General features: G+C 31.9%; 14 protein-coding genes and 1 pseudogene across 17 annotated transcripts; 10 read left to right on the top strand and 5 right to left on the bottom strand.

Annotated features, from left to right (window-relative positions):
• Positions 1-10,774: 10,774 nt before the first annotated feature.
• LOC114414842 (omega-amidase, chloroplastic) lies at positions 10,775-15,181 on the bottom strand. The gene is made up of 9 exons (XM_028379279.1): positions 14,742-15,181; positions 14,448-14,666; positions 14,254-14,347; positions 13,460-13,534; positions 12,956-13,034; positions 12,226-12,241; positions 11,336-11,416; positions 11,098-11,180; positions 10,775-11,019 (listed from the first exon to the last, which is right to left on the bottom strand). Exons 1-9 carry the CDS (start codon positions 15,072-15,074, stop codon positions 10,941-10,943), a joined length of 1,059 nt encoding a protein of 352 aa, XP_028235080.1. The 5' UTR covers positions 15,075-15,181; the 3' UTR covers positions 10,775-10,940.
• Positions 15,182-18,042: 2,861 nt separating this feature from the next.
• Positions 18,043-19,291, top strand: LOC114414351. The gene is made up of 3 exons (XM_028378614.1): positions 18,043-18,329; positions 18,413-18,592; positions 18,869-19,291. Exons 1-3 carry the CDS (start codon positions 18,141-18,143, stop codon positions 19,199-19,201), a joined length of 702 nt encoding a protein of 233 aa, XP_028234415.1. The 5' UTR covers positions 18,043-18,140; the 3' UTR covers positions 19,202-19,291.
• A 1,006-nt stretch (positions 19,292-20,297) lies between these two features.
• Positions 20,298-25,472, top strand: LOC114414154 (pentatricopeptide repeat-containing protein At4g20090-like). The gene is made up of 3 exons (XM_028378487.1): positions 20,298-20,434; positions 20,535-20,818; positions 25,330-25,472. The coding sequence occupies exons 1-3, from the start codon at positions 20,298-20,300 to the stop codon at positions 25,470-25,472; spliced, it is 564 nt and encodes a 187-aa protein (XP_028234288.1).
• Positions 25,473-25,476: 4 nt separating this feature from the next.
• On the top strand, positions 25,477-27,493 carry LOC114414152. Its single transcript, XM_028378486.1, has 5 exons — positions 25,477-25,960; positions 26,561-26,752; positions 26,865-26,935; positions 27,049-27,198; positions 27,311-27,493. Exons 1-5 carry the CDS (start codon positions 25,477-25,479, stop codon positions 27,491-27,493), a joined length of 1,080 nt encoding a protein of 359 aa, XP_028234287.1.
• Positions 27,494-34,442: 6,949 nt separating this feature from the next.
• Positions 34,443-36,095, bottom strand: LOC114414841 (solute carrier family 25 member 44-like). Its single transcript, XM_028379278.1, has 2 exons — positions 35,930-36,095; positions 34,443-35,841 (listed from the first exon to the last, which is right to left on the bottom strand). The coding sequence occupies exon 2, from the start codon at positions 35,799-35,801 to the stop codon at positions 34,731-34,733; it is 1,071 nt and encodes a 356-aa protein (XP_028235079.1). The 5' UTR covers positions 35,802-35,841; positions 35,930-36,095; the 3' UTR covers positions 34,443-34,730.
• A 5,343-nt stretch (positions 36,096-41,438) lies between these two features.
• LOC114414840 (17.1 kDa class II heat shock protein-like) lies at positions 41,439-42,179 on the top strand. Its single transcript, XM_028379277.1, has one exon. It carries the CDS (start codon positions 41,554-41,556, stop codon positions 42,028-42,030), a length of 477 nt encoding a protein of 158 aa, XP_028235078.1. The 5' UTR covers positions 41,439-41,553; the 3' UTR covers positions 42,031-42,179.
• Positions 42,180-43,386: 1,207 nt separating this feature from the next.
• On the bottom strand, positions 43,387-48,146 carry LOC114414839 (probable 28S rRNA (cytosine-C(5))-methyltransferase). Its single transcript, XM_028379276.1, has 13 exons — positions 47,756-48,146; positions 47,610-47,668; positions 47,454-47,504; positions 47,227-47,362; positions 46,994-47,079; positions 46,718-46,816; positions 46,387-46,440; positions 45,647-45,791; positions 45,341-45,402; positions 44,621-44,708; positions 44,315-44,389; positions 43,878-44,039; positions 43,387-43,780 (listed from the first exon to the last, which is right to left on the bottom strand). Exons 1-13 carry the CDS (start codon positions 47,970-47,972, stop codon positions 43,539-43,541), a joined length of 1,476 nt encoding a protein of 491 aa, XP_028235077.1. The 5' UTR covers positions 47,973-48,146; the 3' UTR covers positions 43,387-43,538.
• Positions 48,147-50,894: 2,748 nt separating this feature from the next.
• Positions 50,895-52,421, top strand: LOC114414005 (probable WRKY transcription factor 50). The gene is made up of 3 exons (XM_028378384.1): positions 50,895-51,134; positions 51,262-51,403; positions 51,662-52,421. The coding sequence occupies exons 1-3, from the start codon at positions 50,915-50,917 to the stop codon at positions 51,783-51,785; spliced, it is 486 nt and encodes a 161-aa protein (XP_028234185.1). The 5' UTR covers positions 50,895-50,914; the 3' UTR covers positions 51,786-52,421.
• A 1,834-nt stretch (positions 52,422-54,255) lies between these two features.
• Positions 54,256-57,514, top strand: LOC114414838 ((S)-coclaurine N-methyltransferase-like). The gene is made up of 8 exons (XM_028379275.1): positions 54,256-54,585; positions 54,702-54,810; positions 55,655-55,879; positions 56,050-56,149; positions 56,228-56,338; positions 56,486-56,569; positions 56,801-56,859; positions 56,985-57,514. Exons 1-8 carry the CDS (start codon positions 54,399-54,401, stop codon positions 57,175-57,177), a joined length of 1,068 nt encoding a protein of 355 aa, XP_028235076.1. The 5' UTR covers positions 54,256-54,398; the 3' UTR covers positions 57,178-57,514.
• Positions 57,515-62,270: 4,756 nt separating this feature from the next.
• Positions 62,271-64,228, top strand: LOC114414149 (annotated as a pseudogene).
• A 799-nt stretch (positions 64,229-65,027) lies between these two features.
• Positions 65,028-68,291, bottom strand: LOC114414837 (RNA-binding protein 1-like). Its single transcript, XM_028379274.1, has 6 exons — positions 68,149-68,291; positions 67,418-67,518; positions 67,068-67,332; positions 66,556-66,617; positions 66,168-66,249; positions 65,028-65,617 (listed from the first exon to the last, which is right to left on the bottom strand). Exons 1-6 carry the CDS (start codon positions 68,195-68,197, stop codon positions 65,490-65,492), a joined length of 687 nt encoding a protein of 228 aa, XP_028235075.1. The 5' UTR covers positions 68,198-68,291; the 3' UTR covers positions 65,028-65,489.
• Positions 68,292-73,138: 4,847 nt separating this feature from the next.
• On the top strand, positions 73,139-82,225 carry LOC114414836 (serine/threonine-protein kinase tricorner-like). Of its 2 annotated transcripts, XM_028379272.1 has the most exons (12): positions 73,139-73,488; positions 75,256-75,430; positions 75,590-75,673; positions 75,941-76,182; positions 76,321-76,552; positions 77,172-77,251; positions 77,501-77,585; positions 78,120-78,251; positions 78,357-78,470; positions 78,860-78,907; positions 81,245-81,329; positions 81,703-82,225. In XM_028379272.1, exons 1-12 carry the CDS (start codon positions 73,346-73,348, stop codon positions 81,792-81,794), a joined length of 1,512 nt encoding a protein of 503 aa, XP_028235073.1. In that variant the 5' UTR covers positions 73,139-73,345; the 3' UTR covers positions 81,795-82,225. The 2 variants fall into 2 exon arrangements, with proteins under 2 accessions (XP_028235073.1, XP_028235074.1); XM_028379273.1 differs by lacking the exons at positions 81,245-81,329; positions 81,703-82,225 and adding an exon at positions 80,491-80,883.
• Positions 82,226-85,496: 3,271 nt separating this feature from the next.
• On the top strand, positions 85,497-91,258 carry LOC114414834 (protein phosphatase 2C 77-like). Its single transcript, XM_028379268.1, has 6 exons — positions 85,497-85,645; positions 85,794-85,880; positions 86,216-87,480; positions 87,564-87,881; positions 87,970-88,075; positions 90,539-91,258. Exons 3-6 carry the CDS (start codon positions 86,605-86,607, stop codon positions 90,871-90,873), a joined length of 1,635 nt encoding a protein of 544 aa, XP_028235069.1. The 5' UTR covers positions 85,497-85,645; positions 85,794-85,880; positions 86,216-86,604; the 3' UTR covers positions 90,874-91,258.
• A 5,590-nt stretch (positions 91,259-96,848) lies between these two features.
• LOC114414833 (aminopeptidase M1-like) lies at positions 96,849-103,227 on the bottom strand. The gene is made up of 19 exons (XM_028379267.1): positions 102,931-103,227; positions 102,658-102,803; positions 102,112-102,214; positions 101,735-101,921; positions 101,548-101,641; positions 101,142-101,295; positions 100,913-101,017; positions 100,665-100,781; positions 100,249-100,362; positions 99,841-100,023; positions 99,379-99,661; positions 99,183-99,304; positions 99,004-99,101; positions 98,544-98,721; positions 98,351-98,465; positions 98,208-98,275; positions 98,014-98,088; positions 97,452-97,529; positions 96,849-97,338 (listed from the first exon to the last, which is right to left on the bottom strand). Exons 1-19 carry the CDS (start codon positions 103,144-103,146, stop codon positions 97,153-97,155), a joined length of 2,622 nt encoding a protein of 873 aa, XP_028235068.1. The 5' UTR covers positions 103,147-103,227; the 3' UTR covers positions 96,849-97,152.
• A 2,381-nt stretch (positions 103,228-105,608) lies between these two features.
• Positions 105,609-109,028, top strand: LOC114414835 (uncharacterized protein At4g33100). 3 transcript variants are annotated; one of them, XM_028379270.1, is made up of 4 exons: positions 105,609-105,809; positions 105,892-105,976; positions 106,046-106,159; positions 108,641-109,028. In XM_028379270.1, the coding sequence occupies exons 1-3, from the start codon at positions 105,724-105,726 to the stop codon at positions 106,124-106,126; spliced, it is 252 nt and encodes an 83-aa protein (XP_028235071.1). In that variant the 5' UTR covers positions 105,609-105,723; the 3' UTR covers positions 106,127-106,159; positions 108,641-109,028. The 3 variants fall into 3 exon arrangements, with proteins under 3 accessions (XP_028235071.1, XP_028235072.1, XP_028235070.1); XM_028379271.1 differs by lacking the exon at positions 108,641-109,028 and adding an exon at positions 107,727-107,986 and having other exon boundaries at positions 106,046-106,141; XM_028379269.1 differs by having other exon boundaries at positions 105,611-105,809; positions 106,046-106,141.
• Positions 109,029-111,029: the final 2,001 nt, after the last annotated feature.

The following is a 111,029-nucleotide window of genomic DNA, read 5'->3' as shown; positions in this document are numbered from 1 at the left end:
CGTGTCAAAATTGGAAAATATTTTGGAGTAATTAGAGCGAGGTATTATTTTGATACAGATAGTAATTTTAATTATTTTCATCTATTCTAATTAATTTTGACTCTATGTTTCAAGAACTTCTTTTTATTCTTGATAAATCAAGTTCCAATGTAACTGTGTTTTAGAAAAAAATGTTTACTTTTTAAATGTGATCATAAGAATTAAATAATACTAGTTAGGGCGGATCCACCTCAAGCTCAAAGGAATAATCGTTTTCACTTAAGATATTTTTACTTGAATATATTTAATAAAAATAATTATCCCCATAAAAAATAAATATTGTTGCCATAATATGAAAATATTTTATAAAAAAATTAAGAGATAAAAGAAATAATAAATTTATGTTAACTTTATCTTTTAAACAAATAAGTGACACAAATATTCACATTAATTCAATTATAATTTGTATAAGCTTAAATATTTTGAATTTTTTTATCATAAAATTATGTATTTTGTAAAGATTTAAAATTAATAATTTTTCTTTGAAAATATTATAAATTAGTACTTTTTTGCCCTTATTATAAAATATTTATGGATCCATAGCTGCTAGTATTATCAACTTTCTTAATTAATTTATAGTTAAGTAATTTTACTTATACTATCTAAGTTCAGATACAGTATTTGGGAATTTAGAATTTTGATGATGACCTTTACCTACCAGTTTTAGCCCGTGGGTGAAGCTTAATTTTCGTTTTTATTCTTTAGTGAGTGGATAAATTTTGAATGTAGACAAATATGGCTCGGTTATTAAATTCCATTCCATGGATTGGGCGCTCTGGAATATTATTTCATTCAACTGGTCAGGGTGACTTTAATTTTATAATTTCTCAATTTGGTATGGTATACAAGGTTTTTATTAAAAAATACACGGCAAAAAAGGAAAAAAACATGATTAAATGTGGTGGATAAATTTAAAAGGGAAACGGTTGTGATTAATTCTTGGCTTCAAATTACAATTGAGCTGGCAGGCAATAATTGATTCTTGTTAGGTAACAACGTGCTATGTGCTCAGATATGAAAAGGATATGTAGAAATTAGCAATTAAGAATTGGATACGTACAATACAATAGAAAGTGAAATTTGGATCCTAAAATACTTTCTACTCCATTTTATATTTTTATTTTTCATCACCATTTGTGGACTCAAGTAGGGAGCTATTTAGGGACTTCATTAAGAGACCCTTCGGAGTTAAGCCTATAAAATGAGGCTTGATCAACATCCCATTTTCCTCCCTTGCATATATTATGGAGAAAGAATAAATCGTTAATTTTATATTTTAAATTACGTGCGTTATTACAATTTTTTTAAAAAAATTGATTAACAAATAATTTATTTTTATTATTCTTGCCATTATTTTATTCTTTCAAATAAATAGTCTCAATTAGTGTTTTTACATTTTTATCACCCCTTTAGTTTTTTTTTATTATTAAGTGATTGATTTGGTAACAAAGTAAATCTCTAAGAGACTAAGACAGTAATAAAATGTTTAGAAGACTAATTTGGTGACATTTTAAATTTTTAAACAATTAATATGATTACTTAAATTTATGTTAATATATTCTATTAAATACTCTAAAATAAATTTCACTTTTTTGTATAATAAATATTTTTAACATTTTTTTTTATTTTAACTTCTTCAATACACAGTTAATGAACGTATTGTCTTAAATTTAAATAATTGTCCTGTCTTCCTCTAGGTGGGATTCAATATTTTCATTAAATTATGCCTTTTGTTGCATATTTATATTTTGGACTATAGTACCGAAGGGATGGATATGCATCTAGGTTGGTCTGCTCGTTTTTTTATAAGGTTGGTTTGTTATAGTTGGTATATAACGTAGATTAACTATAATGATTGCTAGAGAATTCGTGACTGAAGATATTATCATGTTTTGTAAAAAAAAAGAAGATAAATTATCATTTTAAACATTAATGAGTGTCTTAACTCTTGATTTACAATATTGATTAAGAAAATAAAAATAAAAATATTTATTATTTATTATATATATTTTTAAGACATTATTAATTATATTAAAATATAAAAAAAAAATAAAAAAAAAATTACAAATATTTAATATGATATATTAAAAGTAATTGAAAAAAATCTGTATCATTAACACACGATTAGCATAATCTTTCTTTTAAAATGTCTCAAGCATAGGAGCTATTAGCCCAATGGATAAAATTAAGCAAACATGGCACATGTATTTTGTTGAGTTGAGGAACAAATTACCCAATGGGTCAATTTTGGGACAATATCCAAGCAAAATAGGAGTAATATCGGATATTTTGTTTGAGACTTTTTTTTTTATACTTGGATTTATTTGAAATTGGTGTTATCAAGAAAATTTGTTTTGCTTTAACCATCCAAGGCTATCCGACAAAAAAAGGATTCACCAATTAGTAAAAAAAAATTGTTTTAATGTCGTATTCAAAAGTTTTTTTATGAAATAAAAAACTACATGTAATTCAATAATTATAATATTTCTTTCCTCGTATGACTAACATTTATTTAGCATTTACTACCTTCTTTGAATTTGAAAACCATAAAAATGAAAGCTCGTGTTCCTAAACAAAATGGAAATGACAGGGAAAAAGTAAAAAGAGAAAGAAATGGATCGGACAAAGATAGGCTTTAATCATGGGGAATGAAGGGTCTTTTAAGAGCAAGAAATTTACAGAGAGGGGAGGGAGCCTGCAATGGAGCGCTGCTGGGTTTAATTCTGAGTAACGGCTACCTCTTCAACTAGCCAAACCAAACACTTTAGATGTTTAAATGAAAAACGGGATAAGAAACCCGAAATCAAATAAATAATTCCGGAAATTTTAGAATTAAATTTTGAAAATAACAAATTTAACCAATAAGTCGTTGAGTAATATTGATTTTGATTTTCTTAAATAAGATTTTAAATTAAAGTATTGTGAATAAAAAAATATAATTAAAATAAGAGATTCATTAAGATCTCATCGAAGATTAATTACTAATAAAAATAATGAATACTCAATTTCATACCCCACTTATATCTTGACTTTAAAAAAAAACTGAGTATAGTAAATCGAGTTTCAAATTGAAATTTAAAAAATAGCACAATTCAAGCTGAATTAAAAATTTAAATAATAATGAAAATTTTAAACTGTCCGCATTTCATTAAATAATTTCCTTGTTAAAATTCTTCAACTTGGCATTTATCCATTCTTCACCGGTATTTTGCCAATGTCCAACAGTGTTGTGATAGACTGATACTTAACCATATTTAGGTATTGCTAACCACAAAACTTAGCTGAAAATATTAGAGCGCCCAAAAAGTCCACACAAGCTCCTGACTTATGCCCAGTTCGGAGTGATTATTAGTTAGAAGTAAATTTATAATTAACATTCATATATGTTATTTAAACGATTGAATTAAATTCTTATTAGATTCAAACAATTTGTTTAAACTAACATTTACTTTCTTTTGATCAATTGATTTAAAATTAAATTTAAATTAATCTCTTTTAATGATATTAAATTACATATTTTGATGAATCTTTATATTAAAGATTAAAAATATTAATAGAATTCAAATCAAATTAAAATAAACTAGCAAATTTTCTATGCATTGTATGGATATTGTTTAATTTAACTAAAATTTATACAGAAAAATATATTAAAAATATCAAATATTCTTATTATTAATAATGTACATTTTATTTTACTATATATATATATAAGAATAAATTAAAGAGACATGACTTTTAAAATTAATGAGAAATTATGATCATAATAATATTTGAAACAAGACACATAATTATGTTTATTGATTTGGTGTTAAAAATCAAAATTAGAATTTTAAAACTAATTTCAAATTAGAGGCAATTGAAATAATAATAATAATTTTAATTAATATTAATTTCATCTAAAGAAACGTATGTCTTCTTTTATAGTAAGTGTGTTAAGATTCAAAATAAAATCAAATTTAAATTAACATCACGTTTAACATTTAGTATTTGCAAAGAGTAAAAAATTATAAAAGTGAAAAAAATATATTTAATGTAGTGAAAACTAAAAATTCAAATAATTTAATAAGAAATAAAATAATTCGTAGAAATGTTCTAAATCGAGAATTAAAACATAAATTTACAGTAGATTAGATTGTTTTTAATTTGTTTAACGATTCAAGAAATAATATTGTAATAAAATTAAGATTTGAATAGATATTTTTTAGGAATTTAATACAGGCACCAAAAAATTTATAATAATTCATAATGTTTAATCACGTGAAGTAAATTCCCTTGATTATATATATATTTGGTCCTTATTAAAATTCGACTATTTGTTTTTAAAATTTTAGTCTCTATTTGAAAATGCACTCTTACAGTGATCGTACAATGATTCAAGAATGCCCACCAAGTTATTGCTAGCAATTGCTTGATTCAAACTTGCAAGAATGGGATCGGAGTGGTTAATGCAAGCGCTCTTTCAACAGAAAGAGTTTGCTTTAGAATGTCCAACTTAATATTTGGGAGATGAAAATCAAGGAGAAGAAAGCTGAAGGGATGTGGGAGACTTGAAATTTTGGATTTGATGTTTTAGAGATGAAGGCTGATGGAAGTGGCAATAAGTATTTTTTATAAAGGAAACTAACATCAATCTGACTAGTAGGGACGGATCTAAGAAGTCTTGCCTCCTTCCTTAGGATACATATATGATAAAAACAATTAATAAAGGAATATATATATATATGAAAAATATGTTTTTAGTGATATTTACTTAATTTTTTTAGTAGTATATCATATTTCTAATTTTATTCATAAAAATAATAATAATTTTTTTAAAACCTATTATTTATTAGAACTTAAATATTTAATTTATTATGTAAAAAAATTTAACCCTCTTTTAATACATTCCTGGTTCTATTCCTGCGGATTAATATTCATGTCAAAAAGTTTTTATATTCTTACAAAAAAAAAAAGTCCATTAGTATCAATTATGATCAATTAGTGTCGGTTGTGATTAATATAATAGTCGACATACCTGAAGAATGGTTGTGATTAATGTAACAGTCGACATGACCTGAAAAATGGTTAAAAGATAAAAATAAATTAAAAAATATTTATTATTGAATATAAATTCATGTAATATTAAACTGTCACGTTATTAATTAGATAAAATTAAATTTTAGTCTTTTTGAGATCTCAAGTTTGAACTTCTGAATTAAAAAATACATGATTTGAAGGATGATTTCATTTGCACCAATATCATGGTTGAATGAAAAAGATCATGTAGTAAGAGATTTTTTTATTTTTTATTTTACAGAAATGTAGTAAATTGTTACACAATTGATCTAAAATGTTTGTGCCATCGTGGGCTCGTGGCTTTACATACTACATTGAATTTACTAAAACGGATGTAAATTGCTTATGTTAAAAAAATTGTACTTATGGTCCGCTTAAAAACTCGATTCTTACTCAAAGTAGCTAGAAGGCCATACAAAACCTAAGGGAAATACTCTGGAAAAATAAACATCGATGATGTGTGTGTGTGTGTGTGTGAAGTAATTAAAACGATTCAACTGAAAAATCCATACCAATCAAATGATGCGAGTGATTGTGATCAAATTATACGTAACTGCGAACACCATTAGTCCATTTCCATCTCTCTATCATGGATAGCACTTGTTGCCCCAATGCCACTAGATTAATTTGATAGGGCACTATACTTATTGATATATATGCCTATTAATTTAGATATGGAAAGCAAAACACTATGATTATTACACTGAAAAAGATGTATAGAACCATATATATGCCACCAGCTGCATGCATGGGCACCAAGGATTTTCCTCCATAGAACTTGTCATGATCACGTGTCTTCCAATATTTGGTTTCCTTCATGTTTTGTTGACTCAAGACATGAACTATAACATACATGACCCACACCCTTTGTGCACACTGTCTTGGAGATAAAGAAAAAGGTTAGGTGTTTCATTTGGTCTCTTAATTCGGCTTCATCGAGCATGATAATTAGTAACAAGGCAAGGTAAAGCTGGATTTCAACAACTATATATAACACAGGGATCTTAATTATGCACTTTAAATTCAATTCAACATCTGATCGATGTTAAGGGGATTCAATGGTTGGTAGGGTCGACAGTACCCAAGATATTATCCGAATAATTCTATATATTATGGTGTGTTAGTATATGTAAGAGGATATTGACGAATTTAATAGCAGGAAGAAATTTTAAATAAAGCGTTTGATTATTGAACTATGAAAGAATTTGTGTGGGAAAAAGGAAAACATTGTTGTTTCTCAACACTGGAATTTAGACCCACTGCTTCAATCATTTGTTTTCCAATTCGGTATCTGTACGGTTGCAAGCTCGTAAACGTACGAAGTTGTGTTTTGGGTTCGTTGATTTTGGCGACAATCACGAAGCCTTTTAAGTCAGGGAATGTCACTGAGTCCACGGTCATATACTCATTTATTAGTCATGATTCACAACTTACAAATATTCATTTTGATACATAATCTTATTTTTTAAATATAATCATGGATTTAAATTTTATTTGATGTGCATGAAAAAAATATCTGTTAAAATTTGAGGAAATCAACCTCGTATGAAGGGAGGTGGATCGGATTAAGGTTTCAAAGTTTTTAAAAAATTATATAAAAAAGATTAAAATTTTTAAATAATATAAATAAGACTTGTGATATTCAACTAAAATTTTTAATATTTTTTATTGATGACAATAAAATTTGGTGGTATTCAATTATGATTTTTTATAACTTATAAAAAAAATGGGTATTAAAAATATACAAATTTTGATAAATTACTTTTAAAAAGTATTTCGATGTATTGGATGACTTTTTGTTAGACTTTTTTTTCTTTTTTTATTGGTTATCAAACTTTTTTTCTCTTATCATACATACCTTATTCTCTCTTTAATATTCTCCACGAGGTGTATGTCATATATGTTTATCCTATTATTTTAGAATAAAAAATATCAAATATATTTCTCTCATTTGCACTTTTTCATTTGTTTTTTAAATTAATGTTTGTCTCATGTATTAAGGTTAATCATATTTTTCTTATACTAATTATGTTCATCATCTTCGATTGTAATATTTTTTTGATTGTCACCTTTAAATTTATCATTCACATAACTCAATAATCTTCCAACAAATTTTCTACCCTCGTCACTCCCTTTTATCCTATTTAGTCATGTTGTTGCAACTACTAACTGTGATTAGAGGAATACAAATACTTTTGTTGTTCCGACAAATAATATTATATTGAAAAACTAACATGACATTTACCTTTTGGACATTTTTTGAGATGAAAAAAGTATATATTAATGAATATCAAAGAAATTGATAATATTTTTTTATTTGAAAAATATTTATTACATAAAAATACTCTATTTTTACAATTATATTTTTAATTATTTTAAAACATTCGATTAGGTATTAATACTTTTGCACCGTATGTTTATCGGACACAATACAAAATTCAAACTAATTATAAAAAATATTATTACATTTTCCACATATTTTAAAATAAATATTATTTAAAATCAATTTATTTTAAATTTTAAATACAGTTTAATTAAATAGATTATTTTAAAATAATATTTGCAAACATTCCAATTAAGGAATTAAATTATCTTACTAATATATTCTTATAATTTCAAAGTGATTATAGTATAATTTATAATATTTCTTCCTTTTATTAATTTTTTTAATCAGTATTTTAAGACATTAAAAAAACCTTGACAAAAAATTGAAACTTAAATAAAATTTTTAATTCTATAATTTCAAAATACCAATTGTAGATATGTAATGGAAAATATTAAATAAAATCATTAATATTTAAAAATAGAGTAAATTGTATAATTTTCTCTAAAATTTTATAAAATTACACAAACTTTTCTTCAGGAATCCTGATATAATATGTTTCAAATAATTAAGGGAATTTAATGTATAACTTTAAATAATTAAAAGTGTTAGTATATATTTTTAAATAATTTAAAAAGATTAGTATAAAAGTATATAAAGACAGGATGTGCTTGTATAATTTTACGAAACTTTATAACATATTAGTGTAATTTATTTTTAAGGATATCAAGATGTTGAATACTAAGATTGATTTGAACACCCAAAGACCTGAACCCACAGCACGCTTCTGAGCAGTGTACCACGTGTCAGGGCATGGCATCGAAACCGATTCTCTGACATTTCCAGTGTCAAAGCCCCGTGGATACACACGTGCTTCAACAACTACATAGGCCCATGGAGCATGTTCAAAATCAAGTACAAGAAATCCTAGACCTTAATGGAAAAAAAATAGAAGCATATCCTTGTCTACAAAGTAATTTTAGTTTCTCACTTTTTTTTTTAGTTTGATTTTTTAAATTTAAAATAAAAAATGCTTAATTTTAATATATTAAAATGTTTTTGTTTTTGTTAAATCAAGTTAATTCTTCTATTAATTTATTATAATAATTTAACTAATTTAGTGAGATATAATAAACTTCAAGAAGTAACATGTTAAATAAATATTTATCTCGTCAACCAGAATTAGGATTGTTAATATGAAAAACTGATGAAAGAACTATTCTAGTCTAATAAAGAGATTAAAGTGAAAAGTTTTAAACCTAATAGATTAAACTAAGAAATAAGATGAAATATCAAATTATAATTTAGCTTAAATTTTGGTCAAAAAAGATAAAAAAAATTTCTCTCTTTAAATTTCCTCAAACGCAAGGCTTTCTGTCATATTCTGAAGTCTTTCGGTTTCTTTGGCATCTACACCGACGCAAATTGCAAGATAATAATTTTATAGTCATAGATTAAAATATTCTTGTATTCTTTTTTTCTGTCTTTTATATGTATAGGACATTGGTTACCATTTAGCAGTATAAATGTTTATAAAATAGCAACAGGATGATCAACGCAGTTATAATTCGTATGTATTGCTAATTTCATTCCACAAAATTGAATAACATGGAATCTTGAGCGAGCTAAATACATATGAAATTTTACTTTATTTTTAACTATTTTTGTTTCTCTTATATACCAACAGATATAAAGGAAACCTTATCGGAATATTTTTTTATTAATAAATATTAGATATGTGAAAACAAATAATATATAATGTTGATGATATATGGGAATACTATATATAGAATTTACTGTGAAACGTGTTGTTTTCCAGTTGGGAATGTGTGTGTGGTTGCTATGTCATAGTCATATATATGACCATTCACAATGCATGGTGTTGTCTCTCCTTTATTCCCAACCTAGCACGCGGGTGCAAGTGTGGGCTTTGGCTTAGTATTGATATATACTAATCCAAAACCTGTTCCTCTTTCAATGAACTTAACAGGTAGCGTTGCACCCACGTGCACCTTCATGAATTGCCTGTTAATTTTGTTCCCTCTTCTCACTTCTCGCTTCTTAATCGTCACGTGCGCCGCATGCATGTTTTAAATGTCCCTCCCTTTTTGTGCTTGTCACTTCGGTCGCGTCTCTCTGGCATTCCTTCGGTGATGATCCCACTTGTTATCAGACATTCAAACTCAATCAACATTATACATATGCATGAATTTAATACTACTATATGGTTCCTGAATGAATTCACACCGTCAGTTATCAACCTCCAATTCAGTTACCCAATATTTGAGTTCAGGCTGAGCCGACAACAAATTTATACTATTATCTAAATGTACATTTCACGGTTTCAATAATTGAGTATGAATTAATTTTTAGGGTTGGAGGGTGTGAGAATTAGACCTTAAACTTTAATATTGTTATATAAATTCTAAAATAAATCACAATCATAATTTCGTATCGATTTTATGAAATTACAAAATAATTAGTTTAAGTAATTTTCAATCCATTCCTAAATAATATCTTAGATTCTTCTTGTTATGTTTTTACAATTTCTCTTGTTTTGATCTATCACTTCCATCATTTCTATTTTGTTGTTTTCAAAAAAAAAAAAAACACTTCTATCTTTGTTGCTAGAAGTATTTTTTTTTTTCCATCCATGCCACTACTATATTATCTTCTTTATCATCATGACAACTACTATATATCACTACCAGCTTATCATCACAAGAATCAATTTCTTCTCAAACCAAACCCATGACTACTCTTAATTAAAGATATAAAAATAAGTTGAACATTAAATGATTAATTCAGTTAAAATTATTTTTTTTAATTAATTTAGTTTTCAAACAATTTTCTTATACATATACAATTCTACATAATGAAATTAAAATTGAATTTAAAATCATAATTCTATATATTTTTTCATCTCTTTGCATAATATAAAGATAATTTTAATTTGGAAACATTTCAGAAATTCAAACTAAAATTTTAAGCTATAACTTCAGTAAATTCATTGTCCAGAGACTCGAAACATATTGTAAGACAAGAAAAATTATGAGCGGAGGAGGAATATTTTGGTTCTTGATTATTATATAGAAGATGCGATCAAAGAAGATATTAATAATTGTGTAAATTACATAAAGATAAACCTTATCAACAGTGCATACAAATGTTGTGCACAATGGTAAAACAAATGCAGACACCAGGATTTCAAAAGGAGACAATTCAGGTTTGACTGGGCTTACTACAGAGCAATGAGTGGGTTTGACTGGGCTTAACCAATTTTCCATATATCTACATCGAGAACCCTTATTTAATTGATAAATATTAGTAGATACGATAGTAATTAACAGAACAAAGTATTCGAGAAAGCACAAATTCCTTTATTTATTTCTTCCTTCAGGGTTCGGGTTCCATATTAGCAATAATGCAGCATTCAAATAACCATATAACACAGATGACAAGCTAATGCCACATACAAGATAATCCAGATCCAGATGTCTCAATTACAATAGTCCTGCTCCCATCACTGAGAATTCAGCCTCTGAAAATCCACCAACTGGTAAAGATCACCTCGCCTTTGCTTAGTTACAGGCAGATTTGTCCTGAATAATGTTATGAAAGCAATTAATACGATTATTATGACGCTCAATCAAAAGCAAAACATGCGAATAAAAGAAAACCTTCTCTGCTCCAATATTGAATAATCAATTTCTGCTATGATGATTGCCTCCTCATGTTCTGTAGTAGCCAGAACTTCTCCAAACTACCACATTGATATATTCCACAGTAAGTACTGACAATTAAAGATATTTCCCTTTCTATTTGTTAATAAAACTCAAAATATTATACCGACTTCCATAATCAGCCCATTTTAAATGGTTCTACTCGAGGAAAGCTGTTTATAAAGGATCTACTTACTGGTCCAACAAGAGTGGAGTGGCCCCAAGCCACATAACCAGATCCAGTATCCCGGGCAGGTGAACAGGTAGCCACATATAACTGTCAGAAGAGAATTTTGGTAAGCATCCACTAATCTCGTCAGAGCTTAAAAATTTGCAATTCACACAATGATTAATAATATGGTTGCCTGGTCAGAATATAGAGAAACCCCTAACCATACCCTGCTTTAATCACTGATTGATCACACAATCAACTGCATCAATCTAATAGAACTAGATCAGAGATGAGAAGAAAAAAATGGAAAATTTATTCAAATCAACCCCACTTTGTAGCTCTGTAGCGGATGGATATGAAAAATTACTGAAAACAGAATATATAACTCAGGTATTCAAGAGACCTGGACTCTCCAACTAACTCTCTCCCTTTCCTACTTATTTCAGCTTCCTCCTTATTAGAAATTACTGTCTACTGGACAGTTCTCTTCCTTATTTATTCTGCCCTCCATTACAATTATTTGCCCACTAAATAGTTACCAGTGTTTTACATCCTGGATAGCAGCATCCCCAAAAACGCAATAGTGAGATAGCCTCAATTTTGAATTTTTTTTATATAATTTATATAATGTATAGCATAGGAATGTAAGGTAGCACATGCTTTCAAGAACTTATCACACATCTACTGTAAATTCCTTGTGGGGTTGGGGGGTTTGATTTCTCATTCACAGTGCAGTTATCTATCAATTCAAAGCTACTGTTACAAGCCTATTATAAGGTTCATCCCTCAAGAACTACACTAAATAAATAATAAATAAATAAAAATGATTAAATGATTTCAAATTTTACATACGTTTAAATTAAAATGTTAGTGTACATGCATTAAAAGCCACATAACTTCGAAGGGGGCATTACCTGATTATCTGTAGCCCTGCATGTAAAGAAGCAAAACACAGATTAGCAATGGAATGTTGATTAGTATTTACTGCTCAATCATAAATATTTTATAAAAGTTAAAACAAAAAAAGGTTTGCAGGGCCAAAAGGTAAGGAAGAGCCAGAAGAAAGAAATGGAAGCAAAACAAGAAGGTAACCTTAATGTATATTCTAACTTTTCGTATGATCACTAGTTTCTTGTAATTTCTAGAACCAAGGTTATATTTGTCAATAAACTCCTATAACAAATGATAAATATAGTTCAGAAAAACTATCAGTCAAATTTAGTGGATGTAATTAGTGCAAACCCATTAAACAATCAAGTTTATTGAGGTTGTTTCCCAACAGTAACAGGCATGCAAATTATTGTCTTCAATATGTTTTCAAAGATTGAAAACACGATGTTATTTGATTTTAATCCCTATTTAAATTTTTTTCATGATTAGTCCTAGATTTAACAAAAAATAGTGCGGCTTTAGTTCCTCACTGGTCACTAGAGACTAAAAGTGCACAGTATTTATAATTTTTAAAGACTAAAAATGAATAAAATTTAATAAGTACTAATTTCAAATATCGTTTTAAGGGATAAAAAATATATTGCTGTTACTGGAAACTTACAAGACTAGATAGGGTTATAAAATTTAAACAAAACACTAGTACAACATGTGTTGCAGGTTGTTGAATGTTTCATTAAGTTGTACCCATTATACCTTGCCCTCTGCAATAACTCCCAATGTAATGGTCCAGTTGTCATGTTAAATGCCCCAGGGTAGCAGAGTAAGTGAGCACCTGAAGTCAAAAACTGACTGATACCATAAGTTTGCCAAAGCTTAGAAAAAGAAATAATAATTATAGTAATAGTTGTGTGAATTTGAAAACAAATCAACACACAACTGGATAATTAATCTCAAGTGAACCTTCCGGATTACAGCCTATACAAAAAAGAGAAATAATTGACAGATAGCGCATAATATAGGGACTGAAATATCATACCAAGAAATATGGATTTGAAATTTCTTTTAGTATATCCCTGAAATAAGAAATACACAGGCAATCTCTCTTCCACCCCCAAAAAATCAAAATTGCTATTCTATGATGCTAATGGCACTTAGGAGGGGTGGATAAAACACTTTGGAGAACTCAAATCATAGTCAACAAATCAAACGTAGAGCAAGATCAATTGTTTCCAAGCATATTACTGGAATCAGACAAACCTCTAGCAGCATATATCATTGCTAGTTCTGGAAATCGAATGTCATAACAGATGCCTATGCCAATGCGTCCAACCTCTGCATGAATCAACTCATTATTTCAATTTGTTTACCCAGACAGAATTTTCATTGCAAGAAAAAAATAATCACAAATAGCAAAAATTTAAATCACTCTTGTGACATGGTAGTTAAAAAACATGTTTATAAATAAAGAATAATTGTATGGGAAGCCTACATTACAAGGTTGCTTTCTTTTTTCTTCAGTTTCATTTGGGTAAAACTTGACTACAAGCATAATTAGTTAAAAAAGCGCACACATTATCCTCTCCTTCTGTAATAATGTCATAATTTCTTAATGATTATTTTCTCTTTCGTATCCCACACTCACATATATGCACAAACATGAGAAGCCAGAAATACATAAAAACATGTAATCTGAACCAGTGATATAATTAACAAAATTTCCCCTCATAGAGGCATACAATCTCAAATTGTTCATAAGATACCCTGGCATTTAAGTTCAAGAAGAACCACGGAAAAGTATAAGAAGTCAATCATTTTAGAGCTTTATCCAATCTTACAAGGCTACAACCATAATAACTTTCATTTCCTTTCGTCACCATACACCTCTGCAGCCGGCCAACATTAGCATCAGCTTGAAACTTGAAACTTTAAACATACATTTCTCATTTACATGACAGCAAACATGATCGCAGAACAAAAGACTGCATCAGTACTAAAACAGATAGAACTGAAGTGAATGAGTTTGAATGCGGGATCAAAGAACATGTTTAGACCTGTGTCCACAATTGTCGGAGTCTCCCCAGCAGTAAGAGTTTTTGATTCAATAAAAGTAATCTTCCCAGGGATGTCAATATCAAAAAGATGTATCTGTATTAAAGCAAGCCAATATACCAGAAATTACAGAAAATCAATCAAGATTCCGTTGAATTACGAAATTCAGCGTACAAGTTATTGGGAGGAGTGGTACCTTGCGGTGCTTGGCTAGTAGGTTTCCGTCGGTGCCAAAGACGCAGCAAGTGTTGTACAAGAGACCTCCAGAGCGTTCTGGAATGGAACCACCAACTATGGTGATTTTCAAGAGACGAGAGAGTTCAGATAGCATGGCAGTGGAAGGAGAAGCACCAGCGTCAATATCCTCAGCGTAGACAGGAAAACTATCGTTGGAATAAGGACTGTTCCAAATTTCCTGACAAGACAAAACAAAACAAGTTGGCACTCCTGACTTTAAGTGTGATCCTAAAAAGAAGGAAAAGGGACTGACGGGCAAAAGAACAAGCTGGGCGCCCTTTGATGCAGCATCCTGAATGGCGGTGCGAGCGTGGGCGATGTTGCTGTCTTTGTCGGGGCTGACGGAGAGTTGACAGAGGCCAATTTTGAAGTTGGAGAGAGGGGGAGGGGGCAAGGGAATGGCGGGAGGGGCGCGTGCTCGTTCGGAGTTGACGGATGTGGCAGACATGATTGGATTTCGAGAGTGGTGGATTCGGCGGTGGCGGGGGTGGGATGGACAAAGAAAGGGGGGGAAGAAGGAGTTGGAAGTGGGAGAATGGCGGCTGAGAGTGAAAGATTTCAAGTTAAGCAGTGCGGATGCTTTCATTTCTGATTCCGGAAATCTAAACCCTTCGCTTTGATTTCAGCTCATCGGAACCTACCAATTCACACGGATCGGGTCCCGCTTTTACCTTACCGGGTTAGCGGGTCTTCGTTTCTCTAACACACTATCTTCGGTAAAAAGGACCAAAATAAATAAAAGAGACTAGAAAAAAGTATGAAAAATCAAGTTTGTTTGATTAGGACGAAAAAGAGTAAAAAAAAAAATTAAATAATTAATAAAATAAAAAATAAACATTTATAAAATTCATACTGTACCTCAACCAAAAAAGTTATTTTTTTTTATGAAAACCTTTTTCTTTTTTTAAAAAAATTAACAGACATATAATTAATTATGACTAAGGCATAATTGATTATATATATGTCTTTGAGTGATTTGAGCGGTGTCTTCCATTTGACTATTAGTGTTGCAACGGTTAAACTGGACGTAAGTGACTCTACCGTAAAGAGTATCTGCCGCAGAGGAAAATTGAAAAGATGGCCCCAAAGAAAGGTTCAAAGCTTCCTGCAACAATCTCCTTTAATTTCGTTTTGCTAGCTATTTGATTTTGCTTTATCATGAAGCTTAGAACTCAAGATGAAATTCGAAGACTTCAGCAAGAAATAATTGAGAATTGTGGTGGAATTACCCCAACCGGAATACCAATGCTCCAATTCGATGAAGAATGATGGACAGAGGAGACTATAAACTCTGTTATTCGCATTAAGTTCCCCTTTATTTCGTACGAATGAGTCTGATTGTAAGTGTTGCTTTGTGGCGGGTTATTAGATTTTTTTAGATCATTTTGTTGTTTAGTGTTGGTTAATAATTGTAATTTTTTTTTATTCCTAAGTGAAGTTATTTGACGTCATTATGATGAGTTGCGAAACAAAGGTTTAATTTTATTTATTTTTTAATAAAAATAACTTCTTGGTACCTTTTATTCGCTTGTACCTAAATTTGCAAATGTTACATGAGAGTCATGCATAATGGCTGTTTAAAGTTATGCATTCAGAAAATTTTAGAACTAATGCTGTTGCAGGCTAAAGCTGCCATCTTTTTATTTACACTTGGTTTGCATTTCAAATAATTTCTTACCTATTAAAAAAGGAAAAAGGAAAAAAGACAACTAATTTCTAAATATAAAATTTGTGCAATGTGTTAAACGTTTTTCTAAATTTGAAGTTAAACTAGAAAGTTGACAAACTTTATCATTTATCAACCATTTATTGAAAATATAATCTTTTGGAGTATTTTGGTTGAATTCTTCCTGGATTTTACACTGGCGAATTTATATTATTATATTATATTGCAATTGGCTAGTCTTCTGAAGGGGTATGCATGTCTACATTTAGTTTCCTGATTATGCTTGAAAATAAATGCACTTGTTTAGTTGTTTTCACTTTTCAAGCTAAACAAGAGAGTTTCATAAACTAACTTTTCCTCTGTCTCTTGTTACGTACAAGTGCTTATTTGATATGCGCAAAAAGAAGCAAATAACCTCTTCTATTTTTTTTATACGAATGAGTTATTTACTAAGAAATAAAATATTATCAACAGAGAAATAATTTGCCGTCGAGAACGTGGAGCCGGCCATGTATAGCTTGTGTGGCATTATTGTAAGACTCTTATCAGAACGTACTATGGACGATATTATATAAGCTAAGGAAGAGAACATGGTAAAAGCATATACAGATATATACTAACAAAATTTTCTTGCAAGCTAGAGGCATTAATCTGTCCATAATATCAAATATTTTGGTGGGTTAACTTGGATCCAGTTTCATGGTCAAATCCTGCTTCATCTATTGGGAGGAGGGCATGGCTACTTCTGATCAAACACTTGTTTGTGTGAAACAAGTGAAGCAAGAGGTGGCGGATGAGTGGGATGAGAGCATGCCATTACCAGGGGATATCATTGAAGGATTTTCTGAGCGCGACGCTGATGATGATTCCTTTTTACCGGTCAAGGCCAGTTCAGAGTTTAGTTCTCAGCTTGGAAAGATTAACCCGCGTGGGGAACTCATATGGATACAGGTTAGAAGAGGTGATAGCTTGATGAAACTTCAAGTACGCATTGTGCAGCAGAAGGGTTCCATACTTCAAAGGTAGTATACTATCCAAGCTGCAACAGATCACAGACATGTAGCGGATTTAGGGGATCTGACATCAGAGCAGTGCAATGAACTACAGGGTACATAATCATACTTTATTGTTCATCAAATAGTCATCTGTGTTAGGTAATATTTGAAAGTTGGAACCATGTAGGATTACATATGAAGTAGCAATTTTAAATGATTGAGATAGAATTCAACACTAACACACATATCATAAGGGTGATTATTTATTCGTATACATGCTTAATATATATACTCTTTAAATTTAATTAGAATACATTGATGATGATGTAAATATTTTTTCCACTGTCATATAATGCTATATAACTGATTTTTTTTTACATAATAATTACTTTAGAAGTTATATTTTAGTAAACCTTCATTTTCATTCATGAAAGATATAGGGACTGACAATTTGGTCTTTGAAAATATTTTAGAGGTAAAATAGTTATTGAATTTTTTTCGTTGGACTTGTTAGTCTTTCCAAGCACTAATTTGTAAGTAATATATAACTTTGAAGGACTAATTAAGCTAAATGCATAATTGGTTTGGGAATTAAATTGTTTATAATTATGTACTGTATAAAACTAATTTGCCAATATAATTGAATGAAACTGACTGACGGAAGGATTAATATGGAGAAAAGAAAAACCTTTCGAAGAGTATTTTGCCTCAAGTTTTTTCATGAACTAAATTGTCAATGCATAACGGGGTTTACTAAGTTATATTTAGTGTGTTTTTTAATTAGTTATAGTGTTAGACACTCTAATTAGTGTATAAAAAATAAACTCATTCTTTAACAAGCTGAGAAGGATATTTTACTATTTGAAAATTTGCAATATAACTGTGACAACAATCAAACATTTTGAGCTCTCTCAAGTTTGCAGAAATAAGCATCAGAGTGAACAAGCGGGGGAGAGAATTCCGCAGAAGTGGGATCAAATATGACTGGAAGATGAAAATAGGCACCTATCTGTCTGACCAATGTTGTTCAGTAATAAGCTCCATTCTATTTATGCCTCTAATTAGTGAGTACCGCATCGATACTACCACAACTAGGTGCATGGCATGGTTTAGTGCAGCAATTTCCTCTGGGGTCCCTCTTGTTTTTGTCAATATCCAAACAGAACAAATTCCCTCCACGGTAAAACACTTTTTCTTCAGATTTCTTAGTTCTTTATTTCATAAGTGTTTTTCTCATGTTAATGGATCAATCTTCTAACGTAGGAGGAGACTCATTTCTTGAAAAGGGAAATAGCTACTAGCAAGCAAAAAATCAACAATGCTAACCAAATAATGCATGGTATAAGGTTATGGTTTCTACCTGGACTAGCAGAAATTTCAGTTGTGTTAATCCCTCAACCTGTCGAAGCGCGCTTTGGCATGGAAATTAAACGAACTAAAGAGGTGTGTAATGCTAATTAACACTCCTCATTCCTCATCAAGTATTTTATAGCAATTATGTGTAGAACATGTTTTAAGAACTTGTTAGGCTATGTTTGGAGCCTTGTTCATTATGTGCCAGCACATATCCCCATACGAATCCAACAATTGTCTGCAAAAGACACCTCCCTGATCCTTTTCAAAACTCGATTTTGAGGACCCTCAAGGACAACTCAAACATCCACTTATTGAACAACCACAATGGCAAGAACTTAGATTTTGTGTTTTGTGTTACTGCAGAGCTTTGTGTACATATATTCAGTGATGAGGGGATCGCCGGCTGATCGTGCTGGGGTGAGAGAAATGTATGAAGAGTCAAGTGCAAATGGGTTCCTTTTGGTGATATCAAGGTTGCAATGCAAGAGCATAATGCCAACGAGTGCTTGTTCTGCTGGCCTTGTGCATTGCTGTGACCAATCTGAAATGAAGGACATTCTCACTTCAGCTATAGACCAATATGAGACGATTCAGCTGCATGTCATGGCCTGGCCGAACCAAACTCGTCCTTCTCCAATTCCTGATGTTGGTGGTTTTGCGGCCCTGCTACATCCAAAAAGAGATTCATCATTATGATTCATGACCTTACAGCAAACAAGTACAATTAGACAGTGCCTCTATCTCAAAATCAGAGTTATGAACCTGAATCTTAAAATTAAAATTCATTCTTTGTGCCATCAACTCTATGCAATGTTTGGTTTATGACATATTTGAATTTGTTTAATTTTGTTAAAAATATTATTGCAAATATCAAATAAATTGATATTTAGGGCATTAAGTGCCCCCATATTTAGTGTTCTAGTGAGCAGGATCAAATAAATTCATCCAATCTCGTAAGTAATAAGTTAGGTGTTCAAGTAGACAACGTAGTATGATAGAGAGAGATCTAAGATCAAATGGGAAGTTTGAATTTTTTTAGATGTCTCAAAATATAGGACTCCTAGCGTGAAATAAAAAGTTGATACCAAATAGCAAAGTGAAAGACATATTTGGAGCGAAACAAAACAGTGGCAAATTAGTTTGCTGTGAATGGCCACTCAGCCATTCAGGAAAGCCATAGCCAAACCTTCTTCTTCATCTACACCTCCAATTCCAAACCTTTCCCTCGTAACCTACATCACCTCAATCCTTCAAAACCTAAATCCCCAAAGCCCATATTACTCACCCCGCTAACAGTTCTCATCTCACCACACCCCAAACTTGGTTATCAACGTTATCAAGAACCAGAACATTCCCCACCATGCCCTTCACTTCTTCAACTGGGCCTCCAACCACAACCATTACTCCTACACACCCTTCTGCTACGCTGCCATCTCCGACCTCCTGATCTCCCACTCCCTCTTCGCCACTCCAACAGACTCTCTAACAACCTCGTTAGCATGTTCATCAACGCTCTCGGCCACTGCGGCAACATCAGGGGCGCCATTCACTAGTTCCACAAAGCCAATACCTACACAAAGGATGCTGTGTGTATTCCTGCAACACCATATTGGGTGTCCTCGTGAGGGCTAACTGTGTCAACATTGCTAAGGCCATCTATGATCAGGTTCTCGCAGAAGCTGTATTGGAACCTGATGTTTACACTTATATTACCATGATTTGTGGATTATGCAAAGTGGGTATGATCAAGAGTGCACGCAAGGTGTTCGAGGAAATGCCCTGCGAACCCAACATGGTTACTTACAACACGTTGATCCACGGGTTTTGTAAGAAAGGTGATATGGAGGGTGCCACGAGGGTTTTTGACAGACTGGTTGAGAGTAAGAGTTGCAAGCCGGATGTGGTGAGTTTTGCCACTTTGATTGAAGGGTATTCGAAGAGAGGTGATTTCCGAGATGCACTCGAGTGCTTGAAGGAAATGATGGAAGGTGTTCCCTGAATGTTGTGACCTACAATGCTTTGATTGAAGGTCTTGTTTGAGCGGTGAAGCGGACGAGGCCAGGAAGATGATGAGTAGGATGCGGTTGAATGGTTTGAAAGACGACGTTGCCATAAACACTAGCTTGTTGAAGGTGTTTTTCATTGTGGGGAAGTTTGATGAGACTGTTGAGCATTTGAGGGAAATGGTTAGTCACAGGATGAAGCCAGATGTGAAAGCGTATGGGGTTGTCGTCAATGAGTATTGCAAGATTAGAAAACCAAGCGAAGCAGTGTTGCTTCTGAGGGAAATGGTGGTGAGGGGTGTTAAGCCAAGTATGTCTTGCAATATTTATAACATAACTAAAGAGATGGGTATATGAATTTAGTCCATTGACTGGGAATTGAATCTTACACTCCTATAAGTGTATCTTGCACCCCCCCCTCCCATTTTGTTTAAAATTATCCTATTGCCCTTAATGAATTGGCACCACCTTCTTCAACCCACCCGCGAGGGGTGCCTCCCGCGACGTCTCCCTCCTGCGAAGGCTGCTCCTTTTGTCCTTCATCTCGAAGCCACGCATCCTCATTCCTTTCCTCCATTGTCATCGAAGGTAAGCTTCTTCCTTTTTGGTGTGGGTTTGGGTTCCAATGCGATTGGGGTTGGTTTCTAGGGGGTTAAGGTTGGGTTTTGGTGGGGGTGGTTTTTGATGTGAATGGGGTTGCATTCTAGAGTTCCCATTTTGTAACCAAAAAATGTTTATGGAATAACCTTTCTGTAAGCAAAAAAGGTTTCTAAAATGATATTTCCATAAGCAAAAAAACCTTTCAGAATGAGCTTTCCATAAGAAAAAAAAGCTTATAGAATAGCCTTTTCATAAGCCAAAAAAACCTCCAGAATGACTGTCCTGGGAGTACTTTAGCTTAAGGAACGATTATTCCAGAACTAGATTTGTAAATCCAGAACATCCTTTCCAGCAGTGTATTTTATATAGTTCGGAAAGGGAGTTCCGAAAATCAATATTGGACTTACGAAAAGCTCATTCCGGAAGCAACGACTGCAATCCATAATAGCCTTTTTGGAAGTGTATTTTGCACCTTCTGGAAAATATGATTTTGACTTGCGGAAGAACCATTCCAAAGGCAAAAAACATAATTCGGAATGAAGCGTTGGAGAAGAAGAAAAGAACTGGAAAATGGCTCTAGACTTGCGCTATGAGAAGAAAAGAAGAACGAGAATGGGTTGAAGTTGCGACTACAATAGAAAGAAGAGAAACTAAGAAGATAAAAGGGGTAAAAAATAAGAGTTGCACCATACATTTAGGGAGATACAAAATTCAATTGCCCATAAATAATTTGTTTAACTCGCAGGTTAGGATCAACCAAAATGTCAATTCATTTAAATGTGGGTTATCAATTTTTAATTTGTAATGTTTGATCCGCAGGTTAATAGTCTAGTTTGTGTATTAATTTTTTTTAAATATTAATTATTATTTCATAGTTTTATAATATTTTTTTACTGAAAGTTTAATACTATTATTAACTTAAATATATTTTATGTGTGATTAGCATTATTAAGTATTTGAATAATTACTTCGTGGTAATTAGTATATATTGACCACGTATTTAAATATATATTTGATGTAAATTTATTTTTATGCTTTATTTGGTGTTTAAGTAATATAATGAAACTTCCAAAAAAAGTAATGTTACGAAGCTTTCTTTAAAATTTCATTACTGCATATATTGTTTCCTGTTCATTTTTCACTAATCTCAATTCCTATAAAAAAATCAAGTTTTCAATATTTCTTTGTTTTATGTTTTTTAAGCTTTTCATTTTTTATATTATTTTATTATTGGGCCACGGATCAATCCATTAGCCCGTGGACTGGACTTAGTCGGCAGACATCCATCAGGCAAAAACTTGGTACCTTGCATAAACAAGTTTTATATGTCAATAATTTTAAAGTAAAAAATAAAATTATTATTTTCATTGTTATTAAAGCATGAAATATGAATATGATAGTACAAAAAATTCAATTAGTTGATATATATACATAAATATACAACAATATTTTCACAATAAAATAGATATATATATATTAGAAAAGTAATTGTTTGTATTTTTAGGGTATATGATTTTAACATTTTCTCTTATATATATATATATATACATATATATATATATATATATTATAATTTAAATTCAACAAATTAACTATTTTATCTATTAAGAGTGAAATATTATAATTATTTGATTATTTAATATTACTAAATTATTTTTGCAGCTCAAAAAGCTATAGAAAATTAATATAAAAATTAATACTTAATAATTAATATTTCATCAAGGCTTTTTATAAATTTTATTTTAGGTCCCAATATTTTTAGACACGGTCTTGTGAGTCTCATGGTGAGGTAGTAACGACGAAAACATGAGCAAAGGAAAAGAAATAGGTTGGGATGAAATGACACTTTTGCTCAAGAATATGCACCTTTATCTTTGAACCATTATGTTTGAATAATTTTGCTGAGAATGCAATTTTTGTCTCTTATTTTTTATATTTATAATTTTATTTTTTTATTTTTTTAATTGAGATATTTCGTCTTTTATTTTTAAAAAATTTACAATTTTAGTCTTTGTGTTCAATTTTAAATGTTAGATTTGTATACTTTATAAATGTTGATTTATATGTATCTATTTATTATTCATATGACAAATATTTTTTTTAAAAAATTAATTGCTAACAAGCTTAATTTATTAAAAGAAAATAAATGTAACTCTTCTTGAAGTCTAAAATTAGAAAAAGAGACCAAAATTGTAAATTTTTTAAAAATTGAAGGATAAAATATCTTAGTTAAAAAATAAGAGGACTAAAATTGTAGATTTTTTAAAAATAAAAGATAAAATATCTCAATTAAAAAATAAGAAGATAAAATTTACATTTTAACCAATAATTTTTTATGTTCAAATAAATGTAACTCTTCTTGAAAAAACTTATAAACTTTATTTTTTACCACAACTTTCTACGAAGTTGTTTATTTATTAGATCCTCTAGTTTTTATTATAATTTTTTTTGACATAATCACACAAATAAATAAAAATAGTTAATTTAATTGATTTTATAAATTGTTTAAAAAAATGTTACTAATAAACCAACTATACTCTTATTAATAATCATTAATTTGGTATGACGGATGTAAAAACATTCAAATTTAAGAGTATTATGCATCATTATCAATAAAGACATAAATACTTAGAGTATTTAACAAGGCAACTAGAATATAAATTAATAGCTTCATAGGAATTATAAAATGTCTTATAAAATGGATCATCATTTTTTTTAATAAATTATGTCTTACACTCCCTCCTTTTCTTTTTATCTGTTTTTTAAGGTTATTAAGTAGAAACCAATAAATGCAATAAATTTTATTGATTTTAAGAAAATAGTTGTGAAGTTTTATATTTTCATCCTTTCTCTTTTCACTACACAATAAAATACATGAATAAATAAATTAAAAATTATAAGATAAGTCAATTTATAATTAATAAAATAATAATTAATATGATCTTAAACTTTATAAGTGACTGATACATAAATAAGAACAAAGATTCTCTGAAAATCTAACCATTAAAGAAGATTAAGGATTGAAGGGAGTATTATATTCTTTTATTAACAAAATTGAGGTGAGTTTAGTATTACAGATTAAACATTATTGATACGTTAATAACTTACACTTTAAATATTTGACCGCAACTATTGATTTTGGTATTTTTATCTTTTTATTACATTTTATCTTTTATTAGAATTAGAATATCTAGATTCTTCTAACATATATAATGATAGAATACAAATAATCCGAAATTAAAATTAAATTATTTAAATAGTATTTAGGTTTGATTCTTGATAAAAAATAATGTTTGATTAAACTTTATTAACCTTCCTGTCTAACTCCATATTGATAAAAAAAAAAAATTCTTCTAATCAACCGATAAGATAAAAAATAATTTCTAATATTGAATATATTTCTTTTGATCGTTTTATTTATTTTTTGTAATGAATATGGAATGTATTTTAAATTTTTAAAACATTAAATACTTTTACTTTATGAAGTACTAGTAAGAAGATTTGTAAGAAAACTTATAAGAGATACATTATTGCTCTATTTGTTATATTTACATTTCTCCTCTCTTTTAAAATTTATTTTTTGAACGTTTTATTTCTATTGCGTAATAAATATGATATGTATTTTAAATTTTTAAAGCATTAGATACTTTTACTTATGAAGTAGTAAGAAGTTTGTAAGAAAATTTACAAGAGATATGTTATTGCTCTGTTTTTCTGGAAGATTATTGCTCTATTTGTTATATTTACATTTCTCTCTTTTTTATATATATATTTTTAGGTGTCTGTTTTTCTATTAAAAAAAGTAGATTTAAACTATAATTGGGAAATCTAATCATTATTTTTCTTATTATTAATGAAAATTTGAAGAGGAACCTTTTCATAAAAACAATAAAATATCATTTTTTAGAAAAAATATTTTTTAAGGAGGATTTAAAAAAAGTGAATCTGAAAAAAATCAGATTTTAGATTTTTTTTTCCAAAAAAGGTTCATCGAAAAAAAAAATGAAATATAGTAGAATATAATATCCTGGAGTACAATAAAATAAAATGTTTTCCTTTTCCGTTACACCAGAGTCGTATTCGTTTTGAAGTGTCTCTCTAGATTCAAATTTACGAACCGTTATAACTGGCACTGGTGCCTCTTAGTCCCCTATATATATATATATATATATATAATTCCCATGCATATGTCTGTTTCACAGTTTGTGTCCTTGTTTCCAGTTACCAACGAACGAATCGTGTCTGAAACATTCCCCGTAGCGGCGGCGCTGTCTCTTTGGCGCGGCCGCTACCACCACCACTGCACCACACCACACACACATTTTCCATTTTCCCCGCCAAACCAACAAGGCTTTTGTTTATGATTAAATGGGTGATGACGACGACAATAACAACAACTCCTCCCGGTTTGTTCCATACACGTGTCGAGATCCATTTGTCAGTCCACTTCTCGATAACTTTTTTATCGAACCGGACCCTGCACTTGTCTATTTATTACCCGAACCGAACCTACAAAATGATGAACAGCAGTCCCTGCAGGGTGGTCATGTTTCCTCCACGGGTTCAACGATCCAAGATCAATCCCAGCAGCATTTTTGCAATGACAATTTTACCATTGGTGGAGGAGGAGTTCCTAACTACCAAGTAGCGGGGTCTTCCAAGAACAAGCGTACATATCCCTTCACTGATGTGGATATTGAACATCAATCCTTCAGGTATGACCTTAAAGCGGGTCCATCCAATCTGAATCAGTCTGAAAGTGGGATTATGGGTTCTCGTAATTGGCCTCCTATACCAAGGCCATTCTTTTGCACTTGCTGCCAAGTTCTAAGACAGACAATTCACACCAATGGTACGTAATTAAGTTTTAATTTTAATAATATCCTCCGAGACATAAGATGTGTTGAATGGTGTAGGGAGAAGGAAATGAGAGAAAAATCATGTGTTCGGACAAAAAAAATTAACACTTAATAATTAATATTTGGCAATAAATAAATAAAAATTTGAATTATGTGGCTACATATGGATAATTAATGAATGCCCGCAATTCTATTGCTACCGGGTTTATTTTGTTTCTCGTTTTTTATTTTCTTTAAATTTAATATATATATATATATATATATATATCGCAGGTAATGATTTTGAGAGACTTGAAATACATGGGAGGATAGGGTTGATCAACCATATAATAATTCAGAATCAGAGTATTACGCCGGGTGATCCTCCATGTGACAATTATCAAATGATTGAGTAAGTTGTAACTATTTCAATTAAGTCTTGTGTTGGTACGACTAGTAATTGCATGCATGCATGCGATCAGTGTCACTCTCGAGCGCTGTTATGTAAAACTAACAAAGTTTCATTGTTATTTTTACATGTGTTTAAGTTTTTTCTTTTCAATCTTTTACTTTTTGTCTGCAATTGCTAACCTTGATTTCGTTTTGCGTGTGAGGGATTATTCTGAGTTTCACCAACGGAACCCCTGCAGAAGTTAAGGGTTTCCTTGAAGATTACATTGCGCAGAAGGATAAATTAGGGTACATTATTGTGGAAGAAGCTTTTTCTGCGTTTTATGAAGCCCTCTGCACCAAATTAGATTGGATTGGAAAACGTACTAATAACGAAGACGATGATTTGATTCCACGTTGGTCTTCATCTCTTTGATTGTCATGTCACGTGTTTTCTCTTCAACCATTTCATTCTTCAATCGTTATATATATATGCTGAGTTTTGAATCGTTATGTTTGTATGTATAGCAAATTTGGAGGAAGAAGAACCTGAGGCTGAGCCTGAGAAAAGAAGGCATAAACGAAGTCGCAAAGATCAGGTTATACTTTTTGTTTTGTTATTTCTTAAGAAGTCTGCATCTCGTGTACTTTTGTTTTAGTCTATTCATTTGAATTCATTTTAAGTTTCTTAACTGATGAGTTGTTTGCTCAGTCCGATAGGATAAATAATATGACATTGAATGATTTGAGTGGCGTGTTCCACATAACTATGAAGGCTGCAAAGGATGTATTAGAAATGTCTGTTACTGTAATTAAGGCAATTTGCCGCAAGTATCGTTTATATAAATGGCCCCAAAGACAGGTTCAGTGCTGCATTAATCTTCTTTAGTTCGTTTTGCTATTTCATTTGTTGTGAATTATTTCTCTCTATCCTTTGTTTGACATCATGTGTCTTGTGACATTTATGTGCTCAGTTGCAACCACTTGCGAGGAGGTTGAAAGTGCTCAAAAGAGCATTAGAATCTTCACAAGATCCAGTGATAATACAGACAACTAACATGGAGGTTCGAAGAATTAAACAAGAAATGACTCAGTTGTGTGGTGGAGTTACCCCAACGGGTATAGAAATTCCTGAAGTTGAAGAGAATAGTGTTTAATTGCTTTGAGAGGGAAACTTGTTCTTTATTTTGTAATAATGCGTTGGATTGTTATGTGTGTTTTTGCGGGTTGTTTTTTATTTTTTAGACTTTGTTTAATTTTTGTTTACCTTCGTTGGATTTTCTCTGTGGTGAGTGAGAGTGTTTGTGTGGGATATATTTGAAATTTCCTTATGTTTGTTTTCTTACCAATCAAGCGAATTGGTACGTCATTTTTGAGTTGAAAGAAAAGTTGGTTTTTTAATAACAACAACGGTATGTACTAGGTATACGTAATTGTAATAATTAAATTCTTAAAATTTCGTAAATATTATAATTCTCAAAATGTTGCTCGTTTATCACACTTCTTAATTTCTCCTTTATTTCTCATTTTTCTTGAAAAAAATCTACAATCTTATTAATGTATATGTAATTTTTTTCTTTCAAAATTATTAAATAACCTGAAAATAATAACTAGGTCGATCACATCCTAAATAACCCACACATGGGGCCAACATCACAATACATATACGTGAAATAAAACTTTTATTTATTTAATAAAAAAATACTTATGGTTAGTCTGTTGACCAATAAAGTTGTACCAGGCTAGACCCATGAGTTTGAAATAAAAACTTGTTATAATTAGGATTGATAAATATCACGTTGTATATTTGATATTTTTCAGCTCAACATTGGTCCAACTATGATTTACCGTCAAACTGACACTCCCTATTCTCTCCATGCAATATGCTGGAAAGTCACTTCAAAGTTCAATCTGGGAAGTTCTTGATAATTTGAAGACCAATCATAATTCTAGGGTGGAAAGTTAACATGTTTTCCATCATAGGAAAGTTTTTTTAAACCGTTGGATTTTTTATATTCTAATCTGATGGCTAATTCTTTCTTTTTATCCTTTTCTTCTTGTCTTTCCCCAATTACCCTTTTCCTCCTCTTCTCATAAGGAGTACTTCGGGTAAAAAGAAAATAAAAAGAAATATTACAAAGAATCTGAAACATTAATTTAAAAACAGAAAGATCTAATGATCCATAAAAACTTTCCCACCCTAGAACTGGTCTGATTTGAAATAGCAAAGTCTGCCAAAGGGATATCCTCCTATGCCACACCACCATGCATGCAACTACTTGGACGCGTTCTAAGGTGAAGTTCGGAAATTCATGCTACACTCGTGTAGCATTAAAATGATGGGTAGTAGCAGGTTTTCTATCGGAAGAAAAAATAATATATATATATATATATATATATATATATATATATATATATTATTAAAAGTTTATTTTTTTGGGCAATTCTCTCACTGGTTCATGCTCTCAGTTTCTTACTTTCAGATCTGAAACAAGGTCGTGTAACAATATCTCCAGTCCGGCATGTCAGGGAGGTTGAGACCGCCCCAATAGTCCAGCGGCTCAGAGCGTAGAGAAAGGCTTCGAAAACCCCAAGACCTCCTTTGCGGTGGCCCACTTCAACGTCCCCAAGACCTACTAAGGCTTTGAACATAGATGACGAAAGGAATGGACCAAGGGGATTTCATGACATTAGCTATGTTGATGTGTTGTTGTGATTGTTTGTTCCAAATGGGCGTACTACATGATTTTACCATGAAATTCATTTGGTGAAGTGATTAAGGAAGCTAGGGGCTTTTGTTATTTCCGTTTTCTTTATCTACTTTCCTATGAAAGCTATTTGTTTCACGATGATGAAATCAACTGTAGAAGAGCTGGGGCTGGTGGAGATGAGTTGACGAAAAGGAAAAAGAATATTAAAAAAAACATAAGTATTACAAATATACCGGTTAATTCAGTTTTCCTTCTTTAATCCCAGTCTAGTTTTATATTAAATATATCTAACGGCGTTTTTTAATGCTTCACCGGTGTATCTCTTATTTTACTACTTCACCTTAGAACGCCTCAACTACTTCATGCATGATATAGGGTTTACAACTCCCAAACCCGCTTTCATGTATTGTAGGTTGATTTACCTCATGGAATTAATGAAAGCAACCAACAGTAGCCCCCTCCTCCAAAGAGAAGAGATGATCAATATTGTTCTATATATAGCAACTTTAACCATTCATTAATTGTCGTTGATAATAGATAATAGATAATTTTAAGAACTTTTGACATCCACACACTATCTCACCTGTGGTTTTTAATTTGTGATAGTAAATATCAGTCATACAATTGGGCCAACAAATCTCACTTCACATGAATACTCGAAACATGTCAACATTGAATGCCACTTCATCTGAGACTGAGAGCATGTCCAATCTGAATTTCTTGATCTCATTCATGTAAATACTCCTTTTTTTCCCTCATCTTTTGTTATATAATTTTGCATCTTAAAATAATAATTAAACTGTAATAAATAACTACCAAATGGATAAAATATTAAATAAGATACTCTCAATAAATTAGTTGTGTAGTTATTTATTTAAATTCATTTATTTCCTTTTAAAATAAAAATTATTAATTCAATTCAAACTACTTTAATAAACTTGATTAGATTAGATTGAATTTAAGCTACGAGAATTGAATTCATTGTGAAAGATTTAAATAATTTACATAAAATTATAAATTTTAATTTTAATATCATCATTGTATAATAAATAATTTGAATTTAAATCTATAGCTAAATTATGAATTACATCATAAATAATAAATTGATAGAATTAGGTTAAATGGATTTGTTTTCTTTAATGGGGGCATTAAGTATCTTTGAGATTCTGGCTCCTTATATAGGAAAGTTTTAGTGAAAAGTTTAATTAAAAAATATTTTCAGGAATGTTTTAGTGAAAAGTTTAATTAAAAAGTTTTAGTGAAAAGATAAACAATCATTCATGGAAAGTTATAATCATTCGTAATTATATAACATCTTATATATATATATATTGATAAGGAGATATAATCCTTCAAATAGATAGATCCTTTCATGAAGGATTATATCTTTTATACTCACATCTTGTTATGAATAAATACATTTGTTGATAAAAGATCATTATCTTTCATACTTGCATCTTTTATGAATAGATAAACTTTCTTGAAAGAAAACAAAGTACTAGCATACCCATATATACTCATTAATAAACACATCCTTTTACGAAAAAATACAATTTTTCATACTTATATCTTTTCATGAATAGATACACACTTTCACCCAAGAAGCAAACTTTTATACTTACATCGTTAAACACAAATTGTCATTAATTTGAAAATCTCTCACGTGACGTGAGCATGAGAAGATTTGGTATCCCCTAAATTTGTTAAAAAGATGAAACTTCTTTAAAATTTATGAAACTATAGCTATCTAATAGACTTTTCAGTTTCAATTACCATCTTATAGATTTAGAAGCTATAAACTAAATTATAAAGCTTTAAGGTGATTTATTAATCTGTTTGCCAAATATAGTCTTCATTTTCACAACTATGAGCCTATGATTCATGGATTGAGCTGACATTATAGCGAACATGAGATTGAAATCTTTGTATTCAAATATATATTATGGTAATTGGTGTAAGGATATATACACATTTAAGAATTAAGATTGTTACATGAACATTAAAATTTCGATTTGGAGCCCAAAATAATAAGATTGTCACATAATATAGGTAGTGAAAAAGAAAAGGTTGGGATAGAGAATGTTAAATATGAAGGACTGATAATTGCGAAATCTGAGTTAATTTGATAGTCAATTTTGACTAATAATGATAATAGTTTCTCCACTTTATTATTGATTTTAATGAAATAACGAAGAAATCAATATCTTTGTAATTTTTTATTAGCATAAGTCAAAAGAAGAATATTTCAATCACTTTAGAGAAAATTGATGAAAAATCTGAAAGAAAAAGCATTGAAGAAGGATTGGACAACTCGCTCAGCGCGCACTCTTGCTTAGTGGGTAAGTTCAGGCTTAGTGTGTAGTTTCGTTCAGCGTGCAACTCAGGCTTAGTGCGAGAAGGCCCACGAGGAAGCCCAGATGGGCGCTTAGCGCGAAAGCCTGCGCTAAGCACGAGGTCAACATGAAAAGTAAGCACGAGGAGTAGGAAGTAGAACGAAAAAACACCCTGAGTCTTAAAGTTATCCAAAGCCTGAGCCTATCCCTTAGGAGAAACCCTCTTCCTTAGTCATTCCTATTTTTCTTGTTATTAGTCATCCAACCTCTTCTTCCATTAGTCTCTGATGTGTAAAATCTCTCATGGTTATAAGAGGCTAAACCTCTCTTTTGTTGGGAGTCTGGAGGACAAACTCTTGTAATGTAATTCTTTCCTATTATCTATTTAATGCAATTCTATTTTTATTATTATTCTACGTGCTTTTGTGTCATTATGGTATGATCATACATATAATGCTTAGAGGGTAATGCATTGAAAAATAATTATTTTCTAAAGAATTTGGGAAGGATATCTGAATAAATTCATTGCTAGAAATAAATTGACATTTATTTTGTCAAGGAATTTTTGCATCTCTTATTTTAATGTGGTTTGTTATTTTATCTTTACAAAGAAATTTGGGAAAAAATGATAAATAAACAAGGCCCTTCGTGCGAGAAATCAAAGATAGAGTAATTCAGTAGATGCAGGTGGAAACATAAATTTCATCAATTAGAGAAAATATATTATATTACCTTATAAGTAATTTTGACATACTAGACCTTGACATCATCACATTCTGATTTCATCTTTTTACATTAAATTGTTATTTATTTTTTCTTGTTATCTTTCTCTTTTGCCTTATTCTAAATTTCACACGACTAATTCTTTATAAGATGAAATCTACTATATCTTTCTCCTTCTATTTCTTCTCTTTAGTTAATAATTGAATTTGCATCACTTAAGTACAACCAAAATCCATGTGGATTCGACACTTGGACTTCCATTTTAATCTTTACTACTTATAATCAAATTGGTACACTTACCAATAAGTCAACAAGAATTTCTATGAAACTCTAGTTGAAATTAATTCCCTCCTATGGGGATTTTTATTTTAATTTATATACAATGGCCTTGGATTCATTCTCTTTCACGAATATGTCTACATAATAAGACCAAATCCATTGAACCGGATGAATGAGGTGAATTCTGTAACGGGAGACTGGAAAAGCATGGGCAAAATTCAACTCCAATTTGGGCTTTTTACTCATGTGCCGTTGGTTTCACTTCTTCAGCTCCATTGAATTATTTTTCCTGGATTGAGCAGCTCGCAGAATAAATTAAGGTGGCTGGGACGACTGCCATTTGGTCTCGTGGATTAGATAATTAAATAATAGTATATTTTATACAAAATATTATTTTTTAAAAATTACACTTTAAAAATCATACTTTATGGTTCCCTTAAAGAGATATATTTTCTTCAAAGAAACATATCGCTTATATTTTAAATATAATAGCATAAGCTGCAGTTCAAGTATATAGAAGTATTAGGTTTCATGCTTTTGTTTAATTTTTATAATTCTTTATATCTGTCATAAAAGAAGACAATTTTTATGGATGAAACTGATTTCGATGCCAATAACAATATAACATACCCGATTGGATTCGTGTCCATGCTGTATCACCGATATCATATTCTTCGCTTACATAATAATATAAATAAATTATCTTAGGATGTGTTTAGACGATGAAATAGAAAATATAATTTAGAATTTTAATTTTAAAAGAATTAGAATAAGTTCAGAGTCATAAAATTTATATTTGTGTATGCGAAGAATGGGGCAAAAAATTTAAAATTTAAAATTTAACTCCAATTCTATTGTTTAAATATATGATCTAGAATTTGGAAATAAAATTAAATAGAAAAATGTCATTTAAATATTTAATATATTATTTCTTCAATAGTTTAAACATAATAATACAATCATTATCTTAAAATGAAAACCATTCTAATAATTATTACCAAAAATAACTATAATTTTACATATGATTCCACGAGGATCTAAATTTTTTTTTAAAAGACTCTCGGTGAAAAGTAGCGGTGACAAGGCAAGGCAACCACGAGAATTTCTGAAATTTTCCGAAGATTGTGATGGTATGCAAATTGCAAAATGTGACCCTGATTGTCTGGACATGCACGATTAACAGCTAGCTCTTATCCTTGTAAGTTGTAAGTCGTAACCATTGTATTTGTCACTGTCTGTATTCTGCGGTTAAATTTCATGCGGTATTCTGTCCGTTTCCAAAGTTGCAAAATTTCGGTCTCCAAAAATGTGAACCTTTGCAGCAAGAGATCTGGCAGATCAAGTTAAGGGATTGGCCCACAGATTTTGATGCTCAATGGTCCATAGAAATGCCAATGCTAATTCATTGTGAACTTCAGGGTTGACACATGCCAATCCACAGAAAAATAAACAGGTACGATCATTTTTCTTTTAATGTTTTTGGTACAAAAATAGATCGAAAAATGGTTTCTTCATCAGCCCCTAGTTTCAGGAGGCGTATTTCACTGGTCGGTACACCCATGTTTGTTGCTGCCTCTGTTCCGTTTTATTTCTTCATATTTTGCTACCGTACTTTCATATGAGCCTCTTTGACGACCATGACCATTATCAAAATCTGAAATTTTAAAATATATTTTCACTCTTGAAATTTTAAAACAAACTATCGCATCACCCAAAAGTTGCCCAATCAACAAAATTCTCAGCCTCTCAAATCGCAATGACAATGATCCTACTTTACTTTTTTTTTTTTAAATCGATTTCACGTGATGCAAAAATTTAACTATAACTCCCAATATGATCTTACAATAGAGTAATGAGTTTGGGACTTTGGGTAATGTGTAAATATAAAGCAAAGCAAACAATAAAATAAAAGTCCATAACTTGAAGGACAAAAAATTCAATTTTGGGGGTATGACTTTAAAAAACACGACCCTGCAACTCATGTCTCTAGTCTCTAGTACACGTCCTTTACAAGTCGCAAAGTTCAGAGCCCCATTCATCCCAAAACCCAAGGTTCAAAGTAAACTAATAAGGAGCATAGCAATACTTCCATATTCTAAAATCTAAAAGACAAGCCCTATAAAAAATTAGTAAAAATCACAAGTATTGTATTTGGTAAAAGATCTAGACAAAAGATAGAAAAAAACAAGAGTTGTATATACAATCTCAACATCATATTGTATTTGGTGTCAGATGAGGTAGACTAGAGTGCTAGAAATGACAAAGAAAAATCCAAGCAAAGAAACAAGTGATTGATCCTAATTCTTAATTCTTAATCTCCAATTCCTAACAATATTTGAGTGGCTGGCCTATGATGGAGTCAAATCCTCTTGATTCTTGGTAGACATTCTTTTCAAAAACTCATAAGTAGTAATCATAGTTGTGGCAGACATGGACATGGAAGCCCATCTCGGACCCAATCCTCTGTAACAAGCAAGCAACCCACCTTCCTTCACCAAATTCCTCACCGTCTGAACAAAAGTCAAAGGCCTCCTTCTCCCATTCCCCTCTTCAAGATCCAACACCTGCAACCTCGTCTTTATCGTATCAAGCGGCATTGTCACAATCGCAGATACCCCACTTGCCATAACAGCACTCAACCCTTGAACCGCCACCATTGCCTTCGAATCAGGCCTGCTATACTTATTACTATCATTCTTTTCATTTCCCTTTCTACCATTGTTATTTCCCATGTAAGAACCAAAAGCACCCCAAATGAGTCTATGAACCATGGAATAAGAAGTCCACCAAACCGCATTGGAAGGCGCATAAGTCAATATAGAAATCCCAAAGCCTCTATAAAAGCCTATCGCTCCATCAGCACACATAATTTTCCTAAAAGCATCAAACCCATTTCTGTAATTTTCCGAATTGAGATTCGCGAGCACTGTGGTTTTACTCCCGCCACTCCCCTGAACCATGAGCCGCTGACTCACGACATCAATTGGGGTCCACACGAGCTGGGCAGCCATGGCGGAGGTGACGCCCGCGGCGGCGTTGGCCACAGCCACGGCGGTGGTCTCGGAGAAGCCGAATTGGAGGAAGGCGGTGGCGACGTTGCTTTTGGTGATCTCGAGGGAGGCCATGTAGAGCGCACGTGCGGGGATGGTTCCCATGAGGGAGGTTCCGAAGCCCTTGTAGAAGCCGCGGAGGCCCTCGTGGCGGAGAATGGCGCAGGAGATGTTGAGGCAGGAGAAGCGTGAGGAGGAAACTTGCTGACGCGTCTTCAACACGACCATGGGGTAGAGTGCGCACGACACGCCGGAGAATAAGGCGGCGCCGAGGAAGAAGAACTTGGATTTGTCCAGCATGTGCCAGTCGATTTCGGCTGGGATGTGGATTTCGGAACCGGATTCGTCCTCCGCGGTTCCCAAACTCATCTTCGCCACTTTCAGAGTAAGTAGGGTTTGCTTGTTTTTACTAAAAAAAGAAAGAACAACAGGGACAGAATGAAAATAATAAGACAGATGCTTAGTGTGAATGAGAATAAGCGAAGAATAGGTCTTACCAAGGGTGACATAATGATGGTGGTGGTGAGGAGAAAGTGAGAGCGTCGCAGGGAGAGAGAGAGAGAGAGAGAATGGGACAGGGTTATAGTCACGGTTTGGTGGATCAAGGAAATGGACACGTGTCCATTCCTGTCTTGGTCAATTTTCGGTTTTTTGTTATCTTCCTGTTCATAGCAAATCGCTTCATTTAGTAATGTTTATCGCTTCTTTTTTTTTCTTCTTCTCTTTTCGATCAAAAAACAATACTAGTAATAAAATGTTTATTCAACAAGAATTTATTCGTCCAGCTTAATAAAATGTAAATTAGTGAATTACAGAAAAGATATAATTATATTTTAAAACAAAACTTATGCGTTTAAATTATTAATTTTTAAAAATGGTGCTCTTAATAATAACTTTTTATTAATTTTTTTAAGAATTAAGTTGGTTTTTTTCTGGAATAAACCTGAATGAAAGATGTTGATTTATGGTGGATGAAGTTGCTCGGCCACTGATAGGGCTCAAGTGACAGTCTTATTCCGGCATTAGCCAGCCGTGGGTGAGATGTGAATGGACTAAGGACTTATCTTTAATGGCTAGCGCATTTCAATTGCGGACCATGGCTAAGCACCAGCAGCATTGCTGAATGCTGAGGTTTTAGAAATCGGTGATTTGTAAGGAATTTTAATGAACAAAAGTACTAGTATACTAGTACTAATCTAAATAAGTGCTTTGTTTATCACACTAGTATTAATTGTACAAATGCATCTCAAATAGGTATAATTTAAGAGACTTTCCATCTTGAGTTATTTATTTTTATTAATATACTTAAATAATTTATACATATTTTATTTTAATGATAATATGATATTAAGCAAGTTTTGAATATAAGTATTTAATAAAATTAACTATTGAAATACTTAAAAAAATATAAAATAATAGAAAAATAATCAAATCATGATTTATTTAAAAAAGATAATCAAGCAAATAAATAAATATATTTAAAAAAGTGAAAGAAGATATAAATAATTAAAAATTAGTTAGTATTTTAAAAAATATCACTTCAAGCTTCATTTCAAAAAATGTTAAAAATTATTAAGAAAATTTGTTTATTATACAACCGAAAAAAATTATTTATTATATAATTAAATAAGTTTTTTAGCTTATAAAAAAATTTAAAAACTAACTAAAATATTTTTTTAAAGATGATGATTATAAGAAAATATTTTTTAAAACATAAGCCATCTTTACTTATATAAGTAATTAGATTTTAATTTTAAACAATCCAACATGTCACATAAATTTATTTTATGTTATGTTTGATAGAGTAAAAACAAATATAATAAAATAAAAACGAAAAGAAATATTTTTTTAATTAAAGTAATGTGATGAAGAGGTAGGATTCACACTAACGTTTTTAAAATTTCCATTCTTTCCACTTCATTTCAACACTACAAAAAAAAAAACACATGCTTAATGGTAAAAAAATCGTAAGCAATGAGATCTAAAAATAGGTAATTCATTAAACAACAGCGCTGAAGATGCTCAGAAATAATATTACGATTAAAAAAAGTTCATTTAATAATTGTTATAATAAAACAATAATAATAATTTCACGGAAACGATAATGTTGGTCAAGTGCAGCGTTTTCAAGGTAACTGAAAAATCACACTATTCTTCTGCATGGAAAATGGAAAACATGGCACAGTACACACACGAAATTTACACGAATAATAATAAGAAAAATATGAGATGTTATAAGACTTCTATTGCAGAACTAACTCCAGAATACGTGGCTAAAAGTTATGATACTTTTCGTATTTTTCATGAATGATGACAGGTGATTCCGTGATTTTTTTTTTTTTTACAAAGATTCCGTGTGATTGGTCACTCAGTTTTAACTATCTCATTTTTGCGCTTGTTACTAGTGTTAAAAAGTAATACATGAATTATTCATAATTTTATATATTTTATTAATATCTTTTATTTTTTATAACATCATAAATTCTCTTATATATATTTTACCTTTTTTTTACTTTATTTTTAGATGTTAGATAGTATATAAGATGCTCACCAAACATTTTCCTTTGATATTTTCATTTTTCGTGCCACATAATATAACAATGCTCGTAATAAAATTTTTGCATATAAATCTTTCACTAATTTTCTTATTTAGATAAATAAAGTATTAAATATTTCTTAAGTAAATAATTTTAAATCTTCGTATAACACTTTTTATTTAACCACTTGTTTTGTACAGTAAAGTTTTAAATTGTTTATGTTTTCAAAGGATTAAATATACATATTTTTTTTTATAAAATACATTAAGAAAATTTGTACAGAAGTATAACATTAATATTTTGAGTTTTCAGAATATAAATGACACGTATTTATTTTTTCATTTAATATTTTTATAAAATATTAAAAAATTGTAGAGAACTTATAGGATATAACATTATTTTATATTTAAATCATATATAGTTATCCACGAGTATAGCTTAATTGATTCAACATGTATTTGAGTGTAGTAAAATTTGATCTTGTGTTCAATTCGTGCTTATAAAAAAAAACAATATATAGCTCATTCATGATTCAACATCTCGCACTTTACTAATGCTTGATTTTTCCTATTATTAACAAATTCTTTTTATTTTATAATAATAAGAAAACTGAAGTCATGTGAGCACAAATTAATAATAAAAGTGAGCACAAATTGGTTATTGGACTCGACCCGTAGACATGACTTCCTTTTGTTACGTACGGTGGGTCATACATACATGATAAGGCTGGCTAATGTTTCTTGAGCCTCTGGTTTTAGAACTCTTCAATATTCTCCAACGTGAACATCAATTAGCACCTCATCACACCAGTAACTTACAACCTTGTTGCAGAGTTTGTTCTTTCTTGATCACTATTTCTCTTATTTTTCTTCTCTTTTTTATTATATTTATTGTCCATGTATGATTTGTTTTGTCATACATATATACACTTATCCTATGTAAAAAAAAATAAAATTCTGTCTATTCTTCGAATATGATTTTTTTTTCAATTTAATATATATACTATCATAAGTATAAAATGGTTGTTTTTCATAATAAAATTTGATGGAAGTAAAGAGACTTTTAGTCAAAAAAATATAAACCTACAATAAGAGAGTTTGAATCCCACTAGCGCTGCCTTGAATCAATTTTATCGGAGTAAAATTAGTCTTGTAGCATGGCGTCAGAAAAAAAATGGTTATACACTGAACTAAAAATTTTAGAGTAAGCATTAATTATAAAATATTTAAGATAATTAAAAAATGACAAAGAAAGAGAATAAATCCTCTTATTGCAACATATTTTGTTTCTTTTAATATTAAGTTTAGAAAATGGATTTGTATTAAGAGTTGAATCTTTCATTAAAAATTATCAATAATGATTTTTGTTAAAAGTTCTCTTTTATAACTGTAATTTAGGTATTATATCGGTGATGAGGTCAAATGAGATAATAACATTGATTACCATCTTATACTTGAGAGGTCATTGACCACGTGTATGACTTGATTATTCACCAGTTTAGCAGACCTTTTTAATAATTTGAAATCCAACCTAATATCAAGAATGTATAATAACTTACGTATTCCATTTAATAATTTATGCATTATATTCAACAATTTAAATTAAGTTTCCTTGACAATTTACTAAACAAAATGACAACAAATAAGCTATATGAACTTTGTAAAAAGTTAAAATCATATATATATATATATATATATATATATATATATATATATATATATATATATATATATATGTGTGTGTGTGTGTGTGTGTGTGTGTGTGTGTTTGTGTGTGAGATATTTAATAATTTAAAATAACATGTATGATTAATAATATATTTTCTCATAAAAATTATATATTTTTAGATAACCAATATCATAATTAGTATTGCATAATTTTTTTATTCCGTATTAAATATTTATAATTTTATATTAAACTGATTTTTTTATTATAACTAGGGACAAATGAGGAATTTTGTGTCTCATTATTTACAGAAAAATTTATGTAATATTGAGACAATTAAGTATGTTGTTTATGCTTTGAAGGTGGTAATATTTTTTTTTTCTGGATAGATAATAATGAAAAAAACAGTTAATGCTAAATTGATAATAGTGAATATGTATATCAAATGGGTAATTTTCATTATGGTTATGTTTGGTAAAAATAGATTAAAAGTGAGTTGAAAGTTAAAAAATTAGTTATTAAATTATAAGAGTTTGGTAAGATTAATTATTGGAGTAGTTGAAAAGTCTAAAATAATTAAAAAAAATAATAAAAACATAATTTATTTGAAAATAGTAAGCAAAAAATTTAATAAATATATTAAGGATAAAAAATAAAAAATTAGAAGTTAATATTTTAAATTTTTTTATTTCAAATAACATTTAAAAAATATTAAAAATTACTAAAAGAAACTATTAATAAAATTATTTATCAAATAAATAAATAAACTTTGAAGCTAATATAGACAGTTAAAGATTAACTGAGATACTTTATGCAACATATCCTATTTATAGGCATAGATATATGAATATGGGTGTGTATATTCAACAAATTTGAAAGTACCGGAAAGATGGGTAGGTATTATAGTGTGACATGAGTACTAAACTGCGCTCCCACGCTTATTATTTATTACGATGCCTCATCACTTATCATTCTGGTGGATCAGCATAAGTGCGAATGAATTTATCATCCTCAGCCAAAATATATAAAACAAATGAAGTACATATTTTATTCACAAAACAATATAATTTCAAAGCTCAGTATTTTTTACCCTATCTCCCCCTTTTTGGAGGCAAGAAAAGGGAAAAACCCCGTGGGACAACCACGTATCAGGCATTCAATCAAAAGCCACCCATACAAAGCCAACTCTGCATTCAAAACAATGCCATTAGGCCACACATGTATGATGTACCTCCCCTCTCTATATGTTAAGTTTATTATTATTATTATTGATATAAATTATAATTTTGATACTCTTGGTTTTTCACATCTATTATTTAGTTTTTTTTATTTTTAATTGTAATATTTGGTTTTCTTAATTTTATAAATTTTATCATTTAGATTATTAATTAATAATTAATTATTAAAAATATTAAATTAATTATAAATTAAACAAAAATTATTACTATCAATCCTAATATGATGTTATTATCGGTAGAGTTATGTGCGACAAAAAGATAGAAGAAGTGTTTGTAGAAAAAAGAAGGATCATGGTATTGCAGAAAATTATGATTAATAATTTTTTATTCAATTTTTTTAATAATTAATTATAGAATTAAATAATACAATTAAAATTCAAAGAACCAAAATAAAAATTTAAAAAATTAAAAATACCAAAATTACAATTTAACACATATTTATTAGGCCTGTAAGTTGTGATTCTGATAATTGGGTAAACGGAATGAATGGGGTTGGATTTGACGGAAATTCCAAATGGGCCATAGCAAAGACCAGGCCTGTTGTGATTCTGGAGCATACTAGAAGCGAACCTCCTGGAACTTCCTAGGCTCTGGAAACTACCACTCCATTCCTGTCAGCCTTATAAATACCGAAAATGCACCCGGCTACCGGCACACGATAACAAGAGAAAAGAGAAGGCAATGGCTATCAGGTTGATGGATTTGGACTCTCCATTCTTCAACACTCTGCACAGAATCATGGATCTGACGGAGGACGCCGAGAAGAACTTGAACGCTCCGACTCGGACATACGTGCGCGACGCCAAGGCGATGGCTGCGACTCCTGCTGACGTGAAGGAGTACCCTAACTCGTACGTTTTCGTGATCGACATGCCTGGCCTGAAATCTGGGGACATTAAAGTGCAGGTGGAGGACGACAACGTGCTTCTGATAAGCGGCGAGAGGAAGAGGGAGGAGGAAAAAGAGAAAGAAGGGGGAAAGTATTTGAGGATGGAGAGAAGGCTTGGCAAGTTGATGAGGAAGTTTACTCTCCCTGAGAATGCCAACACCGATGCTATCTCTGCTGTCTGCCTAGACGGTGTGCTCACTGTCACTGTCAATAAGCTGCCTCCTCCTCAGCCCAAGAAGCCCAAGACTATAGAGGTCAACATAGCCTGAATTCCAACTTCCAACGCTATCTATCCCTGTTTTTGTTTTCTGTGTGCCAATGCTTTTCTATCTTTCCGTCTCTGCTTCATGCTTATCACACTGTAATTTGATCATGGATGATAAAATGCATGCTTTTGTATGAGTTTTAACTTCCTTAATTCCTATTTTTTTTATATATGCTTGAAAAAAATTCCCTAATTTATAAGGGAAGAAACATAAAATTCGTTTTAAAAAAAGTGATAGGGAATATATATATATATATATATATATATATATATATATATATATATATATATATATATATATATATATATATATGAAATTTAAAAATAGAATAAAAATTTATTAAAAAATAAACCTAAAAATCAGATATTTATTAAAGATAAAAAGTATTTTTTTTTAAAAAAGTTTTCCTCCTAAATTATCTTTTTTTATTACATAACACGTTAAACAATCGACATAAAATTATTCCAGTTAAATTAGAAAATCAAAAGTCCGAGTCCAAGCACGAGAGAAAACTGTCAGTGGTCCTATTCTTGTTCAAACAAAATTCCCTGCTACGTTTAGAAAAAAAAAAAAAAACTACTCCCTTTTAATTCTAACATTTAGGATATGTTTGGATTGGGGATAGAGTGGAGTGGGTGAAAAAATTATACCATTGTTTGGCTTAAAAAAATAAGGATGGAAGAGGATGGTAACTGATGGATCTCACTCCACTCTTGTTTGGGGTGCAGAAGATGGAGCACAAATTTCCCACTCCACAGAGAACAGAGAAAAGTTATATTTTTTTTTATATCACTTCCTACTATTGCCGTGGGAGTTCTTCCTCCTCTTGGGTGTTGCTGTCTACTTCTCCGGTCAAAGTTACATGTGATCCCTACGTGCTTCTTCTTGCTTGGTGGATCATTTCACTTTTTTCCTAATGTTTATGAATGTCCTGTTAATACGTACACAGTTTCTTCATTATCTTTGTCGTCAATCCTATTGCTTATCATGTAAATGATTTTGCTGCATAAGTTTGGTGTGAGGTATTTAAGTTGTTTCATTCTATTAAAAATTAGCAAAACAATAGAATGATATTTTGAATTCATTTCATTTCAATCCATTCCACTCCTCCATTATATTCTGATCCATTCTGTTTCATTTTTTTTCACCACCAATCCAAACATAGCCTTAGGGTACTGGTAACATTTTCAATACAATTTTAATGAGTGGAAACGCGAACGACAATAGATGTATGTATACCTTGGTCGCGCTTTCTTTCAATAATGGTGCATTTTCTCAGGTTCGGTATATCATGGAAGGCTACTTTTTTAGCCTAGGCTAGACAGAAGTCTTGATATCAATTTTTAATAAATAGGCACGAAAGAAAATGAGCGAATGTAATGAAAATTATTTTAAAATGTAACAGAATGAAAACAAAATACAAACTCGAGTTAATCCATTTTCTAAATGGGTTTTAGACGGACATCAATAAAGGAAGTATAATTTTGTATCTAACCACCACCTCTATCCCTTCAATTCGACCGCCAAGACTTAACAATTGTACTATCATATAACCACATTTTGAATAGGTTAGTGCTAACAAACGGTACGCGTTTCTTCTTTCTTCGCGCGTTTTTAATTTCGGGAGTGCTGTGGGAAATTCTAGTTTCATTTTTATTTGAGCCCCCTGAAAAGTTAGCATCTTTCCTAGTAAACAAAGCGATGAAGAAACCCTCGCCGTGTTTAGCAGGATCTGTCCGAACCAGGCATTCAGCTGAAAGGTAAGAAAACAAACAGCGTTAAAAATCTTCAATAAGTGTTAAGCGACGATAGGCCGGGAATTGGTGATGAAGCATAAGAATAGTACTTACAGCCTTCAAACACTGGTAGACCACGGCATTGCCACTCGGGGAAGGGTTTTGCCAATTGAAATCCATTTGATTCGGCTATGGGCAGAACAGATTTGATGACATCTTCATTCTCAATTTGGTTGATTGAACATGTACTATATACAATTCTTTCAACAGCTGGAACTGCCAAATAAAAGCAATTCTTTCCTTGAATTACTGTGCCCAAAGCTAAGCGTGTGCTATAAGGAACATTTCTAATTTTCACATATTCAATAATGTACGATCTATGTTCATATTTTTCATATGTATATTAAGGAATGCAACCATTTAGAAAAGGAAACCTAAAGTTCTTAGCTGCCCCCACAAAGAATCTGGGGACTGTTAATTACGTTTCTAAACAATCTAGAATCGGGAAAATATATAAAAATGAACTGGCAAGGAGAAATGAAGTAACTCACAAAGTAAAGCATGTTGAAGAGCCTTTCTCTGGAAAGTTGCGAGCTTGTTCAATCTTTCTGTATCAGTATCCTGACCTATGGAATCAAAAGTTCACAATAATATTTAATCTGCACTAGAACAAAAATGTTATCAAATAATACAAACTAAGTCATGATACATGATATTTGATGTTTGAGATAATACTATTAGCTAACCATTTTTTTTCAATACCACTGGTAAATTTAAACACACTTATGGGCATTTCCTATGTGCACATAATTTGATATCTGCGCAGATACAATCTACAACACAGAACTAAATGTAACCTGCTGCTTTAGATGGGAGCAGATGGTCTAGTCTTGAAGCAGCAGTCCCAGAACCAGAGCAGGAAGGATCCAAAAGAATAGCTTTCACCTGCCATGATAGATCTAACAATAGTTAGACACACAAACACACGGATGAATCAAGTAAAACTGCAATTTGTAATTAAAAATAAAAAATAAAAAAATACTGCAACTTGTATGACAACAAATAATCATCAGATAATTTGTATCTTCGTTTCACAATTCATGAAAACATCAAGATGCTATTACAGAACTTTAAAGAATACAGCTGGGGTTCTTACAAAAGCAGGATTAGCCATTCAGTAAAAGGGTTAACTCCTCCAATCAGAGAAAATATGAATGGAAAATAATCTCTCTCTAGGGTACAATTTTTTTTGTACGGAAACCAAGCCCCCCCACCAAAAGCATTCTCCAGATTATACACACTTCATACAAAGAACAAACAAAGAATGCCCGAATTCTCCAGCCCCGATATCTTTCCTTATTGCCATGCAAAAATATATTGATAATGTGGTCAGAGGAAGAAAATTGATTAGAAATAGTAATTGTAGAAGTCTAGAATAAATCAGTGGATGTATTAAATAAATGGTCAAGTCTGATAACTACAGGCCAAAGTAATCACTCAAACTGTTGGTAGCAACTCCAGTATAAGCCCCATGAAACATAAAAGTATAAAACTAGAGAATAGGAAATATACCTCACCTTGGAATATGAAGGATCCTTGGGATTTTGGTTCAAGAAATCATCATTGAGGACTTGTATGTCTGAGCTTCGGGTTAAGTTTGACAGTTAGCAACAGAAACTGAAAATTTAGTAAAGAATAGTCTCAGACTTTAATGCTCCTCAGTCCTCACTCCTCAGCTGTGGAGACATTGATATGCAGGAAATAGTTCTGGACAACTAACATTGGCAGTGATGTTAAACAAAAAAAAACCAAGTCACTGATTATTGTGACATTGGAAAAGCTAACAGTAAGCATCTAGATATTACAAAAATAATAAAGGATACTAGAAGCACCAGATAGCTTTATAGTGTCTTTCAAACGCTTAATCCTTTCTCTTTGCAGCTCACATGCTATAATCTTACCCTTTCTCTTCATAAGGGCAGCAAGGTGAACAGTTTTGTTTCCCGGTGCTGCACATGCATCAAGAACCTTGAAATATATTTGAAGAGTGCAACTAGTAAGATATTGACCCATATATACAGAACAATCTGTCAATTTTGAATAAAACATATTTGTTTCAAGTTTGTTTCAGTCTAGATAGAAGGGTAATTTGCTCCTGCCTTATCTATCATGGTATTTACTTACATTGCATGAGATATTTTGGAGTTTGGACTACAATTTCTCATGAAACAAATCCAGTAGAGCTTCCAAATTCTTTTCTTTATATTCTATACCTATTTTTTCATTATAAATGGCTATGAAAAATCTTGAAGAAAGGAGAAGACAGAAATCAATGAAATAGGATACTTATTTACAATTTACCGTCAAAAGCAAAAAAGGTGAAACTTTCTTCTCTTTCCAGAAGTTTTTTTTTTTTTTTTTTTTTAAAGAAGGCAAAATGAAGGAGTAGCGAGACACAAAGTAAAGCTCTGAACCTAGAAGGGGGGCAAGGGTTCAGAAATGAGATGGAAACAGGTGATGTTTACAAGGGCAATGAGGAAATAAGTACAGAGTACCTACAATTGAATCTAATCTATATCTTAAGTGAAAAACCTCTTTATAAAATAATGCAGCAATAACTCACCTCCCATCCTGGTTCAGGGCTAAGGGCTGGTGCTGCCATGGAACTTGCCTTACCCTTAACATAAGTTTGTCTCAATGTTAGGAAAAAGATTCCCAAGAATGGAAAACAAGCAATCAGAATAGCCATGTCAGTATGTCATTATATTTCATATCTATAACTTCTCATGAGCCTGTTTTGATACAAAGCTAGAAGGGCTTTTGAAAGCTTTAAGAGCTTCTCTACTGGAAAAAGCTCTAAATTTCTAGTAGAGAAGCTCTCAACAGCACTTTTGGCTTGTATGCGAACAAGCTGTCTCTGAAAAAAACATATAAAGGAGAGGGGTAATTCCTACTTGCAAAAAGATACTGCCATTCTTGACAAGAGGATGATCATGTAAATCAGTTCCTGGTGGGAGTATCAGCAAGTCAGGCAGTAAATGATCCTTTTGAACCTATTTGACAACAAATAAATAATTCTTATCCACCAAAATCTATAGCAATAGTTTGAACTTTGAATCAAGAAAGTACACATTTTAAACTTTTTAATTAATTCATTTAGATACTTTCCAGGAAAAACAAAGGAAACGATATAGGATCTTGATGATCATCAATATTTTTGAGTAAAATACCGAGTAGTTTTTCTGAAGTTCAAGCAAGGCAGAATCGACGTCCAGTTTAAGTGTATTCACACGAACATATCGAGGTACAGAAACATCTGCACAAGAAGAGTTTGAACAACTTCAAGTCATTATCACAATAGACTGAATAAAGCAGCAAGTGACAACTACTCATGAACACAGCAATAATATCAAATGAAGTATATAAAAAAAAGGGAAGATGTTGTGTTTACTATGAAACTGACCAGGAACTTGATGCAGAGCAATCAACTGTTTAACTGTCTTGACATTTCTCTGCAACAAAAGCTGTTTGAGAGTAGAACGCAGGGCATCTTGGTGGCGCATAAGGAACTTCTCTGCATCACCAACTAGTGGAACCGCCTACAGGAATTGTTTAAAAGAACCTCAGAACAGAAGTGTCCAGTATCAAGCTCAATTTGAAATACAATACAATGGAAAAGCAGCACCTGACCTGGCCGAAAAGAATATCATAGACAATGATATAAATCAATTCTCGTTGCCTCTGCAAAACCAACAACATTACACGAGAGATGCTGTGTTATGATATGAACTTTCCAACAGAGGGATAATCAAAGATCATGTGACTAAGTTAAATTATATCTATGACCTTCCACTTGCTGTTGAGAATAGAAGCAGCTTCCAAGACATAATTGATAATGGGAAGATCTGGGGACCAAACAAAACACAACACAAGAACACGTGAAAGAAATGATATGGTATTTTAGAGAGAGGAAAAGGTAGGTAGTTAGTTACGTTTTAGGGTTTGACAAATGAGAGCGAATGTGGCTTTCTTGTTTCTAACGGAAGGTTGATAGATGAGGGATTTGATGGAGGCAAGAGCGCGGCGCTTAGCGTCTCCTTCGAGAACCACTTTCAAGACCTTGGCTGCCTCTCTGCGTGCGAAGTACGCTGACCTATCCGCACCCTTGAGCTTGAACTTGCCCCCATTTTCTTCGCCACTCTTCTTCATTCACAGGGTTTAGGGGTTTTGCGCAAGCTCAACTCAAACACAACCAAGTGCTGCGTTTTGTTTGTTTTTGTTTCTCTGCCCTTGCGGTGGTCTATTTGTCATTCATTTCTTTTGCTCGAAACGACAACACTATTATTGTCGTCTTTGCGTACTTTTGCTTTCCTACTTCTGGGTTCAGGTTCGGATACAAAAGCCTTTTCTTTGCATTTTTGTTATATGCTTGTTTCTTTTCCCAATTCTTTTTTTCCATGCACAAAAAACTTTTGTCATTTTCATTTGGGCGAGAGTTTCTCTTTGGGTTCCTTGTTCAGACTTATCAAGTTAATCCTTGTGGCGTCTAGTCTGACTTATCTTCCGAAAGTGGCGTCTACCCAAATTTATCTTCCTTCATCGGGAGTGGCTTCCCTGACTTATCTTCCTTCACCGGAAGTGGCGTCATCCAAAAACCTTTATAACCTGTATCAAATGATCCGCTCCTACTTAGGTTCGCATCATCTGGGTCAAAATATTTTTACACATGTTTTTCATTTCATTATTTTGGAGTTTAAATTTCAAGACAATGGAAATAAGAATTGATTTTTTAAATTTAAATTTTGAAACTATGTATTCGATTTTTTTCACTTTTCCGCTATTTAAATTCTAAAAAATCTAATTTTTCTTTCACATTTCATAATTAAGTTTTCAGAACACAATTTGAAACACCATAAATAAGTTTTTGGAACACAATGATCATTTTTTTAAACCCAGTTTAAACCTCTATAATTGAAACTTGTAAAAGAGCAGTAATGTCTCTTTGTAATTTCTGATCCATCATCGCACAGGCTAGCTAGTCTTTTTGCTAGGTGAATGTGCACTTTCAGTGTCATTAGCATGTTCTGGTAGACTCAACGATTATTCTCACTTTTTTCATACTAAATTCCAATAATTAAAAAAGTTACAAATGGAAATGAAAGTGTGAGATAATTGCTATTGAAAATGACAGAAAGAAGGCAATTCATTTACATGTGCCGCAATATTTCTACATGTTTGACTATAAAATCTAAAATCATATTGTAAATTTTAGTAGTGATATAACCTCAAAGCAATATCCACGACGCTTCCTAGAAATAAGGGTTACGTGGAGAGTGGATGCTCTGATTTGACACATGCCAAATCAAGCTACCCACAAGAAATTCAATCTTTGTCTTGAAAATTGGTATGTTAAGTCGGAGCCGATCAATTGATGGTATATATTCAAATGTAATTGAATTGTTAACACACAAATTTGTGAGAAATAATATGGATTCGATCTCCAAATAATTCATCTTCAAAAAGGAATAAAAAATTTAAGTGTGATTAAATTTTGAATTGAATAATTACACATATAATTCTACCAAAAGAAGTTAACTTAATTGATTAACTAAGAAGAAGTACGAGTTGTTATAAATTTTATATTATATGTATTCGGTATCGGAGGAAGATGCTCGTGAACTTCCTTGGTACCTTTTACCAATTACGGGGACTATGTATAATGTCTAGCAAAATCGTTGATTCATTTCTTCTCCACGTTATCGAACATCTATAGTCGCTCTATAGTTTTGTCAACCATCAAAGCTAACTAGAGTCTATGAAAGCTCATTTATTGGACAAGCTGTATATGAATTCAAGAATATGTGAAAGCAGTGGACTTCATTTTGAGTCAACACGATGGTTTTGGTGTCCCATTTCAATACAAAGTCAAAATCGTTCATATTTTAGGGAAATAATTGACATGTTAAAATTATACTTTTGCTATTAAAATGATAGTAATTTGCAAGATAATCTTTCATTAAATGAAAATTGTAGGAAAAGACACTATAAAAAGAGGCATTGGTATTGGTGTTATTGCTTCTTCACCTCACTCATAAGTAGACATTGGCTTCTAACCATCTTGAATTGTTCATTTGCCTGTCAGCACCCATGCATACCCTTTCCACTGCCTATTTGTTGCGAAGCAATCATTCCAGCTGAACCTGATGTCAATGCTTACGCCACAACAAAAGAGAGGATAAACAAATAAACTAACAAGATTACACAAATTTTTTCGCCTATGTACTTGGTTCAATTTGTGAAGAGAGAAGGAAGGAGAGAAGATGCGAGGGTTCCAATCTCTCCATCAACAAAAAAAATTAACATTCAACAACTAATAGATGACAATGCTTACACCACAACAAAAGAGAGGATAAACAAATAAACTAACAAAACTACACAAATTTTTTCACGTATGTACTTAGTTCAATGTGTGAAGAGAGAAAGAAGGAGAGAAGATGTGTGGGTTCCAATCTCTCTACCAACAAAAAAAAAATTAACAATCAACAACTAATATTGGCTCAGAAAAAAAAAGTCTTAATTAGTTACAATGAACAGCACTCCCTTATTTATAACCCTAACCGGCAACCCAACATCCAAATAACTTTATATTGTATTAGGTTAAATTAAATTTAAATTTAAAAAACAAAATCAACTGAGTAACAAAGTAAAAAAAATTGAAATTGGAATTTCTTCAAAACCAATTCAATGCCCGAGTTAGTCTTCCATGAGACCTCAAAGCACCGTCGATCACTTTTGACTTGTAATTCTCAGCTACGATTCTACAAAGGGGTTGGTCTAACCACGCCACTCAATAGCCAATTAACATTTAACAGGTCGCATATTAATCTGTGACAGATAAAAATTATTAAATTAACACCTAAGTACTTATAAGTTAAAATATATATTTTGTCAGGTCAAATTAGTTCCAGTCCTAAAATTATCATATCTCCAATAAAAGTCATATTTGAATAACTAATACGTGATAACTTTAATATTTCAACGCCCTTAAGGTAGGATTACATCAACAAAGGTGACAAAACAAACTATTTCAAGATTGTGGAGTTTAAATTATGTGCACCATGATCCTTTCTTTTCGTATCAATGGTGCCAAAATGACAGATAAAAATCCAAGACCAGCAGATTCAGCTGACAATTATGTCACCAACCAATGGCCTTTGGAGCTCTCTGAGCACTTGAATTTTGATGATGATCAATGGCTAGACGATGACCCGGATTCATTTGTTTCGGGGCATGCCTTCAGCCATAACAATCAAGCCAATGAAGTTGGTGGCTTTGGAGGAAGTGGCACCCACTTTGAAGAGTCTTCTAGCAGTAAGCCAAGTTCCTGAAATGCAATTTGTTTTACTTATTAATTTGTAATTCAATATCAGTACAACTGATTGAGCATCTTCTCATAGTTTTGCTTTTCTTGGCTTCTACGTCATTGGTTGTGTCGTAGGAGACGTTGGCAATGAACGTGAGAAGAAGGAAGTCAGGGATAGAGTTGCATTCAAAACAAAGTCAGAGGTTGAAATACTGGACGACGGCTCCAAGTGGAGGAAGTACGGAAAGAAAATGGTGAAAAACAGCCCCAATCCAAGGTATATATATACGATAAATTATTGCATGATATTTGATCATCATAGTTCTGATTAATCTCTTTATGTTGCTAGATTTTATTAACTCTTTCTTATAAACTGAAAAACTTTGTTATGTGTCAAGATTGGTCGGAACATAAACACATGTTAGTACTAGATCATGCAATATATAAAAAATTGGAACTTCTCATTTTCATACTCTTAAAAAATAATCCCACACTTCAATCACGCATTTAACTAATTTAGAACATCTGATTCCAGGAACTACTATAGGTGCTCAGTGGACGGATGGCAGGTCAAAAAGAGAGTTGAAAGAGATAAGGATGATCCAAGGTTTGTAATAACAACCTACGAAGGAATCCATACTCACCCAAGTTATAGCTAAGTCGAAAATTAAGAAGTTTTGCAGTTTCGTGGGCCATAGCCGCAAGTACAACCACTGGTTCTTATCATCACTACACATGCTCTTGTAAAGTGTTACTTGTGAGGCATGTCGACAATTATCAAAGTTAGTAATTTTTCATGAACAGTTTAACTTTAAGGGCTATGAAGATCAAACAGAGGAAACTTGTTTTCTCTCCACGACAATGGATTTTGGAAGGTGCCATGTTTCTAAACAATAGTACATAGAACTAGCACAGTCACTATTGAGTATAAATGATTTCATGGATGTGAATAAAGGTTGACACAACTGTGAGGAGGATATAACGAAAAAGGACAATCAGATTTCCCTATGTTGTATACCCTATTTTCGCACTGTGACCCCATGTATGGTTTGTAATACCCCAAAGGTTTATGTTTTTTTTATGCTGTTAGCATTTTTTTTTCTTGTCTTTATTCAGTAGATATATTTTGTATTGAATTAGCTTGTGAATTAAACTACAAGCAGCAGTACTTTCTACGTGAATTCCCCTAATCTTCTAAAATCCCTGTTTTTCCAAAATTTCTTCACCTCTTAGAACCCCTAACCTATAAATGTATTAAGGATTTTATGCTGCGCATGAGGTCAGGGGAGAAAGAAACAGACCACATGATCTCCAACTCCAACTAATATTCAAACCAAAAAGAACCATAAATGTGATGGTGAAGGGGATGTTGATGTGGAGGGGATAAAAATGATGGTGTGCAAGCGGATAAATAAATTCATACTTAGCTTATGAGCCCAACATCTACCATAAACTCATGAGAACCCTAAAGACTTTTTATGTGTCTCTGATCTTATCTTTTTGGAATTTTCTATTCAACGCCCTTAAGGTAGTAGGATTATATCAACAAAGGTGACAAAACAAACTATTTCAAAATTACACAATTGCAAGTGTCTTTCACTAACTACATTTAACAAGAGACACCACGACTATAAACATGATCAGCAGCCAAGACAATAAAGCCAGAACCATAAAACATTACCCTTTCCTGCCTTCAACATTAACTTCTTCTGCAGCTTAGTTATCTTCTTATTCTGCTCTTCAATGGCTCCAACAACCATTTGATCATCCACATCACCTTCACCTTCGTTTACACCAGCCCACCTAAAATAATCACAACGAAATCCCTTCTACAAAGCGGAGACAGAAAATCATATGACAAATTTAATCTATTTAAACTAAAAATGAAAATTGACGAAAGTTCAATGACTTAAAAATATAGTTTATCTTTATCCTATAATAATAAAAATGCTACATTTCTTTTCAGCCATACATTTAAAAAAAAAAAAAAAACTAGCATACTGTAACTACCCATGCTTTGAACTCTCAATACCGAATATTTTCAATAAAGAATGGCAAATAACAAAGGAGAGAAAAAAATGCAGAATAAAAAAGTTGACAAAAAAACTTTCCAACATCCGGACAGTTTTTATATAATTATTATAGATTATAGGTTATAAATTATAGATAAGTAAAAAAATTATTTCTAATATGTTAAACATATATGAGTCTATTCCGCTATTCGTTATTGTAGAAATAAAATTTCTTTTTATTTATTTATTTATTCTTCGTGTATAAAGAGGAAGAAGAGTTACGTTAGAGAGAATGATTGGATTTTTGGGTTCAAACATATCAACATCTTGTTATATTTATTTTAATGATTTGCTCAATAGAAATTGTTGGATGTCATTCAGTTATAATTTCTGCAGCAGAGAGCTGGATAGCGGTGTAATGTGTTGAGCACGGGAAAAAGAGGGAAAAAAAAGGTGAATAAATAAAAGAAATAATATTCTTCAAAAAAAAAATTGAAAAAAGCAATGTTATAGTGTATGAAAAATAATTATTTGAAACCACAACTAACAACAATGATTTCAAATTACTTGTCATCTTTTAAAAAAAAGAGAGAGAATAATTTCAAATCAACTAATCAGATTATCAATTTTCAAGAAAAAAGAAAAAAAAAAGACCCAATAGACTCTCAGGCAACGTGTTTTGGATCCCAAAATGACTCAGACAGCATGTAAAAATGATATTTGAGAGGCATAACTCAGAGTCATTTATGTTTTTTTGATTAAATAGTTGAGTTTAAATTCGAACCTGAGTATTAAGAAATATTCAATTGATATAAATTTATATTAAAATATTTTTAATTTTTTTACTACTTTTATCATAAATTATTCTACTAATCCCCAATAATAATTAATTCTATTATTCACTAACTTAATTTTTTGAGAAATGTCTCTTTTCTTTTGAGTGCAAGTATTAATTTATCTTCATAATTATGGCCGGGACTATTGTTGGGGAAAATAGTTTAAAAAACTAGAAAAAGACCATTGTTTTGAAACAGAAAATATATTAGGAGAGATATACTAATATTTATATCATGAACATCCTTCCGACGAAATGAGTGATTTCCATCAATGAACAGTATACTCGGTAAAAGAAAAAGAAAAAAACATGTGAAAGTGACAGTAAGCTTTGATGTTAACAGGTTAAAGATATAAGCCTAAGCTAAGTGGAGACGCTGTTGCCATTTCTGCTCATTGAGTGAAAGTTCCATTGGGCGTGGTTTAATGGAAGGGATGAAGCAGCTTGCGTACAACACTGCGGTGAAGCTCATTCTGGCTGCACTCGAACACAACTTGCTCCCTGACTTTGTCACCAGGAGATATGGTCGCTTCATGGCGGCTAACATCCTTCGCTCTGGCTACAAATCATCCTCCGAACTTCAACTCTCCGATCTCCTTCACTTTGCGCATTGTACTCTCTCTCTCTCTCTCTTACCTTCTTAACTTAACATCAAAACTATCAATACTTATAATTGCACACATGAAAAGAAAAGAACAAGATGAATTTCATGTCTGCTACACTTTCAGCTCTACAACAGATGCCCATAGCAATCGACACTGATGAGACAAATTCTCAACTTTATGAGTTGCCTACCGCTTTCTTCAAGTTGGTGCTCGGAAACAAACTCAATTTCAGGTACTTAAAAAAAAAAATGCTCACACTGAAAAATTAATTTTACCCTCTTGCTTTATCTGTCCTTATGCTGATTATGAAACGTCTAACCTATGTACTGACTTTTGCACAAGCTATTTTTTGTCTTGGCTTAATAATATTTTAAAATTAAACTCATAATAAAAAGGTTTAAAAATAAAGTAGTAGTTGATTGGTAGTTTTAGCTTAGAAGTTCCCTTGACTTTTATGCTGCCAGTAGACATTGATCCTGTTTATTTGATTTCTATTTTAAAAAATTGTTTTTAGTTTAAAATAAACCGGACACTCACACTAAGTTCATGTCTCACCACTACAGATTACTCACACCCTTGAGCTAGGATCACCAGATAGAAGAAGAGGATGAGAATATCATTCAACTGTTTCTTTTTTTTAAAAAAAAAAAAAAACATGTTTTGGAAAAAAAATTTCAAAACATAATAGATTTTGGACGACAAATTGATTTTTGAGTAGCATGGATTTATTTTTAAGAACAGTTTTTAAAGCCAAAAAGCAAAAAGGAAATCAAATAGGCCCTTAGTCTTTACAGCAAGATCAACCTAAAAGGGTGTACAGGATGAATGGTAGGCACTGGGCACAACCTTGTCATAGCTTACTTGATTAGCTAAAGCAGGTTTCCTGTACAGATTAAGTTATGTGTAGCAGAACTGTAAAGATTATAAACAAGTTCTTTTCTGTTGCAAATTGAATATATTAGGGATGTCAGGCAATATAAATTACTGACAGATATGTCTGCATGAAAGAAAAATGGCAAAATACACACATGACCTTATGGCTAATATAACATTCGTATATGCATGAACTGATGCAGCTGTTGCTATTTCCCTTCTGCCTCTATGACACTGGATGATGCTGAAGAAGCAATGTTGAAACTGTGCTGCGAGAGATCAAATTTGAAAGATGGTCATACAGTACTTGATTTGGGATGCGGTTGGGGATCACTGGTTTTGTACATTGCCAAGAAGTACACTAACTGCAGGGTTACAGGAATCAGCTATTCGACAACTCAAAAGACTTATATTGAGGAGAAGTGCCGGTAAGCTGTTTGATATTCCATTGTTTGCTTAAAGCATTATGTATGTCATGCAGTTAACAAAAATCTTGATAACAGATGACACTTACGTGTAACCAATATTTAGCTTGCAAACTAAGTTAAATAATGCATGATGATCAAAATCACATTCTCTTCTGCTGCTCTCTTATCAGGGATCTTCAGCTGCAAAATTTGAATATTATAGTTGCTGATATTGGCACATTTGAAATGGAGGCTTCTTACGACAGAATATTTTCCATAGAAATGTTTGAGGTTAGAATTTGTGAACAAATAATTAGTGTTGAAGCCATGTTTTCTTGAATTTTAAAGTCAGTTTTGACCTTCGTGCAGCATATGAAGAACTATAAAGATCTTCTCAAGAAGATATCCAAATGGATGAAAGAGGATAGCCTTTTATTTGTTCATATCATGTGCCACAAAGCATTTGCCTACCACTTTGAGGTGAACCGAACATGACGCTGTTAATCAATTTGGCCATCATGATTTGTTGGTTGTTTTGTTTATGATATTATATCTTAACAAAGCGTAGTGAGTTCTTAACTTTTCATGGATACAATTCATTTACCCACTGGCTACTTCTTCATGAAGGACAAAAATGAAGATGACTGGATTACAAGATACTTCTTTGCTGGAGCAACTATGCCTTCTGCAAATCTACTTCTTTATTTCCAAGTAAGTTTGCTTTGATACTTATGCTATAACTTTATTATTACCTGATGGTATTGGTATTTCAGAATCCTATCAAATTTTGATGTGTATTCTAAAAGATAAAGTATTCTTTTTTTTCCTTAAAAGAAAAAGAAAATGCAAGAGCAGAAGTACCTGCTAAATTTTTGTGTAACACCTTTATATTGCGTCCAGGTTTAGCTCAACTATAACTGACTTCTTTGGCTATGTATGCAGGATGATGTTACAGTCATCAACCATTGGCTAGTAAATGGGAAACACTCCGCACAGACCAGGTTAGAATCATTTAAATTGCTCAATGATTTTACAGCAATCTATCTTGTCATATTCCATGAATAGTTTTTGTTTACAAGGAAAGTTTGAACTGTATTACTTAAGACGAAATGAATTTATGTTGCAGTGAAGAATGGCTCAAAAGAATGGACCAGAAAATGACTTACATCAAGCCAATTATGGAATCAACGTATGGCAAGGATTCAGCTACCAAGTGGACTGCCTATTGGAGAGCATTCTTCATAGTTGGAGCAGAAACTTTTGCATATAATAACGGTGAAGAATGGATGATTGCACACTTCCTTTTCAAAAAGAAATAAAATAAGACCAAACCTAATCTTTTAATTTGGCTATTTAAGAATGGCGTTAAAAGAAGCTGCTAAACGAGGTTGCACCCTTCAATGATGTTGCATAATTTTATCAGTTAACTTGTTTTAATTGGTTGCTTGTCTGTATTTTTTCCTGTCTCAATCCTTTGTCTTCGGCCCCTAATGTTATGGTGTAGCCATTCCAGTCTTGTTTTATCTTAAATTTAGGGAAAGTCCAATTCAACCCTCAGAACTTGGGTCGAAGGGTCATGCATGTGCTCCCTGGTTCATAAACTTTAAAATATGCACTTAGACCCCTCTATTAGATTTTTTTTCTATTACCTTGTAACGAAAATGGTTGTGCGCAAGGCAGATGACCATATATTTGTGACGCTCCAAACACATGGTCTTCTTCCTTCCCTTGAGACTACAATTTTATCTTGCTTTTCAAACAATAGAGTGCATCGGTGGTGAAAAAAAAGTTAGGACGAACAATTTTATCTTTTATGTAATATTCTTTAAAACAAATAAATAGAAAAAAATTCTAGAAACAATTTTATTCCTGTCTGAATATGAATGTACAACTCCAATAATATTCCCTGTTTCATCAAAGACACATCTTCATCACTTACATACACTTCATCAACCTTTACAGTTTCATTTTCATTGACAACTATATCATCTTTAACTATAGGAACAACCTCAATCATAATATCATTCACTTGTTCATTCACAAGTACACGATGACCAAAGTAATTATTAAACTCATTCATGATATTTCCTACATATTGACAACAAACAAATCAAATATAAAAAAAGTTCCATAAAACACCACTATAGATACAAATGGTTCCCACACATGTAGTGGTTCCAAAACAAATAGTAGGATGATTTCGATAGTAAAAATGGTCTTCAACTAAAATCATCTTTACAATATTAAAATCGAAAAACCCAATTAAAAAATTGAAAATAATATGGTTTAAGTGAGCACGAAATCAGTGTTTGGACGAAACTTTGTGTAATCAGTATTTGGATGACAACCATCACCAACACCTCAAATAAGAATAATAACTACCACCAATATCGACGACTATTGTAGGTCACACACGCAATCCATTTCTAGATGACAAACACTAGCAACACCGACGATCACCACATGACTTGGACAGCGACAACCACTACCACCACTGAAGACCATCGCATGTTCAACCCACTTTTGGAGGTCGCCTCTTCTTAACCTCCCTTCACGTATCAAAATGACACACACTAGGCTCACTAATGGTTCTTGTTTTTGCAAACCCTGGCAGAGAGGATTGGAGGATTTCAAATTACTCAATGTATGTGATTAAATTAGTAAGAATTATTTTGATATTTTTGAAAAAACTAACATTATCACTAACCATTAAGGGAGGCAAAAGAAATATAAGTAGGGGGATTCACATGTAATAAGTATTAAATGGAGAATGGATGAGTGTAATTTTTTCAATAAATCAAATAGCTTAAAAATTGATACATCAACATTAAAATGTTGAGTTAATAAGATCATGGACTCTGACGTTCTATTTTAATGAACTATTATTTGACTTAATTATATTTTTAGTTTATCAAATTAGATGATCTATTTTTTTAGTCTCTCGAATAAAATTTGTTTTTTTAATCCTCAAATTCTAGCAAAGTGACTAAAAATAATATTTATTTTAAAATTTTGAAGGAATAGAAAATATAATTTTTTATTTGAATGACTAAAAAATAGATATCATAATTTTAGGGACAAAAAATACTTAAAATCTTATTATTTAATGTAAATTGATTGATTGTTACAAAGCATATATTTGAAGTTTAAAGTATGGAATCAAAGAAGAATGTGTTACAAACAATTAGGCCCAAGTAATCTCAATTTTTTCTTTCTGGATTTCAATTATTTTATATAGGAACCAAAAATATTTGTTTTACGGTTCTTTGACATGTACGAATCAAAAATAGTATTATAAGATTTACGATAACTTATAAATTATATTCGATCAATTAAATTAAGTCCCTTAACATTTGTTTTACGATTGCTTGCAAGGCAGAATTAGTTTAGAATATTCATTTTGAGAATTGGGACTAAGCATTGGATAAAAGATTTATTGACATAATGCACACAAATTGATGCCCGAAATACATACTAAACCAACTCCTGACTATTATCATTTTCGCAAGTCTTGACTATCTGCTTGATCAAAACTCCCACCGTTGTTAGATATAAAAGGGTCAAAACTCAAATGTACAAAGCCACAACCTTATTCTGATGATTGGAGAGGCTTCACTGACGAACGAACCAAAATATAATAATGAAAATTCTATCCAATGGCAATAATCAACATTCTAGATTAAAAATTCAAATTAGGTTGTTGCCAGAATTCTTGCATCCATATCCTACATATATATATTTAACAGTCTGGCCTAACCTAAAATTTGGAATCTAAAAGTGAATATTATCTCTATCTGATACAGTTCATCTGTGAGCACAATCAATACATTTCAGTCAGCGTGCCCTCCTTATTTTTTTTAATATTAATTTCGTTGATGTCCGATGGATAATCCGTCGATAATTTAGTTGATATTTTTTTATGGAAATATCCGTTGGAATTTACTGACAAATAATCAATCAATAAACTAGTTGATAATTTCCGATGTATTTCGAGTCAGTAATCACCAAAGTCATTGATCTTGTTTCCTAATTTGGTTCAAGAATCTCTCCCTTTCTTGTATTCCGTTCTGAAGACGGATTCTGACAAATATTTCCTACGGACAATCCATAAAAAAATATCTACAAATGTTATCTATAAAAAAAATTATTGTTAATTACATACAGAAGTTACCTACGAAAAAATTCATCAGAAATGACTAAAGGACAAAACCAATCCATTGAAAACTGTTAAATCGATCGGAAAAACTTCACTACGGACAGTTACTGACAGATTTTGGTTGTCGGTAATTAATGTTTTTCTTGTTGTCATGTTGATAAGTTGTTGTAGGCGGAAAGGAAGTGTAACAATGCAAACTGTATTTTTAAGTTTGGTGAGTCAGGTTTTTTATCATCAAATATCAATTTCGGATAACCAAAAACTTGTGGCTGGAAGGAACTTGCACGAGACCTCAAAGCACCATCCCAGCTACGAAGGCTAATTAACATCTAACAGGTCGCATATTAATCTGTGAAAGATAAAAACTAACACCTAATTAAGTACTTAAAATATATTTTGTCAGGTCAAATTAGTCCTCAAATTATCAGCTCGATTTAAAACAAAAGTCATATTTTAATAGTAATTTATACGTGATAATTTTAATATTTCAGCAACTAATAAGACTAATACTGTATTTTTCTTGACTTTAACATCTCCAGAAACTGAAAGTCGATCTTCCCTGAGTCATCCCAGACATGCCCCACTCTCACTTAATTTGTGTCATGCATGTTATTTTTTACAGTCATTATTGGATATGGTAGACATGTTTTTTTTTTAAGATTATATATAGACATGTTGATGATAAATATTTTCAACGTTTTATATTTAAAAAATGAGTTTTATTATTCGGTCAATATTTATCCTATTAAATAGAGAGTGAGTCTAATAGATTTCATAAATTCATTCAGTTTTTTCATTCAATATTAAAAATAATTAGAATATATTAATATCATCTAATTACAAATTATCTAATAAGTTCATTGATTTTTGTCATAATTATTTAAAAAGTGTGTCTATGATATATAAATTTCTCGTTGGTTGAAAGTATCATAAAAATTACATTATTAAAAAATGCAAAGTTAGCACTCCTCTTCTGCTTATATATAACTCGTAAAAGCTTCCTAATGTAGCTCATATTGGGAAATATTATAATGTGTTAGTATTCTCAATAACCAAAATGGTAGTTTATTCAATAATTGATCGACAAGTAACAACACTTTGGAATTTGAAGTCTGTAAACATTATAATATTAGTTTAACTCTTAAACATATATTTTTTTAAAAGAAATATACAACTCTTACATATTAATGTTATCATTTAAAGACATTTTTAAAAAATTGAAATAGCAATTTACCCGTTTAATTTTGTTTATAATTTCCTTTAATTGATGAACTAATGGCAGAGTGCTGTCCAATTTCAAGAATTAGTCAACTAAAGTGGTAGTTGAGTCCTAAATCCTAATTAATAAAAATAAAAGACAATGGAGGATGCTATAAAAAGAGCATGCATATCCAAAGAGACAAAGAGAGACTCACTACTCCTAGCAATCTACCATCTTCCATTGCGCGTGCTGATTTAATGGAGCTTCCGTACTACGCAGCGGCGAACCTCATGAAAAGAATAGAAGAATATAATTTTGCAATCATAATAATCAGAGGTCTTCACGGTGCACTTTGATCTTGTTTTTGATTAAAAAATCATTTAAATCAAACATAAAAATTATACACATTCGATTTAATTTGATTTGAATATAATATTAAATTTAAACCTAATCAAACTAGTTTTTTTTATCTTTTATGATCTGGTTTAGATCATTTTTTGTAATTTTTAATATTTCAAATTTTATCTTTAGAGATTAAAACCTGATTCAACTTTTTCTTTGAATTAAAATTTTGTTTTATTATGTTCACTTAAACTAACAAAATCTCTTTTTTTCTCACACATAAGTTCGTGTATTTAGATCTTTTTTTGCATGACGTGATGCATATGCCACAAGAAACAATTTCAAAAGCTTTCAGCCAACCATAAATTAATATAAATATATAACAATTATTTTTACTACGTGGATTTCTTCTGCTGCATCAAAAATAAAAAATCATAAGCAATTAAAAATAATATTATAATATAAATAAATATTTAGGGTTTGATTTGATTTTGTTCGGTTCAACATGTAACAATCGAAAAGATATCAGTTTGATTCAATTTTTAATTTTTTTTAGTCTCTCTTTGATTTTTATTTTGGGTTGATTTGAATTAGAACGTCCCTTACCATAATCATATATATATATATATATATATATATATATATATATATATATCACGTAATTTTGAAGATGAATATCAGACATGCCTGGTACTCTTTCAGCTTTACAGGAAATGCTCATAGCAATCAAGTCTAATGAACTAAAATCTCAATATTATGAAATCCCGAGACCGCTTTCTTTCAAGCTTGTGCTGGAAACAATCTCAAATACGGGTACCAGTAAAAATTGTTGTACCCTAGCTATTTCTTTATCTGCCTCCATATATGTTGATTACGAAATGTCTAGCCTATGTTTGGCTTAACTTTTTTTCTTCCTATTTTAACTTAATACTGCTTAAAAATAAAACTCAAAATTAAAGGTTTAAAAATAAATAAGTAGTTGATTGATAATTTTAACTTAAAGTTCTTTTGATTTCTATGTTGCTAATAGATAGTGATCTTTTTTCTTTGATTTCTATTTTCAAAAATTGTTTTTAGTTTTTAGAAGAAAATAAAATAAAATAAAGAAAACAGACACTCACACTACAGATGAATATATGAGGTATGTAATTTATATGAAATTATAAATTACTGACATTGTCAAGTTGTGTGCATGAAAGAAAAAATGGTAATAATTAAAATACATTGCACAACCTTATGGCTAATATAACATTCGTATATGCATGAACTGATGATGCAGCTGTTCCTGTTTCTCTTCTGCCTCAATGACGCTGGATGATGCTGAAGAAGCAATGTTGAAACTGTACTGCAAGAGATCAAACCTAAAAGATGGTTATACAGTACTTGATGTGGGATGTGGTAGGGGGATCGCTGGCTTTATACATTGCCAAGAAGTACACTAACTGCAGGGTTACAGGAATCTGCAATTCTACAACTCAAAAGGCTTATATTGATGAGAAGTGCTGGTATGCTGTTTGATATCCCTTTGTTTGCTTTAAAGCACTATGCATGCCAGTCATATGGTTAACAAAAAAATTATTAGACAGATGACAACTTAATTATGTGAAACTAATATTTAGCTTTTGTTGCTCTCTTGTCAGGGATCTTCAGTTGCAAAATTTGAATATTACAGTTCCAGATATTAGCACGTTTGAAATGGAGGCTTCTATAACAGAATACTTTCCAGAGAAATGTTTGAGGTTAGAACTAGTGAATAAATAATTAGTGTTGAAGCCACGTTTTCTTGAACTTAAGAGTCTGTTTTGAATTTCAAGGTGTGATCAAAGTTTGTAAAATCGAGCATGTAATTTTTTTTTCTCTTATTTCATTTATTTTATTAAAATCAATTTTTTTTTGTATGTTTAAAGAACATCGATTAGATTGATTGTTGTTTCTTCTTTTGCATTCTGAGTTTATCATTTAATACGAGATTAAAATTTGTTAGTAAAAATTTGTGTGAGACTTAATTCACCCCTCTTAAATTATTGAGACTACTTGTCCAACATCATCGATCATTGGCTAGTAAATGGGAAACATTACGCACAGACCTGCTCGATGATTTACAGCAATATTGCTATATTCCATTTCTTTACAAAACAAGTTTGAACTGTATTACTGAAGAAAAAAATGAATTTATGTTGCAGTGAAGAATGGACCAAAGAATGACTTACATCAAGCCAATTATGCAATCAAGGTATGGCAAGGATTCAGCTACCAAGTGGACTGCTTATTGGAGAACTTTCTTCATAACTGTAGCAGAACTTTTCGGATACAATAACGGTGAAGAATGGATTGTTGCACACTTCCTTTTCAAAAAGAAATAAAATAAGCCGAAACCTAGTCTTTTTATTTGTCTTTTTGAGAATGGCGTTAGGACAAAAAAGCTGCTAATCGAGGTTGCACCCTTCAATAGTGTTGTTTGCTTTTATTGTATGCTTTTATAGTTAACTTGTTTTAATTGGTTGCTTGACTTTAGTTTTTCCTGTCTCAATCCTTGACTTTGGCCCCTAATGCAATGCTGCAAGCTCCAAAGTCCAAAGTGCAAACACATGATCTCCTTCCTTCCCTTGATACACTACAACTTTATCTTGCTGTTCAAACAATATGGTGCATCGGAGGTGAAAAAAGTTAAGACGAACAATTTTATCTTTTTATGTAATAAATGTTTTTTAAATAAATAAATAGACAAAATTTCTAGATGTTACAAAATGTGTTTAACTTCTAATAAGACATTCAATCTAACTTGATAGTAATTGACCAAATAAATAAAATAGCTTAAACTTTGATATATTAACATTTAAATGATGAGTTTTTTGAAAGAATGTTGTCTTTCAATAAAAATGTTGAGTTAATACTAGCTATATTTGGTTTAAAGGCCTTATTTTATTTTGTTCATAAGATCATGGACTCGTACGTTGTTCTAGTTTAACGAATTATTATTCGTTGTTACAAAGATTTGGAGATAAAAGTACATGGAGTCAAAATCATATTAAGAAAGAGTATGACTCAATCAATATAAGGCCCAATTAATTTTAATTTTCTTTTTGTCTGGATTTCAATTATTTAACATACAGTGACCAAAAACATTTGTTTTACGATTGGCTGCAAGGTAGAATTAGTTTAGATTCATTGTGAGAATTGGGGGTAATCATCGGATATATCTAGGAGCAAATGCCTAAAGTGTCACCAAAAGGTGTAGCGGTAATTTTTAATACTCGACCAACGACAAACGCAACACCTCATCATCAATCATCAAGAGGTAAAAATCATAGTGATTTGGAATTTTGAACTACGCATCAGCCATCGGCATTAGGTACAAGTGGAGGCAAACCCTAATCGCTTTTGGAAAATTCAAATCACCACCAGGAGAACCTGGGTCCCCTAGGAATATGGAATACAGCTGAAAGAAATGTTATATAATTCTACCAAAAGAAAAGAAAAATGACTTATATTAACATCATGATATTGATGTAGTGCACACAAAGTGATGCCCGAATACAAACTGAACCAACTCATGACTATTATTATTTTCACAAGTCCTGACTATTGTTACAACTCCCTGCTTGTGCATAAAAGATTAAAATGGAAGGTTAAATATTCGAAACTCCCAGTCTCCCGCCATTGTCAGATATAAGAGGGTCAAAAACTCATGTACAAAGTCACGGACTTACTCCGGTGATTGGAGAGGCTTTACTAACGGGCCAAAATATAATAATGAAAATTCTATCCAATGCCAATAATCAATATTCTAGATTAAAAAATTGTCTTGTAGCCAGAATTCTTGCATCCATATACTATATTCAACGGGCAGGCCTAACCTAAAATTTGGAATCTAAAATTGAATATCTCTATCTGACATCTGAGCACCCTCAAATACATTCTCGCCCAAGAAATCAATGTCCCGTCAGTGTGTATCTTGTTGATAAGCTGCTGCCATGATCAGATGGTAGACGGAAAGGAAAGTGTGCAAACTCTATTTTTAATGTTGGCGAGTCAGGCTTTTTATCATCAAACTTGTAGCCTGCATCAAATTTTACACTTGAGTACATGATGCATTTTCCATGCATTGAAAATATGATTAAGCACCTTTTAATTTAAATTTCAATTGACAATATTACAACCAAAGCCTCAGTTTATGTGTGTAGTATACATGGTACATCCATATTTATATTTTGCATATGAACACAGCAATATGAGATATTTACTTAGACTTATAGCAAGGATTAGAGTTATAAGATTGGTTTGGTGATTGAAGGGAGAAGGGGAGAGGAAGAGGTTGTGGGTTCGAATTTCTCCGACTAACAAAAAACTAACAAACTAACAACTAACATTGACCAATAAAACAAAAAAACTTATAGCTGGGATTTACAGATATACTTGACTAGTTGACTATTGGAATAAATAAGTTTTAGTGCTGTATATTTTGGTCCACATCTATCATAGAATCAGATTTCATATTATTCACATGCCTTCTCTCATATTTCTATTTTCCCCACTTCCTCAGGAGTCAGGACCATGCATAGATATAAATCTCAACTATATGCAATCCAGAGAAGAAGAAAAATTATTACCTTGCAGGGCTTCCATGGCAGTGAGAGCACATTTGGAGTCAACAAACTCCACAAAACACAAAGTCATAGCCTTGTCTCCACTCTGCAGCATCTCAGTCATTTAAAAACTACTGGTTATTTGTAATAAATGAAGCAAAATGAAATAATGTTGGTTAACACTCTACACTAAATATTTTTGGCTATCAAAGCTAACGTATTACTATTTACTAACCAGAGGAATGCTGCAACAAGTGAGAAGCAATACCATATTCCTTAAAAACACGTAATAATTATGACATCATATGTAGTCCTTCTCCTTCCTAGACAAAACTATAATAATATTGATAGATTGTACATTTTTGGAATTTTCCAAAATAGTCAACATGAAATTCTTAATTAACACACTTACACGTCTAGGCTCCTTGTGAACAACTCTGATATCCTTATAGCCAATAAAGGGACGGAAAAGATCTATGGGTACAGGTCAAGGCTTCATATCAACATAACAACAAAATACAGGGTATGTTTGGGAATGTGTTTTGGAGGATAAGGGAAAGAAGGACAAATTTTTCATTTTTAAAGTAAAAGAGTTATGTAATGTTTATAAAAATAAATAGATTTTTAACCTCCCTTCTCATCCCCCAAAAATCCCACTCCCAAACATACCTTTAAAGTTATTTCAGGAACCATGTGATTTAATCTTCATATGCTGTTAAACTTAAAAAGCAACTTATTGTACATGCAAAGTTTTAGTGCAACTAAAAAATAGTGAGTAACTAAAGAGGATTTCATTTAGTAAATCCAATACAACTTTAATTTCAAAACACTTTCTACCAATCCATTATTGTCATGCCAGGAACAAAAGGCAACACACAAACACATACGAGCCAACATGTAAGCTAATAAAGCTAAAAAGGATACGCCCGACTTCCCTTCTAGTGCAGTCATTTGGAAGTCCACCCACAAACAGAATGTTTGAGTCTGCTGCTGAAATTGGTAGACCATCATAACTGCTTTTAGAGGCTGGTCTTTCACTGTTTACATCAGGAACACCATGAGTAATGCTCAAAGGCGTTGTATCTCGTTTTTTACTCGGATCAGGATCTGCAAGAGGTGAATAACCCTTAACAGGCTCAGAATGAACTCTGGAGCCGAAGGTATCATCAGCACTGTAAAACAAGCCTATCTGCAGAAATAATCAAAGTTAAAAATGAAAATTCATCTCCCACATGCATCTCATAATAACTCAAAATAGTCATATAAAGTTTTACATCTCTCTGCAGGTAATCTGACCCAATGCTCCTCAATTCAGTGGTGGAATTTGAAGGCTCAGAGGGAATATAACCAGCAAAGCTGCTCCTTGCAATGCTAGCTGACAGAACCAAATCAACGGTCAGAACACAACAACAACAAAGCCTTATCCCACTAGGTGAGGTCAGCTACATGGATCACTTTTAAAAATATAGGTTGAACTATTTACTTGATCAGTGTAATAGTTCTCGTTTTAAGTTTTACCTCTATTAAAAAACTATTAAGTTTTAGACCCTACACAGTTTTTTGTGGTGTATTATCACCGCCAAAAAGTTTTTGTAGCAGTTTTATACCACCAGAAACTTTTCTCATGTTCTGAACAAGGATCAAAACTTAAAAACTTTTATGCAGGTTTAGAGACTAAACTTACACTTTTTTTAAACTGAAACTAAAACATAATAAAATGGACACTACTATAGGGACCAAGTGAATAGTTTAACCTTAAAAATGTTCCTACTGCAACTAGACACTAGTCTTCTAAAGTATAACTCATTTAGGGTTTTAGTGCTGCAAAATAAGCGTAATTGTTGAAATTTACCGAAGCGCAAACTGAATTTAAATTCAGTGGTTAAGAACATGTAAAATTGGTAAGGGTTTTGTTGTTCTACATATTTGTGTGGGGAATAACGAATTGAAAAAACAGGAGGAAATTAATTGGGGTTTTGTAAAAGTAGGGAATAATAGGGAGTACCTCCGTCAGCGGCTGCCGGAGCACCGTATGAGTAATAGGGATCCGCCATCGACTCTTGCTTCGTTCACGGTCGTGCCGGCGACAAGGGAAAGAAAGAAAACAATGGCAAGACACTCCCCTCTCGACTCGTTCGTTAATTGTTTTTTTTTTTTCTTCTGGTGTCTAATATTTTGAATATTATAATTAAAATTATGTATTTCCCGAAGCAAAAAAAAATCTATTACTAAAAAATAATACTCCTAAAAGACGTTTATTGTAAAAAAATAATATTTTTATGATTTTATTATGGAAATAATCCTTAAAAGTAATTTAAACGAAGTGAAATATTTAAAAGCCACTATTTGTAAACAAAATAATTTAAACACAAAACCTATTTTTTATTAGGAGAGAATCAACCTTGACATAATTTGTACAATTATCACATCATCAAAATCTATTTTTATTAGGTTAAATTAGTATTTTGATTTTTTTAGTTTATCATTTAGTTTTAATTTAATCTTTTAATTTTTATTTAGTTTTTTATTTTTTCAAATCAATTTAAGCTGATCTTTTTGTCTAATTTATAAGAAATCATATTTTATGAGAATTTAAAATCGTCACTAAATGAATTTAAATTGTCACATAATGAATATTTTATAAAAAAAATGAAATGATTTAAAAAATTAAAGAATCAAACTAAAAAAACAAAAAAGATCTGATTAAAATAATTTTAAAAATTAGAAGATTAAATTAAACAAAAATAAATAAACAATCAAATTAAATCTAAATAATAAATTAGAAGATAAAATTAGTAATTTAACTTTTTATTATAGGAATAGATTTATTGATACAGTGTTCTATTTTATATATATATATATTTAAGTCTCACAACTTTTATTGGATGATAAGTAGGAGTGTTTTTTTTAATGGCAAATAAAGAGTTTTAAGGCTATTGTATCATGCATTTTTACCGTTGCATCATGCATCTCTTATTGTATTCCGAAATGAAATGATGTGAATGCAGCATATAAATGCCAAATGTTAAATAGGTCAATTTAATCCAAGTTAGCTTTTGTTGAGTTGACTTGTCAAATTTATTTTAAAATATTTAATCATTTTTTCTTAAAAATCTCATTTTTATAGTCAAATGTAATTAAAAAGAGAAAAACATCATGAAATTGGTAAATAAAAAAATACTAAGAGAATATCATAAAAAGTGTAATGTTCAATTGGTAAGTAAAATAAATTAAAAAGTCAACTCGACATTAATTTAACCTGTGTTGAGTTGACGGATTGCATGAATTAACATATAAGTTAATAGATTTAAAACATGCAATCTAGTTCAATCTTTTTTGAGCAAGATATGGAAGTTAAACTTGAATTATTTTTATACATTTAATGACACCAAATACTTTTACATACAAATAGAGTGCTGGGAAAATTAGGTTGTTGATAATTTATTCATATTAGAGTTAACAATTGTTATGATATTAAAATATCTCTTAAGGAAAAAAACTATGTGTTTAGAAAAAAGATTTTTATATATATATATATATATATATATATATATTCATACTTATATTTACATTAGCAATTTATTGAGTATGCATCAATTGTTGATTATTTTGATTATTTTCTTACACTGACTTCAATTCATACATATAAAAATATATATTTACATAAGAAACAACTTTTATATTTACAATATTCATGTGACATGAATTATAACTTAATTCTCTCAAGCTTTTTTTAATGTATCTTTTAATGAACTACAAATGAAAAAAAAATAATGAAAATAACTCTGAAAATTAATTAAAGGAAAAATAAATTAATGACATATAATTCGATTAAAATTTGGGTTGGCAGTAGGCATGGCAACGGGGCTCGAATCTGTGGGGCCTGTCTCGGACCCGTCCTGATTTTGACGGGGAAAATTCGAGTTGACCAGGGTCGGGTCGGGGTCCGATTTTCCCCGATAGTCAAATTCGGGTTCGGGATCGGGGATGAGATTCTCAATATCCGCTCCGAATCCGTTCCCGAATCCGCCCCGCTAATAATTAATATATATAACATATTAAAATATGAAATTATTAGTTTGAATTTTATGTTTTATTTAAAATTATATTTTTTTATTTTATGAAAAATTATATTTTTTTAATTAAATTTTATAAAAATGTTGGGGGCGGGACGGGCGGGAAAATCCGACCCCATCGGGGACAGGGATGGAGTGTATTTACACCCCCGTCGGTTTCAAGGGCGGGGAGGGGAATGGGGAGTCGGGGGCGAGGGTGGGGTAAACAAAACCCGACCCCGTTGCCATGCCTAATTGGCAGGTATCCCCATTCATCAACAACAAGGACTCGTCCTATATAAGCATATTTTTCATCATTCTATCTTCTTCGTCTTAACAAAATAACATCGAACTTATTTTTTTTATCTCAGACAACAAACAAATATAAATATAAATATAAATAGAGATGCATACAAGCAGACATTTTTTTTTTCGTAAGATTTTACTTTTTCCTAAAAATAGACAGGATTAAAATTAAGCTTTATTTGTTTAACCCGAAAATGAATTTAACATGAAGATAAAAAAAAACATATGACAGAATTAATTTTAAAAACACATTTATAAATCAACATCAGTTCTTCAAAACTAAAACAAATACAAAAAGAATAAATATAAACATATATCTACTTTACCTTTTATGTTTTTTTCCCATTTCTTTTTTATTTTCCATCATTTCTTATCACATTACTTAACATATTTATCAGTTTTTTTTTAATCTTTTTCTTTATTTCACTTCGTAGTTCATACATTTCATTTGTCATGCATTTATCATTATCCTAAAACTAAAAGGAAATGGGAGCACAACAAAACAAAAGTTGACTAAGTGACTATTTACTATTTAGCTATAGACCACAAGCATGTTTCAGGTCAAAATAATTGGGATATGTTTTTTAAAACAATATATTTAAATTCAAACTAAAAGTTATATTCTAATATTTTTAAAGTTATTATGTAAAATATTATTTTAAAACTCAAATTAATTATTTTAACATTAGCGATATTATAAGTAGTTCTTTTAGTATCAGTTTCATTGACATCAATTATACTAAAATATTAATCAAACAAACCCTCACAAAACCAATTAAAGTTTTACTTTTAAAAATCAGGGTAGTTTTACGTCAATTTGACAAATTCTCTTTAGCATATCGTCTTTGTCTTTTATTTATTTATTTTTTTAAAATAACAATATAATTATAGTTAAAATTTTAAAATAACTTAATAAAAGTGAAGAAAAATTTAACAAGGACAATACACTAAAGTTAAATTTCTAAGATTTTTATTTTTTTGTTCATATTTTATGCTAGATTAATAATGTAGAGAAATGGTCCACCCCCATGTGGGATGACTGTGAATGTGTTTGTACCTCCATTAAAAAATAATTTACGTATTTCGTTAATTTAAAAAATATATATGTTACCGACCGTCATTTTTAAGGTGCATCAAACTGTCCTTAATAGTTTTTTTTTTTTTGTGTTTTGTCCAAAAAAAAAAGTTATTTATTGTGTCCTGTAAAAAGCTTTACCATTATTGTTGTTACGAACTTATGATGCATTATTATGAAGAGTTCAATATTATAGTACCTTTTTTTTTTTGCGGTACGCATCAATAATATCTTAGCTTAAAATAAAAAAGATTCACTTTAAGATTTAAAGGCGATCAACGTTTTTTTTTCTTAACATTTTTTAAACACAAGTCTTAAAATCGAATCTTAATTAGCATCATCAATAAACTCAATTATAATAATTTAGTATTATAATTTAATAATGCTTTAAACATTATTTAATATGTTTTCTTCTTTGATAAACAAAGGATTTACGTCATTTTAAATAAATTAATATCTGGTATTAATATATTTTTTGATGCTTAATTTTTAAGAGTTTTATACTGTCCATCTATAAAAAAATCATGAATAACACGATTTTTGAGATAATTATTAAAAAATTAAAAATCATCCTTTATAAATAAATTGTGATTGAATAAAAATATTATATATATTCTTTTCTCATTCTATAATGTCTTAATAAATGGAAGCTATACTTTTTTTTACAAGTTTTTAAAGAATTTAACAATTATTTAATCAGACTGAGATAACTACCGCATGTATTTGGACATTTTCGTGGTGATGGGTCAAGCCTCGAAATTCCAATTCGGAACTCTCTCGCATAAATATTTTAAATATTAATATATCATTACTATTTTTTTTTTATAATTAAAAGTTCAGGTTAATTGAGTCACAAAATTTATAGGATTAGAACAGGCCTTAAAATTTAAAAAATACTTAGAGACATTTTACTCACGTAATAACATTGGAAATGAGAATGAAATATACATCTTTTAGTGATGGTATTACTAAAATCTTAATAGATAAAATAAATATTTAAATATTTAAGGTGCGTGAAAGTATTGGAGGTGCGAGTGGAGAAAAGAAAAATAGAAAAATGTGACAACTCATATCCAGAGGGGAAAATACATGTATACGGCGATAGCTCACTAAACACAAGCAGCTTAACCCATAACATAAAACAAGAGCCAATCACAATAAAAAGGAAACGTCCCCAGCAAGGAGAGTGGGTACCACGACCCAATCAGCACCCATCACACTGGGCCCCACTCCCTACTTTAAATGCGCTCATTTCATTTATCATAGTGACAGCGACGCTTTCTCCTACCGCATCCCACTGTGTTCCTCACCCTCCTTCCCCAGCGCGTCACCCCCTTCCCGCAACTCACTTTTTCATTTATCTATTCCTAGTCTCGTTCCCCTGCGCCGCCTCCCACACACCATCCTATGCACTCTCACATCGGATCCTGCCACGTAAGCTCCCGAACCGTTTCCGTTTAGGATGAACGGGAAGTGCATCGGATAACGGTGGCGTGGCACGCTTGCGAGCTATATCCCTGCCTTTTTTGTTGAGTGCATCTTCCCCGATTCGTTGTTGCAATAAATAAGAGCTCCAGGGTGTTTTCTAGAGCGAGAAAGTGTGGTGTGTGTTGGAGTTAGAGAGAGAAAGAAAAAAAAAAGGTTCAGAAGAATCAGATAGGTTAGATTTATATACAAAATAAAGAATAGATACACTTGGAGTTGGAGTTACACATTATTCTCTCTCTCACTCACACACACTCAGAGTGCAAGCTAGAGAGAGAGAGATGGAGGATCTCGAGGAGGAAGAGAACGGAGCGGAGGAGGTGTTGGGGTCAAGCTTGACCATGGAGAAGGTGGCGGCGGCGAAGAAGTTCATTGAGAATCATTATAGGGCTCAGATGAAGAACATCCAAGAGAGGAAGGAGAGGTACCGAATTTGTTCTATTCATTTTTTCTTCAGCTATTTTTGGACGCTAGTGTTTAGGGAACTTGGCCCCTTTTTCTTGAAATCCAGCACAATGCTAATTCAGGGTTAGATCTTATGATTTAATTACCTTTTTCAACTTCTTATGCCTTGCTAGCTGAGGTAATCTAGGTGTGAATAATCACTGTGTTTGGGCTTCGTAGGCCCCGCAACTGACACTTGCTTAATTTAACTGATCCCGGTGTGAATCTGTTTGGTAACAATTTCGCAATTCTCACTCCTTATGCTTTGTTTGGTGGTTCTGATTCTTGAGTTTAACTAAAGGCATAGAGTATTTGAGACACGTGAATCAATCCATCCACATAGCTGGTATGAGACTCGATGGAAGGGTGGATTTTATTTGGTCGTTACTCGTTAAGTATAGAAGCTTGTGTCTCTCAGTTTAAGTAAATGCCATGATGTATGATCCCTGGCTCTTAATGATAATCCTGACCTTAATTGCCCAATTCTTATCTTCATAAGTTGCAGAGAGTACGTCTAGATAATATGTTAGTACATCTGTACTATTGATCAGTGAGGAGAAGCGGGAGCGCATCTTTGAGTATCACAATTCACAACACTCCTCAACTTGATATATGCATGCTTGCTTTGGTTGGATATTTTTTTGTCAAGCAGTAAATCTGTAAATCAATTACTTGGACCGAGCATGTTGTTTTTTGTTCTTTCTTTACTTTTTACCATCTCATGGTCATAAATCATAATTTAGCTATATTTGTTAATATTGTCTGAGTAGGATGTATACAATCAGCCCTGATCTACAAAAATATGGGCCAGGCTAGACTGATTGCATTTCTTAAAAGACTTAAGATAATTGATACCATAATAACATAATACCATGAGAAAGAAGAATTAGAGTAAAAGGGAAAGAGAAATGAAGAGTAGAAGATAGATGAGAGGTATGAATATTTTCTGCTTGATTCCCAAAAACTACGTCTGGTGTTACCCCTGATCCTTATTATTTTGTTTACACTGCACATCCTAATGGAATTTGTTACTGACGGTTACATTCCCCTGCAATCTCTAAATGCCATTGGCTTCCTAACTTCACGCCTTGCCCTGTTCTTAGCAATTGAAATTTCTTCCTTAGTTTATAGTCAAGTCCTGTGTTGATCTGATCTGCCATGTTGGCATCTTGGTGAATGCTTGTATCGTAATCATATAACCTTTCCAGAGTAATAGTATTTTTTATATTTTTATATCTATCAACAGATGTCTTTCTATTTTCATGCCATTTAGTAAGAATAGGAAACAGCCACACAAGCACCTCTTGTGGTTTGATGCCAAGGACCAAATTAAATGGGAACTAAAATTAAAGGACAACATTGATGCAATCAAAAGACTTGGAAGGGATAAACATATATCTCAACCTACTTAAAATCATGAAAAAGGACAGTGATATGTTTATTCTATGGATTGAGTTTCCTTCTCTCTGTTAATAATTAAAGTTATTGCTTTGGAATTATCTTTAACACCATGGATGAAAAAATATGTATCTCTTTCCATTTTTTCTCTCTTTAGTTTTTGCATTGCCGCATGTTCTTCCTTTTGTGAGCTTCATCTGAAAAAACCATTTAAAGTTTATGTTGGCCTCTCTTATAGTGGCCCTGCTCATTTCGTTTCCTAAAACAGTCTCTAGACTGGTGCAGATCTTTTGTTCACCTAGTGTTTTGGAGTTGCTGATGCTGACACTTTTTTTATTTTTTATTCCAGGCGTTGGGTTTTAGAAAGAAAATTGGCGTCATCGGATGTGCCAAATGAGGAACGGATCAACCTCATCAAAGATTTAGAGAGGAAGGAGACTGAATATATGCGATTGAAAAGACACAAGATTTGTGTTAATGATTTTGAACTTTTGACCATCATTGGAAGGGGGGCTTTTGGGGAGGTCAGTATTGTCCCTGACATGCTTATTTGTGCATGAAAGAATCCTTGTTGGATATGATGCAATGTGTTATTATTGTGTTTGGAAATGGCAAATCTTTTTTCTGCTTACTATATAAGGTTTGTTTCTAGTATTATTTTATACTAACTTGTTCAATTACAGGTTAGACTGTGTCGGGAGAAGAAATCTGGAAATATTTATGCTATGAAAAAGCTGAAGAAATCTGAAATGCTTAGGAGAGGCCAGGTGAGAAATATACAACATGCTGAGTAGAACAAAATTTAGAAATTACTAATGGATGCATATAACAGACTTGACATGTGAATGCAATTTACTATTCTACATAATCCTTTAAAGTTTTGTTATGGCTGAAATGTATTATTCCAAACCCATTAATGGGTTATACATAAACTGTCTCCATTGAGGATGGATCACCCATGTTATTGGATGACTGAATGTCTTGAAGAATGCTTAGTTGTTATTTTACTTACATGAGCTCCTTTTTCTTTACAGGTGGAACATGTTAGAGCTGAGAGGAATTTGCTGGCTGAAGTTGCCAGTCATTGCATTGTGAAACTTTACTACTCATTTCAGGATGCTGAGTACTTGTATTTAATTATGGAGTATCTGCCTGGGGGTGATATTATGACTTTGCTGATGAGGGAAGACACCTTAAGTGAAAATGTTGCTAGATTTTACATTGCACAAAGTGTTCTGGCCATAGAATCTATTCACAAACACAACTACATTCACAGGTTCAGTTTGGTTGTACTTATAAAGTTGTTGGCTTAATGTGTTATGTCGGGGATGGTGGTTTATTGGGTGCTGAAATGGATTGTTTTTACATGCTAAACAGTCATATTAATGTTTGTCAATCGTCATCTATTTTTCAGAGATATTAAACCTGATAACCTTCTTCTGGATAAAAATGGTCACATGAAGCTCTCTGATTTTGGTCTCTGTAAGCCTCTCGATTGTAATGCCTTGTCTACACTGCATGAAAATCAGACCATAGATGATGAAACTTTGGCAGAACCAATGGATGTTGATGATGCGGACAATCGAAGTAGCTGGAGAAGTCCACGTGAACAGCTTCAACATTGGCAGATGAACAGGAGGAAGTTGGTATGCTTTTGTTATTTAAAATTAAAAAGATATGCTCATAGAGATGATCCAAGCTTTCTTATTTCTTGTCTCTGTCATTGGTTTCATAGCCTGGCTTCGCATTCTGCAATCTATATCAAAACCTGCATTGATATTATAAGATTCCTATTCTTTATTTGAATGATACAACAGTAAACAGAGCTAGGATCTAAACATTTATTTGTCTTTTTTATTTATTTTGTTTTTTGGGGGGTGGGGGGATAAAATGATTAAGAGTTCTTTAAGAAAAAAATTACATCTTTGAAGGGTCCAAACACCAAATGTTTATATTATGATTGTGGGGAAGTTTTAAAATTTTGAAACTTTGGTCCTGTCTCATTGTAGTGTGTCTCTGTCCCTATGTGCAGTCTTATTGTATGACAGTATGATTCAGGATAGTGTAACTTGGGCTATAATACAATTAATCTCTTTTATATGACCTTAGTACTTGATCACGGCTGTTAATGTATCCATTGCACATAAATTATGTTTTTCAATTGCATGGTCTACAATTACTATTTGCTACTGCACTTGTTATTCTAATACTGCTGAAATGAGAAAGCCTCTCAGTTCACTCATTTCCCTTGTTTCTTGTTGCAAGGCATTTTCAACAGTGGGGACACCAGACTACATTGCTCCTGAAGTACTTTTGAAAAAAGGATATGGGATGGAATGTGATTGGTTAGTTCTTACCTTATGCTTTAGGCCTTGTAAATCTATCAGCAAGGTTGCTGCACTTTTTTTATTGCATTTAATATGCAACCAATAGTTCTGCTTAATGTGGATTAACTCTTGGCTGATCATTTGAAATTTGTAACTTTTTTTTTCCCTATTGTAAAAGAAATTTGTACAATTTTAATTAGCTTGACAAGTTTTATATTTAACCTACCCTATTCATAAAATTTCATGTGTAATATTTCATATGGACAGGTGGTCACTGGGAGCAATAATGTATGAAATGCTGGTTGGTTACCCTCCATTTTTCTCTGATGACCCAATAACCACATGCAGAAAGGTACCATCCTTAATTGGCTTAATGGCTTCTCATAAAAAAAATAATAATTTCTTGCATTTCATCTTAGTTTAATCTGATGGTGACTTGCCATTTCCTATTGTTACTGCTTGTGTTATTTCTGAGGCTCAAATATTCTACCCCTTTTGTGTATCTTCTAATGAAATCCTGGAAAAACTTAAGGTAGATAGGCAGTTTAAGCTGATGTATGACTAGGCACCGTTTCCTGTTGTTAGTACATGTATTCTTTTAGACTCAATTATTTTATCCCCTCTCCCTATTCCACCCGATAAAACATGACAACTAATAAAAATGGGGAGAGTTGGTTATTGACATTTCATGATAAAGATCAGTTTAGTACTTCTTACTGATTTCCTAGACATTAATTTGACCATCTTTATGACTTCTTATAACTACTGTTGATGTTTTGTTATCCATAACCATATTATTTTTGGCTCTTCTAGTTACGTTGCCCAGAGCCAGTGTTCAAAGATTCTATTCTTTTTGGTTGACACTAAATTCACTGATTGCTTCCAGATTGTTCATTGGAGAAATCATTTAAGATTTCCAGATGAGGCCCAGTTAACACTTGAGGCTAAGGATCTAATTTATAGGTTGCTGTGTGATGTTGATCATAGGCTAGGTACTCGAGGAGCCAATGAAATAAAGGTAAGGTGTTCATTTATTTTAATTATTATTAGTATATTGCCGTAATGCTGTGCCAGCTTTCTTTCTTTTTTGTCATATACTTAATATACTTTCTGTATATACCAGGCTCATCCTTGGTTCAAAGGTGTGGAGTGGGATAAACTGTATGAAATGGAGGCAGCATTTAAACCTCAAGTCAACGGGGAGCTGGATACCCAAAACTTCATGAAGTTTGATGAGGTATAAAATATGAACTCATCATGCTATCCCTGTTATTATACTCTTCTATATTTTCTGTACCAGTAGAGGTCTCAATATTAGTTACTAGTTTTGTTTTTCTTTGGTTTCCATAGAGTGATTCCTTTTCAGACTATTTTGTCTTATTATGGAACCATTACCATGGTTACCTCCCTTCTGTAATTCAGTACCTCTGGTACTCTTTCTATATTTATAATATATTATCTTTGCTGATAAAAAAAAAATATTTTCACATACAGTACTAACTGTTGGAACTTGGAACTGCAAATATCTAATTTTTGCTTATAATCATTTAAAAAGTGTTGCTTAAATATTACCAGCAATGAATAGCCTTAAGATTTTCTCATTGTATTCTTTTGTGAACTGCTTAGGTAGATCCACCTACAGCAGCAAGAACTGGGTCTGGATCCTCACGAAAGGTACACATGATTGAATTGGTTTTGTTTGCATTATTTTCTTCATTAAAATGTCTCGCTATCAAATGTTATGTAAAGACATATTAAATTGTATTGCAATCATATCAATTATAGTTCTTGTTTGGATCACATTTTTTTTAGGAATTTTTTTCTGAAGGCTTGCCACTTTAAGATTTTGATTAGAAGTTGTTTTGAACTTTAAGCCAATTCCAACACACATGCGTGGGAAAGAAAATGAAAAAATATATCATGCTAGTGTCAAAGATTCTTTCCCCTTGGTTGTCATACTTTTTTCCTTGATATTTGGTATCATTGTGATTTGTGACACCTTTTCAATACCATTTCTGATAATTGATTACAATTTTGGACACTCATTTATTTATTTTTCTTTATATCAAAGATGACAAGTATTGTCTTCAGAATTGTAAACCAAGCTACCCCCTTTCAGCCTCTCCTTGAGATATATTTACTTTGGTTTGTGTGTGTAATGGCTTAAAAATGAATTTGTTGTATGATTTCCTTCTATTCAGGGTGATAATGAACAATTGATACAAACTATGTTGCTTGTATTAAGCTTTATTTGCGCTAAGCTGTTAGTCCAAGAATTGCTTATTTGTTACTTTTCCTTAAACTGGGGAAAGAAACAACAATTTATATGGAAATTGACGGGGCACTACCCGATTGGCCTCCAACAAAAGTTTACTGTAGAAGAGAAAGAAGGATAAGGGCAGTTTAGGGAATTGAGTGGAGTATTCTGTTATGCTTGTTTCTGACAGAGGGGGACACTTGGCAGAAGGATACTGGAGAGGAGGGTACCACAATCATAGGAATTAGGGAAGGACATGATTATAGGGTGTGAGGGGTAGGGGGAAAAAGGTAATTTGGTAGTGGCTTGGACCTTGGATCACATCGCAGAGAAGCACTGCTTCTATGACATTTTCAGTTTTATTTTACCTTTCTACATTTTCCTGCAATTTCCATTGTAATCAGAAATTGTTCTCTGAATTTCCTCTAATTGTTCCTATCATAAATTCAGTATTTATCAGAATTATAATCCTTTCATACTATTGGTGAAGGACAAGTGTGTGCTGCTTGATCATTCTTGTTATCTTTTGAATTGGTACCCTTCTTTCTTACTAATGGAATCAAGGTTTTAAAAAACGGTCCATGACTACAATTTTGACCACAACATCAAGGTTTTTTTTTTTGGGGGGGGGGGGGGGTCTGCGATTACAATTGTGGCTGCATTGCCGCATTTACGCAACATCAAGAAACGCAACTAAATCACAATTCTAAAACAAACTTTAATGGAATAAAATTAATTAATGGGTCTTCTCAATTTTTTTTTCTTTTTAATCTTTTGGTTCTTCAATGTTGGTTACACAATGGGAGCTAACTCTTCCTCTTGTGAAGGTGGGTGTTATGATCTAATTGCTAAGTGTGGGACTTAAGTCCGTATGGGATTATAGTGTGGGGTTTATAAGGTCTTGAGCTCTCTAATGACAATGGCTAGCTTTTGTTATGTGGTTCTCCCAAGACTCTTATCAAATTGGTATCAGAGTCTCTGACCATGTCTCTATGAGCAGGGCATGGGTGATGATGGTGATGTCGGCATTATTGCAGTTTTCTTTTGGTACTAGTCAAATGCTAGTGCATAGTCAGCCCACATGGGTGTTGGGGCTCTGGAGCATAGTAGCATGTTATGATCCAATTCAAAGGTATTGAACTTGAGTCCCACATTAGAAGTTTCATATTCTGGTGTGGGTTTTATATAAGGCCTTGAGTTCTCCAACTACCATAGGTAGCTTTTGTGGTGTGGTTCTCCCAAGATTTTTATCAGTAGGATTTGATCCCAAGTCCATCTAGTCACAACAAAAGACTTCACCAGTTGATTCAGCTGGCATCTTATCAATTTGTTTTGCCCTGGTATTCTAACGTTTATGGACATTCAGAAGTCTTTTAATTATTTTGGTTCATAACAGGAGAGTATTCTCTGATTTCGATAGACATGCACTATCAGTATGCGAGTTGTTACACTATTAATCAATCAAAAATGATCTTTGATATGATTTTTAAGGTAACTATCATAACAGTCAACAAATTTATCATATATGCTGGGTTTTTTTTATTAGATGAGTGTAAAAGGCCTTCCGACTGTCAGTGCATTAATTATTTATTCTTATTCTGTCTCCTTTTCTTTTATGTAGGATATCCATTATGTCATTCAATAAATTGTTATCTTGCGTATTGATTGTTTTAACGTATCTGTCTTACATCTTTCTGTTATAGTTGGGCAAAATGGCATAATTTAATGTTTCAACTTCCACCTAATTCCTGCAGATGCTAACTACCAAAGATCTAAGCTTTGTTGGTTACACTTACAAGAACTTCGATGCTGTAAAGGAAGGGCTTCGTCAATCTTTTGGTGTGTAATGTAGACCAACTTTTTATTTTCTGTAGCCATAAGAACAATTCCTAGTTATTTTCCTTGAAGTTAGCATCCTTGTCTTTTTTCAATGTACGTGTGCATATCAAGCTGAATTTTCGTAATCATTTCAAACCAGTTTTGACTGTTGAACATGCTGGGTCAAACTAGTTGTAGTGTTCCTGAATAATAGTTGGCATAGGGGATCAAAATGGTATTGCAGGAGGGACCCAAGGACCAGCACTAATGAAACTTTAAGTTTTGAAACACTAAATTGTGGCTGGCATGAAATAATTTGAACGCAACTTATAGAGGAGCTAGACCAACCCAACTGTAAATAAAAGTTGACTAATGATCTAATAACTATTTGCAGGTGATTCCATGCAAGAGTATGCTTCTAAACGGGCAGCTGAAGAGACAAGTTTACAAATGCTTGCATCCTCTGGAGATCCCATGGTACCATAGCTTTGTGCAAATTGAATGAAGTCCATCATCGTGTTGAGTTTTTGTGTACTTGCTTTGGGTTTAAATATTTGGCCTAGAACATTAGTCAACTTTTATTTGCAAGAACAATGTGTACAGCAAGTAGTTGAACAGCATTGTCAAAGCTTGTAGGGCAACTCCGTGTGTGTGTATTTGAATTTTCAACTTAGGAACTGAGAGTTGTGCGACCGAGTGCTCCTGTCCTGGCTGCCCAGGTTGGCTGTGGAAGACTTGCCTTCTCTAGTGGCAGTTGCTGGTTAAATGTTAGTTATGGACAAAATTGCTGAGGAACTATTAAAGCATCCTGAAAATTATTCGATGTGATGTGTACATTTATTGGAAGATAGCAAAAATTAAACTATTAAAACAAAAAAGACTATGCTTGGGGATGGAGTGTGGAATTTTCTTTAGCAGCTCAGTTGCTTGCCCCTTTTCCCTTTTATCTATTTTATGTGGAAAAGTGCAATTAGTGACGTCAACCTCACTGTCCTGGTCACTAGCTAATGCTTGATTGAATACAAACAAATTTTTCTTAATTTTCCCAACACCCCGTTAGTCTTTGGGCGTTTTTTTCCTGCATCCATTTTTTCTTCTTCTACACTCAGCATATTTTTTAACAATTCCAATATTGTCTTTCCGTGTGGGTCATACGGATTACGGATTGTCAATTTATATGGATCCATACAGATCCATAAGGGTCCATACGGATAATGTTGGAATTATCAAAAATCTCTTGGGTGTAGAAGAAAAAGGATGGATGCAAGAAGAAAATGCATAATGGATTGAGCTTTGAAGGGGATGTCCAACCATTTTGTAGTCTGTTTATCCATCGTGATTACTTGTCTTTTTCTTTTTTTAAGAAATAAATTATAGCTTATTTTACATTTTTTGGTGGTTAAGGAAGGAGATACAAAATGTATGGTTGAGATCGATTAAAGAAATCAACTTATCATCATTTCGCCTATAAAATAAAATAAACTTGTCAGTTCTTTGATTGTGTCTATTCTAAAATTATAAATGTGAGTTACTTCAATTTTTAACTTTTTAAAATTCTTATTTAATTCTGTAAAAAGTCATTTATTTTAGTTATTAATAAAAAATGATGTAAAAAAGAAAGATTCAAGTGAATGAATTTTAATAAAGTTGAGATTAAACGAGGATTTGAAAAAAAAAGTCAACAGTTTAAAAACACATATGTCCTTTATTTGATAAAAAAAAACATTTTTAGTCGAACGATTTTTTAATAAAATAAAAAATTAAATAACAAATGGTTCGAATTTGTTTTTCATCACCAACTTACTATTTTGGTACAGTACAACAAGCCATCCGGTGAGAAGCCCAGGTCTGGTTTTCATCACCAGTTTTATACTGATTTTGAAATTAGCTAGTCATTTTTTAGTTACATAAATCGAACACCTGACCGGTTTCTATTTGTTTGTCTGATTTAATTTTTTTTCAAATAATGCTACACTTTGACTCCCTAAACATATTCGACACAAGCAATTGATTTAGACATTTTTTTGTTTTTTTAAATAATATTCATATTTTGGGAAAAATCTAATTTCATTTTTATACATCCAGATATTTTTAAATTCATTCAAGTTGTTTCTTGTAATAGAAATTGTACTATTAATATAAAACTATTATAAATATAGGGAGTAAATAAAAACATTTTAAAATTGTAGGAATAAAAATATATGATATGTTTTGTTTAATTTGTATGTTACATTATAATTCAATAAATAGCATGATAACAACAATATACGGCAAGAATCAATTTAAAATGATTAGACGCATAAAAACTAAATTAAAATAAGTGCGATATATGATGAATAAAAAAACAGAAATAATTTTTACTAGGTGCTGTGTATTTATTCGTGGATAAACTAATGTAATGGTGGGTTGTGGGACTCTTATTTCAATGGTGAAACATCCCTTTCAAATAACAAAATAAACACATAATATATGACGAAAAGTCTATTGTCTCATCCTATTGTGGCGAACACTTTCCAATGAAAATGTCGAAAGGTAATTTTTGTTGGTTAAAATTTTAAAATATACAGCAGCCGGTGAAAGTAACTATCAGCTCAATATGTGATCACATATTTCTAACGTTACGTATTTACAGAGCATTTTCTTCTATACGAAGTGCTGACTTCAGTGAGCTTAGATGGCAATACGTCACAAACAAGATGAATGATGGATCATCATTCATCAACAGAGGCTTTTCCACACTGAATCTCTCTCTGGGCATGCATTTTGTTTCTAGGTCAATCTATTTGTGCAAACCAAATTTTCAAAATAAAAAAGTCATTCGTTAAAAGACTAGGCTTTATTATTTTTTATTTTAATTTCGTTTTTAATGTGAGTTAAAATCATTTGTAATCGGGTGAATTCTTGAACACTGACAAGAACATTACTAACACTCTTTTTAATATGGTTTTTTTAACATATTTTTTATTATAAATTTTTTAAAAATGAAAAGTAAATTTTTATATTAAAATATGTTATTCATTGCTATTTATATTTTCTTATATTTTTTAACAAAAAAATTATTTGTTATTTACTTATTACTATTTTAACCGTTAACTAAAATTTATCAAAATTCATGAAATGATGAGTCTTATTCGTGACTTTGTGAATTTAAATAATAATAATATAAAATATTTTAAAAATATATGGTTAGTATTTCTCATATTAATAGACAGAATTAAATTTACCACCTCAAAGGACTCTGAAGTCTGAATTCAGACAGATATCTTTTTGAAATTTTTTCCCCAAGTGCAATTAAATTTTTTCGATTGAAATTTTTTATAGAAAAATGTTTTTATTTAAGAACAAGTTTTTTTTTAAAATATGTAAAAAAAATACTTTGTTTTTTCAACTAATAATGATTGAGGATCCATTCTTTTGAATTTTGGTATGATTAATTTTAAAAAAAAATATTTTTGGTAGAATTACTTTTTTCTTCTTCAAAATATTATATGTATTAAGTTATAATATTTGTAGAGATGAGTTGAGAAGAAATAGTTGTATTTAGTTGATAAAGAATGATCATTTTTAGAATATAAACAACATATATTTTGTGTCCTATACCTACAATCAATCCTATCCCATAAAAAAGTTAACATTTTTTCCTAAAATTAATTATACTCATCGCACAAAACAGATTTTGAAAGGTGTAACTGTAGGAATCAATTCCAGTGATTTGTACCTAAATTCACGTGGACACAAAATTAAGAAGGGGAGTGGGAGTGGGAGGAGAAAAAAAAAACGGAAAGGAACTCCATTTTGGGAATGGTCATCCAAGTGAAGAGTTTCTTTGTCCTTTTTCATTAGAAAGGCACACCTTTCTTTCCCTGATTTGAAGAGAGCAAAGTTAAGCAATAATAATAAATCATAAAATGCTTAATAATTTAACTGTAGAGATAAAGAATCTCCTTATCTATAAATTACTGTGTTAGGAATATAACAGAAACATGTTACATTAAAACCATGATCCCTTTTAGAGCAAAAAAGGAAAAATAAAAAAATAGGTGAAGATTAGATTGGATGGTGAAAAGTGAAGGAGGTTGGGAATGGATGGATGGGTGGAGATGCTTTAATATGCTCTTCAAGATTTGACATCTGTCCAACTCCATTGTCTTCTCTCACACAACACTCTCTACTCTCTTTTTTTTTTTCTTTTCTTTTCTATATTGCCACTTTCTCTTTTCAACCCATTTTTCTTTCATTAAAAGTTTATTTATTTATTTCTATTTCTATTTCTATTTTTTTGGTCATTTTCTTCTCTTTCTTCTCCACTCCCTTTCTCGCGCTTCCAACACACTCAGGTATGCTTATTATTTCTATTTCTATTTCTATATCACACCCAGCAAAGCTGTTAAATTTTTATTAACTAATAATGGTTAGGATTAAGGAAAGTTCATGTCTTTATTTCTTCTGTTGATTCTTTGTTCCTTCTTCAATGATGGGTCTCAGGTGTCACAGTCAGAGGACAAGGCAGTGAGAAGAGAAAAGAAGAGAAGGAAGAAACGAGACTCTACCATACATGGTTGACAAAATTTGGTACTTTCTTCTTTCTTTCTTTTACCTTTTTTCTTTCTTTCATTTTTATGATTATGATTATTATTATTATTATTATTATTATTATTATTGGACGAGGTTGAGATGTGTTGCCTCAGATCCAGGCAACTCATGGTGTAGTGTGAAAAAAAGGGTGTTATCTTTTGAGGGCTTCCTTGTGATTCTTGAGACTTTGCTTTTCCTTAGTTTCTTTCTCATGACCCTTTCTTTTTTAAACTCATTCTTTCTTGTGTTTAGAGATAATGAGTGTTGGCTTTGTTTATCCTCTCTTTGTCTCTTTTATTTTTGTGAGTTTTAATCTTTTTTGTTTTTTGCAGATAAAGTTTGTTTCTTTCAAGTTTTGAGCTGTTTCTCTCTCACTAGAGTTGACGGAGGTAGACAGAGAAGAATATGATAATGGTTGAAAAAGGGTGTGGTCTAGCTGATTTTGGTTGAAATTTCCACAAATGGAAATTCGGATTCATTGTTGTTGACCAGATCTGACTACCCCCATTTCACTTTCACCACCTTTTAACTAGTCCATGATTTGCATAGGTTGAATTTGTCTCCTCCTTTGGGCTTCTCAGACATGGGAAATGGTTTTTTTAAATCCATTCCGGGATCGTTTTCAATCAGAAAAGGTGTTAAATTAGTTAAGGTATGACAGGCTGTGTGATATCAATAGGGTGGGAGGGTAACTTTTTGTACTACATTGACAAGGATTTTGATGGAGGAGATGTCAACCACGGTTACAGTGCCATTGAGAGTAGGTAATTCAGTGTGTGATAAGCCAACCATAGCTACCCACATGGATGTATCAAGAATTAAACTGATGTCAGATGCTGGGTTGTTATCCAATTCTATAACTAAGGTTTCCAATGAGACTTTTATAGGTTCAGATGAGGATCATGATGGTGGTCGTCATGAGGATGAAGTTGGTATTACAGCGGTCACAGCTCCAGAACAGCAAAGAGAAGGAGAAATTCCGATGTCGGATACAATATCCCAAAATATAAGCTCTCTGGTTGTTGGTGATGAAGTTTTAACCCCAGAAATTGAGGAGGATGATTTGATATCACTGGAAGGTGATCCAATTATTGATAGCTCTTCACTTTCAGTAGCCAGTGAGAATAGTAGTTTTTGTGGAGATGAGTTCATCAGTTCTGAGGTTTCTTCAGATTTAGGGACAACAAGTTCCATAGAGATAGGGAAGAGTGTCTCCACTGTCAAAATTGCTGCCAGGGCTACTGATTTGGGTGCGTCAAATGTAGAGGTTGATGTAGCAGTGAGCCTTGAAGAGACAGGGGTTAGATCTGGCCAAACGCCTACTACAGGTGTTTTTCATCAACTAACTCTGGAAAGATCTGTGAGTGGAACAGCTGGTAGAAGTGTTTTTGAATTAGATTGTACCCCGCTATGGGGATTTACTTCTGTGTGTGGAAAAAGACCTGAGATGGAAGACGCAGTTGCAACTGTACCTCGATTTTTGAAAATTCCTATTGAAATGCTAACTGGTGATAGATTACCTGATGGAATAAACAAATGTTTCAGTCAGCAGATAATACATTTCTTTGGAGTCTATGATGGGCATGGTGGCTCTCAGGTAAAGTCTTATTTTGCTTTTTATGTGATTCTTATGTTCAATGATTAAGCATTCATCACATGGAGCTTGTTAACATCATTCAGGTGGCAAAATATTGCCGGGAGCGCATGCATTTGGCCTTGGCTGAGGAAATAGAATCTGTCAAGGAAGGTCTATTAGTTGAAAATACCAAGGTTGATTGTCGAGATCTGTGGAAAAAAGCTTTCACCAATTGTTTTTTGAAGGTTGATTCTGAAGTTGGGGGGGGAGTTAATTGTGAGCCTGTTGCCCCAGAAACTGTTGGATCCACTTCTGTTGTTGCTATTATCTGTTCATCTCATATCATAGTTTCAAACTGTGGTGATTCAAGAGCGGTTCTATGTCGTGCCAAAGAACCCATGGCACTATCTGTTGATCATAAAGTAAGCTACCTCCAATATAGTTTTGCATGTCCTTTGAAAAGAGTTTTAACTAATTAGAAGAAATTTATGTTTGATTGTTGTATGGTAGCCAAATCGAGATGATGAATATGCAAGAATTGAGGCTGCTGGAGGCAAGGTGATACAATGGAATGGCCACCGAGTATTTGGTGTTCTAGCAATGTCAAGGTCTATTGGTATGTAGTTAATCACAAATTTTACTTTATTTCCTGTTGTGTAATAATGAGTTTCTTGGAAGTCTTTTGGGGAGCATGGCTGATTACAAGGACTTTTTCTCAACACACTTGTTAGTAATTTAGTTCATGAATGTAATAAGTGGACATTGGTTGCATTGTTTATATATCTACTCTAATCTCTGATAGAAATGGTGTCCATATCAAGATTGTGAAAATTACTAATTTTTAGAGTCTTTTCATTTCCATATATTGCATATGAGCATATCACTTAGAGTAATGTTATATTTTCCTACTAACCCTCCTAGTCCTAATACTCTACAAATAAGTATTAAATGAAAAAGGGAATGCATTCAATTCTTTCTACATTTTATAAGTAGGAAGATGTTGTGGGAGGATTTACAATTATTCCATCACTTATTTATACATGAATCATAATACTTATAAGTTTCAATGCCAGAATAGGATTCCTTAAATCTTGAAGGCTTTTGGTATAGTTGTATTTTTTTTTCATCACCCCTGTTCTCTTTATTTCTTTTGGAAAGAAATATTATTAGGATTCAAGAGTATAATTAGATATAACTCTTTTGTCAACATTCAGTACATTTTCTTTTTCAAAAAAGAAAGATCCAAAATTAAAAGCTTTGGCTTGAGTGGTAATTAGATAAAAATGTTTATTTTACCATTTTAATACCATAAAGCCAGAAGGTATTGAAGTGACTCCAAATTCTCATATCCTAGATTTTTACAACAACAACAATAAAAGCGTTAGCTCACTAGGCGAGGTCAGCTAACATGGATTACACAAATCCAGTCAGTTTGGTTAAAAGACCAAATCTTTAGAGTTATTATTCACCATGAGATCTCTCTTAACAACTTTCTCCAGGTTCCTTTTGGGTATCCTTCTCCCCTTTTCCATGGGACTGAAAACCATGCAATTTATTCTGCTCACTGATGCATCTAGTGGGCCTTCTTTGAATGTGTTTAAATCATCTTAACCAATTTTCTGTCATCTTTTCTCAGTTGGTGTCGCACCAATATCTTGTATGCAATCATTTTGTATCCGATTCTTTCTTGTGTGGTCACAGATCTGTCTAAACATTCTCATTTCTGCTACTCCTACCTCTTTCTCTCGTTATTTCTTTAAAGCTCAACATTCACTTCTGTAGAGTATAGTCAGACGTATAACAGTACAATAAAACTTCCCTTTGAGCTTTAAAGGTACATTGCAATAACTAATAACCCCCAATGTCTTTCTTCATTTTAGCTTTTCCATTCGTATCCTTTGTGTGACATGACATCTGTATTAATTTTTCCATCATTTTGTAATATTAATCCCTGATATTTAAAATTAGAAACTTGTGATATAACATCTTCTCCCATTTTTACTTCCAAATCATATTCTGTCTTTCTCCCTACTTAAGCGAAGAAAACTTTTTGTTTTCAAACTCTATTTCTAAAGCTCAAGTTTGTTGTTAATTGCTTTCCTTGGCTCCTTAACTAAAACTATATCATCTGCAAAAGCATGCAATTAGGGATAATCTTTTGTACGTCCTTGTATTTTACTTTGCCTGGTACAAGACTTGAGATTTGAGTTCATTAAATGTATAAAGTTCTTTTGGCAAGAATATCTTTCAACGTCCAATGGTTCATCCTATAAGATTTCACTTTGACTTTGTTTGGATGAGGCATATTATAGGGGAAACAATGGCAAGAAAGTAATGCTCCCTGTTTGGAAATTTAAAATTAATTTTTTTCAAAAGGGGATGTGAAGGGGACTGCCCTCAAGCTGAGCCTTTTGTTTCCCCCAGATTTGGTTACTTTTATTTTAAAAACTTTTTTAATTCATAAATTGAGTTACTTGAGAAGTTTCATATGGGGTTAAAATTTCCCACTTATTTATCTTTCTTCCCTTTACAGGGGAAAAGTAAATCCTTTTTTTTTCCATTTCATATTATTCTTTCCAATACTTCCTAACATAGCCTTAAGCTACGTAACCCTATATATTGAAGATGTACAACGGGGAACATACACTGCAAATCTTTAAACTCAAAATTTATAACTTCATCTACATTGTCTATTTGATTTTTAGAATATCCGTTGTTTGGTTTGATTCAGCTAATCCTGATGACATGTACCGAGCAATTCAAATGAATAGTGTGTTTAGCTATCCGATTGACCTGATTGCAAGTATCTGTAGGGTAGCTACTATAATAAAACTAGTGTATGATTTTGAATAATGCTGATTATGGAAACTATGAATGGTTATGCTTTGTTTATGATTTTTCTCTTCGTTTTTTTCTTTCTGCCTGTAGTTTGATCATCTGTTTCCGCCTTTAGGTGTGTAATTGTGCACAATGTTAGGTTGCATGTCCTTGAAAAGTTGTTCCTGAGACTCGTAATACATGCAGAGTTGCAGTTAGTTTGTCCAAAACTGTTTGTTTATTGTTGCCTTAATTTATACAGGTGATAGGTATTTGAAACCATGGATTATTCCGGACCCCGAGGTGACGTTTCTTCCTCGTGCAAAAGATGATGAGTGCCTCATTCTGGCCAGTGATGGCCTGTGGGATGTCATGACCAACGAAGAGGTGTGTGACATTGCTCGGCGGCGCTTACTTCTCTGGCACAAGAAAAATGGCTTGGCACTGCCCTCAGAAAGGGGAGAGGGAATTGATCCTGCTGCTCAAGCAGCTGCAGACTACCTATCGAACCGTGCTCTTCAGAAAGGAAGCAAAGACAACATCACTGTAATTGTGGTGGATTTGAAAGCTCAAAGGAAATTTAAGAGCAAGACATGACTGTTTCTTCAACTGCATCTGGGTGTTGGAAGATGATGGAAAACTGAATATGATCCAGTTTAGTTTTTTTGCCCATAAATTTTTCATATGGGCATCAGAATAGCACCCTGTACAATACATCCACCTCTCCCTAGAACTCTCTCAACTGATTAAGAGTCTCCTTGTACACTGCCACATTGTGGCCATGTAAATCTTTGCCTGCTTTTGTAGGGGTAGGTACAGGAGGCCAGTTCCATGCCTATCTGTCACCATATTGTATTCATTATTATGCCTCCGAGAACAAAGGCTCTGTGAGGTATTTACTTCATATTGTTTTAACCTGTGTTGTTTATATATATATATATAAAAAAAAAAAATGTAGTAGCTAATTGGGCATTGTTGTTTACAAGTTGTGATCCACCCCTTCTAATAATGTAGCAAAGCAAAATTCTCTATTTGGAGCTTACTCTTGAAATTTATGTCGGTGGTGGATTGATATCATTGGCTATGACTCAATTCCAGTGGTTGTACTACAATAATGATGGTAGGGACAATTATGGACAAGGTTGCTTAAGAAAAATATCAGCTATCCTTTTTTTTTTTTTGGGGGGATGGATTGTTTAACTGTGCTTATCATTGTTCAGAGACAATATGGCTTATCAAACACTGTTGAACCTTGTCACATTTCTTCTTTTTAAAAGGATCACTGCAGATTGATTAACTTTTAAGATATTTTCATTCATTCAGCCATTCAGGTTGCCAATTTTTTTTCAAAAGGAAGTTTTTATTTCATCTGATTGGACTATTTTTCTTTTTCATGGCCATGATTTATGATACATAAATATCCAAACATTTCAGTTCTGATTCTGATTGCTGCAAGCATTAAGACAAGCTAAAGGTCCTACGTGTCTGGCTGTGTCATGCTGTCATGTTTTGCAACAAAATAAGACCGGAAGAAAATGACTTCTGTGACCCGTCAGGGCAAGGTTCTTAAATTCTACAACCTAATATTGTACTTCTAAAAATTTTAATGTCTAGGAATAAAAAAAAAAATGCTAACTAGTACTAATATAGTAGTTAGGAAATTAAAAGTAAATTGTCTTTAAAGAATTAAAAATAAACTCTTGTGAAAAGGTATTGCTATTAAAACATTCTTATTATGATTTTTATTTTTATTTGGTATATCATTTTAAAATATCAGAAAATATTGTTTTTTAGCAATATTTTTATTTATTGTTATCTCAAAAAAAATATTATGTATCTTTTATAGCAAACTAAATACTAATGTACAGCTATACTTCAAGTTTTTTTAATTAAGGTTTTTAGTTCAATTTTCCTATGCTTGAGAAATTAAGTTAAATTGGTAAAAAAATTTGATTTAAAGGTTTTTATTAAAATGCATAACATTTAATAAAATACCTTAATAAAAAAAGGTTGAAAAAATATTTGATGCTTCATATTTAATTACATAAAAACAATACAATTTTTTTAAAGAAATCTAAAAGTTCCTTGTAAAGAGGAAGAGAACCATATTATCTCTAAATATTTTTGTTACTACATTATTAAAAACATAAAATTGTTATTGAAATCGTCCTTCTACTCTTCTAGTCTTTCACAAACAAACGCATATAAATTAAATTTTTTTCCAGTGTATAAATAAGATATTCAGTTAACTTCTAGATCTTTTTAGAGGTTTTAATTAAATAAAAATATAGGATTAAGTATGTAACAGATTACTTCATGGCTGGTAATTTACAAAGATTTTTTTTTTTATATTCAATTTACTAAGATGTTAACTGATACAAACAAGAAGCCACATGACATCGAAATTTTGCCACATCTCCCCCATAAAAAAATTCTAAACACTACTATTCATCTTCTGCCCCTCCTCTTCTAGTTATCTCTGCGCACCCTATTACCCCACGAGACACGATGGGACGGTGAATGATTAATGCAATGTGAGGTGTATAAAAACGTGGCAACATCTTAACAAAAAAAAACGTCGCAACAAATCTCTTTGTCGCATTTATTATGTTAACTAGAGGTAGAGGGGCTAAAATTGGTCACTTGAAATTTTGAAATATATTTTTTTAAAGCAAAAAGGAGATACACACTACACAGTACTTTACATTTTGCTCGAAAAAGAGAAAATTTGTAATAAACAATTAAGAATCATTATATTATGAGGGCAAAATACTACTAGGTTTATATTATTTGTAATAGACAATAGCCTAGTATTTTCTGTGTCAATTCCTTCACAGCATCACCAAGCTCATTTTCGTTCTGAACACTCTGAACCCACTTTGCATTGATATTAGCCCGCTCAAGGCTCTGCCTTAACGTTCTAGCAATGCAGGGCATAGCATGGCTAGCAAAGAATTCCTCTACCTCCTTGGCCTTCTCAAAAGAAGCAAACTGCACCAACAACAAAAAAAAACAGTGAAGAATTACAATTGAACATTCCAGAGAGGGAACGAACTCGAGTGTGCTAAGAAAGAAAACCAATGAAACAAAGAGTGTTGTAGAGGAGCATGAGACAAACCGGTGAGACAACTGCACTGACAAACCAAGTTATCATAAGTCCTGAACCATATGTTTTCGTGAGGTGTTCCCAACTTTCCTGTGTAAAATTAGAGAACGGTGAGAAGGGTTTAAAAGAAAAGTGCATGTGTGTAAAATGAACTCATGATCTCAATCAGAGTTTTTTCTTAAAAATCAAGGCCTCATAGAATAGTCGATGCATCAATGGACAAAAAATGGCATTGCTATAGATAACGTTAGTGCAACAGGTGTTAGCAAAAAAGGCCAATTCCTAAATCAGACTCTACGACCAGGTGTTCTCCAATTATAACAAAAATTAAAGTTTTTCCAATGAGTTTTAACTCAGTCTCAAAACATTGTTGACCCATTTGCAAAACATTGAAGGGTACTAAAATCAATGAAAAAATAATGAGTCATACACAAAAACTTCATTTCAATTTATGTTTTTCACACTTCATATATGACTATTCACTACTGGTTCAGGGTTACCTAAAGCCATGACCAAGCTACATCTCGTCCTTCCCGAGTAACAACAGCAAGTCCACAAACAGCATCCTGACTACGAACCTTAACAATGTATAACAAGTTAACAATATATCAATATTCATTGTGTATATATAAAGAATAATTAGCTAATAATGAATGAATGTGCATTCCGACAAATATCTGAAAAAAGGTTACCTCAGATGACAACATAAAAGAGCTTCAAGAATTAGATCTGGATCACGTGAAGATGACAGAGAGCCTACAATCATAGAAAACATTAGCATCCAGACCCAGAAAAACTTTGGTATGCTCTCATAGAAGACATTTCCTTACCCAGAATCCGTGCTTTCTCCTCACTTTGGTCAGTTTCTCTATATACTTTCAAAAGGGATTCATAACCCGATCGGTTAGATTTGCTTGCCTGTTGCATTACAGCTACATACGTCGTCTGCCAACATTTCACAATAATAATCAACAGAAGAATCTATATGGAGATTTCATGCATTAAAAAGACATTGCAGCCAACCTTCCTTGCATCAGGTGGAAGAAGTGGTGTATTTCTGTTTTAAGAATGCCTGAAAACGCTTGCTTGCTTCATCCAGTGTCAAATCATGACCAAACACAGCAAGGGCATTCAAAATTTCTCCTCTCGACATAGCATCTAGATGACTTTCTCCTGGTTTAGTCTCCCAACCAAGCCTCCTGCAAGGCAATGCCAATATGGGGTAAGAAATAGAATCCGAGATGCTAAAAAGACTACTGTAAAAAGAGCATAGCCAATGGCATCTCTTCCAATACTTTATCCCTAGTCCTACTATTACAGTATTACCTACATTACCACAGACAAACATGATTCCTAGCATATGCCTTTCCAATAGGCAATAACTATGCAAAGCAATAAAAATCGTAAGAGTAGTTTCTACAAAATTTTATTAACTGAAAGACAATCTTCCCAGGATCGTCCATTCAATAACTTACACAGCAGAGTACTGGAAAAGGTTAATAAAGAACTGCTAGAAATAGTCTAGTAACTCTGGTATTGCATCAGCTGCGATGTGTTGAACTTTAAGACTAATCTGTCAAACAAAAGAATTGGAGTTATATCCAACATATATAACCTAAGTAATGAATGAACAAGATTTGGAAAATAACTTTACATTCATCTGGTTAGACAGCACGGTATAATCAACTTCCTCCCTGTAAGATCCCATCAAGTTAATCAAGGAGGTCAATGATTATTGGCGAACCATACAAAGTGCAAATGAATAGTCCAAAATGTCTGTCAAAGTAAATAAGTCGCACATTATTAGTCTTTTCCTTTTGAACCATTGGAAATAAATTTTCAAGTGAATATCTAATTTACCAAATCGGTCTGATGCAGATAAGAGTTGTTTCTCTACTGCATATCTAAGTCTAGCAGCAAGCAGCTCATCATACTTCACCCTGTAGAAACCAGCCTGATCCACATTAAGTTTAATCCAACAATTCACACCTTTGTCTGTGGAACCAAGGAACTCTTTGACATCATGTGTTTCAGATTTTGTTTGCAAGAGGAAACTCTTGTGGTCGTCATGTAAGAGCCAAAGCATAATGTTATTGGAACAGTCCAATGGCCTTCTCGTTGAGCACCGCTTGACAAGAATTGTGACTGTCATTTTTTCTCTGAACATAATAATCATATACAAATCTAATGAAAAGTCAGATTCAATGAAACCTGATTAAATTCCAATTTCATCATTGACTTTAACAGACACAACAGGATATTCCGCCTCGGTTGTCCTCTGAACTGATCCATCTGTGGTTTCTTGTGTCACGTACGAACAAAACGAATGAAGTTGAGAGAGAAAACTGAGGTTGGATTATTATTTATAGGAATTGCTCCCTGTTAGGTCCTCACTAGCGATGGGAAAAAATCCAACTAAGTCAAACTTAAGTCAATCATTAACTACACTAGCCAAGTAAAATAATATTAAATATCTTAATATAATTTATTTTAAGTTTGATATATTTACCAAAATAAAACGAGAAACAAATTAAAATTTAAAAAATCTGATTTTTTCTTTTTAAAATGATTATGTTGATTGGTTATTATTTTTTATTATTAAAGAGATAAAAATATCAATCTCAGGTTCAAATAATTTTTTTTAAACAAAGACATTTATGAAATTTATTATAACGGATAGATTTAAATATACTTTTTGTTCTTATTATTTAATTTTTTTTATTTTTTATTCTTATAAAATTTTATTTTCATTTTAATTCATGTAAAAGATATTATTTTATTTTTCATCTTAACAATAACACTTTAAGACAAAAAAATAAAATAAACATATTTCATAAACACTAAAAAAAATTACAAAAACAAAAAAAGAAAAAAACTCTAGGAAAATAAAGTATTCAATCCTAACGAATATTTAGGAAAGAAGTATCCTAATATCAATTTTTCCTCCCTACCCCATTTATTAATTAGTAGAAATATATTTGTCTTCATTATCCATGAATACTCATTTAATTATTTAGGTAAAATTATAAATTTGATCCCCTAATTTATTTCCAATTTCAGATTTATCCTCCAGTAAATTAATTTACAAATTTTATCCTCCTGTGTCATATTCTTCGTCATCCAATAAAAACATAACATGTGATAATCAACATTACTTGTTAACGATCATCCTCCAATTGTAACTTGTGGGATCAACATTACATAATTTTAGAAAATAGGAAGACAAAATTTGTAAATTAATTTAACGGGAGACCAAATTTAAAATTGAAGACAAAATGGGAAATCAAAAATACAATTTTGCCAAGTATCTATCTTCTATCCGTTACAGAATTTTGTCCGCAAATATCCAAGAGAGCGGGTATTTTTGTCATCTCAAACCAAAATCACGAGTGCAGTATCTGAGGAACCAGAAGTGATTTAAGCCTGTTACTAATGCACTCTTAATATGATCTTTAAAATATATATATATATTATAATCAGAGTATATATTTATCATTTTAAAAACTTGGCAGGAAGAATGTGGCATATATGTTAACTGGTGGGGCTAAAATTGGTCACTTTTAAATAACAAGAAAAACCAAAAATTTAAAAAGGGCACACAAAAAATTGACATACTTATACCGACGTAATGGCATATTAAGCCTATTTTTATTCCGATGTCAGGTAACTCGCAAGGTCCATGCTTAGCAACAGACGGTAACATTGACAGACTGAAGAAAGTTGAAATTACCGCCACAATTTTTTTGTGGAAAAGCGCCCTAGACAAGAGCCTAGTATTTTCTGTATGCCAATTCCTTCACAGCATCACCAAGCCTATTTTCGTTCTGAACATTCTGAACCCAGTTTGCATTGATATTGACCCGCTCAAGGCTCTGCCTTAACGTTCTAGCAATGAATGGCATAGCGTGGCTAGCAAAGAATTCCTCTACCTCCTTGGCCTTCTCAAAGGAAGCAAACTGCACCAACAATGAAAAATTAAGAATTATAGTCGTTGCACATTACAGAGAGGGAATTAGAGTGTGCTAAGAAAACCAATGGGACAAAGCATGTAGAGGGCCATGAAACAAACCGGTGAGACAACTGCACTGACAAACCGAGTTATCAAAAATCCTGAACCATATGTTTTTATGAGGTGTTCCCAATTTTCCTGTGTAACATTAGAGAACGGTGAGAGATGTGTGTCATGTACACAATCAGTTTTTTTCTTCAAAATCAAGGCCTCATAGAATAGTTGACGCAAAAAAATAAAATTGCTATAGAATGCAAAAAAATAAAAAATAAAAAAGCACGAGGTGAATTTTAGCATGCACTCTCCAGGCTTAAAGAGATAAAGCAGTAGCATGTAAATGGATTAACGAGACATCACAATTGACAAACAATGTTTGCGAAGAAGGACAATTCCTAAATCAGACTCAACAGCCAAGTGTTCTCCAAATATAAAAAAAGTGGAACTTTTTCCAATGAATCTTAACTGAGTCTCAACATTGATCAATTTGCAAAGCCTTGAAGGAAACCAAAATAAAATAAAAACTAAAAAATGAGGCTTGCACAAAACTTTATTTCAATTTAATGTCTTTCACACTTCATATAACATATATGACCACTCACTACTGGTTCTGGGTTGTTTATACCTTAAGCCATGCCCAAGCTACATTTCGTCCTTCCTGAGTAACAGCAAGTCCAAAAACAGCATCCTGACTACGAACCTTAACAATATATAGCAAGTTAACAACATATCAATATCCATTATGTATATATAAAAAGTAATAAGCTAATAATGTATGGATGTGCATTCTGACTTATAAAATATCTGAAGAAAGGTTACCTCAGATGACAACATGAAGTTAAGAGCTTCAAGAATTAGATCTGGATCACGTGAAGATGCCAGAGAGCCTGCAATCATAGAAAATATTAGTATACAGACCCAGAAAAAACTACGATATGCTCTCGTAAAAGGCATTTCATTACCCAGAATACGTGTTTTCTCCTGGCTTAGGTCAGTTTCCCGATATACTTTCAAAAGTGATTCATAATCCGATCTGTTAGATTTGCTTGCCCGTTGCATTACAGCTACATATGCCGCCTGCCAACATTTCACAATAAAAATCAACAGAAGAATCTATAGGGAGATTCCATGCATTAAAATAACGCTGCACCCAACCTTTCTTATATCGGGTGGAAGAAGTGGTGTATTTCTGTTTTCTAAGAATGCCAGAAAACGCTTGCTTGCTTCATCCAGTGTCAAATTGTGACCAAACATAGCAAGGGCTGTCAAAATTTCTCCTCTCAACATTGCATCTACATGACTTTCTCCTGGTTTAGGCTCCCAACCAAGCCTCCTGCAAGGCAATGCTAATATGGGGGTAAGAAGTAGAACCCGAGATGTAAAAAAGACCACTATAAAAAGAGCTTAGTAGGCGTCTCTTTTAGGCCATCTTCAATCCAGATTTTCCAATATCTTTATCCCAAATCCTACTATCAGATACATTACAACAGACAAACATGACTCCTAGCATATACCTTTCCAATCACTATGCAAGGCAATAGAAATGTTAGTAGTTTCTACAAAATTTTATTAACAGAAACACAATCTTCCCAGGATTGTGCATTCAACAACTTACTCAGCAGAGTACTGGAAAAGGTTAATAAAGAACTGCTTGAAATATTCTAGTAAGTCTGGTACTGCATCAGCTGCAATACGTTGAACTTTAAGACTTATCTGCCAAACAAAAGAATTGGAGTTATATCCAACATATATAACCCAAGTGATGAATGATCAAGATTTGGAAAATAACATTACAGTTATCAGGTTAGACAGCACGGTATAATCAACTTCCTCCCTGTAAGATCCCATCAAGTTAATCAAGGAGGGCAATGATTCTTGGCAAGCCATACAGAGTGCAAATGAATCATCCAAAATGCCTGTCAGTTGCAAGTTATTAGTGTTTTCCTTTTCTACAATTGGAAATAAATTTTCAAGCAATTATCCAATTTACCAAACCGGTCAGATGCAGATAAGAGTTGTTTCTCTACTGCATATCTAAGTCTAGCAGCAAGCAGCTCATCATATTTCACCCTGTAGAAACCAGCCTGATCCACATTAAGTTTAATCCAACAATTTACACCTTTGTCTGTGGAACCAAGGAACTCTTTGACTTCATGTGTTTCAGATTTTGATTGCAAGAGGAAACTCTTGCAGACATCATAAGAGCCAAAGCATAATGTTATTGGAACTATCCAATGGCCTTCTCCTTGAGCACCACTTGACAAGAATTGTGACTGTCAATAAACATACAAAGCTTACACCTGACATTTTTTTTTTTATCAGCAAAGATAATATATAATATATTGAAAGAAGTACCAGAGGTACTTAAAATACAAACAAAGTCCATATAGATGGATTTTTTCTCTGAACATAATCATATACAAATCTAATTAAAAGTCAGATGCAACGGAACCTGATTAAATTCCAATTTCTGATCATTGACTTTAACAGATACAACAGGATATCCTTTCTGCTTTGTCCATGAGGTCATTAACTTGTTCACATGTTCACCAGATCCTTCCTCAAGTGCAGCCCATAGATCCTCAGTCTTAGCATTTGAGCAAGCATGTCTTTTTATATATGAAGCCAGCGATCTCTGGTTGCATGAAAAAGCAATGTATAATTTGATCACAAATAGCATGATCAAATTTAATATGCATGGATTTTAAATACACACTTCTTAAAATCATTCATATAATATAAGTACATGTGCCTCTAACGCATTGAATTCAATATAAAATACCTTTAACTATTTCATCCCTTCAAATTTAGCAATTAAAATATAGTTTTTTATGGAAGCAGTAAGGGGCCAAGTACTAACCTGAAAGCATTCGGCACCAAGATAGCTTTGCAGCATCCTGATTACGGATGCACCTTTTTTATAACTTATTGCATCAAATATTTCATCAATCTCACAAGCATGATTGATTTCCACCTGTAAACATAATTTACAAATTAAAAATTTAAAATACACTATAAACGAATAAGAGAGCCTATGAACATTTTAACCAAAGAAAAAAATAAATGTACAAATTATATATATATATATATATATATATATATATATATATCAATTAAAAAACAAATATATATCCAAAATTGATATTATATAACAAATAATTTATAGATTTGAATTACATATAATTAATTAGCATAAAATCCTCGAATCAGATAAAATTAGCCAAATCCATTATCTGAGACAAACTAAACACATGAGAAATGTAGATTAAACAATACCTCAATTGGGTGGGATTCCGCAAGTCCATCCAACCTAAGACCCTCAGTAGATTCATGAAGAAATTGAGACCATATTTTCCACTCAGGAAAACAGTTATCAGTTGCTAAATAGCTCACCTGACCACGCCAGAAGAAGAGAAGAGGAAGAAAAATATAAACTAATTTAAAAAAGTTAAAAGTAAAAGCAACAAAACCAACCAGCATCTCTATAATGGGATCAATTTGAGGGTGTATGAGCCACAACCTACCCATGTCGCAAACCCCTCATTCAGCCATACATGTGTCCACCACTCCATTGTAACAAGGTTGCCAAACCATTGGTGTGCTAGTTCATGAGCTACTACAGTTGCAACCTAAACAGTAACCAAAGAAATATATTTTGTCCTTCAGTTAGCAACAAAATTATTAGTTCTTAAAATTGAGATTGGGAAACTCAAGTAGCCGAGACCAAATCAGCTTTATGGATAAGCAGGGTACCCTCTGTTTATTTGCAGCAGCAGAATGCTGGTCATCATATAGCAAAGCAGTCTCCCGATATGTAACCAGACCATAGTTCTCCATGGCTCCAGCAGCGAAATCAGGGATTGCAATCATATCCAATTTTGGCAGTGAGTAGGGAGTGGCAAAGTAACTGTTACATTATCATAGTTAAATGATTAATAAATGATCGACAATGCTGAATACCTATACATACAGTCAAGCAAACAGACTAACTTGAAGTTAACATATATTTAATATATGATTAGCCCCATATAATGAATATTTCTAATGGTTTACAGCTATGAGATGGATAAATTGGAAATGAAAAGAAATGAGGTCATGGATTATATCTGATAAATTTCCTGCCTAAGAATCACAATATTGTATGTAGTTACATACTTACCCCTTGTATAGTTCCAAAGATTTCACAGCTACATCAAGTGCAAATTTCCCCTGGTTTGCCTTACCAACTTGACAATACACCCGGACTTTGACCCCTGTGGAGATGTTGAATTCATTTAAGAAAAAGAAGAAGGTCAGTACTAACAAACAACCAATACCTAAAATGTACAGAGCTAACATGCTTTTACCATCTGAGGTATGATCTTCCACATAATCAAACAAACCAACAACAACCGCAACCAAATATGTAGACATGATTGGTGATTCTTGATATGAAACTGTTTTGAGATTTCCATCTGTTATTTCTTCAACAATTGGCATGTTGGAAAGAGCAACAAGCTCTGAAGGCACATCCAATGTGATCTTGAAAGAAGCCTGCAAGATCTACCATGTGAGAAAAGTGGGCCAAACCTCAAAATCCATTCAGACCTGTCTCACCCTCGTAGGCCTTAGCAGTGCTTACTATTTGAAGTATTAAGCTTGGGTCATTGCAACAATAATTTTCTAGTTTTGTGAGTGCTTACAAAAGGGTCATTTAGAAGGGAAGAGAGGGAGAAAAGTAAACCTTGCAAGAAGGTTCATCCCAACAAGGAAAGCATCGCCTGGCATCAGCCGGTGCAAACTGTGTAACTGCCATAGTCTTCTTCTCACCATTGTGCTCATAGGTACTGCACATAAAAAGTAGCCATATAAATTATTTTTAAAAAAAATGGAATTAGCCATCCATCTATTTCCTCAGAAAAAATAGTAAGGCAAGGGGGAAAAAAACCTTATACTAAAGTCTTGTTTGGATAAACTTCTCCACAAGCACTTAAAGTGAAACAAAATAAGAAGGTAAAATGAATTGAGTTTCTCCAATAAGTTAAAATCAGCTTATGCATCTTGGGTTTTAGAGAAGTTCTTCTTCTATATCGATTCATGAAGAAGTTTATCCAAACATGGCCTATGTTTAGTTAGATACCAGTAGGGTTTTGAAATGAGCAATTTACATAAAATCGATAGCCGCGAGAAAATTAATAATAAAGAATCGGTGATGAAAATGCAGCCTCAAGCAGAATTCAGGTAAACTATTTAGCCTGTAATTAACATATGAAGCCAAGAAAACAGTTACCTTCGGTAGAAGCCTTTCATTCTATCATTCAAGATTCCTTCAAAGCGAATGGACAAGACACCGAACCCAATAGGTAATTCCTCTGGGAACTCCAAAACCAGAATCTCATCATTTTCAAACAACTCAACTCGTGAAGGTTTAATAACCTGCATAGTGCATAGACATTCATTGGTTTCTATATCAGCAAGAACACTTCACACACATGGATGCGAGAACTTGATAGATATGAATCTCGAATGTTCTAGAGAAATATTTGTAACCAGTAGAGAGTACCTTGGAGGAGTCTTGGTTGGTGAATGAAACAGCGTCGTTGCTGACGGAGAGTTCGGCGGCATTGAGAACAATGAAAGAGGTGGCGGGGACGATGTCGAGGTGGACGGCGACGGAACCTGCGAAACGGTGCGCGACGAGGTCGGGCTTGAGCCTAAGGTCGTAGCGTTTGGGGACGGCGAATTTGGGAAGACGAGGCTTTCCTTTGAACTGATCCATCTGTTTCTTTCTTGTGTTTATAGAAATTCACACGGAATGAATAAAGTTTACAGTGAAGCTGAGGTTGACTTTCACCTTGATTATAGGTAAAATAGAAAAGGATGAAGGATAGAAATAAAAAGACAAATGAGTTAAAATATTATTTTTTGTTTTCTTTTTAATTAGTTTTTTTTTTAACTTCCGAATGTCCTCTAAAAAAGGCTTTCAAGTGAGTTAAAACCATCATTTTTTTTTTGTTGGTTCTTATTCCTCTCCTTCTTTGTTGTGTGTCAATGAAATTGGAGGAATAATGGAACCAAGAAAGGCAATATAGGATTTTTGAATTTGAGAGATTAAAAAATATAATATTTTATTTTGGAACTAAAAAAAACAAAGACCCCCTTAATTTGAATTTTTGAAGGAGAAAAACTATAATTAAGTCTCTACAAAAACAAAGTATTGTTTTCTAACCATTTTAATCAACATTCTGTTAAAATTATTATTAATATTTTTAAGCTAAAAATATGACTCACTTTAAACACATAAAAATTTAAATTGAATAATATATATATATATATAATTTTTTATAAGAGAATTCAAATGACATTAATATAATTTATACTTTTTTAAAATGATATAAATTACACTTACTATTGTATTATTTAATAAATTTTAATTGAATATCCCATAAAAAACTTTTAATTAAATAATTTTACCACCAAACTCACCCTTACATTAAATGATATTTTCATATAGATCACATCTATCAAATTTTATAATAAAACATTATCTAATATCTTTCTCTAAAAAAAGATATTTAATATATCATTTATATTGATCAACACCAATGTAATTTTTTTTACTATGCTAAAATTAATTATTGATGTTTACTTTTCATAAAATTGACACAAATAATGAAGATAATGCAAATTGCATGTTATATAAAATTCTTTAATTATGCAATAGTAGATATAAATTATATCAATATCCTTTGTTTTATTCATAATAATTGAAGTTAATATTAATAAGTTTATAAGAAGTCACATATTATTCAATCAATTAAATTATATCTCTTAACATACTGACTTCATTTGATTTTTTTATTATTATTATTATGAAAAAAATACTACAATCATGAGTTTGAAGTGTAGAGTTCAATACACCTATACAATAATACAAATGCTCAATTGAAATTTGGATTGAATGGGGGCATTATCTTATAATTCTATCCTTATTTTCTTGTGGTAGAAATCAGGGTAAATTTATCTCATACGTACTGATTTATCAGTCACTTTTTTTCTCCGTCATTACTCTCTTTTTTTTTTTAAAGAAAAAAAATCACTCAACTTGAATTTTTTTTTCCGGAGATAGTACTAGTATGAAATAACTCTGGTTGAAAATTATAATTGCACATAAAATAAGTTTTTCTTTTCAATACAATTTATTTCATATTTAAAATTAAAATTTAAAAATTAAAATATTAATTCACTTAATTAATAAATACAAATCATTACGAGTCATTTACTAGTATTTTATTTGAATTTTTTTAATACTTTGTCAACTTATTCTAAATAGGATTGAATATGTTTTGTTATTTTAAAGTATATAAATTTTAGAATTAATCCTTTTAAAAAAAATCATTTAATTTCTTTTAAAATTTAACAAGTCATCAAGTGTGTTAATTCTTTAGTAAAACTACTATGTTCATATAGTATTTTAATATAACAATTTTTTAAAAAATTATTGCATAAATGTCTCAAATAAAGTATGTGTTCAACTATGCCTGCCACGTAAATAAAATTACTAACAGAATTAACATATTATACTAAAATTTTAGAGGCACTAGTTAGTCTACTTATAGTTCTTATTGGAGATGGTTTCTCATGTATCAAAAAAATCGTTCTTATTGAAGACTACAACGATTACAGATTAAGGAGTAGAATTACGAGAGTAAGAGTTGGTTGTTTAAACTTATTTATTTAATAAAATAAACAGTTTTTTTAGTTTGTTTATCTAAATTACTTATTAAAATAAAACAAAACAAATTCTATCTATTTATTAAATAAGTATTTTTAAAAAATACTTATTTTAAAATTATTTATTATGAGTTTAAATAAACTCACCTTAAAAAGTGTAAAATAATCACTTCTTAATTTAGTGACAAAATTTGAACAAAAAATATTTAAGCTTTGATTATAATTATTAAAGACACTTTTATTTTAAAGGATATTTATAATTTAAAACTTTTTTTAGAAGCTTTTCTAAATTGAATTCAGGCGGTTTAAAGAGTTGAAATTAAACTACCAAATGTGTGAATGAATGACGTGCAAATTCGTTTAAGCTTAACTGGATATACAATTTTATGATTGATAAAGTCCTACTCGGATTGCTTCCTATAGAAAGTAAAAATGAATAAATTTTGAATGGGAAAATGTTGACAAGAATTTAAATTTCTAAAATCTAAAATAAACATAATGATGTAGTCCTACTACAGTTTCCATGGATCAACTACACTTGGTTGACACTTGGCAGGTTTAATTTGAAAGCTCCGTTGCTAGACGATCACGGTTGACGCCAATTGCTCCCTCCCTCCATGAGATGAGAGAGAAGAAAGCCTCCAAAACTTCATCTTCAACCTCTCCATGTGCTCAACTTCGCGACGCATACCACAATTGCTTCAACAGGTCTCCTTCCTAAACATTCTTTTCCCCATTTTCTTCTTCTTCGTCATCTGTTTTCCCTTAAACCCTAATTCCATTTTCGAAGGTGGTACGCCGAGAAATTCATGAAGGGTCACTGGGACAAACAAGAATGCGTTTCCGAGTGGCAAAAATACAGAGCCTGTCTTTCTGTATGTCCTTACTTACACAGTTACTTACATGCTTGCGTTTTGTGAAAATTGCTCTGTAACATTTGGCAGGAACATTTGGAAGATAAGCATCTGATTCGTTTCTTACAAGCTGACGGCGTTGTTCAAGACAGTGGTGTTGCTTCTCAGTAACTTGTAGGGAGTAAGGTGATTCACCCATCAATTGTATAATCTCATTCCCTAGCTTTTAGTTGTGTTGCTATGCATTCAAAATTTCTATTATTTATAATTTATATGTCTTAACTTTAAGAATGGGACCAAAGCAATGAATGGACATTGTATTCTTCAATGCGATATCAAGTAACATGATTAGCTGCGTAAGTTATTGTTGTTTTACCTCTGCGAGGTGTTGACAGAATTGGATGTCCATGCCTAAGCTCTAGGCAAGATTGAGTCACTACTCAATGACAATAATCATGTTGATTTTGTGTTTGCTTATTTTTGTCGCATGATCTAGTGGTTTGCCTTTTAGTTCCATTTTTGCCCTCATTGTAGAATGGCTTCATGTTTGTTTCTTACAAGTTTCTCGACTTTAAACTCATAAAAGTAGTCACGAAAATAAAATCATATTTGATAGAGGCCTCAATTGATCATTTCATGGGTATAATTTGAACAGTTTTCTCTTGTTCCTTTTTTTTAAAAAAAGATAGAAAACGAAGTAAAATCATAGAGAAAAAAAAAGGGGAAATGCAATTAGGGGGAAGAAAAGACTTTCTCTAAAATTGAAGAAACCAAATCAATAAACTAGAAAAGCTGTGGTATACATCAAAGCCAGAAAAGGCTAATCCCTTGAAGTTGTGAGCATTGTGCTCCAACTAAATGCAATTTATACACCAGAGTTGAAAAGGCTGCACACCGCAACAATTTTTTGTCTACTCATTTGTGCCACAAATTTTCTTCCAAAGTGTTGTGGGTTATATAACAAGTGAGGGTTGAAAACCATTTTCTTTCCTATCATTAGCATCTATGAAAGTTTACATACCATGTTTAATCAAACTGTTTATTGAAGACCAGGAACCTGCCTTCCCTTAATAGCAGAAATTCAGCAAACCTGACTTTGAAAAATAAAATGCATTTAGAACTGTTTGCGAATCTTGATATGTTTTATATTTTTTTAAATGATAGACAAGGAATGGGGAAAAGGAGAGATTAGAGTGAGGAAGAGTGTTGAACCCTTTTTTGGGAGCTTTTTTATGACTGAATGGAAGTACGGGTGCAGTTGGTGTAAGTGAAGGAATAGGGTTATTTTTCATACTTTTCCACATTCTGTTGTCTTACCCCATTAAACATTCAAACAGTAGATTACTCATCCGAAGTTTCAACATAGTTGGATCGAATAAGAAATATACCTACTTATCAAAGCGATCATTACTCAACCCTTCGTAAACCCAAAGTCTTCTATCAATCTGCTGTGAGCACTCCCATTGTTAACCCATTGTGAACTCCAGGTCTATGTATTTGTTCTGTTCTTTCAATTTCAAACCTGTTGTGTTATGTTTTTTAATTTTGAACTTGTATTCTGTTCTTATCATGTGTCTTGTAATTTATGAATTATTGGCTCTTGATTCATTGATTACCTCTAGCTTATTTTAAGTTATCCCCATTACAGAACAGTTGGATCTTCGATTAAATATATGTTTGGATACTATGATAAGTTTTTTAAATATTATTTTGTGTAAGGTAAACTTCCATTGGTTGAGTTTAAACTTTACAGACACTTCATGAGTTTCAGGTAGACTCTGGAGTTTGACAACATAGTCCTAGAAGATATTAGGCAGTCTTTCAACTGCATTCTGGATCTCTGAATTAACACTGTTGTTTTGGGCCGGGGAGGATATTAAGCTGTCTTGCACAGTTCAGTTATTCATAAACTTACTATTTTGAACATTTCATGTGAGTCCACTCAAGTCTTTGAAGAAATGAGTTTTAAGCAAGTCTAATTGATTTTCTTACGTGGTACAATTGTAAACACATGATTCCACGAGCTAATTTGTGAGTTTCATGAACACCATCGCAGCTGTGTCCTAGCATGAACAAACCCATAACAACTATATCTCTGGCTCCTAGTTTGAATGAATCCATATCCCATTACAGTTTTCTGCTACGAACCCAGTGATCTAGCCATTTCATTTCATCGGGAATGAACCCATCATATTCATAGCTCAGTGTCCCAGGGTGAATCATCAATCAAACATCAATGAGGTGAACCTAGCATCCACCATTATCTTAATTTCTTAAGTAATTCTGGACACTGATTTGTGAAGAGTTAGTTATGTTCTGTTTGTGTCCCGTGCTTTTAACTCATCTTGTGATTTGTTAATTTGTCCATTAATTTTGAATTTGTTATGTTTCAGTTTGCATTCTGAGATATCAACACATCTTGTGATTTGTAAATTATTGGTTTGTGTTTTGCTTTATATTCTAAGCTGTTCCCATTACAGATCTGGTGGTATTAGATTATTTTTGGATACTATGATAGTTTTTTAAATATTATTATCATATTAAGTATTAGGTAAATTCTTACAAGTTAATGATGCTCCACAAATTCATGTAAACTCTTCAAGTTTGGCAATCTTGCTAGAAACATCTTGTTATATTCCCTTGTAGTAGATTGGGCCTAATTATGAATTTGTATTTTTGGTGCAGGTAACTAACTACGAAGCTTATTCATGTGACGACCACTGTTGATGTGGTATTTGAAGTTACGCTGCCTGTACGTTGTATCTTTGTTTGAACAGTGCAAGCTTTGTATTTCCGTCAGAAATCTTGGTGGTTTTAAATCATGGTCTATTGCAATGGGTTGAAATGAACATTTGGTGAGGGTGAATTATGGTAACTTGGCAAGTGACAATTTTTTAATGCCATCTTTCAAGAAATTCTAAAGGAGAGGGGAATGTTTAACTAATCCGCCAGTGAAGAGATTTCCAGGACGAAGGTGAAGTTTAAACGTCCTCTCTAAAAAACAAAGGTTTAATTAGTCTGGGGTCTCTAAACTCTTACAAATTTACAAATAAGTCCCTGATTTTTTTTCGAAGTGGGTCCTGAACTTTTTTTTAATACAGTTTTGAAATCAAATTTATATGCCTAGTCGTTGAATGTCGCACGCGATCACTGTAAATCTAGGGGTATTTGTGTAATTTCACAAAATTTTAGGGGGTGATTAGTGTTTTTTTACCCTTTTTCTTTACCACCGCATCTATTTGTAAAAACATTGTGCTAGTAAAATTTACAAAAGGAGTCAATTAACGGTAAAAATTACAAAGGATACGGTTTTGCAGTCATGAATGGAAGGATGGTTGTATTTCTTTATTTAAAGTTAATTTTTATGAGAACATAAAAAGTTTTATACAGTTATTTAATTATAAGTTATTTAATTATAATTTATCATATATGATAAATTTATTAATTATAATAATTATCTTTAAAAGTAATTAGAATAGTCATTTGTAAATGAATAATATCATAAAATTATTTTATATTGTTAGTATATAAATATTAAACTCAATTTTTATTGACATTTTTATTGAACAAAACTTCCATCTTTGTTATAAGAACCAAAGACCTTATCATAAGATCTATTTATAGTGTGACTTAATTTTTTTATATAAAAAGGTTCTTAATTAAAGTCAGTTGTAGAATGACATTGGGATGAGAAAAATATAATTTACTAATGTTTATTAATTTTGTTAAATGCTTAAGATAAAATTAATATTTTAATTAAATTAATTATTTTTCTTAATTTTAGTAAATTAGTTAATTGAACATTATAATAAGCATCATTTCATTTTAATAATATTTTTATAATAAAATAAATAATATAAATAAATATATAGAATATTCAATTAAATATAAAAAATTATATTTTAAAATGCTCGTGTTTTGTGCGAATATATCAACCAGTGCAAGGGTGCAACGTGTAATAGTTAACTTTTTATTTAAAAATTAATTTATCAATAAAGTAAAACCAACATAATATTATATTTTTTAATATAGCACACAATTACATGAAATGAAATGGTTGCTTTATTAAGCAATTCAACACACTAGTGGTATTCACAAAATTGCTTTTCAATGAGAAGAGAAACTCCCGAGTTATTACCTGCTCGGCTGCTCGTTAAATGGGAAGAGAAACTCTCATTAGAGTTGCTTTAAGAATATGGCATCCACTGACCATTCTAAATTAACTAAGAATATGTTTGAATGAGAAAATTTAAAAATTTTAAATTTTAAGAATTTTAAATATTTTAATTGAATTTTTTTATTTTTCAAAATTTTGTGTTTGAATAAAAAAAATTAAAATTATGAGGGTGAAAGAAAATGAATACAAAGAGAATATAAAATATGATTGGTGTGCTTCTAAAGAGAATAATACTAATGGAGCATGGAGAGTCACATGGAAACTAGGACACATCATACACCATCACACCCGATCACAACATTCAGTCAATGGTACAAGACATGACTCAAGCCCTCTGCACCAGCGAGCACCTTCGTTGCTTGATGGGCGGCGACGATTGCTCCCTTGACTACCAAGTACAATTCTACATGTTCCCCTATGCCCGAACCCAGTTGCGAGTTTGAGAACAAGATTTCGGGAGATGAAGGTGATAAAGGAAATACCCAAATATTTTGGAAGGTTCTTCTATGAAGAAAAGAATTTTAATTTCTCACTTTTTAGAAAGAAATTAAAATTCCATATTTTTAGTTGTTAAAATTCTAAAAATTTAAATTCTTTATAAAAAAACATCCAAACAATGAATTTTAAATTACAAAAATTTAAATTCTCTAATAAATTACTTTCCTTAGTTAAAATTCTCTATTTAAACACACTCTAAAAGGTTAAAATGCAATTTGTTTTTTCTTATTGTTTTAAATATGTGATTTTAGTTTTTTTTTTAATTGAGACATTTTATTATTTACTTTTAAAATTTTTGTAATTTTAATCCTTCTATATTTTAATTTAGATATTTCATCCCTCACATTTTAAAAAATCTGCAATTCTATTTTTCTTTTTCTATTTGAGACTTTACTATAT

The sequence above is a fragment of the Glycine soja genome, chromosome 6 (genome assembly GCF_004193775.1).
Source record: "Glycine soja cultivar W05 chromosome 6, ASM419377v2, whole genome shotgun sequence".
In the NCBI taxonomy this organism is placed as follows: domain Eukaryota; kingdom Viridiplantae; phylum Streptophyta; class Magnoliopsida; order Fabales; family Fabaceae; genus Glycine; species Glycine soja.
The sequence above is the reverse complement of the archived record's forward strand: the minus strand, read 5'-3'. Positions and strand labels throughout refer to the sequence as shown.

What these genes read in the sequence shown, in the direction of transcription:
- LOC114414833 (XM_028379267.1), bottom strand. Translation starts at nt 103,146, where the DNA reads ATGGATCAGTTCAAAGGAAAGCCTCGTCTTCCCAAATTCGCCGTCCCC. An exon ending in TCTTTGGAACTATACAAGGG is followed by an intron (nt 101,296 to 101,547) that starts GTAAGTATGTAA and finishes ATAATGTAACAG; the next exon opens with TTACTTTGCCACTCCCTACT. An exon ending in TTCCACCCGATATAAGAAAG is followed by an intron (nt 98,466 to 98,543) that starts GTTGGGTGCAGC and finishes AAATGTTGGCAG; the next exon opens with GCGGCATATGTAGCTGTAAT.
- LOC114414840 (XM_028379277.1), top strand. Translation starts at nt 41,554, where the DNA reads ATGGCTATCAGGTTGATGGATTTGGACTCTCCATTCTTCAACACTCTG.
- LOC114414154 (XM_028378487.1), top strand. Translation starts at nt 20,298, where the DNA reads ATGGTTACTTACAACACGTTGATCCACGGGTTTTGTAAGAAAGGTGAT. An exon ending in TTTGCCACTTTGATTGAAGG is followed by an intron (nt 20,435 to 20,534) that starts GTATTCGAAGAG and finishes CTTTGATTGAAG; the next exon opens with GTCTTGTTTGAGCGGTGAAG. An exon ending in GGTGAGGGGTGTTAAGCCAA is followed by an intron (nt 20,819 to 25,329) that starts GTATGTCTTGCA and finishes CCTTGTTTCCAG; the next exon opens with TTACCAACGAACGAATCGTG.
- LOC114414841 (XM_028379278.1), bottom strand. Translation starts at nt 35,801, where the DNA reads ATGAGTTTGGGAACCGCGGAGGACGAATCCGGTTCCGAAATCCACATC.
- LOC114414351 (XM_028378614.1), top strand. Translation starts at nt 18,141, where the DNA reads ATGAAAATAGGCACCTATCTGTCTGACCAATGTTGTTCAGTAATAAGC. An exon ending in CAGAACAAATTCCCTCCACG is followed by an intron (nt 18,330 to 18,412) that starts GTAAAACACTTT and finishes CTTCTAACGTAG; the next exon opens with GAGGAGACTCATTTCTTGAA. An exon ending in AAATTAAACGAACTAAAGAG is followed by an intron (nt 18,593 to 18,868) that starts GTGTGTAATGCT and finishes GTGTTACTGCAG; the next exon opens with AGCTTTGTGTACATATATTC.
- LOC114414835 (XM_028379270.1), top strand. Translation starts at nt 105,724, where the DNA reads ATGAGAGAGAAGAAAGCCTCCAAAACTTCATCTTCAACCTCTCCATGT. An exon ending in TACCACAATTGCTTCAACAG is followed by an intron (nt 105,810 to 105,891) that starts GTCTCCTTCCTA and finishes CCATTTTCGAAG; the next exon opens with GTGGTACGCCGAGAAATTCA. An exon ending in AATACAGAGCCTGTCTTTCT is followed by an intron (nt 105,977 to 106,045) that starts GTATGTCCTTAC and finishes AACATTTGGCAG; the next exon opens with GAACATTTGGAAGATAAGCA.
- LOC114414834 (XM_028379268.1), top strand. Translation starts at nt 86,605, where the DNA reads ATGGAGGAGATGTCAACCACGGTTACAGTGCCATTGAGAGTAGGTAAT. An exon ending in CACTATCTGTTGATCATAAA is followed by an intron (nt 87,882 to 87,969) that starts GTAAGCTACCTC and finishes GTTGTATGGTAG; the next exon opens with CCAAATCGAGATGATGAATA. An exon ending in AGCAATGTCAAGGTCTATTG is followed by an intron (nt 88,076 to 90,538) that starts GTATGTAGTTAA and finishes TAATTTATACAG; the next exon opens with GTGATAGGTATTTGAAACCA.
- LOC114414837 (XM_028379274.1), bottom strand. Translation starts at nt 68,197, where the DNA reads ATGGCGGATCCCTATTACTCATACGGTGCTCCGGCAGCCGCTGACGGA. An exon ending in TTCACAAGGAGCCTAGACGT is followed by an intron (nt 66,250 to 66,555) that starts GTAAGTGTGTTA and finishes GAGATGCTGCAG; the next exon opens with AGTGGAGACAAGGCTATGAC. An exon ending in TGCCATGGAAGCCCTGCAAG is followed by an intron (nt 65,618 to 66,167) that starts GTAATAATTTTT and finishes AATTTGATGCAG; the next exon opens with GCTACAAGTTTGATGATAAA.
- LOC114414842 (XM_028379279.1), bottom strand. Translation starts at nt 15,074, where the DNA reads ATGAAAGCATCCGCACTGCTTAACTTGAAATCTTTCACTCTCAGCCGC. An exon ending in TCCGACAATTGTGGACACAG is followed by an intron (nt 13,535 to 14,253) that starts GTCTAAACATGT and finishes TGATTCATGCAG; the next exon opens with AGGTTGGACGCATTGGCATA. An exon ending in AATGATATATGCTGCTAGAG is followed by an intron (nt 13,035 to 13,459) that starts GTTTGTCTGATT and finishes TTTTGACTTCAG; the next exon opens with GTGCTCACTTACTCTGCTAC.
- LOC114414152 (XM_028378486.1), top strand. Translation starts at nt 25,477, where the DNA reads ATGGGTGATGACGACGACAATAACAACAACTCCTCCCGGTTTGTTCCA. An exon ending in AACGAAGTCGCAAAGATCAG is followed by an intron (nt 26,936 to 27,048) that starts GTTATACTTTTT and finishes TTGTTTGCTCAG; the next exon opens with TCCGATAGGATAAATAATAT. An exon ending in ATAAATGGCCCCAAAGACAG is followed by an intron (nt 27,199 to 27,310) that starts GTTCAGTGCTGC and finishes TTATGTGCTCAG; the next exon opens with TTGCAACCACTTGCGAGGAG.
- LOC114414839 (XM_028379276.1), bottom strand. Translation starts at nt 47,972, where the DNA reads ATGAAGAAGAGTGGCGAAGAAAATGGGGGCAAGTTCAAGCTCAAGGGT. An exon ending in TTCTCAACAGCAAGTGGAAG is followed by an intron (nt 47,505 to 47,609) that starts GTCATAGATATA and finishes TTGGTTTTGCAG; the next exon opens with AGGCAACGAGAATTGATTTA. An exon ending in GCCCTGAACCAGGATGGGAG is followed by an intron (nt 45,792 to 46,386) that starts GTGAGTTATTGC and finishes ATATATTTCAAG; the next exon opens with GTTCTTGATGCATGTGCAGC.
- LOC114414005 (XM_028378384.1), top strand. Translation starts at nt 50,915, where the DNA reads ATGACAGATAAAAATCCAAGACCAGCAGATTCAGCTGACAATTATGTC. An exon ending in CTTTGAAGAGTCTTCTAGCA is followed by an intron (nt 51,135 to 51,261) that starts GTAAGCCAAGTT and finishes GTTGTGTCGTAG; the next exon opens with GAGACGTTGGCAATGAACGT. An exon ending in AAAAACAGCCCCAATCCAAG is followed by an intron (nt 51,404 to 51,661) that starts GTATATATATAC and finishes ATCTGATTCCAG; the next exon opens with GAACTACTATAGGTGCTCAG.
- LOC114414838 (XM_028379275.1), top strand. Translation starts at nt 54,399, where the DNA reads ATGGAAGGGATGAAGCAGCTTGCGTACAACACTGCGGTGAAGCTCATT. An exon ending in TCTCCTTCACTTTGCGCATT is followed by an intron (nt 54,586 to 54,701) that starts GTACTCTCTCTC and finishes CTACACTTTCAG; the next exon opens with CTCTACAACAGATGCCCATA. An exon ending in GGAAACAAACTCAATTTCAG is followed by an intron (nt 54,811 to 55,654) that starts GTACTTAAAAAA and finishes GAACTGATGCAG; the next exon opens with CTGTTGCTATTTCCCTTCTG.
- LOC114414836 (XM_028379272.1), top strand. Translation starts at nt 73,346, where the DNA reads ATGGAGGATCTCGAGGAGGAAGAGAACGGAGCGGAGGAGGTGTTGGGG. An exon ending in ATCCAAGAGAGGAAGGAGAG is followed by an intron (nt 73,489 to 75,255) that starts GTACCGAATTTG and finishes TTTTTATTCCAG; the next exon opens with GCGTTGGGTTTTAGAAAGAA. An exon ending in ACTTCATGAAGTTTGATGAG is followed by an intron (nt 78,471 to 78,859) that starts GTATAAAATATG and finishes TGAACTGCTTAG; the next exon opens with GTAGATCCACCTACAGCAGC.